The sequence below is a fragment of the Bombina bombina genome, chromosome 11 (genome assembly GCF_027579735.1).
Source record: "Bombina bombina isolate aBomBom1 chromosome 11, aBomBom1.pri, whole genome shotgun sequence".
Lineage (NCBI taxonomy): Eukaryota > Metazoa > Chordata > Amphibia > Anura > Bombinatoridae > Bombina > Bombina bombina.
The window spans coordinates 14,765,168-14,909,346 of record NC_069509.1 but is presented as its reverse complement, the minus strand read 5'-3'; the positions used below and the strand labels follow the sequence as shown (position 1 = coordinate 14,909,346).

General features: G+C 35.3%; 1 protein-coding gene across 1 annotated transcript; it reads left to right on the top strand.

Annotated features, from left to right (window-relative positions):
* The first annotated feature begins 64,275 nt into the window (after window positions 1–64,275).
* On the top strand, window positions 64,276–135,669 carry LOC128642379 (uncharacterized). The gene is made up of 5 exons (XM_053695130.1): window positions 64,276–64,707; window positions 96,267–96,307; window positions 127,304–127,622; window positions 129,450–129,674; window positions 130,044–135,669. Exons 1-5 carry the CDS (start codon window positions 64,698–64,700, stop codon window positions 130,079–130,081), a joined length of 633 nt encoding a protein of 210 aa, XP_053551105.1. The 5' UTR covers window positions 64,276–64,697; the 3' UTR covers window positions 130,082–135,669.
* The last annotated feature ends 8,510 nt before the right edge of the window (window positions 135,670–144,179 follow it).

The window sequence follows — 144,179 nt, the reverse complement described above, 5'->3', positions numbered from 1 at the left end:
TAATCCCCTAGCTACTGTGTACCACATAAAAATTCATTCCCTAGCTACTGTGTACCCCATAACAATTCATTCCCTAGCTATTCTGTACCACATAATTATTTCCCTAGCTACGGATCACCACATAACAATTAATTCCCTAACTACTGTGTACCCCATAACAATTAATTCCCTAGCTACTGTGTACCCCATAACAATGAATCCCCTAGCTAATGTGCACCCCATAACAATTAATCCCCTAGCTACTGTGCACCCCATAACAATTAATTCCCTAGCTACTGTGTACCCCATAACAATGAATTCCCTAGCTACTGTGCACCCCATAACAATTAATCCCCTAGCTACTGTGTACCCCATAACAATTAATTCCCTAGCTAATGTACACCCCATAACAATTAATCCCCTAGCTACTGAGCACCTCATAACAATTAATTCCCTAGCTACTGTGTACCCCATAACAATGAATTCCCTAGCTACTGTGCACCCCATAACAATTAATCCCCTAGTTACTGTGTACCCCATAACAATTAATTCCCTAGCTACTGTGCACCCCATAACAATTATTTCCCTAGCTACTTTGTACCACATAACAATTAATCCCCTAGCTACTGTGTAACACATAACAATTAATCCCTGACCCCTAGCTATTGTGTACCACATAACAATTAATCCCCTAGCTACTGTGTACCACATAAAAATTCATTCCCTAGCTACTGAGTACCCCATAACAAATAATTCCCTCTATACTGTACACCTCATAACAATTAATTCCCTCTATACTGTACACCCCATAACAATTCCCTCTATACTGTACACCCCATAACAATTAATTCCCTATATACTGTGTACCCATAACAATTAATTCCCTAGCTACTTTGTACCACAAAACAATTCCCTAGCTACTGTGTACCACATAACAATTAATGCCCTAGCTACTGTTTACCCTATAACAATTAATTCCCTATATACTGTGTACCTAATAACAATTCCCTAGCTACTGTACACCCCATAACAATTAATTCCCTATATACTGTGTACCCCATAACAATTAATTCCCTAGCTACTGTACACCCCATAACAATTAATTCCCTATATACTGTGTACCCCATAACAATTAATTCCCTAGCTAATTTGTACAACAAAACAATTCCCTAGCTACTGTGTACCCCATAACAATTAATCCCCTAGCTACTGTTTACCCTATAACAATTAATTCCCTATATACTGTGTGCCCCATAACAATCAATTCCCTAGCTACTGTATACCCCATAACAATTATTTCCCTATATAATGTGTACCCCATAACAATTAATTACCTAGCTACTGTACACCCCATAACAATTAATTCCCTATATACTGTGTACCCCATAACAATTAATTCCCTAGCTACTGTTTAACACATAACAATTAATTCCCTATATACTGTGTACCCCATAACAATTAATCCCCTAGCTACTGTGTACCACATAAAAATTCATTCCCTATCTACTGAGCACCCCATAACAAATAATTCCCTCTATACTGTACACCTCATAACAATTAATTCCCTCTATACTGTACACCCCATAACAATTCCCTCTATACTGTACACCCCATAACAATTAATTCCCTATATACTGTGTACCCCATAACAATTAATTCCCTCGCTACTTTGTACCACAAAACAATTCCCTAGCTAATGTTTACCCTATAACAATTAATTCCCTATATACTGTGTACCCAATAACAATTCCCTAGCTACTGTACACCCCATAACAATTAATTTCCTATATACTGTGTACCCCATAACAATTAATTCCCTAGCTACTATACACCCCATAACAATTAATTCCCTATATACTGTGTACCCCATAACAATCAATTCCCTAGCTACTGTACACCCCATAACAATTAATTCCCTATATACTGTGTACCCCATAACAATTAATTCCCTAGCTACTTTGTACCACAAAACAATTCCCTAGCTACTGTGTACCCCATAACAATTAATCCCCTAGCTACTGTTTACCCTATAACAATTAATTCACTATATACTGTGTGCCCCATAACAATCAATTCCCTAGCTACTGTACACCCCATAACAATTAATTCCCTATATAATGTGTACCCCATAACAATTAATTCCCTATATACTGTGTACCCCATAACAATTAATTCCCTAGCTACTGTTTACCCCATAACAATTATTTCCCTAGCTACTGTTTACCCCATAGCAATTAATTCCCTATATACTGTGTACCCCATAACAATTAATTCACTAGCTACTGTTTACCACATAACAATTAATCCCCTAGCTACTGTGTACCACATAAAAATTCATTCCCTAGCTACTGTGTACCCCATAACAATTCATTCCCTAGCTATTCTGTACCACATAATTATTTCCCTAGCTACGGATCACCACATAACAATTAATTCCCTAACTACTGTGTACCCCATAACAATTAATTCCCTAGCTACTGTGTACCCCATAACAATGAATCCCCTAGCTAATGTGCACCCCATAACAATTAATCCCCTAGCTACTGTGCACCCCATAACAATTAATTCCCTAGCTACTGTGTACCCCATAACAATGAATTCCCTAACTACTGTGCACCCCATAACAATTAATCCCCTAGCTACTGTGTACCCCATAGCAATTAATTCCCTAGCTAATGTACACCCCATAACAATTAATCCCCTAGCTACTGAGCACCTCATAACAATTAATTCCCTAGCTACTGTGTACCCCATAACAATGAATTCCCTAGCTACTGTGCACCCCATAACAATTAATCCCCTAGTTACTGTGTACCCCATAACAATTAATTCCCTAGCTACTGTGCACCCCATAACAATTATTTCCCTAGCTACTTTGTACCACATAACAATTAATTCCCTAGCTACTGTGTATCACATACTAATTATTTCCCTAGCTACTAAGCACCATGTAATAATGAATTCCCTATCTATTGTGTACCCCATAACAATTAATCCGCTAGCTACAGTGTACCACATAACAATCCCCTAGCTACTGAGTACCACATAGCAATTAATCCCCTAGCAACTGTGTACCAAATATCAATTAATCCCCTAGCAACTGTGTACCACATATCAATTAATCCCCTAGCTACTGTGTATCACATAACAATTAATTCCCTAGCTACTGAGTACCACATAACAATTAATTCCCTCTTTACTGTACACCCCATAAAAATTAATTCCCTCTATACTGTACACCCCATAACAATTAATTCCCTATATACTGTGTACCCCATAACAATTAATTCCCTAGCTACTTTGTACCACAAAACAATTCCCTAGCTACTGTGTACCACATAACAATTAATTCCCTCTATACTGTACACCCCATAACAATTCCCTCTATACTGTACACCCCATAACAATTAATTCCCTATATACTGTGTACCCCATAACAATTAATTCGCTATATACTGTGTACCCCATAATAATTAATTCCCTATATACTGTGTACCCCATAACAATTAATTCCCTAGCTACTTTGTACCACAAAACAATTCCCTAGCTACTGTGTACCACATAACAATTAATCCCCTAGCTAATGTTTACCCTATAACAATTAATTCCCTATATACTGTGTACCCCATAACAATTAATTCCCTAGCTACTGTGCACCCCATAACAATTATTTCCCTAGCTACTTTGTACCACATAACAATTAATTCCCTAGCTACTGTGTATCACATAATAATTATTTCCCTAGCTACTAAGCACCATGTAATAATGAATTCCCTATCTATTGTGTACCCCATAACAATTAATCCGCTAGCTACAGTGTACCACATAACAATCCCCTAGCTACTGAGTACCACATAGCAATTAATCCCCTAGCAACTGTGTACCAAATATCAATTAATCCCCTAGCTACTGTGTATCACATAACAATTAATTCCCTAGCTACTGAGTACCACATAACAATTAATTCCCTCTTTACTGTACACCCCATAAAAATTAATTCCCTCTATACTGTACACCCCATAACAATTAATTCCCTATATACTGTGTACCCCATAACAATTAATTCCCTAGCTAATGTACACCCCATAACAATTAATCCCCTAGCTACTGAGCACCTCATAACAATTAATTCCCTAGCTACTGTGTACCCCATAACAATGAATTCCCTAGCTACTGTGCACCCCATAACAATTAATCCCCTAGTTACTGTGTACCCCATAACAATTAATTCCCTAGCTACTGTGCACCCCATAACAATTATTTCCCTAGCTACTTTGTACCACATAACAATTAATTCCCTAGCTACTGTGTATCACATACTAATTATTTCCCTAGCTACTAAGCACCATGTAATAATGAATTCCCAATCTATTGTGTACCCCATAACAATTAATCCGCTAGCTACAGTGTACCACATAACAATCCCCTAGCTACTGAGTACCACATAGCAATTAATCCCCTAGCAACTGTGTACCAAATATCAATTAATCCCCTAGCAACTGTGTACCACATATCAATTAATCCCCTAGCTACTGTGTATCACATAACAATTAATTCCCTAGCTACTGAGTACCACATAACAATTAATTCCCTCTTTACTGTACACCCCATAAAAATTAATTCCCTCTATACTGTACACCCCATAACAATTAATTCCCTATATACTGTGTACCCCATAACAATTAATTCCCTAGCTACTTTGTACCACAAAACAATTCCCTAGCTACTGTGTACCACATAACAATTAATTCCCTCTATACTGTACACCCCATAACAATTCCCTCTATACTGTACACCCCATAACAATTAATTCCCTATATACTGTGTACCCCATAACAATTAATTCGCTATATACTGTGTACCCCATAATAATTAATTCCCTATATACTGTGTACCCCATAACAATTAATTCCCTAGCTACTTTGTACCACAAAACAATTCCCTAGCTACTGTGTACCACATAACAATTAATCCCCTAGCTAATGTTTACCCTATAACAATTAATTCCCTATATACTGTGTACCCCATAACAATTAATTCCCTAGCTACTGTGCACCCCATAACAATTATTTCCCTAGCTACTTTGTACCACATAACAATTAATTCCCTAGCTACTGTGTATCACATAATAATTATTTCCCTAGCTACTAAGCACCATGTAATAATGAATTCCCTATCTATTGTGTACCCCATAACAATTAATCCGCTAGCTACAGTGTACCACATAACAATCCCCTAGCTACTGAGTACCACATAGCAATTAATCCCCTAGCAACTGTGTACCAAATATCAATTAATCCCCTAGCAACTGTGTACCACATATCAATTAATCCCCTAGCTACTGTGTATCACATAACAATTAATTCCCTAGCTACTGAGTACCACATAACAATTAATTCCCTCTTTACTGTACACCCCATAAAAATTAATTCCCTCTATACTGTACACCCCATAACAATTAATTCCCTATATACTGTGTACCCCATAACAATTAATTCCCTAGCTACTTTGTACCACAAAACAATTCCCTAGCTACTGTGTACCACATAACAATTAATTCCCTCTATACTGTACACCCCATAACAATTCCCTCTATACTGTACACCCCATAACAATTAATTCCCTATATACTGTGTACCCCATAACAATTAATTCCCTATATACTGTGTACCCCATAATAATTAATTCCCTATATACTGTGTACCCCATAACAATTAATTCCCTAGCTACTTTGTACCACAAAACAATTCCCTAGCTACTGTGTACCACATAACAATTAATCCCCTAGCTAATGTTTACCCTATAACAATTAATTCCCTATATACTGTGTACCCCATAACAATTCCCTAGCTACTCTACACCCCATAACAATTAATTCCCTATATACTGTGTACCCCATAACAATTAATTCCCCAGCTACTGTACACCCCATAACAATTAATTCCCTATATACTGTGTACCCCATAACAATTAATTCCCTAGCTACTGTACACCCCATAACAATTAATTCCCTATATACTGTGTACAACATAACAATTAATACCCTAGCTACTGTGTACCACATAACAATTAATTCCCTAACTACTGTGTACCCCATAACAATTAATTCCCTAACTACTGTGTACCCCATAACAATTAATTCCCTGGCTACTGAGTACCACATAACAATTAATCCCCTAGCTACTGTGCACCCCATAACAATTATTTCCCTAGCTACTGTGTACCCCATAACAATTAATCCCCTATATACTGTGTACAACATAACAATTAATCCCCTAGCTACTGTGTACCACATAACAGTTTTCATATAACTGCATGTAATAGACACCACTATGGAGAATAATATTCTCAGATACTGATCTAAAAATAAAGTATAAAACCTTTTAAAAACGTACTTAGAATCTCCTAGCACAGTTGATGAGGTTAGGTTGGGACACCCAGTGAATGGGGCTGGGAAAACAAGAAGATCAGACCCCCCCCCCTCCCTGCATATGAAAAGACATAAACAGGAGCCAGCAGTAGTCTGTAAACGCATGTATAAATCGGACACTTTTATTACAAAATAAGCAAAACAATACATTGTTACAAAAACACTCTCAGATTGGCTAGATAAATGGATAATCTACAAAACATTTATGCAGAAAAATCTAGTGTACAATGTCCCTTTATGTATTAACCAGAAGATCTATGGAGTCTGCCAAAATTAAGCTTACACTACCATTATGTTTTCTATGGAATATAAGCCACTGATTACTCATTTTCTCCAATGCTTTTAAAAATTAATATATTTGACTTGAATATGCTTTAATAATTCTTAGTCATTATAATATACAGATTAGTATTGTAGCATTAGCTGATTAGTTTACCCCTCAAAGGGAACTGCTTGATGTGAATCCTGATGACCATACTGTGCCCAAACTCACATTGTATTCCTGCGGCACAACTGACCTCTGGCAAGTATGATAAGTTAGTGACAACAAACATTCAATCTATCTATCTATCTATCTATCTATCTATCTATCTATCATCTATCTATCTATCTATCTATCTATCTATCTATCTATCTATCTATCTATCATCATCTATCTATCATCTATCTATCTCTTTGCCTGTCTGTCTCATCTATCTATCTATCTTTCTATCTATCTATCTATCTATCTATCTATCTATCTATCTATCTATCTATCTATCTATCTATCATCTATCTATCTATTTATCTATCTATCTTTCATCAATCTATCTATTTATCTATATCTATCTATCTGTCTGTCCGTCCGTATAGCTATTATTTATCTATTATCTATCTATTATCTATCTATTGTCTTTCTATTGTCTATCTATCTATTCAATTCTCATTAGTTTTTCTGTCTTTAAAATACAACAGTCTCATGCGCCTAGATTTACGCCTAGATGTAGAGTTTTGCGGCCAAAGGGGTGCGTTAGCTACGCGTGCTTTTTTTCCCTCGCACCTTTTAAACAACGCTGGTATTTAGAGTTCTCTGAAGGGCTGCGTTAGGCTCCAAAAAGGGAGCGTATAGCATATTTACCGCCACTGCAACTCTAAATACCAGTGGTGCTTACGGACGGCTTGAGCTGAAAAAAACCCCTGCAAAAAAGCAGCGTTCAGCTCCTAACGCAGCCCCATTGTTTCCTATGGGGAAACACTTCCTAAGTCTGCACCTAACACCTTAACATGTATCCCGAGTCTAAACACCCCTAACCTTACACTTATTAACCCTTAATCTGCCGCCCCTGCTATCGCTGACCCCTGCATTATATTATTAACCCCTAATCTGCCGCTCTGTACACCGCCGCAACCTACGTTATCCCTATGTACCCCTAGTTAATAACTATTTAATAGTTACCTAGTTAAAATAATTACAAAATTACCTGTAAAATAAATCCTAACCTAAGTTACAATTAAACCTAACACTACACTATCAATAAATTAATTAAATAAACTATCTACAATTATCTACAATTAAATCAACTAAACTAAATTACAAAAACAAACAAACACTAAATTACAAAAAAAAAAAAACCCACTAAATTACAAAAAATAAAAAAAGATTACAAGAATTTTAAACTAATTACACTTACTCTAAGCCCCCTAAAAAAATAACAAAGCCCCCCAAAATAAAAAAAATGCCCTACCCTATTCTAAAATAAAAATTTGACAGCTCTTTTACCTTACCAGCCCTTAAAAGGGCCTTTTGCGGGGCATGCCCCAAAGAATTCTGCTCTTTTGCCTGTAAAAAAACATACAATACCCCCCCAACATTACAACCCACCACCCACATACCCCTAATCTAACCCAAACCCCCCTTAAATAAACCTAACACCCTTAAGATCTTCCTTCCTTATCTTCACCACGCCGGTTATCACCGATCCGTCCAGAAGAGGGTCCGAAGTCTTCATCCTATCCGGGAAGAAGAGGTCCAGAAGAGGGTCCGAAATTCATCCTATCCGGCAAGAAGAGGACATCCGGACTGGTAGACATCTTCATCCAGGCGGCATCTTCTATCTTCTTCCATCCGGCGCGGAGCGGGACCATCTTGAAGCAGCCAACGCGGATCCATCCTCTTCTAACGACGTCCTAAGTCCGAATGAAGGTTCCTTTAAATGACGTCATCCAAGATGGCGTCCCTCGAATTCCAATTGACTGATAGGATTCTATCAGACAATCAGAATTAAGGTAGGAAAAATCTGATTGGCTGATTGAATCAGCCAATCAGATTAAAGTTCAATCGCATTGGCTGATTGGAACAGCCAATAGAATGCGAGCTCAATCTGATTGGCTGATTGGATCAGCCAATCCGATTGAACTTGAATCTGATTGGCTGATTCAATCAGCCAATCAGATTTTTCCTACCTTAATTCCGATGGGATGACGTCATTTAAAGGAACCTTCATTCGGACTTAGGACGTCGTTAGAAGAGGATGGATCCGCGTCGGCTGCTCTACCGGTCCAGATGCCCTCTTCTTGCCGGATAGGATGAAGACTTCGGACCCTCTTCTGGACGGATCAGTGATAACCTGCGTGGTGAAGATAAGGTAGGAAGATCTTCAGGGGCTTAGTGTTAGGTTTTTTAAGGGGGGTTTGGGTTAGATTAGGGGTATGTGGGCGGTGGGTTGTAATGTTGGGGGGGGGGTATTGTATGTTTTTTTACAGGCAAAAGAGCAGAATTCTTTGGGGCATGCCCCGCAAAAGGCCCTTTTAAGGGCTGGTAAGGTAAAAGAGCTGTAAAATTTTTATTTTAGAATAGGGTAGGGCATTTTTTTTGGGGGGGGGGCTTTGTTATTTTTTAAGGGGGCTTAGAGTAGGTGTAATTAGTTTAAAATTCTTGTAATCTTTTTTTATTTTTTGTAATTTAGTGTTTGTTTTTTTTTGTAATTTAGTGGGGTTTTTTTTTGTAATTTAGTGTTTGGTTTTTTTTGCAATTTAGTTTAGTTGATTTAATTGTAGATAATTGTATATAGTTTATTTAACTAATTTATTGATAGTGTAGTGTTAGGTTTAATTGTAACTTAGGATTTATTTTACAGGTAATTTTGTAATTATTTTAACTAGGTAACTATTAAATAGTTATTAACTATTTAATAGCTATTGTACCTGGTTAAAATAAATACAAAGTTGCCTGTAAAATAAATATTAATCCTAAAATAGCTACAATATAATTATTATTTATATTGTAGCTATATTAGGGTTTATTTTACAGGTAAGTATTTAGCTTTAAATAGGAATAATTTATTTAATAAGATTTATTTTATTTCATTAGATTAAAATTATATTTAACTTAGGGGGGGTGTTAGGGTTAGGGTGAGACTTACCTTTAGGGGTTAATACATTTATTAGAGTAGCGGCGAGGTCCGGTCGGCAGATTAGGGGTTAATAATTGTAGGTAGGTGGCGGCGACGTTGGGGGCGGCAGATTAGGGGTTAATAAATATAATATAGGGGTCGGCGGTGTTAGGGGCAGCAGATTAGGGGTACATAGGGATAACGTAGGTTGCGGCGGTGTACGGAGCGGCAGATTAGGGGTTAATAACAAAATGCAGGGGTCAGCGATAGCGGGGTCGGCAGATTAGGGGTTAATAAGTTTAAGGCTAGGGGTGTTTAGACCCGGGGTACATGTTAGGGTGTTAGGTGCAGACTTAGGAAGTGTTTCCCCATAGGAAACAATGGGGCTGCGTTAGGAGCTGAACGCTGCTTTTTTGCAGGTGTTAGGTTTTTTTTCAGCTCAAACGGCCCCATTGTTTCCTATGGGAGAATCGTGCACGAGCACGTTTTTGAAGCTGTCCGCGTCCGTAAGCACCGCTGGTATTTAGAGTTGCAGTGGTGGTAAATTATGCTAAACGCTCCCTTTTTGGAGCCTAACGCAGCCCTTCTGTGAACTCTAAATACCAGCGGTATTTAAAAGGTGCAGGGGAAAAAAAGCATGCGTAGCTAACGCACCCCTTTTGCCGCAGAACTCTAAATCTAGACGTATGTGCACTATGTTTAAGCCATGTAATTCAAGTCCCACTCTCCACTTTGAGCCATATTTGACTCAACACTTTTTGCACCAATTATGACGCAAACTCCTAAACAACTCACACTAGTGAATTTTTCAACCACTTTTGATTGGAATATGCATAATCACATGATTTATGACATCAGCCAATCTGATTCAAATATACATTTTAAACTATCACTAACAAATCAAATTGCTTGATACTCATGTCATTGATCACTTATCAGAACTTGTAAGTGCCATTTGTTACTTTGTGTATTATACTTTGAAAATATGTATATGTGAAATTAGAATTAAAGATAACATTGATGCTGACATTAGGACACACAGTGTAATATTTTAGACAAGGATGTTTGATTCAATATAATCTTAAACTGATAGCTCAAAGGGATAGCCCACCTAACAATAAACTGTCACGATTCAAATACAGCAGAAATTAATATCACCTCTTTACTGGCATGCTATTTTCAGTGCATTTCTTCCATCTCTTGAATTTCTTTTTCAGTAAGAAATGTCATCTTATACGCCAGCCCATTTTATAACACCTGGGAAGGGGTAGTTTTTAAAACTAGATTGCAATCAGGAGGTGTTACATAGGTACAGAGAGAAAACTGGCCCAGCTCTTAAACTATCCATTGATTGCAAATAAATGTATTTATTTATAAAATATTTTACCAAGAAGGATACATTGAGATTTCACTCGTTTTCAAGTATGTCCTGGGTCCACAAAACATTGCATTGATACAATAGGGTACAATAAAATACAAAAGCAATATTAATACATATTATATGCAAAATGTAACATAAAATAGGTAGGAAATATATAATCAACCATGACAGGTGCATTCTGTTTTGAGATATGCAAAGAGGAATCTCTTAAAGGATTTTAGGCTTGGGGAAGGTTTTAAATTTTGCGGGAGTTCATTCCATAATACATATGATAATCTGATTACATGTTATATTTGCAATTATTCCTGCTTAATAATACATTTACACTATATACATATAGTGGTATAAATCAACACAGAGATATGAAAAACAACATTGTTTAGAACAAAAAAGGAATTTAGGGACATGTAAATATGTTTGCAAAAGATTTCTGACATAACACACACACACATATATATATATACACACACACATATATATATATATATACACACACACACATATATATATATACACACACACACACACATATATATATACACACACACACATATATATATATGTATGTATGTATGTATGTATGTGCAAAGATATATGTACACATTCTAGCATTAATAATAATTTATAAAAAAAAAATGAGATAAAAGCATATCATGACTTCTAGAGATACAAATACACATTAATTTATGTGAAAGTATCATATAACAGATTATTTTGTATAAAAAAAATAAAAAATAACTTTCTATGAGATATTGTTTGTTGAGGTATAAATGTAGCTATTTCTTGGACATTAACAGCAGAACAATAAAAGATTAGCTTTAGAGAAATGTGCTTGTTCATGGACAGTAATGAAATGGTATAAATAAAGTAAGGAAAAACCCAAATAACCGCAACATCAGTGACTGTTAGTTAACAACAGTCCGATGCTCATCGCACCGTACTTGACGCGCATGTTTTTGACGGCTTCTTTGATAAATAATGGTATTGTATTCAGATCTGCGTCAGCGATGTCTGGCAAGTGTGTTGAAGCTGGCGAATGCACTGAGATTGACGCTTTGATAAATAGAACCCTAGTGTAAAGTAGAAAGTTTTTAAAAATGTGCACTAAACACAACATAAGTACATTAAAATAAAGTTTTAGACTCATATACACTCTCTGCTAAAAAACTATTCATATAAATTTGAATTAAAAAAATTTATATGGGTTCAAAGGTATAAAGTATATGACAAGGTGTTTGAATGGAAAATGATATTTTTATTTATAAGCATACTTTAAAATATTGTAAATAATCCATAGAATATATCCATATATTTTATGTTTATTAATTTTTTATAATTTATATAATTTAAAAAAAATGTATATGTTATATTTCAATAAAGCGCTTTAACCCCTTAATGACCGGACCATTTTTCAATTTTCTTACCCTTAATGACAATGGCTATTTTTACATTTCTGCAATGTTTGTGTTTAGCTGTAATTTCCCTCTTACTCATTTACTGTACCCACACATATTATATACTGTTTTTCTCGCCATTAAATGGACTTTCTAAAGATACCATTATTTTCATCATATCTTATAATTTACTATAAAAATAAATATAAAATATGAGGAAAAAATGGAAAAAAAAACACTTTTTCTAACTTTGACCCCCAAAATCTGTTACACATCTACAACCACCAAAAAACATCCATTCTAAATAGTTTCTAAATTTTGTCCCGAGTTTAGAAATACCCAATGTCTGCATGTTCTTTGCTTTTTTTTGCAAGTTATAGGGCAATAAATACAAGTAGCACTTTGCTATTTCCAAACCACTTTTTTTCAAAATTAGCGCTAGTTACATTGGAACACTGATATCTTTCAGGAATCCCTGAATATCCCTTGACATGTATATATTTTTATTTAGAAGACATCCCAAAGTATTGATCTAGGCCAATTTTGGTATATTTCATGCCACCATTTCACCACCAAATGCGATCAAATAAAAGAAATTGTTGATTTTTTCACAATTTTTTTCACAAACTTTAGGTTTCTCTCTGAATTTATTTACAAACAACTTATGCAATTATGGCATAAATGGTTGTAAATACTTCTCTGGGATTCCCTTTGTTCAGAAATAGCAGACATATATGGCTTTGGCGTTGCTTTTTGGTAATTAGAAGGCCGCTAAATGCCGCTGCACACCACACGTGTATTATGTCTAGCAGTGAAGGGGTTAATTAGGGAGCTTGTAGGGAGCTTTTAGGTTTAATTTTAGCTTCAGTTTAGTGTAGTAGACAACCCAAAGTATTGATCTAGGCCCATTTTGGTATATTTCATGCCACCATTTCACCGCCAAATACGATCAAATAAAAAAAACTGTTACATTTTTCACAATTTTAGGTTTCTCACTGAAATTATTTACAAACAGCTTGTGCAATTATGGCACAAATGGTTGTAAATGCTTCTCTAGGATCCCCTTTCTTCAGAAATAGCAGACATATATGGCTTTGGCTTTGCTTTTTGGTAATAATAAGGCCGTTAAATGCTGCTGCGCACCACACTTGTAATATGCCCAGCAGTTAAGGGGTTAATTAGGTAGCTTGTAGGGTTAATTTTTAGCTTTAGTGTAGAGATCAGCCTCCCACCTGACACATCCCACCCCCTGATCCCCCCATGACCCCCCTCAAACAGCTCTCTTCCCTCCTCCACCTCACAATTGCCATCGCCATCTTAAGTACTGGCAGAAAGTCTGCCAGTACTGAAATAAAAAGCATTTAGAATTTTTTTAATTTTTTTTTATACAGTGTGCAGTGATGGATCTTCCTTACCCCACAACCTCCCTGATCCCCCCCCCATACATTTCCCTAACCATCCCCATCTACCTATTTGCCGCCATCTTGGGTACTGGCAGCTGTCTGCCAGTACCCAATTTGCCCCCAAAAATTGTTTTATTTTACTTTTTTATATTAAAAATGTGCTTTCTGTAGTGTAGCAGGCCCCCCCCTGAACAATCTACATACCTCCCCCTCCCAGATCCCTTACTAAACAACTGAGACACCACTTAATCGGCATCAGTTTTTTTTTTTACTTAACTGCATATTTTGTGAAAAGTGGCCCTTTCTGCATCGGTGGGTAAAATAGGGGACTGCAGTGATGCCTCAATATTGAGGCATCACTACAATCCCTTGGAAGCAGCTGGAAGCGATCATGATCGCTTCCAGCACTTCAAACAACAGAGGACGTGCCAGGTACGTCAATTGTCGTTAAGGGGAGATTTTTCTATGACGTACCTGGTAAGTCCTCTGTCATTAAGGGGTTAAGAATACTCATGTGCTGTAATCTGTTAAGATCTAATGAGAGAAACGCGATGCTCAAAATGCATATTTTGCATTCCTATGTTCTTCACATAGAAAATAATGTATTTTTTATTATTAAACATATATTTATATATATATATATGATTATGTTTATGTCAAATGCATAAATATATCTATGTGCATGGATTTGTAGGTATAGATGTGTGTGTGTGTGTGTATATATATATATTAGTGATGTTGAGAATAGTTCGCCGGCGAATAGTTCCCGGCGAACATAGCTTGTTCGCGTTCGCCGCGGCGGGTGAACATATGCGATGTTCGATCCGCCCCCTATTCGTCATCATTGAGTAAACTTTGACCCTGTACCTCACAGTCAGAAGACACATTACAGCCAATCAGCAGCAGACCCTCCCTCCCAGACCCTCCCACCTCCTGGACAGCATCCATTTTAGATTCATTTGGAAGCTGCATTTTTAGAGAGAGGAGGGACAGTGTAGCTGCTGCTGATTTAATAGGGAAATCGATAGCTAGGCTAGTGTATTCAGTGTCCACTACAGTCCTGAAGGACTCATCTGATCTCTGCTGTAAGTACTGCACCCCAAAAAGCCCTTTTTAGGGCTAGAACATCAGTCTGCTTTTTTTTTTTTCCTGTGTAATCTAATTGCAGTGCATGCCTGCCAGCATGTGTGTCAGGCTCACAGCGTATACTGTGCCCCCTTGCCCAGTGCCACCACTCATTATTAAATAATAGCAGTCAGTTTCCTTCACACATGTGCGTTTCAGTGCCTGCCTGCCAGGGCACAGTGTCACCCCAGTGCAACTCATATCTGGTGTAACAGTAGTGTAGATTTAAAAAAAACAACACTTTTTTGACTGTGTTAAATAATAGCAGTCAGTTTCCTTCACACGTGTGCGTTTCAGTGCCTGCCTGCCAGGGCACAGTGTCACCCCAGTGCAACTCATATCTGGTGTAACAGTAGTGTAGATTTTAAAAAAACATATTATAAATGTGTTAGTTATGCAAAACTGGGAAATAGGTAATAAAGGGATTATCTATCTTTTAAAACAATAAAAATTCTGGTGTAGACTGTCCCTTTAAACAGGGAGTTTGGTCTGTCACTGTGAAGCGGGCGTAACCCTTACACTACCTGATCAATACAACATCATACCTGATGTTTTAAAGCACGTTATTCCAAACAATTTAGGAATGTTAGGTGATTTATGCCCTTTATGGATTAAACCAGACTCTGCATCAACTATGTAATTTTCCATGGGAGTTTTGCCATGGATCCCCCTCCAGCATGCCACAGTCCAGGTGTTAGTCCCCTTGAAACAACTTTTCCATCACTATTGTGGCCAGAAAGAGTCCCTGTGGGTTTTAAAATTTGCCTGCCTATTGAAGTCAATGGCGGTTCGCCCGTTTGCGAACAGTTGTGGAAGTTTGCGTCCGCCGTTTGCGAACCGAAATTTTTTTGTTCACAACATCACTAATATATATATATATGATTATGTTTATGTCAAATGCATAAATATATCTATATGAATGGATTTGTAGGTATAGATGTGTGTGTATTTGAGAAGAAAAATGACATTGTCCTGTGCTGATAAGAATACACGTAGTGCGGCTGTGTTGGAGTCTACCGATAAAGTACTGTTTGAAACAGACATAGAGATACCAACTGATTTAGTAGCTTTCTATGAAGCCGCTATACAGGAAGAAAAAGCCAATTGTTCTCAGACTGCTCTGTAACACAGATGTCAGGTTGGTGCTTCCTGAATCGTTTCTTCCTTAGTTTGTTCACATGGCTCACAGAGTAAACAGAGGGGGGGTCATTAATTATATCCAAATTTAATGGTTTGCGCTGAATGTAGCTTCAGAAATAGCATTTTTATGAATCCTGTATTGTATGTCAGCAACACAATATGGGGAAGAAATGTCAGATAAGGCAAGCTCTGCACCCACTTCTGTGGGGACCTTTTGTGAACATACTGATGGATTTCATATGATTACCTAAGTGCTGTAATTGGGAATATAAACTTGTAATTTATTGTACATTTTCAGGGTGGGTAAAAGCTTACCCATGTGCAAAAAATTATGCAAAAACAGGTGCAAAAAAAAGATTGCAGGAACTAATCCCACAATTTGGTATCCCACTATCTATAAACAGTGATAGGTGTATACATGGCCATATAGTGCAAGATATCTCAAAGACCCTAGGAATTAACTATAAATACACTGTTCCCATCACCCACCATCAGCAGGGGCAGTAGAAAAGGCAAATGGTATTTTGAAAAATAAATTGGCAAATATTTAGGAAGAAATTAATCTTATGTGGCCAGATGCTTTACCTATAGCTCAAATGAGCATGAGAAGTATCCCTAATAGGAAACAGGGTTTATCACCTCATGAGATATACTGATGGGTAGTGATGTCCCGAACTGTTTGCCCGCGAACGGTTCACAGCGAACATAGCTTGTTCGCGTTCGCGTTTGTGGGCGAACACATGGCGATGTTCGATCCGAATTTATTTTTGTTTATACATTTATAAGAAATTATTTGAGAACATATAATTTAAAATAATCATATATTTTATTTCTTCCTAATATGCAGTAAATTAGTTCACAACAATAAGAAACAAACATTAGTATAAAAAATACACAGAGTTAACAATAAATAATGCTTGCTTAAAAAAAAAAAAAAAAAAAAAATATATATATATGACAGGTACATATTCCCAAATCCGAAAATCCAAAATTATATCTTATTCTCAAATCAAAACTTTTTCATTAATACTTTTTTAAAAATAAAAGTATAAAAAAAATACAGTTTCTGATGGTACTATGTATACTAAAGTATTAGAAATGATATAAAACTATATTTAGATTACATGTATAAACTGTATAATGACATGTAAATATTGCCTAAATAACACAAGATATTGTTTACACTTGGTCCCAAACAAATAAAGGTCAGAAAACCTCAATAATGGGGTTTGTTAGCACTCATTCCTACTATAAGTGAAGATTAAAAAATTGAATTTTTATTATGTTAAAGTTAAAAAATAAAATTTAACAACAAGACCTTATTTACAGATAGTACCTAATAAACTTAAACTAAAGTCATCTTGTCCCCCTGTTTCCTGGCCGATAACTGCTCCCTCGGCTTCAGGTGACAGGGACAAGAGACAAGTTAAGAATATTTAAAACCAATAAGTGCACCAAAGTGCTTACTAAGTACACACATTGTGGGGCTAGCACCGGATTGGTAATCCTTCTATTCCACTAACATACACTGTATCTAGTGCCAGTTCTCTACTCCCTTAATCTATACACTTGGTCCCATTCACTCTTCAAACTGTCACATTTTAGAGATACAAATATTTCAAAACCAAAACCTTTCTGGTTCCATGCAGTTTGGATAAAAGTTTTTTTTTACCTGTGTGTGTGTTTATATATAGTCTTGCTATGTATTCATATTTCAAGAAAGAATATAGCGGATCATGTCCGCTGCACATCAATAAATGCCGACAGTTTCCAATGCAGCAAAGGATTCTGGGTAAGATATGCAAATTAAGTACACAATGACACATAAATAGTAAATAGGTGTGTCATTGTGTACTTAATTTGCATATCTTACCCAGAATCCTTTGCTGCATTGAAAACAATGTAATTCAGAGGTTTTCTGTGGGAAAACAAGCCTCTGGGCCTGTCTAGATTTGTTAATGAACTACACAATGAGTTATTTTTCTATATTTTGTGCGTAGTGGAGGATTTTAAACTCACCTTTTATCTCCCCCTAATTTAAAATGTTGTTGTACAGTTATACTTCAGCTGCTGTCAGCTGCCAATAGTAAGTGCTCAGTGTACAGTTATACTTCAGCTGCTGTCAGCTGCCAATAGTAAGTGATCTGTGTACAGTTATACTTCAGCTGCCAATAGTAAGTGATCGGTGTACAGTTATACTTCAGCTGCTGTCAGCTGCCAATAGTAAGTGCTCAGTGTACAGTTATACTTCAGCTGCTGTCAGCTGCCAATAGTAAGTGATCTGTGTACAGTTATACTTCAGCTGCCAATAGTAAGTGATCGGTGTACAGTTATACTTCAGCTGCTGTCAGCTGCCAATAGTAAGTGCTCAGTGTACATTTATACTTCAGCTGCTGTCAGCTGCCAATAGTAAGTGCTCAGTGTACAGTAATACTTCAGCTGCTGTCAGCTGCCAATAGTAAGTACTCGGTGTACAGTAATACTTCAGCATAAAAGGCTATATCATCAGCCACTGAATTTATCAGTATTTACAATTGTTTTTATTATTATATTGTATTGTATTTTACCTAACACTGCAATTTGCTACCATTTGTAACATGGATCCATGAACAACTATCAGTGTATATTGTTCTTTTTTATTATTATAATTATTGTATGGAATAAATAAATTTGTAATTTTTAATTTTACATTCTATCAGCTAATTTTAGCCTATTTTAGCGTTCCCCACCCTACCCTCAGCCTTCTTTTGGCGCTCACCTCTACCTTGCAAATATCTAGTTTTGCTTCACATGCACATGCAGAGAAAAAAACACTAAAACAGTAATACATTTTACTAGAAGCATTTTTGCGAATACATGTATATTGTAAATATGTCTCTATTCAAAGTTGTAATTAATCTATGTGCATTTAAATTTTGACCGGAATATCCCTTTAAGGCTAAAGGGATTTTTTTTCTCCAGCAACATAAACATTTTTCAAGGTATCAATCAAATTGTAGAACATCTTGCCTCAGGAGGTAGTGAATGCCAGTACTTTAGATACATTTTTGGCTACAAATAGAATTCAGGGTTATGATTGCTTGTGCTAATTGTTTAATGTAAGTTTAATTGTCAACTTCTTTATTGTAAATCTGGTAGGGTCTGTATAGGTTGAATGTAATAGATTTCTGTCTTCTGTCAACCTCATCTACTATGTTATTATGTCACAATGTAATCACACTCATTTGCTAATATAGGGGTCAATCATAATCCTTTAGAAAAACGTACCGATTATCTACAAAAATCTCATTAGACTTTAATGGTGTTTTCCTGTTGAAAATCATTAGAAAGGTTTACTAAAGGGTTGTGATTTCCCCATTATGTTTATGCTAAACTGATTAACAATATATTCTGTGCCCAGCTAGGATTAGCACTAATGTGTTACACTGTCAGTTTATAGTGTACGGGAGGGAACCTTTCTTGTAGACAATAAAAGTAGCCACTTACCAGCAGTAAAGCAATTTAACCCTTCAAGCCATAATATACATTTATTAAGGCATATAAAAGAGTCAGTTGCACGTTTTCATTTTGGATTTTTAGTTGAGAAAAAGCATTAAGACATTTTAAGCCCTTATTATCAATATTAAATCATTTAGCAGATTTCCTTGTGCATTGACCAGTTATGGTCTACTTCTGTAGCGGTTACTAAATCCCCCCGCATGAAAAACCTGTAAAATGTTTGTTACCTGAGAATATGAGATTTTCTGTTTCTTTAGTAGAAATAATTTGGGGGTTTTGATGCTTTGAAATGGTTACACATGTTCTGACTGTCACTGTGCATTATGGGTCATCCAGAAATGGTTTGTTATACAGAAGAGTTTTCCATTTGCTCCTCCTTAAAAACCCTTTCCAGAGCCTTCTTAATAGTAGATTTCTTACCCCAACTCCCCACCAGGATGTAGATGTACGGGTTGGCACAGGCATTGATAGATGAACACAAATAAGACATAAAAAAAAACAACAAATACATAAACTCACTGAACCTTATAAAACCAAAGTCCAGCATAACAGCCACCAACTCAACTGAAGCTAAATACACAAAGAAGGACACCACTGTGGCTACAATAACAATGTAGAGCTTAATGGGCCTACAAGCTTCAGATCTCTTCTGGACTTCAATCACAAGAACAAAACTGGAAAAGATCATTATTAAAGATGCTAAAATGTACAAGACACAAATACATATAAGGGCTAAAATGTAGTACTCATCAAATAAGACATATTTTGCCATAACAGTTATAAGTAGAGATATTGCCCAAATCACAGCACAATTAATCGAGGACAGATTCTGAGGACGTTTACATCTGTACCAGATAGGAAAACAGACAGACACACATCGCTCGGCACTGAATGTGGTCAACAGGAACAGACTGCAATGAAACCCCAAATAAATGATTGTATCAGACTTAATAGCAATACCCAACAGATCCACATTTGATTTTGTTTCTGTTTGTAACAACCACAAATAATGAGCTGTAATTACAAAACAGCCCAATAGATAGACTGTATCTGACACCGCCAGGTTTAGACTGTAGACCGTTGCCTGGGTTTTCTTTAATCTGAAAAAGAGGAGCCAAAAAACGATTCCATTTCCAACAAGTCCAAAGGAACAGATGAGTATTGTGAAGAAAGACAACACACTACTTGCAGCTGTTATATGTAAGAACATAGGAAAAGTCATGTTGAGCATCACCGGATATACCGGGCTGAGTGACACGTTGGTGGACATTGTGTGAGGCTGGGAATTGTTACACTTTCTCTTATGTAACAGGGAAATCCTGCAATTAGAAGATCTGTAAAATAAATACATAAATAAATCAATAAATAAGAATACATATGTGCAGTTAATGTTTATCACATTTATTATTAATGAAAATTAAACATAGCAATTCAGTTAAGTAAGGGATGAATGAACGGACAAAAAATAAATGGAAATATTACATGTCAAGCTCACAGACAAGAGAGAAGTAAAAAAAAAATATTAGATCTATTTTTCTAAATGATTGGGATGAAACCTCATTAACTGAACAGACAAATGGTAAATTATTAAACCAACTGATAACCTGAATCAGTTAGCTATGTCATTATTTAAATGAACTAGTACAATCTGGAAACAACAGCAGTCACTTCTGAGAAGAAATAAACAGTATATAATATAGTATATCTTACTAGTCCTAAAGCCCGTTCACACGGGCCGTGTTGTGTTATAACTCTCTCTCTCTCTCTCTCTCTCTCTCTCTCTCTCTCTCTCTCTCCTTTGTTTCTCCCCTGCGCGTGCGATCAGCTGTGCTGCCCGGTCCTCGCGCTGCTGTCGGGTGGGTGCACGTGCGATCAGCTGCAAGAGTTTGTCTGAACTGCGCATGATGGCTTCAGACAAACTCTTGTCTTTTATAATATAGGATATCTGTACCAAACGCTTCTGTATTGTAAAATGTGTCTTATAAAGTGTGCTATGTATTTGTGTCTTTTTAAAGGGATATTACAGCAAAAAAAATATCATACATAATATTTTACAGCATTTTCTTCTTGCACAATTGTTTGATTGTAACTTTGGGATCAATTTATTATCATGAGGACGAACATGATATGCTGTAGCATACGCTGTCGACATTTATTATTGCACAAGCAGTTCTGGTGAACAGCTTGTGCAATGCTGCCCCCTGCAGATTCGTGGCCAATCGGCCGCAAGCAGGCAGTGTCAATCAACCCGATCGTATGCGATCGTGCGGATTGCTGTGCACCGCCTCAGAGGTGGCGGAAGAGTTAAGGAGCTGCGGTCTGAAGGCTCACTCGGAAATAGCAGTATTAGGCTAAATAAGGGGCTTGTTAAATCGGCCCCTTTGAGTTTAATCACAATATTTTAGAAAAACATATCTAATGATTTTTTGCAGGTAATCACCATTAAAGTCTATGGAGATTTTTTGGAGATAAATTATTATTTTTCTAAAGGAGTGTGATCCACCCTTGTGTGTTTAATCCTGCAAACTTATCAAATCATTTATCTTAAAAAAAATCCCAATAGACGTTAATGGTGATTATCTGCTGAAAATCATTAGATACGTCTTTCAAAAGGATTGTGATTAACTCCAAAGTTAAAGTCAACTTCAAAGCAGCAATGCGCTACTGTGATCTTACTGTGATCTTACCGTGATCTTACTGCGATCTTACTGTGATCTTACTGTGATCTTACTGTGATCTTACTGCGATCTTACTGTGATCTTACTGTGATCTTACTGTGATCTTACTGTGATCTTACCGTGATCTTACTGTGATCTTACTGTGATCTTACTGTGATCTTACTGTGATCTTACCGTGATCTTACTGTGATCTTACTGCGATCTTACTGCGATCTTACTGTGATCTTACTGTGATCTAGCTGAAAACATCTGATGAGACAATGCCAAGAGACATATTTTCCTCTCTAGAAAGATATTTACAGATTCTTTTGCAACAAATGATACCAAGACATCAAAGAACAAACATTTAAAAGTGTCTTAAAATGACGTGCTCTCTCTAAATCATAAAGGTTTCATTGGGACGTTCCTATGCCTTTAACTTATATTAATTAACTAGAAATTACTAATAAAATGTAACATAATACAATTTAAGCCTTTTCATATACAGAGTTCTCTGACTTATAAAGGAAATACATTGAAATATCATCAAATCACAATAATTATGGCTGCTACTCATATAGCACATTTCATGATACATATGAAGCATAACTTATTACATGGTATTGATTTGTATTTGAAACAGACAGTTGTTGACGTGGTGTTTGGCTCTAGTAGCTGAAATCTCAAGTCTATTATTATTGGATTTTATGTTATACCGATAAGATAATCAGCACAACAGCTGTGCACAGTGTAGATTTTAATATCTAATAAACAATCAAAAAACAAAAAATGCTCAATCATTATGACATATCACATTCAATGAGATAAAATCAAGCAAGAAAGATGCAATCATATGTTGGTACCTAATAAACAAATATATTTAATCTCCATCAAGGTAAATTTTAATGGAAAGAACAATCATATTCTGGAACCCATTACCTAAGGAGGTAGTACATGCCAATACCTTAGATACATTTTAAAATGTCTTAGATAAATTTCTGGCTAAAAACAGAATTCATGAATATGATTACTTGTGTTAAATAGTCCAACTTTTTAATTGTATTTGTGTAAGTTCCATTGGAACTTCTTTATAGCAGATTCTGTATTGGTTTACTTTTAACCTCATCTACTAAGTTACTATGGGCTCCATTTAACAAGCAGTGATAGCTGCTCTGGAATCCCAGTCTTTTGTGTCACCCTCAGAGCGAGCCTGAAATGCCAGTTAATTAATCGCGGTCGTAAGACTCTTTAGGTGGCAGATTGTAATCATCTCAATCCAACCAGATTGAGATGAATGACAGCAGGGGCCGCATTATTTAATCAGCGGATTGTGCAATGTTAACTGAGGTTCAAGACCGCGAACCTCGTCCGTCCGGCCTCTGATAAAAGGAGCCCTAAGTCTCATCATATTAACAGAAAGGTAATTACTATGCACCATATTGTACCGTGGATGCCATTTACCATGTAATATATCATTGTATAAAATATGATGGGACAAAAAGGACCCCATAAAAAGGTAAAAAAAATCAGTCACATCTTAAGATAATGTAGTAAAATGATACAAGTTTAGATGAGTTGAGTGAGTCAGATATAAATGATGTAATTCTCTGTGTTTTTACCTTTTATTTCTGGTTATTTGTCTTGTAATTGTCCCCTGGGAGCTGCTGGCATTACTGTTCCTATGTTCTGCACCTTCAATAGGGACCAGTCTAGAAATGATGTTTTATTAATGTTAACCCCTTGTTTGCTGGTAATGCCTGATGCTTGGTCTCTCAGTCTCGCTTCTTCATCTCTCAGTTATCTTTCCTTAATGTCATTATCTCTCTCTCTTTCTGTTTCTCTCTCTCTCTCTCTCTCTCTCTCTGTTTCTCTCTCTCTCTCTCTCTCTCTCTCTCTCTGTCTCTCTCTTTCTGTTTCTCTATCTGTCTCTCTTTCTGTTTCTCTCTCTCTTTCTGTTTGTCTCTCTGTTTGTCTCTGTCTCTCTTTCTGTTTGTCTCTCTGTCTTTCTTTCTCTTTGTCTTTCTTTCTGTTTGTCTCTCTTTCTGTCTCTTTCTGTTTGTCTCCCTGTCTCTCCTTCTGTTTGTCTCTCTTTCTGTCTTTCTGTTTGTCTCTCTCTCTCTCTCTCTCTCTCTCTCTCCCTCTCTCTCTCCTTCTGTTTGTCTCTCTGTCTCTCTCTCTGTTTGTCTCTCTGTCTCTGTTTCTGTTTCTCTCTCTCTTTTTGTTTTTCTCTCTTTCTCTTTATGTTTGTCTCTCTGTCTCTGTTTCTGTTTCTCTTTCTCTCTCTTTCTGTTTGTCTCTCTCTCTCTTTTTGATTGTCTTTCTGTCTCTGTTTCTGTCTCTCTCTCTCTTTTTCTGTTTGTCTCTCTGTCTCGCTCTCCCTTTGCAGAAAAATATTAGATACAAGAAAACCCCTCACACTGTTTACTAACAAGCTGAGATTGTACAAACCTCATTCAGTCAAGAACTACTAAACAAGTATAAGGAGCGTTGTTATAGAAGAGCACAAACGGAAGTTAGTTTAATAAACAGAACACATTTTAACCCTTTCATTTACATGGGACCAATTTAGCACTTCAGCAGTTATGCTTTTGCTACATTTTTCTATCTGATTTTCAGTAATAAAAGCATTTTACCATTAAATTGTGGCACTTACCGGGGGTCAGCAGCAGGAATAAAACATGAGTCTGGTTACTGAGGGATCCTCAGGATTCACACCCATCAGATCCCTCCCCGGCAGCAGACTCAGGAGCTAATGCTGCTGCGCTGGTAATTATAGACTCTGTGATGATACAGTTTAATCATTATTTTATTAAATCTTTATTTAAACCGATCCATTGTTAAACATATTTATAAATAAGCCGCTGATAATCTCATATCCGGTAGATAAATGGTGGCTGAAGCAGGTTTTTTATATTATATATTTTTTGCAGTAAAAACAAATTATAAGTCTAATTGTATATACAGTGCTAAATGTGCAGTAATGAGAGGGATAGAGTGACCTCCATCTAGCAGAGATAGATAGATGATAGATAGATAATAGAAATATAGATAGATAGATAGATAGATAGATAGATAGATAGATAGATAGATAGACAGACAGACAGATAGATAGATAGATAGATAGATAGATAGATAGATAGATAGAGATAACAGACAGATAGATAGATAGATAGATATATAGATAGATAGATAGATAGATAGATAGATAGATAGATAGATGATAGATAGATAGATAGATAGATAGATAGATGATAGATAGATAATAGAAATATAGACAGATAGATAGACAGACAGACAAACAGATAGACAGACAGATAGATAGATACATAGATAGATACATAGATAGCTAGACAGACAGACAGACAGATATATTGATACATAGATAGCTAGACAGGCAGATAGATGGATAGATAGATAGATAGATAGATAGATAGATAGATAGATAGATAGATAGATAGATAGATAGATAGATAGATAGATAGATAGATACATAGATACATAGATAGCCAGACAGACAGACAGACAGATATATTGATACATAGATAGCTAGACAGACAGACAGATAGATAGATAGATAGATAGATAGATAGATAGATAGATAGATAGATAGATAGATAGATAGATAGATACATAGATAGCTAGACAGACAGACAGATATATTGATACATAGATAGCTAGACAGATAGATAGTGTATAGCGAGGGTTACAGCTTTCTAAGACTATAGCATACTATTTATATAGAAATCAAATGTCAAATGCTCCTTGGGCATTAGAAATAAATCAGGAAATAGACTTGAGGGACGGCTATTACTCGTAGGATTATACACATTTCTCATTTATATATGTATGAAACTATAAATAATGCTTATGGTTATGCTTACAGAAATAAGTATTATTGCTGTGTCAGCAAATAAAATCTGCTTTATATATAACTTTGATGATATAAACTTATAACTTTGCAAATAAGGGGGGGGGGGAGACCTATGTATATAAACATAGGGACAAGTGACTTTGTGAAGCTATGTAGCTAAGAAGCTAAGAGCCATAAAGCTATGGAATGATGACATCTGGGCTGTGGTGAATTAGATCCTGGTCTGTCTCTGTTTCCCATCTATGATAAGCTAAATCTTTGTGCCCGAGCAATAAGGGGTTTATCGTGAGGGTTTGCACCAGGATTACCGCCCGTATTATGAGTTGAAAGTAAACTCAATTGCTTGAGCGCAATCGTGGTTTACGCTAGAATCGCTGGCGCAACTTTGGAGCTCTGGTTAACTGTTTTGTGAAACATAAAAGTGGCACAAAACACATTAAAAATACATTACATATCTATTTATGTGTACATATGTATTGTTATATTTATATGTGTATATATATATATATTATTATGTATTTATATGTGTGTATATTTATTTACAGACATATATACACATATAAACACATAAATACACACATATGTATATATTATTATGTATTTATATGTGTGTATATTTATTTACAGACATATATACACATATAAACACATAAATACACACACACACATACATATATATATTATTATGTATTTATATGTGTGTATATTTATTTACAGACATATATGCACATATAAACACATAAATACACACACATATATATATATATTATTATGTATTTATATGTGTGTATATTTATTTACAGACATATATACACATATAAACACATAAATACACACACACACATACATATATATATATTATTATGTATTTATATGTGTGTATATTTATTTACAGACATATATACACATATAAACACATAAATACACACACACATATATATACACATATAAACACATAAATACACACACATATATATATATATATATATATATATATATATATATATATATATATATATATATATATATATATTATGTATTTATATGTGTGTATATTTATTTACAGACATATATACACATATAAACACATAAATACATAATAATATATATTATATGTACATTCATGGCCAGAAATATTGGCACCCCTGCACTACTGTCAGATAATGCACAACTTCGCCCAGAAAATTGTTCTAATTATAAAAGTTTAGGCATTATCATGTTATTTCTTTTGTTTGTATTGGTATGACAGAAAAGAGTGGAGAAAAAAAAATGCCAAAACTGACACATTCCCCACAAAACTCCAAAAATGTACTGGACAAAATTATTGGCACCCTCGAGATAATATTTAGTAGCACACCCCTTGGAAAAAATAACTGAAATCAATCGCTTCCTGTAACCATAAATGAGTTTCTTACACCTCTCTACTGGAATTTTGGACCACTCTTCTTTCACCAACTGCTCCAGGTCTCTCAGATTGGAAGGGTTCCTTTTCCCAAATGCTGTTTTGAGATCTGAAGGAATAGGACCCTTAATTCCCCCTGTATTTGTCTGTAAAATTTTGTCTTTTATTGTATTGTTTCTCCGTTGTACTTTTATCCTTTTACCCATGGGCAGCGCTCTGGAATCTGTTGGCGCTTTATAAATAAATAATAATAATCTCTCCACAGGTGCTCTATGGGATTGAGATCTGGATTCATTGCTGGCCAGTTCAGTTCTCCAGATCTTTGTCTTAAACCATTTCTGGTTGCTTTTTGATTTGTGCTTTGGGTCATTGTCCTGCTGTAAGACCCATGAAGAATTTGCTGAAGAGATGAGCGGCAGATCAAAAGCGGCTAAGAAGAAAAATCGCCATGTGGTAGAGATATGCAAATAGCTCTCCTGTGGCTGATCAGTCAGTATCACAACCAATGCCCCGCTCTGGGGATCACTCTGCCCTGATGAAGGACTTGAAATGATTTTTTTATCAAAAATTTACTTACTCCAAGCAGGAATGGACAATCTAACAAGTGAAGTGCGGCAATTCTCCACACGCCTAACTGCTGCAGAAACACGCATCTCTGATACTGAGGACAGGCAATCTAGTATGGATATCTCACTTAAAAAAATACTGAAGCAAAATCAATATCTCCTGGATAGAGTAGAAGACCTCGAAAACAGGAGCCGCCGCAACAACCTTCGCATTGTGGGGGTACCTGAGTCAATTAAAGGTAAATTACTGATGGAATTTGTCACCTCTACCTTTCCTAAACTATTGGGCTTGCAAGCTGATCAGCTTCCGATCGACATAGAAAGAGCCCACAGAGTGGGTCCGGCTGGCCCCCCTGACCAACGCAACAGACCACGGCAAGTGATCTTTAAATGTCTCCATTTTCAAGAGAAATTGGCCCTCCTTAGGGCATACAGATAGCAGAAAGAGATCCTTTTTGAAGACCATCAACTTCTACTGTTCCAGGACTACTCTGCTGAGATCACCAAACAGAGAAAGGACTTTGCTCCACACTGCTCTAAGCTTCATGATCAGGGTAGACAAGTGGCTCTATTATACCCTGCAAAACTGCGGCTAATGACCCCTTCTGGCCCTAAGATCTTCCATTCCCATCAGGCCTTGGATTCATACTTGGCTACAGAAAAGTCCCTGAGGGACTAAGTTTGCAGATTTAGTTGATTATATTCTGGCACGCTATTCGTGTCCCACCCCAGATGAAGATATGTAATGTATACGTGTCATATATGTTTATTTTTATTGTATTTTTATGCTTAACCCTATTGTTTTCTTTGTGTTTGATCCATTACTTTCTACTTGGAACGTCTCATCCACCTGACCACCTGGTGCGAAAAACACATAGTCTACTACCACTAGCTCTCACTCCCCCACTTTTTGTAGTTGGTGGCCGCCCACTAACTTTAAATACGTCCACTAAGTCCCACAACCATACGGGGATAGAGACCGACCACCATATTAAGCTCCATTATGTAATACGATGGGTCCAGTTCCACATAGACATTGATCACACTGTCGTTACACCAGTTCTACTTGTTTTAAGATTTTGTTTTAAATTGTTAATGTTATTGTTATTTTTGTTAATTGAACATCTCTTACTTAGCTATAACACTGACATGCAGAAACTCAATAATATCATAGCCTACTACACAGTGCCTCTGAGGGCTGCTCGCTGGGTGGTGGAGACGGGATCTGATGGGTCTCGCTCTCTTAGGCCAAGCCTAGTGATCACCTACACATTGTTGGGATGTTCGTATACACTCACACTGTCTGATTATAAACCACTGTATGCATGGAAAGATTGGATGTCGTTATCCCAACAGATGTTCTTATTGTTGATGAGTTTTAGGTTATATGGATCTTACTTGCTACACATGTATGTCAATTTAATATCAGTGTTAAAATGCTGCTGTTACTATCCATGTATTCTGAGTATCTTATGTCCGGCTATACCACAAGTCGATATGACATAATCTTTAGCTGGCATCCTTCTCCACCAGGCCTTGCACCTCTACCCTCCCGGACTATCCCCCACCCAATAGATGACTGGACTTTGGGCCTTACACATATACTCTACCTCACATATATAAGGGAAAGAGACAGACCCTCCACTTTCTGTCCCCTCACCCACAATCCTAGAAGGCTTACACGGTCACTGACGTGCCTAAATCTCTATATTGCCACGTAATGGCCCTTAGGTTAATTTCATGGAATGGAGGGGGTATTAATACCCCGGTTAAAAGGAAATCTATTTTAACACACCTCTGCAGACTTAATGCGGATATCACATTTCTACAAGAGACCCACCTTACTGATGGGGAACATGAGAAACTACGTAGTGACTGGGTAGGTAGCATAGCTTATCTGTCATATCAAAGTAGCAGTAGGGAAATAGCTATTTTATTTGGTAGAAGACTGCAGGTAGAAGTATTAAATACAATATCAGACCCTGATGGTAGGTTTCTTATCTTACAAGCATCGATAGATAAAGTCCACTACACCTTCTGCAACATGTATGCCCCTAACAATAACTCCCTGCTCTTCTGGAAAACATTGGTTCAGGCCTTGTCTCCCTTTATAGGCACTACATTTTTCCTGGGGGGAGATTTTAATCTAACCCCACACCCCACCTTGGACAGAACATGGCCTACTGAGGATCTGATTAACAAATGTATCCTCCGCTATAAGGGAAGATTTGAACTTAAGGTATTTAATTTGCTCTCTGACACTTTGGCTGTGTGTGATATCTGGCACAAAAGGCACCCGGATGATAGGGATTTTACATGCCTCTCAAAGTCTAATTCATCCCTTTCTAGATTAGACCTTTTCCTTATTTCAGATTCCCTAGTTTCCCAGGTTAAATCCGAAAAAATTCACAACATTATAATATCCGATCATGCACCCGTGGAACTCACAATAGGGATTTTCCCTAATAAACCTAATAGGAACACACTTTGTTTCCCCTCTTATCTTCTTACCTCTGAACCCTTCCAAAAATACTTGATCCATGCTTGGAGTGATTTTTATACTGATAACTTCATACACTCCTCTGACCCACAATTGCTCTGGGAAACTGCTAAAATGGTCCTTACAGGACATATTATTTCATACATCGCTAATTTGAAACGCAGAATACAACACAGACATGACTCTCTACAAACTAGCTTAGGACAGACATACATGACTTACTGTACTCTAAAATCCCGTCTAGCATACGACAGCTATATTGCCGCTAAAGCAGAAATGGACACGTTTATCCAACAGCAGGCCGCTACTGGCCTTCTCAAATCAGCAGGCCGATTTTACCGCTTTGGCAGAAAGTCGGGGCGACTTTTAGCAACACTTGTGAAAGTTAAATCAGTCAAGAAAGACATTGCTGCTTTGAAATATGAGGGTAAGGTTTTTAGGACCCCTTTAGAGATAGCCGGCTGTCTGGCAGATTATTTCTCTAATCTTTATAGAAAACAACAACCAAACTCCCCAAGCTCCTCCCATGCTTTCTGGCAATCACTTACACTCCCACACCTCACTCAGGATCAGATAAACACTCTAAACACCCCAATAGCGCTAGACGAAACCCAACATACCATTTAATCTCTATCCTTGGGAAAAGTGGCAGGCCCAGATAGACTCCCTACTGAGTTCTATCGTTTGATGTTGCCCCAGGTCTCACCAATCCTACACTAACTATTTAATGACATGTTTACTTGAAAGCGACAACCATCTAGATCTTTCACAACAGCCCACATTACTCTGATCCCCAAACCAGGGAAGGATCACACACTCCCTGAGGCATACCGCCCCATATCTTTATTAAACACGGACTACAAAATATTGATGAAGATCTTGGCCAATCGATTAAAGGGGATTCTCCCCTCACTGATTCACACCGATCAATCGGGCTTTGTCCAAGGCAGATCTTCTGTAGTCAATTTGAGAAGAGTGCTTCATGTCCTCAATCACTTTTGGGCTAAACCCTCAGCAAAAGTCACAAATGGGCTCAGGAGGCCTTCCTGCTGTCCCTAGACACAGAGAAGGCCTTCGATAGAGTTGAATGGCCCAATCATTTTAATACCCTTCAGCATTTTCACTTCACGGGCCCTTTTCTGGATTTTATTCACAAACTTTACTCCTCCACCATTGCAAGTATCTTGGTTAATGGCCGTAATTCACTGAACTTTACTCTTGAGAGGGGTACGCGTCAGGGATGCCCATTATCTCCCCTATTATTTGACCTAGCCTTAGAGCCACTTGCTTTGAAATTAAAAGAAATATTCCCGGGAATAGCCATAGGGAACACTATTCTACACATGGCCTTATATGCGGATGACATGCTCCTTTTTGTGAGTAACCCCTAACGATACATCCCCAGACTTATTGACACCTTACAATCCTTTGGAGACTTCTCAGGGTATAAAATAAATATTGCCAAATCCGAGATACTGTGGCTTACGGACCACAACTCGGATACCGATGATTACCTCTTCACTATACAGCCTAACACCCTCACATACCTGGGTATCATCATACACAGAAACCCACAAAAACTATATGATCTCAATATTACTAGGCAGTGTCTGCAGGTGCAACTTCAGTTAAAAGCTTGGGCCAAACTCCCTCTAGGTCTCACAGGAAGGATAAACCTACTTAAAATGACAATTCTACCTAAACTCCTTTACCCATTTCTAATGCTACCCTTTCTGCTTACCAAAGCGGATTTGACACATTTAAACAAAGCTATCCAAAATTTCATTTGGAAGGGTAGGAGGACACGCATGGCAGCTGCGACTTTGCAGCAACCTTACCTCAATGGGGGCCTGGCGCTCTCCAATCTCAAACTTCACAACTGGGCGGCACTAATCAGGCTGGTGATAGACTGGCAACTCGACACCACACACTTCCACGAACCGTCTCTAGAAGCAACGGTTGTCTCCGCACATTCTTCAGCCTACTTACCATATATACCGTTTATGAACTTGCCTGTTGACATTAAAAATATTTTTTTTGTACAGAGATGCCTTGAGAGCATGAAGACTAGCATTTAAATATCTGGGAGACAGATCCCCCACTCCTAAATACATTCCATTGATGGGAAATATGGATTTTCCTGCAGGTAACAAAAGAGCCCCCTTCCGAGTATGGAAGTCCCAGGGGATCATATCGGTGGGCGATCTTTTGGACCCCTTGTTGCACACTGTCAAAACTTATCAGGACCTTAAAAATCAATATCATCTAGCAAATTCGCACTTCTATGCATACCTTCAGGTCCAACATTATACCAACACACTGATATCACGATACACCGATTTCTGGCAGCCCTCTCCTTGGGCTCATATACACGTTGCATATAAATTGGGCATTTTCTCTATATCACCCATCTACCATCTTTTAGTTACACACACTTCCAAAAATTTCATGGGAAATATACTAACCAAACTACAGAGGGAAGACTTGGGGGACATATCTCTTAGAGATATACTTACCAGCTTAGAAAGAACAAGGACTGCTAGTTTGGCGGTACAGATTAGGGAAATGCAGGTCAGGATGCTAAGCAAAGACTACATTACCCCAACAAGCAGATTTCATTGGAATCAGGACCTTCCAAATCAGTGTTTTAAATGTTCATTATTAGAACCCTCACTCAATCACTATTTCTTTGCGTGTCCGTATGTTAATCAATTTTGGAGACGGTTACAACACTAGATCAAGCTAACCTTCAAGATTGACGTCCTTTTTTACTCTAAATCAATTTTCCTTCTATCATGGCAACCACAACATAAATCATTATACCCCATGCTTATTCTTAGTACCTTATTGGCCCGACAATGTATTTTGTCACAGTGGACTTCCAAAGACCCTGCCACACTGACTCACTTTAAACATAGGATGCTTCGGCAACTGTACATAGAACAATTTGATACCACCCTAGATACCAAACGTAGGCTGAGACCTTTTCTATGTAAATGGCAGAATTATATACAGAGCCTTCCTATTGACCAGCAAAAACAGATACTGAGACCTTTCTTGCACCATGATGTGTTTATTGAAGCTACGCTTAGAGGTAAATGGAGTAATATACTTTAACATGCCCCATATACCCCTGAGTGGAGATACAGACCAATGACTTGGTATGGACCTAGCTGGAAATATATTCAATCGTTTATATTGTGTTACTGTTAATATAAATGTTTTCTTAGTTGTAAATAGTAGGATAAAAATGGAAAATGATAGAGGGAAACACATGACCTAAGGAATAATCTTGCATTTACTACTGTTACTGATTGTGATTATGTATATTTCATGTTGGCAAAAAAATAAAAAATATAAGAGACTGTAATACTGACTTATGTACTAGAACTTGTCTGACATGTATTTACGCCATATCTCCTTTTGTTGTTCGGGAGAACAAATATCTCTGTGTATATGTGTACTCACATGTGTTCCTTCTATTTAATAAAGAGAATTAAAAAAAAAAAGATATCTGGAGATGGACTTGTAACCTTGAGATTGTCCATACTTTTCCACAATATTTGTTCTCAAATCCTTAGACAATTCTTTGCTGCTCTTTCTCTTCTCCATGCTCAGTGTGACACACAGAGACACATAACAAAGAGGTTGAGACAATTTTTCACCATTTTAACTGGTTGCTGGTGTGATTTCTATATTGTCAACACCAATTGATACAAGTGAGTTTAATTACAAATTACAGGAGCATCACAAACTTTGAATGCAATTATTTCTTGAAATTTTGAGAAGGTGCCAATAATTTTGTCCAGTCTATTTTTGGAGTTTTGCTTGGAATATGTCAAATTTGACTTTTTTCCTATACTTTTTTGTTTTCATATCAATACAAATAAAATAAATAAACATGGGAATGGTGCATTATCTGACAGAAATTCAGGGGTGCCAATATTTTTGACCATGACTATGTATATATATATATATATATATATATATATATATATATATATATATATATATATATATATATATATATATATATATATATATACATACATTGGAGCCGTTTGTTGTTAAGTAGTTGAAAAGATGTAAAAACGTATTTATGCAATATTCATATTTAATAAAAGTTTTAACTATTTATTTAGTGTAAATAGTTTACATTCATATGTTCTTCATATAGCGGAATATGTCCTTTGTATTTCAAAATAGATATTCCTATAAATATCTGTATATATCTATACCTATATATAATCATTTATATATATCGGTATATTTATTTATTGTACGAAAATACCATCAAATATATGAATAAATAGAACATTTTGTTATGTACAGAACATTGCAATGTGAAATATTCATATTTTTATGTCGGTACAAAATTAAATTACTTAAAACCTTAGTTCTAAAATTATTTTTATGACAGAAACCCAAAACAATATAGAGATAGATATAAATTATTTATTCCAGTCATTAATTACCACTCAGGATAGCCTTATGCTTATCTCAGGCATTAATTGGTATGTAGGATAGTCATATGCTTATCCCAGGCAGTAATTAGTACATAGGATAGCCTTCTATTTACCCCAGGCATTTATTAAAATGTAGGATAGCCTTATGCTTATCTCAGGCATTAATTAGTATGTAGGATAGTCTTATGCTTATCTCAGCAATTAATTGGTATGTAGGATAGCCTTGTGCTTATCCCAGGCATTAATTAGTAGGTAGGATATCCTTATGCTTATTCCAGGCATCAATTAGTAGGTAGTATAGCCGTATGCTTACCCCAGGCATTAATTAGTATGTAGGATAGCCTTATGCTTATCCCAGGCATTAATTAGTATGTAGGATAGTCTTATGCTTATACCAGTCATTAATAAGTATGTAGGACAGCCTTATGCTTATCCCAGGCATGAATTAGTACATAGGATAGCCTTATGCTTATCCCAGGAATTAATTAGTATGTAGGATCACCTTATGCTTATCCCAGGCATTAATAAGTATGTAGGATAGCCTTATGCTTATCCCAGGCATTGATTAGTATATAGTATAGCCTTATGCTTATCCCAGGCATTGCTTAGTATGTAGGATAGCCTTATGCTTATCCCAGGCATTAATTAGTATGTAGGATAGCCTTATGCTTATCCCAGGCATTAATTAGTATATAGGATAGTCTTATGCTTATACCAGTCATAAATTAGTATGTAGGATAGCCTTATGCTTATCACAGGCATGAATTAGTACATAGGATAGCCTTATGCTTATCCCAGGCATTGATTAGTATGTAGGATAGCCTTATGCTTATCCCAGGCATTGCTTAGTATGTAGGATAGCCTTATGCTTATCCCAGGCATTAATTAGTATGTAGGATAACCTTATGCTTATCCCAGGAATTAATTAGTATGTAGGATAACCTTATGCTTATCCCAGGTATTAATTCGTATGTAGGGTAGTCTTATGCTTATACCAGTCATTAATTAGTATGTAGGATAGCCTTATGCTTATCCCAGGCATTAATTAGTATGTAGGATAGCCTTATGCTTATCCCAGGCATTAATTAGTATATAGGATAGTCTTATGCTTATACCAGTCATTAATTAGTATGTAGGATAGCCTTATGCTTATCACAGGCATGAATTAGTACATAGGATAGCCTTATGCTTATCCCAGGAATTAATTAGTATGTAGGATCACCTTATGCTTATCCCAGGCATTAATAAGTATGTAGGATAGCCTTATGCTTATCCCAGGCATTGATTAGTATGTAGGATAGCCTTATGCTTATCCCAGGCATTGCTTAGTATGTAGGATAGCCTTATGCTTATCCCAGGCATTAATTAGTATGTAGGATAACCTTATGCTTATCCCAGGAATTAATTAGTATGTAGGATAACCTTATACTTATCCCAGACATTTATTAGTATGTAGGATAGCCTTATGCTTATCCCAGGCATTGATTAGTATGTAGGATAGCCTTATGCTTATCCCAGGAATTGCTTAGTATGTAGGATAGCCTTATGCTTATCCCAGGCATTAATTAGTATGTAGGATAGTCTTATGCTTATACCAGTCATTAATTAGTATGTAGGATAGCCTTATGCTTATCCCAGGCATGAATTAGTACATAGGATAGCCTTATGCTTATCCTAGGAATTAATTAGTATGTAGGATAACCTTATGCGTATCCCAGACATTAATTAGTATGTAGGATAGCCTTATGCTTATCCTAGGCATTCATTTGTATATAGGATAGCCTTATGCTTATCCCAGGCATTAATTAGTATGTAGGATAGTCTTATGCTTATACCAGTCATTAATTAGTATGTAGGATAGCCTTATGCTTATCCCAGGCATGAATTAGTACATAGGATAGCCTTATGCTTATCCTAGGAATTAATTAGTATGTAGGATAACCTTATGCTTATCCCAGACATTATTTAGTATGTAGGATAGCCTTATGCTTATCCTAGGCATTAATTTGTATGTAGGATAGCCTTATGCTTATCCCAGGCATTAATTAGTATGTAGGGTAGCCTTATGCTTATCCCAGGCATTAATTAGTATGTAGGATAGTCTTATTCTTATACCAGTCATTAATTAGTATGTAGGATAGCATGTTGCTTATCCCAGGCATGAATTAGTACATAGGATAGCATTATGCTTATCCCAGGAATTAATTAGTATGTAGGATAACCTTATGCTTATCCCATGTATTAATTAGTATGTAGTATAGCCTTATGCTTATCCTAGGCATTAATTAGTATGTAGGATATCCTTATGCTTATCCCAGGCATTAATTAGTATGTAGGATACCCTTATGCTTATCCCAGGCATTAATATCCCAGGGGCTCTCTAGACCTTTTATAAGTGCCTTTAAACACCTTTATTAATTTAAATATTTATTACATTTTTAATAACTAGGGTTGCAGACAATGGTGTGTTTTTTTATAAACTCTATAGCTAAACAAGAAGGGGTTATACTTGTACAATTCAGCGCCTTTGGGTATATTTATTTATATAACTTTGATTTGCACACAGGGTCTCTCATGAGCCTTTAATTACATTAATGCACATTTAATCACCCCAAATGGTCACTGTTACCCCTAGATATGTAATATGTGTGTATTATGTGCATACTCATAAACAGCTAAAGCCCCACAAGGTTTTACTTATTTTAAAGATCTTTAGCTGCAGAACACGTACTACGTGTATACTGCAATGATTACCTACTTGTCATCCTTTACTTAAAAAGTACACTTCTGCTTTTGACTGCAATGTCCCTTTAAGGCAAATGCTATAATTACAGTCAGTTCCCACATATGACATACGCTTTTGACATTTAAATCTGTACCAGATAGGAAACCAAATGTATACTCATTACCGTGATGAGACTGTGATTAAATCCTATATTAAATAGTGGTTTATAAATAAAACCAAAATAATATTCTACATCTGGTTGTTCTTGTGATTTATTTATTAAACAGAGGAAAATAAAGGTCACTAGGAAACATTCCAACAAATAGAAAATAAATCTGCCACTGCCAACCTGAGACTTTAAACAGTAGATTGTTTTTTATAAAACACAAAAGTCAGTTTGTTTCTCCTATTAGTACAGAGGCACAGATGATAAACACAAAGACATAAATCAGGGCTTTTGCAGTTATTAGCTGCAGATTATTTTCTGCACCTATTTCACATATTTCCTGTCTGTGTGTAATGCCACGGAATATTGCACAATAAGTACTTTCTTCTAAGGAATAATAAAAAAACACAGATCAGGGGATCTACAAACTAAACAAGAAATGAAGAATACATCTTTATGTGTAATGGTTATTACGCTTCTTGGGTGCAATCCGATATACGGCGTAGGTTTCGGCACAAGTGAGGGAACCCGCGCTGCCCTTAATTTCACCTCGCACATCGGGGTATTACATATACCCCGCCGGCAGTTCCTAAAGTGCCGTAAGTCGGATAAACTAGCGATGTCCAGAAATAAGCGTAACTACAAATTTCTGGAGTCGCTAGTGACTTACGGCACTTTAAAAACTGCCGGCGCCTAAGAAAAGTAACAAAATTTTTAAATCTCCCGTAACTGTCTAACACGCCTCCCAAAAATAAGCCCGACACGTATACCCCTATATCTGCAATCCCCCCTCTCACTCCTAATAATAAATGTATTAACCCTAGACCGACAAACCCCCACAACGTAATAAGCCTAATTATTAACCCCTAAACCGCCATAGCCCACACCACAAGTAATAACTGAATTATTAACCCCTAAACCGCCATAGTCCACACCGCAATAAACCTATTCTAGTATTAACCCCTAAACCGCCATAGCCCACATAGCCTATTAAATCTATTAACCCCTAATCTGCCACCACCGCCAACGTCGCCGCCACTATAATAAAGTTATTAACCCCTAAACCTAAGTCTAACCCTAACACCCCCCCTAACTTAATTATTATTTAAATAAATCTAAATAATATTACTATTATTAACTAAAGTATTCCTATTTAAAACTAAATACTTACCTATAAAATAAACCCTAAGATAGCTACAATATAACTAATAGTTACATTGTAGCTGTTTTAGGGTTTATTTTTATTTTACAGGCAACTTTGTATTTATTTTAACTAGGTACAATAGCTATTAAATAGTTAATAACTATTTAATAGCTAACTAGTTAAAATAATTACAAATTTACCTGTAAAATAAAACCTAACCTAAGTTACAATTACACCTAATGCTACACTATCATTAAATTAATTAATTAAATAAATTAACTACAATTACCTAAAATTAAATACAATTAAATTAAATAAACTATAGTACAAAAAAAACACTAAATTACAGAAATTAAAAAAATTACAAGAAGTTTAAACTAATTAAACCTAATCTAAACACCCTAATAAAATAAAAAAAGCCCCCCAAAATAATAAAATGCCCTACCCTATACTAAATTACAAATAGCTCTTAAAAGGGCTTTTTGCGGGGCATTGCCCCAAAGTAATCAGCACTTTTACCTGTAAAAAAAGAAATACACCCCCCCCAACATTACAACCCACCACCCACACACCCCTACTCTAGAACCCACCCAATCCCCCCTTAATAAAACCTAACACTACCCCCTTGAAGATCACCCTACCTTGAGCTGTCTTCACCCAGCCGGGCACAAGTGGTCATCCTATCCGGGCAGAAGTCTTCATCCGATCGGGGCAGAAGAGGACATCCAGACCGGCAGAAGTCTTCATCCTATCCGGGCAGAAGAGGACCTCCGGACCGGCAGAAGTCTTCATCCAAGCGGCATCTTCTATCTTCTTCCATCCGACAAGGAGCGGCTCCATCTTGAAGACATCTGGCGCGGAGGATCCTTCCAGCACGACGACTACTCGACGAATGACGGTTCCTTTAATTGACTTCATCCAAGATGGCGTCCCTCAAATTCTGATCAGCCAATCGGAATTAAGGTAGGAAAAATCCGATTGGCTGATTTAATCAGCCAATCGGATTGAAGTTCAATCCAATTGGCTAATTGGATCAGCCAATAAAATGCGAGGTCAATCCTATTGGCTGATTAGGGTTAGACTTAGGTTTAGGGGTTAATAACTTTATTATAATGGCGGCGACGTTGGCGGCGGCTTTAATACATTTAATAGGCTATGCGGGCTACGGCGGTTTAGGGGTTAATACTAGGATATGTTTATTGTGGTGTGGGCTAAGGCGGTTTAGGGATTAATACAGTTTATTAGTTATTGCGATGGGGGATTGCGGTTGACAGGTAGATAGACATTGCGCATGCGTTAGGTGTTAGTTTATTTTTGCAGGCATTTTAGGGAGGTTCGATGCTCCCATACTCAGCACAAGGCCTGCTACGGCTGCTTTTTATGGCGAGGTGAAAATGGAGTAAGATTTCTCCATTTTCGCCACGTAAGGCCTTGCGCTGGATATTGGATACCGATTTATGACTCGGTCCCATGTTAGCTTATGGGAGTAAACATTGCGAGCGACGGGTGAAATATACGTGCCGCATTTATATGCGGCGCTGTATATAGGATACCAAAAATGCGCAAAAAACGGCTTCGCCGGCTTTTGCGGGCGACGCTGCATATGTAATGGTGCCCCTTATTTGTGGACACAAAACATACAGATTCAGTTATATAAGGAAAAAATAAACAGACAAAAAGTAAATGAAAATAATGTTGAGTTTAACTGGCAAACAAGAGGTTTAGGGATTACAAGTAGTGCGCTATTGTTAGAGTAGCATAGGATAAGCAATATCACCAACGCATATATTTAAAGTTAAAAGTCAAGGAGTGCACTCAAGCCAGTGTCATTTTTAGGGTTTGTGCTGCCCTAGGCACTCAACATTCTGCTGTCAAACCCTGAGGTTTTAGGCCTTTTAAAATATGCACCAAACACAATCGGCTAGATTTACGGCTAGATTTAAAGTTGGGCGGTAGCCGTCAAAACCAGAGTTAGAGGCTCCTAACGCTGGTTTTTACCGCCCTCTGGTATTTGGAGTCAGTCAGGAAAGGGTCTAACGCTCACTTTACAGCCGCGACTTTTCGATACCGCAGATCCCCCTACGCCATTTGCGTATCCTATCTTTTCAATGGGATCTTTCTAACGCCAGTATTTAGAGTCGTGGCTGAAGTGAGCGTTAGAAATCTAACGACAAAACTCCAGCCGCAGAAAAAAACCAGGAGTTAAGAGCTTTCTGGGCTAACGCCGGTTTATAAAGTTCTTAACTACTGTGCTCTAAAGTACACTAACACCAATAAACTACCTATGTACCCCTAAACCGAGGTCCCCCCACATCGCCGCAACTCTATTAAATTTTTTAACCCTAATCTGCCGCTCCGTACACCGCCGCCAGCTAAGTTATCCCTATGTACCCCTAATCTGCTGCCCCTAATACCGCCGACCCCTATATTATATTTATTAACCCCTAATCTGCCCCTCCCAACGTCGCCGCCACCTACCTACACTTATTAACCCCTAATCTGCCGAGCGGACCGCATCGCTACTATAGTAAAGTTATTAACCCCTAATCCGCCTCACTCCCGCCTCAATAACCCTATAATAAATAGTATTAACCCCTAATCTGCCCTCCCTAACATCGCCGACACCTAACTTCAAACATTAACCCCTAATCTGCCGACCGGAGCTCACCGCTATTCTAATAAATTTTTTAACCCCTAAAGCTAAGTCTAACCCTAACACTAACACCCCCTAAGTTAAATATAATTTTTATCTAACAAAATAAATTAACTCTTATTAAATAAATTATTCCTATTTAAAGCTAAATACTTACCTGTAAAATAAACCCTAATATAGCTACAATATAAATAATAATTATATTGTAGCTATTTTAGGATTAATATTTATTTTACAGGCAACTTTGTATTTATTTTACTCAGGTACAATAGCTATTAAATAGTTAATAACTATTTAATAGCTAACATAGTTAAAATAATTACAAAATTACCTGTAAAATGGACTGACCGCATCGCGGCGATAAAAATGTCCTTTCTCCCCAAAATCTCTTACCTCTTCAGATCCATACCGTACAACGTTCCTAGATCCATTCTAAACAAATTACAGAGCCTAATGACATCTTATATCTGGAGAGGTAACAGACCCAGAACTTCTAGGCGGACTTTAGAGAAACCAATTGAACACGGAGGCCTCGCCCTCCCCAAACTTATAAACTACTATTATGCGGCCAGGCTCTTACACCTTTTAGCCTGGAGCAACACGGTACACCAATCGAAATGGCAGATCCTTGAATCAGAACTAATCCCAACCTCACTTAGCCTAACGGATCTCCTCTGGATTCCGTCACATCATAGACAACAACTGAACAGTACCCTTCCAGTATTAAAACACGCGTATCAGATATGGGATCAAGTCCGACATAATCCAGCCATATCACCTTACCCTTCACCCATGCTCACGGTTCGAGGCGCGCTGTTTTGCCTACCAGATTCACACCCCGAAGCTTGGCGACACAGACAGATTCAGACTGTGATAGATTTCTATATCAGAGACAGGTGGCTCTCGCACCCTAACTTTTGATCTATATACCAAATTCCTCCTAATCTTAGCTTTGAGGCATACCGACTGAGCACACGCCTACGCACATGGGGATATCCAAAAACTAATCTTAGACAACCCACGATCTGGGAATCTATGTGGCAACAAGCCTCCAATATCACTCACCCTTTAGCTGCGCACTACAACCTCCTCAACAATGCAAACTCTCCACTTAAAATCCCACAACACTTAGCATGGGAAAGAGAACTGGGCTTCTCCGCAGATCTTAAGACATGGCAAGCCAGAATACTGGTAACCAAAAAACTGATACACTCTGCTACTCTATGGGAGTTACATTATAAAATTTTAGTCCGCTGGCACTTAGTCCCAACCGCATTACACAGAATCCATAATACTTGCCCCCCTACATGTTGGCATCGGTGCCAACACCTGGGCACTACACAACATATCTGGTGGTCATGCCCAGCCATCCAGCCGCTATGGGAAAAAGTCTATAGCCTCCTTTCCACCTTGGGAATCACAATACAATACACGCCTGTAACAGCCTTACTCCATCTTGCAATTTATGTTCTCATGGCCACGAAATTAACAATAGCCAGAGCATGGAGAAACGAAACCCCCCCCGTCCTTCGCTCAGACACTCAATGTAATCTACTATATTGGACAGATGGAGCAATACTCCTATAGGACCTTAGATAAAACTGACTCTTTCATCGAGATCTGGTCTCCGTGGCTTACAAAATTCCCTAATTGGGGTACATATCACACAACCACTCCGCAAACTTAAATATGTCTCGATTTCTTTCCCATCCCACCCCCTTCTGCCCCTCTCATATACCCTCCCGGGCAGGGAACCTCTTCTCTCTTTGCATCCATTTCCTACCATCCACACCGCATACTCTTCAGTACTGCTACATATACTTCTTTGAAATAACTACCCTTGTTACTTTTACATATGCCAACTCCACTCCCCCCTTAAAATAAAAACGAATTGAGTCCACTCTTAATATAACAGGGGTTATAATATATATTTACAACTGGGTATTATACTGTTATATAGAAATGACATATCTTGCTCTCCATTTGGTTTCTTCTTAAACACTCAATAATTACCACAATATTGTTAATACTCTGAATGTTCATTCAATGTATATCTCACCCAACTGTTATTCTGTTACTTTGCATTGATCTCAATAAAAAATTATTTGTTAAAAAAAAAAAAAAAATTACCTGTAAAATAAATCCTAACCTAAGTTACAATTAAACCTAATACTACACTATCAATAAATAAATTAAATAAACTACCTACAATTACCTACAATTAAACCTAACACTACACTATCAATAAATTAATTAAATAAAATACTTACAAATAACTACAATTAAATAAACTAACTAAAGTACAAAAAATAAAAAAAGCTATGTTACAAAAAATAAAAAAATATTTACAGACATTAGAAAAATATTACAACAATTTTTTTTTTATTTGTTTTTTGAACAAAAATTTTTATTGAGGTTTCAGGAACATACATAACATAATAAGACTCTAGTATTCAAACAGCTTATTACATTCAGACCAGCAAAGGTAGCCGTACATCTATTTACACATGGGTTACAATGTTAAGAATTATAGTTGAATAACATATAAATGATCCCAAGATAAGCACTGGAAAACAACGTGAGCAATTGGGGGATACAGTCCCATAAGTCAATGTGAGAGATAGCACAGAAGAATGTGGTCTAGTATATATTTGAGTCTATATAATAGGTACCTCTTTTTTTTTTATGATTTAGAGAGAAATATAGTGGTCCCAGCTCAAATATCATAAATATCAAGTGATAAAAAATCCTTAGATGAATCATTAGCAACCTGAAGGGTTACCATGAGGAGCAAAAGCTAAATACAGGGTTCCAAAAGGTTTTTAAAGTGTGACCGATATGAGCTGGATTAGTGGAAGTGGGGTAGGGTGATGGGATACAGCGGGCCAGAGCCGCTTAGAAAGAATTAAGGGAGAGAGGAGATGGAGGGGCGGAGCACTGTATATTAAGGAGGCCAAATAATATGGTTAAAAAAAAAAAAAAAAGGGGGAAGTATATGGCGAGGAGCAAGATGCTAATGCCTATTTTAATTAACGATAACACACTAGTTGCTAGTAGATATGGCGTTTAAAATTAAATGGTTATCTTGCATGAGGGAGTTATACTAATATATTTCTAGAGCTGGGGCAGGTAGTATAGGAAACGGATATATATAGATCATGCCCTACAGTCCTACAGTCCTAAGGAAATGTACACAGAGCAGGGTTAATAAGTACCAAGACATAATAATATATCTAGGGGCAAGATGCTAATGTCTATTTTGACTGACTGCAGTATACTAACTGTGTGTGGGTATGACGTTTAAAGCTACATGAGAGAGTTATATCTATATATCTTTGGAGCTGGGGCAGACATTGTGAGGAGTGGACATATATATATATAAACCATGTCCCCTAATCTTAGAGAGCTGTGCACAGAGCAGGGTTAATAAACTCTAATGTGTAACAGAATAATGACCTCAAATATATCTTCTAGCATGTTAGAGCAGAGGAGATCAATCTTCAGGACATACCTCAATATAGAAAAGGGATTTCACACTGAGCCATATACCCGCATGAGACAAGATATATTATACCAAAACAGGTTGCATATCAGCTTATATATAGCGCTGAATAAAAATATGAGTAATATTATATAGGCTTACCGTCTATTTTGACCTAGACATTATCCCCGATGTTTATGTAAGTACTGTGCTTCTTAAATTAAAAAGAAATGGCTAGTTATCTCTCTCTACTTCCCAATATATTGAGGGTGAATTGGGTCAACATTAAAGACATCTTAAGAATAAGCGACCCAGGGCTACTAGGGTAGATTCAGGAAGTGTAGCTATGACCATTAAGATAGTAAAGCACGAATACACATATAAAACCAAGAATATATAGTTACTCTTGTGCACAAAGAAGAAAATAGTAAAACATTAATAAATGGTTATAATGTTCAACTCTCATTATAGTTTATGGAGTAAACTGCAATCTGTAACCTCAGACCTCTAGGACCTAATGCAGAGAGCAGTGCTATTCAGAACAGGGCGTTGTAACAACATAACTGTCTAAGGACTAAAGAATATGTAGGTGTTCCAAAGCTATCAAAAAATTAAATAATGTATCCCTTAGGTGCCTAAATCTCTATTGGCTAATATACATAAGGACATACTCAAGAACACTGACAGGTGCTCAGATTTGCATGTGAGTGTGCGTGAAATTTGTAATGAAATGTGCAGTACAATGTGAAAGGGCTCAGCCTTCTGCGTCCCAGAGCTGCAATAGATATTATCATCCGACTAATGTATTTGAATGTAAAATTTAAAACATTTAATGGCATATAACATGAGAAATATAATAAAGAACTCTCAGTCAAGGCTTAACTTCAGGCAATAATGAGAGAAACTAATAGTCTGAGTAACCCCATAAAGGAAATATGGCAACACACCGGGGCATCCCTACATGGGCAAACATATCCATCAACCGATACCGTATCTGATTTTAAGCAGTACCTTGTGTGTTACAGTCCAGGGGTTGATATTTATAGGATTGATCTTATGGGCGAAAGTAGAGAGAGCCCTCCTGATGGTTGAGCATATGAAGAAAGTCATCAGGTCTTTGTCTCTGATAACCAGCGCCACCGATGCTGTAAGAGGAGGAATGTGTGAAGGCTCTAGAGGGTCAATCTGCGGGTCTGCTGCCTGTATTTGGTGAAGAACCGGAGTCTGTCTTGTGATCCCCGCCTCACCAAGGACCAAAGTGTCCAGTAACGACTGGAGAGAGGTGGGTGCAACTGCGCTGTTAGATGCAATGTCGGCTAGACCTGCAGTCATGCACAGTTCCTGCGGACCCCGGGGAAGCGAGGCCTCTGCAGCAAGGGATCGCCCCGGCGTCAATGTGAAATCCTGAAGGGTCGGGTGGAATGGTAAGGAGTTCCTCGTCGCGTCGCTGGGTGTGGGCAAACTTCTGCATTGCAGCGATACTTCAGCCTCCAGCTCTGTAGGTATGGTTATCGGAGGGCAGTGAGCCGAAGTTAGCCCCTGCCCACTGCCCTCTTGTCTCTGCATTAAGCTGTGAGAGGAGGCCTCTGGAGCTTCCTGTATCTCCACAGCAGATGTAGCAGGGATCTCGGCACTCTGCATTAGGCCAGGTCTCTCAGTTGCGTGTTTCAGCGACGGAGCAAGGGCCAAAAGAAGTGATGTTAAATCTTCCTTCATGCTCCTGTAATGCTTCTCAAGGAGTAGTTGGGTGCGCTTTTCCCAAGCTTCTAAAGTCTCCATCTTTGTGTAGCTTTCTGAGTGCAAGTATTATATCTGGCGCTGCACGTGGCAAGACTTAAAAGGGGATATTAATGGTAGCGATCTAAAATAAAGTTTCTTCGGTTTCTCTATGCTTGAGGCTAATAGCCCTTATTGTCCATTGAATCTTGGAATATATTTGAGCTCTTTTTATGTAAAATATTTTATAAAATTAGAATTAGGAGCTCAGAGCTTCAGAGAACACGTCTAGCTGGCTTGGAAGTTAGCTCCGCCCCCCATTACAACAATTTTAAACTAATTACACCTACTCTAAGCCCCCTAATAAAATAACAAAGACCCCCAAAATAAAAAAATGCCCTATCCTATTCTAAATTAAAAAAGTTCAAAGCTCTTTTACCTTACCAGCCCTGAAAAGGGCCTTTGCGGGGCATGCCCCAAAGAATTCAGCTCTTTTGCCTGTAAAAAAAAACATACAATACCCCCCCAACATTACAACCCACCACCCACATACCCCTAATCTAACCCAAACCCCCCTTAAATAAACCTAACACTAGGCCCCTGAAGATCTTCCTACCATATCTTCACCATGCCAGGTTCACCGATCCGTCCTCGGAAGTCTTGATCCAAGCCTCGGAAGTGTTGATCCAAGCCCAAGCGGGGGCTGAAGAGTGACATCCATCCTCAGGCTGAAGTCTTGATCCAAGCGGGCAGAAGAGGACATCCGGACCGGCAAACATCTTCTTCTAAGCCGCATCTTCTATGTTCTTCAATCCGATGACGACCGGCTGATCTTCAAGACCTCCAACGCGGATCCATCCATCTTCACCGACGACTTCCCGACGAATGACGGTTCCTTTAAGGGACGTCATCCAAGATGGCATCCCTCGAATTCAGATTGGCTGATAGGATTCTATGGGATCTTTCTAACGCCGGTATTTAGAGTCGTGGCTGAAGTGAGTGTTAGAAATCTAACGACAAAACTCCAACCGCAGAAAAAAGTCAGTAGTTAAGAGCTTTCTGGGCTAACGCCGGTTTATAAAGCTCTTAACTACTGTGCTCTAAAGTACACTAACACCCATAAACTACCTATGTACCCCTAAACCGAGGTCCCACCACATCGCCGCCACTCTATTAAAATTTTTTAACCCCTAATCTGCCGTCTGCACGCCGCCGCAAGATACGTTATACTTATGTACCCCTAATCTGCTGCCCCTAACACCGCCTACCCCTATATTATATTTATTAACCCCTAATCTGCCCCCCTCAACGTCGCCTCCAACTGCCTACACTTATTAACCCCTAATCTGCCGACCGGACCGCGCCGCTATTATAATAAAGTTATTAACCCCTAATCCGCCTCACTCCTGCCTCAATAACCCTATAATAAATAGTATTAACCCCTAATCTGCCCTCCCTAACATCGCTGACACCTAACTTCAAGCATTAACCCCTAATCTGCCGACCGGAGCTCACCGCTATTCTAATACATTTTTTAACCCCTAAAGCTAATTCTAACCCTAACCCTAACACCCCCCTAACTTAAATATAATTTAAATCTAACGAAATAAATTAACTATTATTAAATAAATTATTCCTATTTAAAGCTAAATAATTACCTGTAAAATAAACCCTAATATAGCTACAATATAAATTATAATTATATTGTAGCTATTTTAGGATTTATATTTATTTTACAGGTAACTTTGTAATTATTTTAACCAGGTACAATAGCTATTAAATAGTTAATAACTATTTAATAGTTACCTAGTTAAAATAATTACAAAATTACCTGTAAAATAAATCCTAACCTAAGTTACAATTAAACCTAACACTACACTATCAATAAATTAATTAAATAAAATACCTCCAATTACCTACAATTAAACCTAACACTACACTATCAATACATTAATTAAATACAATACCTACAAATAAATACATTTAAATAAACTAACTAAAGTACAAAAAATAAAAAAGAACTAAGTTACAAAAAATAAAAAAAATATTTACAAACATAAGAAAAATATTACAACAATTTTAAACTAATTACACCTACTCTAAGCCCCCTAATAAAATAACAAAGCCCCCCAAAATAAAAAAATGCCCTACCCTATTCTAAATTAAAAAAGTTCAAAGCTCTTTTACCTTACCAGCCCTTAAAAGGACCTTTTGTGGGGCATGCCCCAAAGAATTCAGCTCTTTTGCCTGTAAAAAAAACACATACAATACCCCCCACCAACATTAAAACTCACCACCCACATACCCCTAATCTAACCCAAACCCCCCTTAAATAAACCTAACACTAAGCCCCTGAAGATCTTCCTACCTTATCTTCACCTCGCCGGGTATCACACCGATCCGTCCTGGCTCCGAAATCTTCATCCAAGCCCAAGCGGGGGCTGGCGATCCATAATCCTGCGGCTGAAGAGGTCCAGAAGAGGCTCCAAAGTCTTCATCCTATCCAGGAAGAAGAGGCGATACCGACCAGCAACCATCTTGATCCAAGCGGCATCTTCTATCTTCATCCGATGAGGAACGGCTCCATTGTGAAGATCAATCTTCTTCTTCCAACGTCCAACTGAAGACTGAAGGTTCCTTTAAGGGACGTCATCCAAGATGGCGTCCCTCAAATTCCGATTGGCTGATAGGATTCTATCAGCCAATCGGAATTAAGGTAGGAAAATTCTGATTGGCTGATGGAATCAGCCAATCAGAATCAAGTTCAATCCGATTGGCTGATCCGATCAGCCAATCAGATTGAGCTCGCATTCTATTGGCTGATCGGATCAAGATGGTTGCCGGTCCGGATCGCCTCTTCTTCCCGGATAGGATGAAGACTTTGGAGCCTCTTCTGGACCTCTTCAGCCGCCGGATTATGAATCGCCAGCCCCCGCTTGGGCTTGGATGAAGATTTCGGAGCCAGGACGGATTGGTGTGATACCCGGCGAGGTGAAGATAAGGTAGGAAGATCTTCAGGGGCTTAGTGTTAGGTTTATTTAAGGGGGGTTTGGGTTAGATTAGGGGTATGTGGGTGGTCGGTTTTAATGTTGGGGGGGGTATTGTATGTGTTTTTTTTACAGGCAAAAGAGCTGAATTCTTTGGGGCATGCCCCACAAAAGGTCCTTTTAAGGGCTGGTAAGGTAAAAGAGCTTTGAACTTTTTTAATTTAGAATAGGGTAGGGCATTTTTTTATTTGGGGGGCTTTGTTATTTTATTAGGGGCTTAGAGTAGGTGTAATTAGTTTAAAATTGTTGTAATATTTTTCTGTTTGTAAATATTTTTTTATTTTTTGTAACTTAGTTCTTTTTTATTTTTTGTACTTTAGTTAGTTTATTTCATTGTAGTTATTTGTAGGTATTGTATTTAATTAATTTATTGATAGTGTAGTGTTAGGTTTAATTGTAACTTAGGTTAGGATTTATTTTACAGGTAATTTTGTAATTATTTTAACTAGGTAACTATTAAATAGTTATTAACTATTTAATAGCTATTGTACCTGGTTAATATAATTACAAAGTTGCCTGTAAAATAAATATTAATCCTAAAATAGCTACAATATAATTATAATTTATATTGTAGCTATATTAGGGTTTATTGTACAGGTAAGTATTTAGCTTTAAATAGGAATAAGTTATTTAATAATAGTTAATTTATTTCGTTAGATTTAAATTATATTTAACTTAGGGGGGGTGTTAGGGTTAGGGTTAGACTTAGCTTTAGGGGTTAGGCGGATTAGGGGTTAATACATTTATTATAGTAGCGGTGCGGTTCGGTCGGCAGATTAGGGGTTAATTATTGTAGGTAGGTGGAGGCGACGTTGTGGGGGGCAGATTAGGGGTTAATAAATATAATATAGGGGTCGGCGGTGTTAGGGGCAGCAGATTAGGGGTACATAGGGATAATGTAGGTAGCAGCGGTTTACAGAGCGGAATATTAGGGGTTAAAAAAAATATGCAGGTGTCCGCGATAGCGGGGGCGGCAGAATAGGGGTTAATAAGTGTAAGGTTAGGGGTGTTTAGACTCGGGGTACATGTTAGAGTGTTAGGTGCAGACGTAGGAAGTGTTTCCCCATAGAAAACAATGGGGCTGCGTTAGGAGCTGAACGCTGCTTTTTTGCAGGTGTTAGGTTTTTTTTTCAGCTCAAATGGCCCCATTGTTTTCTATGGGGGAATCGTGCATGAGCACGTTTTTGAAGCTGGCCGCGTCCGTAAGCACCGCTGGAATTTAGAGTTGCAGTGAAGTTAAATTATGCTCTACGCTCCCTTTTTGGAGCCTAACGCACTGAAAACGCAGCCATTCTGTGAACTCTAAATACCAGCGGTATTTAAAATGTGCGGGGGAAAAAAAGCACGCGTAGCTAACGCACCCCTTTGGCCACAGAACTCTAAATCTAGCCGAATATAAGTACATTAAAATTACACTCATATATACACTTTTTGATATACATTTTTCATATAAATATTGTATATGGTAAATGACACGGTATTTGACTGGAAAGGGCTATGATGTATATGCACTTTTGAGTTATTTTCCAGTTAAATACCTCAAAACATAAATAATAATTTTTAACCAATGCAATATTTTATATTATGCTTTACTGTGCTTTTAATGTACATATTTTTACATTCCAATGTTCTTCACTTAGAAGAAAATGTTCTTTGTATTTATAAATATTTATTTCTATACTTATTATATGTAAAAAAAAATTTCTTTGATGTGAAAAACATTGGAATGTAAATTATTGATTATTACCTTTGGGTTTAGTGCAGTTGGTCTAATGTGGTGTCGGATTAGTGCACAAGCGATTAGTGTTAGTATTTTTTTGTTCAGTGCGCTCCATTAAAGTCTATGGGGGGAAGAAGTTAAAGCAATAGCGATATCCGAAGTCCTGAAGTTAGCGCATATCAAATTGTGCTCTCAAAGTGTAATAGATGACATATGTTTTAGACATTTCAATCTGTACAAGGTGGGGAAGCCAACTGATACACATTACTTAGGGCTCGATGATATAAACTTCGCCTGCTAAAAAGCTTTTTCTCGCCAACTCTTGCAGGGCTGCCCCGGTGGAATGATCATAAAAAAGGGGTAGACCTTGCGAGTGGCGAGATGGCTCCTATTAAAAGTATTGGAGCTCGCTGGATAGGGACACCGCTCCATAGAGCGAAGTTAGCAGGGAGCACATTAAAACAAAAATCCTGCAGCCAATATTACCCACATTATGCTGCTTTCTGCATAGCGCATCTTACATTCGCCTATATTTTCGTATATATGTGTTTTTCTATTAGGGTTATAATTATTTTGAGTGTTCTGAGAAAAGCTTGCCACCTTTTAGTTGGCAAAATAAAACTGTGATATCTGCAGTGCGAAAATCTTTATAGAATTACGCTGGAATTAGAGAGACATTTTCATATACGCCCATGTTCAGCACATTTTATAAAAAAAAACAATTACACTTTTCATTTTGTATTTATAAGTTACAGTTTCTGTGTGACTTTTGCACATACAGTGTACTACAATTACGATTTATGCTGTGCATATTTATTTGATTTATTCCTGTGTAAATTACATAAAACAATTTTACTTTTTTGTTAATATACGATTTTTGGTGAAGAATTTTGATACGATTTTTGATGCACCTTAACAATACAATTTTTTCTTGCTTATTTTTGTGTGAATGATTCAAATATTTGTTTTGTGTGATGTTTAAAATATGAATTTTGTTGTGCAGATTTCACATAAGAATGCAGTATACGCCCCTTAGCGAGACACCGTGTTTTCATGGTAAAAAGTGACTTTAGATCATCCCATCAGGGAAATAGGACTGGTGAGCGTTCTTTAATAATCTCACTAGCCCAGAGAGCTTTTAGTTATCAAGCCCATAGTGCAGACACAGCCATCAGGAAGAGGCTTTGATTAAATCCTAAATTAAAGAGACATTAAACACTAACGGCTAGATTTGGAGTTTGGCGGTAAAAGGGCTGTTAACGCTCCGCGGGTTTTTTTCTGGCCGCACCATAAATTTAACTCTGGTATCGAGAGTTCAAACAAATGCTGCGTTAGGCTCCAAAAAAGGAGCGTAGAGCATTTTTACCGCAAATACAACTCTCGATACCAGAGTTGCTTACGGACGCGGCCGGCCTCAAAAACGTGCTCGTGCACGATTCTCCCATAGGAAACAATGGGGCTGTTTGAGCTGAAAAAAAACCTAACACCTGCAAAAAAGCAGCGTTCAGCTCCTAACGCAGCCCCATTGTTTCCTATGGGGAAACACTTCCTACGTCTGCACCTAACACTCTAACATGTACCCCGAGTCTAAACACCCCTAGCCTTACACTTATTAACCCCTAATCTGCCGCCCCCGCTATCGCTGACCCCTGCATTACACTTTTAACCCCTAATCTGCCGCTCCGTAAACCGCCGCCACCTACGTTATCCCTATGTACCCCTAATCTGCTGCCCTAACATCGCCGACCCCTATGTTATATTTATTAACCCCTAATCTGCCCCCCACAACGTCGCCGACACCTACCTACACTTATTAACCCCTAATCTGCCGACCGGACCTGAGCGCTACTATAATAAAGTTATTAACCCCTAATCCGCCTCACTAACCCTATCATAAATAGTATTAACCCCTAATCTGCCCTCCCTAACATCGCCGACACCTACCTTCAATTATTAACCCCTAATCTGCCGACCGGAGCTCACCGCTATTCTAATAAATGGATTAACCCCTAAAGCTAAGTCTAACCCTAACACTAACACCCCCCTAAGTTAAATATAATTTTTATCTAACAAAATAAATTAACTCTTATTAAATAAATGATTCCTATTTAAAGCTAAATACTTACCTGTAAAATAAATCCTAATATAGCTACAATATAAATTACATTTATATTATAGCTATTTTAGGATTAATATTTATTTTACAGGTAACTTTGTATTTATTTTAACCAGGTACAATAGCTATTAAATAGTTAAGAACTATTTAATAGTTACCTAGTTAAAATAATTACAAATTTACCTGTAAAATAAATCCTAACCTAAGTTATAATTAAACCTAACACTACCCTATCAATAAAATAATTAAATAAACTACCTACAATTACCTACAATTAACCTAACACTACACTATCAATAAATTAATTAAACACAATTGCTACAAATAAATACAATTAAATAAACTATCTAAAGTACAAAAAATAAAAAATATTTACAAACATAAGAAAAATATTACAACAATTTTAAACTAATTACACCTACTCTAAGCCCCCTAATAAAATAACAAAGACCCCCAAAATAAAAAATTCCCTACCCTATTCTAAAATACAAAAATTACAAGCTCTTTTACCTTACCAGCCCTGAACAGGGCCCTTTGCGGGGCATGCCCCAAGAATTTCAGCTCTTTTGCCTGTAAAAAAAAACATACAATACCCCCCCCCCCAACATTACAACCCACCACCCACATACCCCTAATCTAACCCAAACCCCCTGATCGGAACAGCCAATAGAATGCGAGCTCAATCTGATTGGCTGATTGGATCAGCCAATCGGATTGAACTTGATTCTGATTGGCTGATTCCATCAGCCAATCAGAAAATTCCTACCTTAATTCCGATTGGCTGATAGAATCCTATCAGCCAATCGGAATTCGAGGGACGCCATCTTGGATGACGTCCCTTAAAGGAACCGTCATTCGTCGTCTAGTCGTCGGAAGAAGAGGATGGATCCGCGCTGGAGGTCTTCAAGATGGAGCCGGTCGTCATCGGATGGAAGAACATAGAAGATGCCGCTTGGAGAAGATGTTTGCCGGTCCGGATGTCCTCTTCTTGCCGGATAGGAGGAAGACTTTGGACCCTCTTCTGGACTTCTTCAGTGGATGTCTAGCCCCCGCTTGGGTTGGATGAAGATCTTGGAGCCAGGACGGATCGGTGAACCTGGCATGGTGAAGACAAGGTAGGAAGATCATCAGGGGCTTAGTGTTAGGTTTATTTAAGGGGGGTTTGGGTTAGATTAGGGGTATGTGGGTGGTGGGTTGTAATGTTGGGGGGGGGGGTATTGTATGTTTTCTTTTACAGGAAAAAGAGCTGAACTTCTTGGGGCATGCCCCGCAAAGGGCCCTGTTCAGGGCTGGTAAGGTAAAAGAGCTTGTAACTTTTTAAATTTAGAATAGGGTAGGGAATTTTTTATTTTGGGGGTCTTTGTTATTTTATTAGGGGGCTTAGAGTAGGTGTAATTAGTTTAAAATTGTTGTAATATTTTTCTTATGTTTGTAAATATTTTTTTATTTTCTGTAACTTAGTTCTTTTTTATTTTTTGTACTTTAGATAGTTTATTTAATTGTATTTATTTGTAGCAATTGTGTTTAATTAATTTATTGATAGTGTAGTGTTAGGTTAATTGTAGGTAATTGTAGGTAGTTTATTTAATTATTTTATTGATAGGGTAGTGTTAGGTTTAATTATATCTTAGGTTAGGATTTATTTTACAGGTAAATTTGTAATTATTTTAACTAGGTAACTATTAAATAGTTCTTAACTATTTAATAGCTATTGTACCTGGTTAAAATAAATACAAAGTTACCTGTAAAATAAATATTAATACTAAAATAGCTATAATATAAATGTAATTTATATTGTAGCTATATTAGGATTTATTTTACAGGTAAGTATTTAGCTTTAAATAGGAATCATTTATTTAATAAGAGTTAATTTATTTCGTTAGATAAAAATTATATTTAACTTAGGGGGGTGTTAGTGTTAGGGTTAGACTTAGCTTTAGGGGTTAATACATTTATTAGAATAGCGGTGAGCTCCGGTCGGCAGATTAGGGGTTAATAATTGAAGGTAGGTGTCGGCGATGTTAGGGAGGGCAGATTAGGGGTTAATACTATTTATGATAGGGTTAGTGAGGCGGATTAGGGGTTAATAACTTTATTATAGTAGCGCTCAGGTCCGCTCGGCAGATTAGGGGTTAATAAGTGTAGGTAGGTGTCGGCGACGTTGTGGGGGGCAGATTAGGGGTTAATAAATATAACATAGGGGTCGGCGATGTTAGGGGCAGAAGATTAGGGGTACATAGGGATAACGTAGGTGGCGGCGATTTGCGGTCGGAAGATTAGGGGTTAATTATTTTAAGTAGCTTGCGGCGATGTTGTGTGGGGCAAGTTAGGGGTTAATAAATATAATATAGGGGTCGGCGGGGTTAGGGGCAGCAGATTAGGGGTACATAAGTATAACGTAGGTGGCGGTCGGCAGATTAGGGGTTAAAAATTTTAATCGAGTGGCGGCGATGTGGGGGGACCTCGGTTTAGGGGTACATAGGTAGTTTATGGGTGTTAGTGTAGTTTAGGGTACAGTAGTTAAGAGCTTTATGAACCGGCGTTAGCCAGAAAGCTCTTAACTCCTGCTTTTTTCAGGCGGCTGGAATCTTGTCGTTAGAGCTCTAACGCTCACTGCAGAAACGACTCTAAATACCAGCGTTAGAAAGATCCCATTGAAAAGATAGGCTACGCAAATGGCGTAGGGGGATCTGCGGTATGGAAAAGTCGCGGCTGTAAAGTGAGCGTTAGACCCTTTAATCACTGACTCCAAATACCAGCGGGCGCCCAAAACCAGCGTTAGGAGCCTCTAACACTGGTTTTGACGGCTACCGCCGAACTCTAAATCTAGGCCTAATTAAATGCTAGATAGAATGATGCATTCAAATAACTATTAGTCTGAAAATAACCTGTAGATGTATTTTTTTCATTAGTTTAAATACTGACAAAATAAGTGTAATGTTTTAGTGTCTATAAAACAATGGGAGCTGCCATGTTGTAACTTAGGTTACCTTCTCGACTGCGGCCAATTAGAGACAGTTATAAATAGGTCACTAGAGTGTGCAGCCAATGACTGTGTGGAATAGAACAGTGTTCTGCACTTCCATTTCTAACAGGAACTGAAAAGCTCACAATTTCACAATAGAATTACAGAGAAAGGGGGAAAAATAAATAATGAATGTATATTGCATAGCTTTATATATATATATATATATATATATATATATATGTGTGTGTGATTTATCATTTTATATTACCATCTCAATGTGTTTAATGTCCATTTTAAATAGTAGTTTATAAATAAAACCAAAATGATATTCAACATTTGGTTGTTCTTGTGGTTTGTTTATTAAATACAGGAAAATAAAGGTCACTAGAAAACATTCCAACAGTTAAAAATAAATCTGCCACTGCCAACCTGAGACTTTAAACAGTAGGGGCGAGATTACATATAGGGCGCCTGCTGCCCGTAATTTAACCTTGCACATCGGAGTATTACATATTCAATGCCGGCAGTTCATAAAGTACCATAAGTCAGATAAACTTGCGATGTCCAGAAGTGAGTATAAATACAAATTTCTGGAGTTGCCAGTGACTTGTGGCACTTTAGAAACTGCCAGAGCCTAAGAAAATAAAAAAAAAAACATAAAATCTCCCTTAAAAGTCTAACATGCCTCCCAAAAATAAACCTGACACGTAAAACCCCTATATCCGCCATCAAACCCACATCAGAACTAATAATAAAAATATTAAACCCTAAACCAACAACCCCCCACAACGCAATATGCCTAATTAAACTATTAACCCCTAATCCGCAATTCACCCACATCGCAATATACCTAATAAAAATATTAACCCCTAAATCCGCCAACCACAACATCGCAAACTACCTATTAAAACTATTAACCCCTAATCCGCCATTAACCCACAATGCAATAAACCTATCAAACTATTAACCCCTAATCCGCCAAACCCACACAACGCAATAATGCTAATAAATCTATTAACCCCTAAATCGCCAAAGCCCACAATGCAAATAACTAATCACTAAGCCCCCTAATCTAACACCCCCTAAATTAACCCATTACTTAAAACTAAATTAAAATTAAAATAAAAAAACATAACTACTATAAAAATAAAAAATACTAAGTTTAAATTAAGCTAAAATTACAGAAAATAAAGTCTAACATTACAGAAAATAATAAACAAAATTATTAAAAATAAAAAAGTTATACCTTATCCCTATGAAAATAAAAGCCCCCCCAAAAAAACACCCCCTAATCTAATACTAAACTACCAATAGACTTTAAAAGGGCCTTTTGTAGGGCAGTGCCCTAAAGAAATCAGCTCTTTTCCTAAAAAAAATACTAAGTCCCCCCTCTAACAGTAAAATCCCCCACCCACCAAACCCCCCAAAATAAAAGAACCTAACACTAAAAAAAACTAAACTACCCATTGCCCCTAAAGGGGCATTCAGCTCTTTTACTGCCCTTAAAAGGGCAGTCAGCTCTTTTAAGAAGGCCCATAACTGTAAAATAAAAAAATAAAAAACTCCCAACATTTAAAAAAAAAAAAAGCGCCTAAATCTAACCCCCAGGTTGGTACTCATGGTTCCTGGAGTCCGGTGGAGAAGGTCCTGTTCCAGGCAGTGAAGTCTTCTTCCAAGCGGCGAATGGTTCCTGATGTCCGGTGGGGAAGTCCTCTTCCAAGCGGCGACCGGTTCCTGAAGTCCGTTGGTGAAATCTTCTTCCAAGCAAAGGACCTCTTCTTTCTTTATCCAAGACCAAGCCGGAGTGGAGCAGAGATGAGCACGGAGCAGGACCGGTGACCGCGGAGCCATGGAGCGTGGAGGATCCTCTTCATACGATCTCTGCCTTACACTGAATAATAAATTCAAGGTACACAATTATATATGGCGTCCTTTGAATTCCTATTGGCTGATTTGATTCTTCCAATTCAAATCGGCCAATAGGATGAGAGCTACTGAAATCCTATTGGCTGATTCGAACAGCCAATAGGTTTTCAGTAGCTCTCATCCTATTGGCTGATTTGAATTCGAAGTATCAAATCAGCCAATAGGAATTCCAGGGACGCCATATTTAATCGCATACTTTGAATTTACTATTCAGTGTATGGGGGAGATTGTACGAAGAGGATCCTCCACGTTCCACAGTCGCCGGTCCTGCTCTGCACTCATCTCCGCTCCGGCTTGGTCTTGGATGAATAAAGAAGAGGTTCCCGCTTGGAAGAAGACTTCCCTGACAGACTTCAGGAACTGGTCGCTGCTTGGAAGAGGACTTCACCGCCGTACTTCAGGAACCAGTCACGCTTGGAAGAAGACTTCACCGCCTGGAACAGGACCTTCTTTGCCAGACTTCAGGAACCGTGAGTACCAACCTGGGGGTTAGATTTAGGCTTTTTTAAAATTTTGGGGGATTTGTTTTTTTAGATTAGGGTTATGGGCCTTCTTAAAAGAGCTGACTGCCCTTTAAAGGTCAGTAAAAGAGCTGAATGCCCTTTTAAGGGCAATGCCCAAACAAATGTCGCTTTAGGGGCAATGGGTAGTTTATTTTTTTTAGTGTTATGTTCTTTTATTTTGGGGGGTTTGGTGGGTGAAGGGTTTTACTGTTAGATGTGGGACTTAGTATATTTTTGAAGGAAAAGAGCTGATTTCTTTAGGGCACTGCCCTACAAAATGCCCTCTTAAGGGGTATTGGTAGTTTAGTATTAGATTATGGGTTGTTTTTATTTTGGGGGGTCTTTTTTATTTTCATAGGAATTAGGTATCATTTTTTTATTTTTGATAATTTTGTTTTTTATTTTCTGTAATTTTGGACTTTTTTATTTTCTGTTAATTTAGTTTTTTTATTTTATGTAATTTTAGCTTAATTTAAACTTAATATTTTTTATTTTTAAAGTAATGTTAGGTTTTTTAATTTAATTGCAATTTAGTTTAATTTTAATTTATGTAATGAGGTTAATTTAGGGGGTGTTAGGTTAGGGGGCTTAGTGATTAGTTAATTGAGTTGTGGGCTTTGGCGGTTTAGGGGTTAATAGTTAAATATGTTTATTGATATGTGGATTAATGGCAGATTAGGGGTTAATACATTTAATAGGGACTTTGCGAAGTTGGGGTTGGCAGATATAGGGGTTAATAATTATTGGTTGCAATGTGCGTTTGATGGCGGATATAGGGTGTTAATAGTTTAATTAGGTATATTGCATTGTGAGGGTGTTGTCGGTTTAGGGGTTAATTCTTTTATTACTTGCGATGTGGGTTTGATGGCGGATATAGGAGTTAATATACTTTATTAGTTATTACGGTGGGGGATTGTGGTTGACAGGTAGATAGACATTGCGCATGCGTTAAGTGTTAGAATTTTCAGGCAGTTACGGGATTTACGGTGCTCACATACTCAGCACAAGGCTTGCTGCGGCTGCCTTTGTGTGGCGAGGTGAAAATGGTGTAAAATTTCTCCATTTATGCTACGTAAGTAAGTATGTGATACCGATTTGCGACTCGGTTCTATGTTAGCTTATGGGAGTAAACATTGCGGGTGACGGGTGAAATATATGTGCTGCATTTATATGCGGCGCCGTATATGTAATACCAAAATCGCATAAAAAACAGCGGCGCCAGATTTTGCAGGCGATGCCACATATGTAATGGAGCCCTAGATTGTTTCTTCTTTAATCAAGAGTCAGTTTATTTCTCCTTTTAGCCCAGCGACTCAGATGATAAACACAAGGAAATAAATCAGGGCTTTTGCATAAATCAGATGTAGATTATTTTCTGCATCTATTTTACTTAAGGACATATTAAAGACAGTGGCACTTTAATTCATTAAACTTTACACAGACACTTATTTGTTTAAATATATACCATTGCGCTATGGTAAACATAACGCCGATCCTAAGGTTGCATCTCCTACTGTATTTAGCATATGGATGATGATTCTGGCTTCCTCCAATCAGTGCATGCCTCACGAGCTGGATGCCAAAGGGGGCACAGAACGATTGGAGGAAGACGGATTTGTCATCAATCTGCTTAATACAACAGGAGGAGATATGGGCGGAGGATCAGTGTTGTGTTTACCATAACGCAATGGTAGGTATTTTTAAAAGAAGCGTCATTGTAAAATTGAATTGATTAAAGTCTTCCTATTTTAAGATTATTTTTAAAGCAAAGGGTAAAACAAGAATGAGATTTAAAAGCAGTGTGAGCACTATTTAAAATGACCAAACCATATAGAAGGCATTTCAGCTCCTCTGATCGATCTGTGTTATCACAAGTGACCTTCCTGTCATAGCTTAAAACCAGAACTAAAGGTTGTGAGTGTTGGGGCAACTAGGATTGGAGGACATTAAGTTTCTAGATGTCAATGGAAATAGCGTAAACAACTTTCCAGTTCATATCCCCTATCTAAATATGTTTATGCTGAGCATGTGCAATATTCACATAATATGTGTATGCTTTTTGTGATTGGCTGATGGCTGTCACATGATCCAGTGGGAAATAAAATAAAACTAACTGACATATGTTATAAAAAAAACTACTACTCACATGGAATTTAAACTAAGTGATATGGCATTGTTTTTTTTATCAATGATTATTATTATTGATTATGTTCCATTCTGTTTAGTGGTCTATTAAAGAAAACCATAACTTATCCCTTATTCTATACCAGTAAGTTATTACAAATCCACCTAATTGAAGTGTCTACAGAAGTAAACCTTAATTATTTTGTAAAGATTTTACAGCCTATTTTACAGGTATGTTTTACCCTAAAAGCATAAATTGCCATAGTTATCCAAAATTCATGCCCTTTAACCTCACAATTACCAGAATATAGTAGTGCTTTCAATAATAATTCATTGTAATTGTTTCAGTCATTGTCAATTGTAAATATTTTTGCAATATATGAATTTCTATAGAAGCCTACAGAATCCGTTATTATAGTCACAACATTTATGTATCATTTTCCATCCATTTTTTTTTTAAGCAAAATACGTTCAACTAGTTTTTATAATTTCAGCAACTAAATCAGTTTGTGCATTCATTTTATTCTACTATGAACTGCACTGGATGTGTATTAAAATGTTGGTTGATTTTTATTTATTTTTTAAATATACTTTTTCACCTCATATGGTACAATTTGTTTGTTTTTTTTTTAAAAAGTTATTTGTCAATTGTGTCTATGGGCCTGAAGAAGATCTAGGTGGGAGCATCTAATAAGTCTTGTCAGTACAATGAGGTCCCTCAAAGAATTTGAGAAACACAAATTTTACCTTGAGAGATGTTTTCTCACGATGGGCTAGATTACAAGTTGAGCGGTAATTTAACATTCCCGTAAACATTAGGAGTGACTGGTTAACGCTGCCGCAAGCTCACAGTAGCACTTTAAGCTAGCATTCATTAACCAGCGATCAGATCCGGTATTACTTAGAGGAGCGCAAATATTGCGCTTGTTAAAGTGCAATTTTGCGCTCCACTAGTAACCAAGGCCTGTGTAGGTTCTGTATGTGAAGGACAGACTCCTATTTTACAATATACAGGTTTTTTTTTTTAATCATCGAACCCTATGTTTTTTAGTTAGATTATAACAGGTCTCTTAGTAACTGCAATTGATATTGATCTGGAAATTATCCTCAAACCTTGTTTAGCAATAAATCAAATTTGAATGTTTAAGTTTGCTCTAATAATAATAAATATTTTAAGTGCAACAGTTATAACTTACTAAAAAAAGTTTATTATTAGTACCATTATTATTATTATTATTATTATTATTATTATTATTATTATTATTATTATTATTATTATCATTATTGTTATTATTATTATTATTATTATTATTATTATTATTATTATCATTATCGTTATTATTATTATTATCATTATCATTATCGTTATTATTATTATTATTATTATTATTATTATCATTATCGTTATTATTATTATTATTATCATTATCATTATCGTTATTATTATTATTATTATTATTATTATTATTATTATTATTATTATTATTATCATCATTATCGTTATTATTATTATTATTATCATTATTGTTATTATTATTATTATTATTATTATTATCATTATCGTTATTATTGTTATTATTATTATTATTATTATTATTATCATTATTGTTATTATTTTATTATTATTATTATTATTATTATTATTATTATTATTATTATCATTATTGTTATTATTATTATTATTATTATTATTATTTTATTATTATTATCATTATCGTTATTATTATTATTATTATTATTATTATCATTATTGTTATTAGTATTATTAATTCTATTAATATTATTGTTATTATTGTTATTGTTATTATGATTTTTATTGTTATTATTATTGTAGGGGGGGTTAGGGGGGGGTAACAGCAGATGGTTTATGTGTGTAATAATGAAACTGAAAGTTGTGAGATATCCAGATATCTGTACACTAAAATAAGATCACATTGCTTTATTACAAACTTAGACATGCATACACATAAACACACATACGCACAAACACACACATAGAAATACACAAACATACATATAAGTACACACATAGACATACACACACACCCAAAGGCATACACACATACATACACACACACACATATGCACATACATACACACACATATAAACACACAAACGCACACATATGCACATACAAACACACATATGCGCATACAAATACACAAACACACACATATGCACATACATACAGACACACACACATATGCACATACATACACACACATATAAACACACAAATGCACACATATGCACATACAAACACACAAACACACACATATGCACACAAACACACAGATACACACACGTTTACACATTCATACATATACATAAGCTTACCAGACGTCCCAGGTTGATTGGGATTGTCCGTTTGGAGGCGCTGTCCCAGTGTCCCACCCAATTGTTCATTCTGTCCCTGCTGGTGCAAGCATTATAAATACCAGCAATGTAAAAGACAATTTATTTTTACATTTTGATTGCAGTTGGCTAGCATAGCTGACATGGGCGGTATTATTATGAAATGCTATTATCTATAAAAATACCCATACATTTTAATGGTGAATGTAGGAAATAATTTGGAAAAAAAAATGTTTCTAAAAGATTGTTTAATGAGCGTTCATGCTTTAGTGTGTGCACATATGGGACTGATGTTACTAAAAGCTTAATGAAAAAGAGCAGTCAGGGATCTCCCAGTAAAAAGAATCTCAGCAATGTCGCCTTAACTGGTGTCCGTGCAGGGGAGGGGTGGGGGGTGCAGTTTCTCTGTGTAATAATGAAACTGAAAGTTGTGAAAGAGAAGGGCACTTCCATATCAGACAGCTATACATTAGTACTTCTATTTATCCAGTTACATCTATAGCAACAGGAGAGCAGCTCCCAGGCACTTCAGTACCAGACACATTAGTACAGTAGTTACATTTATCCAGTTACATCTATAGCAACAGGAGAGCAGCTCCCAGGCACTTCAGTACCAGACACATTAGTACAGTAGTTACATTTATCCAGTTACATCTATAGCAACAGGAGAGCAGCTCCCAGGCACTTCAGTACCAGACACATTAGTACAGTAGTTACATTTATCCAGTTACATCTATAGCAATAGGAGAGCAGCTCCCAGGCACTTCAGTACCAGACACATTAGTACATTAGTTACATTTATCCAGTTACATCTATACAGCACTACAGCGGCTCCTGGACACAAGACAAGCTGGGGTTCTGCACTAATCATGGGACAAGGTAACGTGTGATTTATTTATCAGATTAATATTCAGTTATGTGTTTATTTAGGTAAAACTCAGATTTGCACCTTATCTGTCACTTTATGCCACTGCTGCTTGTGACAAGAGACGTCTGTGGTTAATAATTAGCAGATTATTTATCAGACAGTAAAGCTGTGAACTCCTTGTTAGTTCCAAAATCAGAATCAATCATTTTCACTTAAAGGGACATATTACTGCAATATTTTCTCTCATGTATGCAAAAGAATAATAGCTACATATGTTAAATAAAAATATATAGGTTAAGTGAAAGCTTCTGAAATATAATGTACAGCTGAAAAGAGAATTAGGTCTGTGCTTTTGTATCCTTTAGAGGTAAGTAAGCAGCCGCTCATTCCCTTCGGATATTTTTGTAGCTGGACTGATTTCTGTAAAATATCCCCTCTCTAAGATTTGGGGGCCAATTTATTAAACACCGGGCGGACATGATTCACTGTAGCGAATCATGTCTGTCCGACATCGCATACGCTTTATCCTTACACAAGCATTTCTTGTGAAACGCTTGTGCAATACCGCTCCCGCACATTTGCAGCCAATCGGCCGCTAGCAGGGGGTGTCAATCACCCGATAAAAGTTGGCGGACAAGTTAAGGAGCAGCGGTGTTAAGACCACTGCTCCTTAAGTTTCCGGTGAGCGTCCGCTGCTTGTTAAATCTACCCGCAGGATTTGCACAGGGTGAGGATCTTTTACAGGAATTAGTCCGGCTACAAAAATATGTGAAGGGAACGAGTGGCTGCTTACTTACCTCACAAAGGATCCGAATGCACGGACCTACTGAGCACAAGGACTCTCTCTCACAGATAAAACTTGTTTTTTTACAGGAAAAGCACCATAACACATTCTGAAATATTCTGCTTTAAAGGGATAGGAAACCCAATTTTTCTTTCATGATTCAGATAGAGCAGCAATTTTAAACAACCTTCTAATTTACTACTATTATCAATTGTCTTCATTCTCTTGGTATCTTTTGTTGAAAAGTAGGGCTGTATGCTTAAGACTGTATTTACATTTTCTAGTATCAGAGACTAAAATAGGATACCCCTTTAAGCACTCAGGGTCCTTATAATTATAGTAACACTGATGAACTTTCTAAAAACTTATTTTGGAAATGGACCATTAAATTGACTTTTAAATATATGAGAATTCTATGGTTAATTGGGACAAATAATAAATTCTTCATTCAGACGTTTAGGGCTAAGATCAGTCTTTACTGTGTCCACTGATAGTCAAGTTGTGTAGGTGAAATAAAGACCCACCTCTGGGTAATAGCCTTTTGTTGTATTCTGAGTAAATATGTTAAATCCAAATTAAATATTTATTCTGAATGTTATTAAACTGCAGATTATACAAAAGTGTCCTTTACTGCCATTCGATGGTTACAAATAAAATAGTCACATGAAGCAATGTTTGAGCTTCCACTCAATGTTAGTTTTGTTACAATAAATAGTAACATAGTTACTTTATTTAACTGGGTCTTGCAAATTCAAAATGGGAGCAGATATCAAATTGTTACCATAGGGGCAGGAACAAGAATTGGTTAAATTAGTGAAACACTAAATATGCCAGAAATAAACAACTTTGTATCATATTAGAAAAGAATTTTTGCTATAGATGTTTTAGAAACAATCAAATGGGGTATTCAGTTATATCTACAGTAAATGTAAAGTTTCATGAATGAGGGCCCAGTTTTTAAAAATATTATTAAAAACAAGGGCACTTTCATTCATGAAACTTTACATTGCAGTAATACTTACCTTTTTCTTTAGCAAACCCTGACTGGCGATACCCTGCCTGCAGCTCTTATTTACTTACCTCAGCAATGACGAAGCTGCCTTCCTCCAATCATGGCGTGCACCCCGGAGCGCCCATCTTGTGATGCCACGCCGTGATTAGAGGAAGCCGGTTTCATCATTGCTGTGCTAAGTACAGCATGAGAAGCCGCGGGGGATTGCCGGTCTGGGTTTACTAAAGAAAAAAGTAAGTAAAAAAAAATGCTGCAATGTAAAGTTTCATGAATGGAAGTCCCCTGTTTTTAATAACTGTGCACTCATTCATGAAACTTTAATTGACTTTAATAATCCATCATAATTTAGTAAGAATATCCCCCATAGACATAGCACTACTGATCCTAATAAATAGTCAGCAGTTATTGTGTGATATAAATGTGCTATAGAGTTACCGTGCATTGCGCAGGTGATACTTCCTTATGCGCTTATGTAGTGAAAATACTGCATAACGGTTCTATTTGTCCCTTTGCTCATTCTGTACTAAATTAAATCATTCTAAATAGTGCTGCGTAAATGCCGTGTGATTGGGCCAAATACTGGATGGTAACGGTATAATATGACCAGTTAGAGTTCCCCAGACGGTTTACCCTACTTCCATATCAGCCAACTTTATGTACATCAAAGGTAAGGTCAAAGGGATCCGTTTGTTAAGCAGTGGTTGCTGCTTCAGAGACCCTTTTTTTCAGGCTCATCTGAAACAGAAGGTAAAAAGCAGCGATCGTAGGTCATAGCAGCGATCATCCGATACGACCGAGATGATTGACAGCCCCTGCTAGTGGCCGATTGGCCGCCAGTAAGCAGGAGGCGGCATTGCACACGCATTTCACCAGAAATTATTGTGCAACGTTTGATGCTGACAGTGTATGCTGTCGGCATTTAGCGAGGTCGAGCGGACGTGATTCGCTACAGCAAATCATGTCCCCTCGATTCTTAATAAATCTACACCAAAGTCTAACAAAATGTTTAAAAAAGGGTTCCCATTAGCCCTCTTCCCCCCTAACATGTTTCACCGTGTTTCTGCTTTATCAAAAGGCGACGTTGGTGGCTTTTTATTGGAGAAATTGTTACGCCTATTAGTGACGTCATGGTGATTGATATCGCTGTAAAAACTTGAAAATCCTTCCTTATTATGAGGGCCTCTCATGACATAACCCTATAACACGTGTTATAATCTCTACTTGTTCACTTTAACCATAATGAAAGGAATTTCAACACTATATTATCATTATTACTACTAAGCTACATTGTATTATATGGTATCCTGGCTACTGGAGCAATCTGATGTTATCAATTATAAACACTCTGGGCCAGATTACGAGTGGAGCGCAAAATAAATAAAATAAAAAGTGATATTTGCGCTCAACTGAGTAATAATAACAATTTAGATGCAATGCAAACATGACCTCGCATTTATATTGCATGGAATCATATACACATACTAACACACAAATATATATGTATATACACATAACACATAAATATATATGTATATACACATAACACACAAATATATATGTATATACACATAACACATAAATATATATGTATATACACATAATTAAACATAAATATATATGTATATACTTATAATAACACATAAATATATATGTATATATACATAGTAACACATAAATATATATGTATATACACATAGTAACACATAAATATATATGTATATACACATAATTAAACATAAATATATATGTATATACACATAGTAACACATAAATATATATGTATATACACATAATAACACATAAATATATATGTATATACACATAATAACACACAAATATATATGTATATACACATAATAACACATAAATATATATGTATATACACATAATAACAAATAAATATATATGTATATACACATAATAATACATAAATATATATGTATATACACATAGTAACACATAAATATATATGTATATACACATAATAACACATAAATATATATGTATATACACATAATAACACATAAATATATATGTATATACACATAATAACACATAAATATATATGTATATACACATACTAACACACAAAAATATATGTATATACACATAGTAACACATAAATACATATGTATATACACATAACACATAAATACATATGTATATACACATACTAACACATAAATATATATGTATATACACATAATAACAAATAAATATATATGTATATACACATACTAACACATAAATATATATGTATATACACATAGTAACACATAAATATATATGTATATACACATAACACATAAATATATATGTATATACACATAATAACACATAAATATATATGTATATACACATAATAACACATAAATATATATGTACATACACATAATAACACATAAATATATCTGTATATACACATAATAACACATAAATATATATCTATATACACATAATAACATATAAATATATATGTATATACACATAGTAACACATAAATATATATGTATATACACATACTAACACATAAATATATATGTATATACACATAATAACATATAAATATATATGTATATACACATAATAACACATAAATATATACAGGGAGTGCAGAATTATTAGGCAAGTTCTATTTTTGAGGATTAATTTTATTATTGAACAACAACCATGTTCTCAATGAACCCAAAAAACTCATTAATATCAAAGCTGAATATTTTTGGAAGTAGTTTTTAGTTTGTTTTTAGTTTAAGCTATTTTAGGGGGATATCTGTGTGTGCAGGTGACTATTACTGTGCATAATTATTAGGCAAATTAACAAAAAACAAATATATACCCATTTCAATTATTTATTTTTACCAGTGAAACCAATATAACATCTCAACATTCACAAATATACATTTCTGACATTCAAAAACAAAACAAAAACAAATCAGTGACCAATATAGCCACCTTTCTTTGCAAGGACACTCAAAAGCCTGCCATCCATGGATTCTGTCAGTGTTTTGATCTGTTCACCATCAACATTGCGTGCAGCAGCAACCACAGCCTCCCAGACACTGTTCAGAAAGGTGTACTGTTTTCCCTCCTTGTAAATCTCACATTTGATGATGGACCACAGGTTTTCAATGGGGTTCAGATCAGGTGAACAAGGAGGCCATGTCATTAGATTTTCTTCTTTTATACCCTTTCTTGCCAGCCACGCTGTGGAGTACTTGGACGCGTGTGATGGAGCATTGTCCTACATGAAAATCATGTTTTTCTTGAAGGATGCAGACTTCTTCCTGTACCACTGCTTGAAGAAGGTGTCTTCCAGAAACTGGCAGTAGGACTGGGAGTTGAGCTTGACTCCATCCTCAACCCGAAAAGGCCCCACAAGCTCATCTTTGATGATACCAGCCCAAACCAGTATTCCACCTCCACCTTGCTGGCGTCTGAGTCGGACTGGAGCTCTCTGCCCTTTACCAATCCAGCCACGGGCCCATCCATCTGGCCCATCAAGACTCACTCTCATTTCATCAGTCCATAAAACCTTAGAAAAATCAGTCTTGAGATATTTCTTGGCCCAGTCTTGATGTTTCAGCTTGTGTGTCTTGTTCAGTGGTGGTCGTCTTTTAGCCTTTCTTACCTTGGCCATGTCTCTGAGTATTGCACACCTTGTGCTTTTGGGCACTCCAGTGATGTTGCAGCTCTGAAATATTGCCAAACTGGTGGCAAGTGGCATCTTGGCAGCTGCACGCTTGACTTTTCTCAGTTCATGGGCAGTTATTTTGCACCTTGGTTTTTCCACACGCTTCTTGCGACCCTGTTGACTATTTTGAATGAAACGCTTGATTGTTCGATGATCACGCTTCAGAAGCTTTGCAATTTTAAGAGTGCTGCATCCCTCTGCAAGATATCTCACTATTTTTGACTTTTCTGAGCCTGTCAAGTCCTTCTTTTGACCCATTTTGCCAAAGGAAAGGAAGTTGCCTAATAATTATGCACACCTGATATAGGGTGTTGATGTCATTAGACCACACCCCTTCTCATTACAGAGATGCACATCACCTAATATGCTTAATTGGTAGTAGGCTTTCGAGCCTATACAGCTTGGAGTAAGACAACATGCATATAGAGGATGATGTGGTCAAAATACTCATTTGCCTAATAATTCTGCACTCCCTGTATACACATAATAACACATACATATATATGTATATACACATACTAACACACAAATATATATGTATATACATATAGTAACACATAAATATATATGTATATACACATAGTAACACATAAATATATATGTATATACACATAGTAACACACAAATATATATGTATATACATATAGTAACACATAAATATATATGTATATACACATAGTAACACATAAATATATATGTATATACACATACTAACACACAAATATATATGTATATACATATAGTAACACATAAATATATATGTATATACACATAGTAACACATAAATATATATGTATATACACATACTAACACACAAATATATATGTATATACATATAGTAACACATAAATATATATGTATATACACATAGTAACACATAAATATATATGTATATACACATACTAACACACAAATATATATGTATATACATATAGTAACACATAAATATATATGTATATACACATAGAAACACAAAAATATATATGTATATACACATAGTAACACATAAATATATATGTATATACACATAACACATAAATATATATGTATATACACATAGTAACACATAAATATATATGTATATACACATAACACATAAATATATATGTATATACACATAATAACACATAAATATATATGTATATACACATAGTAAACACATAAATATATATGTATATACACATAATAACACATAAATATATATGTATATACACATAATAACACATAAATATATATGTATATACACATACTAGCACATAAATATATATGTATATACACATAATAACACATAAATATATATGCATATACACATACTAGCACATAAATATATATGTATATACACATATTAACACATAAATATATATGTATAAATACATTTTAACACATAAATATATATGTATATATACATATTAACACATAAAAATATATGTATATACACATATTAACACATAAATATATATATATATATATATATATATATATATATATATATATATATATATATATATACACACATAGTAAATAACAGATAAATATATATGTATATACACATAATAACACATAAATATATATGTATATACACATAATAACATATAAATATATATGTATATACACATAGTAACACATAAATATATATGTATATAAGCATATAAACACATAAATATATATGTATATACACATAGTAACACATAAGTAAATATGTATATACACATACTAACACATAAATATATATGTATATACACATACTAACACATAAATATATATGTATATACACATACTAACACATAAATATATATGTATATACACATAGTAACACATAACTATATATGTATATACACATAATAACACATAAATATATATGTATATACACATAATAACATATAAATATATATGTATATACACATACTAACATATAAATATATATGTATATACATATAATAACACATAAATATATATGTATATACACATACTAACACATAAATATATATGTATATAGACATAATAACACATAAATATATATGTATATACACATAATAACATATAAATATATATGTATATACACATACTAACACATAAATATATATGTATATACATATAATAACACATAAATATATATGTATATACACATACTAACACATAAATATATATGTATATACACATAATAACACATAAATATATATGTATATACACATACTAACACATAAATATATATGTATATACACATACTAACACATAAATATATATGTATATACACATAATAACATATAAATATATATGTATATACACATACTAACACATAAATATATATGTATATACACATAATAACACATAAATATATATGTATATACACATAATAACATATAAATATATATGTATATACACATACTAACACATAAATATATATGTATATACATATAATAACACATAAATATATATGTATATACACATAGTAACACATAAATATATATGTATATACACATAGTAACACATAAATATATATGTATATACACATACTAACACATAAATATATATGTATATACACATAATAACATATAAATATATATATGTATATACACATACTAACACATAAATATATATGTATATACACATAATAACACATAAATATATATGTATATACTCATACTAACACATAAATATATATGTATATACACATAATAACACATAAATATATATGTATATACACATAATAACATATAAATATATATGTATATACACATACTAACACATAAATATATATGTATATACACATAATAACACATAAATATATATGTATATACACATAATAACATATAAATATATATGTATATACACATACTAACACATAAATATATATGTATATACATATAATAACACATAAATATATATGTATATACACATAGTAACACATAAATATATATGTATATACACATACTAACACATAAATATATATGTATATACACATAGTAACACATAAATATATATGTATATACACATAATAACACATAAATATATATGTATATACACATAATAACACATAAATATATATGTATATACATATAATAACACATAAATATATATGTATATACACATACTAAAACATAAATATATATGTATATACACATACTAACACATAAATATATATGTATATACACATACTAACACATAAATATATATGTATATACACATAGTAACACATAAATATATATGTATATACACATAATAACACATAAATATATATGTATATATACATAGTAACACATAAATATATATGTATATACACATATTAACACATAAATATATATGTATATACACATACTAACACATAAATATATATGTATATACACATAATAACACATAAATATATATGTATATACACATAGTAACACATAAATATATATGTATATACACATAGTAACTCATAAATATATATGTATATACACATACTAACACATAAATATATATGTATATACACATAGTAACACATAAATATATATGTATATACACAGTGGAACACATAAATATATATGTATATACACATAATAACACATAAATATATATGTATATACACATAGTAACACATAAATATATATGTATATACACATAGTAACACATAAATATATATGTATATACACATAATAACACATAAATATATATGTATATACACATAGTAACACATAAATATATATGTATATACACATACTAACACATAAATATATATGTATATACACATACTAACACATAAATATATATGTATATACACATAGTAACACATAAATATATATGTATATACACATAATAACACATAAATATATATGTATATACACATAATAACACATAAATATATATGTATATACACATAATAACACATAAATATATATGTATATACACATACTAAAACATAAATATATATGTATATACACATACTAACACATAAATATATATGTATATACACATACTAACACATAAATATATATGTATATACACATAGTAACACATAAATATATATGTATATACACATAATAACACATAAATATATATGTATATATACATAGTAACACATAAATATATATGTATATACACATATTAACACATAAATATATATGTATATACACATACTAACACATAAATATATATGTATATACACATAATAACACATAAATATATATGTATATACACATAGTAACACATAAATATATATGTATATACACATAGTAACACATAAATATATATGTATATACACATACTAACACATAAATATATATGTATATACACATAATAACACATAAATATATATGTATATACACATAGTAACACATAAATATATATGTATATACACATACTAACACATAAATATATATGTATATACACATAGTAACACATAAATATATATGTATATACACAGTGGAACACATAAATATATATGTATATACACATAATAACACATAAATATATATGTATATACACATAGTAGCACATAAATATATATGTATATACACATAATAATACATAAATATATATGTATATACACATAATAACACATAAATATATATGTATATACACATAGTAACACATAAATATATATGTATATACACATAGTAACACATAAATATATATGTATATACACATAGTAACACATAAATATATATGTATATACACATAGTAACACATAAATATATATGCATATACACATAATAACACATAAATATATATGTATATACACATAGTAACACATAAATATATATGTATATACACAGTGGAACACATAAATATATATGTATATACACATACTAACACATAAATATATATGTATATACACAGTGGAACACATAAATATATATGTATATACACATACTAACACATAAATATATATGTATATACACATAGTAACACATAAATATATATGTATATACACATAGTAACACATAAATATACAGTATATGTATATACACATAGTAACACATAAATATATATGTATATACACATAGTAACACATAAATATACAGTATATGTATATACACATAGTAACACATAAATATATATGTATATACACATAATAACACATAAATATATATGTATATACACATAGTAACACATAAATATATATGTATATACACATAATAACACATAAATATATATGTATATACACATAATAACACATAAATATATATGTATATACACATAGTAACACATAAATATATATGTATATACACATAATAACACATAAATATATATGTATATACACATAATAACACATAAATATATATGTATATACACATAATAACACATAAATATATATGTATATACACATACTAACACATAAATATATATGTATATACACAGTGGAACACATAAATATATATGTATATACACATAGTAACACATAAATATATATGTATATACACATAGTAACACATAAATATATATGTATATACACATACTAACACATAAATATATATGTATATACACAGTGGAACACATAAATATATATGTATATACACATAACACATAAATATATATGTATATACACATAAAACATAAATATATATGTATATACACATAACACATAAATATATATGTATATACTCATAGTAACACATAAATATATATGTATATACACATATTAACACATAAATATATATGTATATACACATAATAACACATAAATATATATGTATATACACATAATAACACATAAATATATATGTATATACACATACTAACACATAAATATATATGTATATACACAGTGGAACACATAAATATATATGTATATACACATAGTAACACATAAATATATATGTATATACACATAGTAACACATAAATATATATGTATATACACATACTAACACATAAATATATATGTATATACACAGTGGAACACATAAATATATATGTATATACACATAACACATAAATATATATGTATATACACATAACACATAAATATATATGTATATACTCATAGTAACACATAAATATATATGTATATACACATATTAACACATAAATATATATGTATATACACATAATAACACATAAATATATATGTATATACACATAATAACACATAAATATATATGTATATACACATACTAACACATAAATATATATGTATATGCACATATTAACACATAAATATATATGTATATGCACATATTAACACATAAATATATAAATATATACACATAGTAACACATAAATATATATGTATATACACAGTGGAACACATAAATATATATGTATATACACATAGTAACACATAAATATATATGTATATACACATAATAACACATAAATATATATGTATATACACATACTAACACATAAATATATATGTATATACACAGTGGAACACATAAATATATATGTATATACACATAGTAACACATAAATATATATGTATATACACATAATAACACATAAATATATATGTATATACACATACTAACACATAAATATATATGTATATACACAGTGGAACACATAAATATATATGTATATACACATACTAACACATAAATATATATGTATATACACATAGTAACACATAAATATATATGTATATACACATAGTAACACATAAATATATATGTATATACACATAGTAACACATAAATATACAGTATATGTATATACACATAGTAACACATAAATATATATGTATATACACATAGTGACACATAAATATACAGTATATGTATATACACATAGTAACACATAAATATATATGTATATACACATAGTAACACATAAATATATATGTATATACACATAATAACACATAAATATATATATATACACATAATAACACATAAATATATATGTATATACACATAGTAACACATAAATATATATGTATATACACATAATAACACATAAATATATATGTATATACACATAATAACACATAAATATATATGTATATACACATAATAACACATAAATATATATGTATATACACATACTAACACATAAATATATATGTATATACACAGTGGAACACATAAATATATATGTATATACACATAGTAACACATAAATATATATGTATATACACATATTAACACATAAATATATAAATATATACACATAGTAACACATAAATATATATGTATATACACATAGTAACACATAAATATATATGTATATACACATAATAACACATAAATATATATGTATATACACATAATAACACATAAATATATATGTATATACACATAGTAACACATAAATATATATGTATATACACATAGTAACACATAAATATATATGTATATACACATACTAACACATAAATATATATGTATATACACATACTATCACATAAATATATATGTATATACACAGATAGTAACACATAAATATATATGTATATACACATAGTAACACATAAATATATATGTATATACACATACTAACACATAAATATATATGTATATACACATACTATCACATAAATATATATGTATATACACATAGTAACACATAAATATATATGTATATACACATAATAACACATAAATATATATGTATATACACATAGTAACACATAAATATATATGTATATACACATAAAAACACATAAATATATATGTATATACACATAGTAACACATAAATATATATGTATATACACATACTAACACATAAATATATATGTATATACACATAGTAACACATAAATATATATGTATATACACATAATAACACATAAATATATATGTATATACACATAGTAACACATAAATATATATGTATATACACATACTAACACATAAATATATCTGTATATACACATAGTAACACATAAATATATATGTATATACACATACTAACACATAAATATATATGTATATACACATAATAACACATAAATATATATGTATATACACATACTAACACATAAATATATATGTATATACACATAGTAACACATAAATATATATGTATATACACATAATAACACATAAATATATATGTATATACACATATTAACACATAAATATATATGTATATACACATAATAACACATAAATATATATGTATATACAAATATTAACACATAAATATATATGTATATACACATAATAACACATAAATATATATGTATATACACATAGTAACACATAAATATATATGTATATACACATAATAACACATAAATATATATGTATATACAGATAGTAACACATAAATATATATGTATATACACATAGTAACACATAAATATATATGTATATACACATACTAACACATAAATATATCTGTATATACACATAGTAACACATAAATATATATGTATATACACATACTAACACATAAATATATATGTATATACACATAATAACACATAAATATATATGTATATACACATAGTAACACATAAATATATATGTATATACACATAGTAACTCATAAATATATATGTATATACACATACTAACACATAAATATATATGTATATACACATAGTAACACATAAATATATATGTATATACACAGTGGAACACATAAATATATATGTATATACACATAATAACACATAAATATATATGTATATACACATAGTAACACATAAATATATATGTATATACACATAGTAACACATAAATATATATGTATATACACATAATAACACATAAATATATATGTATATACACATAGTAACACATAAATATATATGTATATACACATACTAACACATAAATATATATGTATATACACATACTAACACATAAATATATATGTATATACACATAGTAACACATAAATATATATGTATATACACATAATAACACATAAATATATATGTATATACACATAATAACACATAAATATATATGTATATACACATAATAACACATAAATATATATGTATATACACATACTAAAACATAAATATATATGTATATACACATACTAACACATAAATATATATGTATATACACATACTAACACATAAATATATATGTATATACACATAGTAACACATAAATATATATGTATATACACATAATAACACATAAATATATATGTATATATACATAGTAACACATAAATATATATGTATATACACATATTAACACATAAATATATATGTATATACACATACTAACACATAAATATATATGTATATACACATAATAACACATAAATATATATGTATATACACATAGTAACACATAAATATATATGTATATACACATAGTAACACATAAATATATATGTATATACACATACTAACACATAAATATATATGTATATACACATAATAACACATAAATATATATGTATATACACATAGTAACACATAAATATATATGTATATACACATACTAACACATAAATATATATGTATATACACATAGTAACACATAAATATATATGTATATACACAGTGGAACACATAAATATATATGTATATACACATAATAACACATAAATATATATGTATATACACATAGTAGCACATAAATATATATGTATATACACATAATAATACATAAATATATATGTATATACACATAATAACACATAAATATATATGTATATACACATAGTAACACATAAATATATATGTATATACACATAGTAACACATAAATATATATGTATATACACATAGTAACACATAAATATATATGTATATACACATAGTAACACATAAATATATATGCATATACACATAATAACACATAAATATATATGTATATACACATAGTAACACATAAATATATATGTATATACACAGTGGAACACATAAATATATATGTATATACACATACTAACACATAAATATATATGTATATACACAGTGGAACACATAAATATATATGTATATACACATACTAACACATAAATATATATGTATATACACATAGTAACACATAAATATATATGTATATACACATAGTAACACATAAATATACAGTATATGTATATACACATAGTAACACATAAATATATATGTATATACACATAGTAACACATAAATATACAGTATATGTATATACACATAGTAACACATAAATATATATGTATATACACATAATAACACATAAATATATATGTATATACACATAGTAACACATAAATATATATGTATATACACATAATAACACATAAATATATATGTATATACACATAATAACACATAAATATATATGTATATACACATAGTAACACATAAATATATATGTATATACACATAATAACACATAAATATATATGTATATACACATAATAACACATAAATATATATGTATATACACATAATAACACATAAATATATATGTATATACACATACTAACACATAAATATATATGTATATACACAGTGGAACACATAAATATATATGTATATACACATAGTAACACATAAATATATATGTATATACACATAGTAACACATAAATATATATGTATATACACATACTAACACATAAATATATATGTATATACACAGTGGAACACATAAATATATATGTATATACACATAACACATAAATATATATGTATATACACATAAAACATAAATATATATGTATATACACATAACACATAAATATATATGTATATACTCATAGTAACACATAAATATATATGTATATACACATATTAACACATAAATATATATGTATATATACATAATAACACATAAATATATATGTATATACACATAATAACACATAAATATATATGTATATACACATAGTAACACATAAATATATATGTATATACACATACTAACACATAAATATATATGTATATACACATACTAACACATAAATATATATGTATATGCACATATTAACACATAAATATATCTGTATATACACATACTAACACATAAATATATATGTATATACACATAATAACACATAAATATATATGTATATACACATAATAACACATAAATATATATGTATATACACATACTAACACATAAATATATATGTATATACACAGTGGAACACATAAATATATATGTATATACACATAGTAACACATAAATATATATGTATATACACATAGTAACACATAAATATATATGTATATACACATACTAACACATAAATATATATGTATATACACAGTGGAACACATAAATATATATGTATATACACATAACACATAAATATATATGTATATACACATAACACATAAATATATATGTATATACTCATAGTAACACATAAATATATATGTATATACACATATTAACACATAAATATATATGTATATACACATAATAACACATAAATATATATGTATATACACATAATAACACATAAATATATATGTATATACACATACTAACACATAAATATATATGTATATGCACATATTAACACATAAATATATATGTATATGCACATATTAACACATAAATATATAAATATATACACATAGTAACACATAAATATATATGTATATACACAGTGGAACACATAAATATATATGTATATACACATAGTAACACATAAATATATATGTATATACACATAATAACACATAAATATATATGTATATACACATACTAACACATAAATATATATGTATATACACAGTGGAACACATAAATATATATGTATATACACATAGTAACACATAAATATATATGTATATACACATAATAACACATAAATATATATGTATATACACATACTAACACATAAATATATATGTATATACACAGTGGAACACATAAATATATATGTATATACACATACTAACACATAAATATATATGTATATACACATAGTAACACATAAATATATATGTATATACACATAGTAACACATAAATATATATGTATATACACATAGTAACACATAAATATACAGTATATGTATATACACATAGTAACACATAAATATATATGTATATACACATAGTGACACATAAATATACAGTATATGTATATACACATAGTAACACATAAATATATATGTATATACACATAGTAACACATAAATATATATGTATATACACATAATAACACATAAATATATATATATATACACATAATAACACATAAATATATATGTATATACACATAGTAACACATAAATATATATGTATATACACATAATAACACATAAATATATATGTATATACACATAATAACACATAAATATATATGTATATACACATAATAACACATAAATATATATGTATATACACATACTAACACATAAATATATATGTATATACACAGTGGAACACATAAATATATATGTATATACACATAGTAACACATAAATATATATGTATATACACATATTAACACATAAATATATAAATATATACACATAGTAACACATAAATATATATGTATATACACATAGTAACACATAAATATATATGTATATACACATAATAACACATAAATATATATGTATATACACATAATAACACATAAATATATATGTATATACACATAGTAACACATAAATATATATGTATATACACATAGTAACACATAAATATATATGTATATACACATACTAACACATAAATATATATGTATATACACATACTATCACATAAATATATATGTATATACACAGATAGTAACACATAAATATATATGTATATACACATAGTAACACATAAATATATATGTATATACACATACTAACACATAAATATATATGTATATACACATACTATCACATAAATATATATGTATATACACATAGTAACACATAAATATATATGTATATACACATAATAACACATAAATATATATGTATATACACATAGTAACACATAAATATATATGTATATACACATAAAAACACATAAATATATATGTATATACACATAGTAACACATAAATATATATGTATATACACATACTAACACATAAATATATATGTATATACACATAGTAACACATAAATATATATGTATATACACATAATAACACATAAATATATATGTATATACACATAGTAACACATAAATATATATGTATATACACATACTAACACATAAATATATCTGTATATACACATAGTAACACATAAATATATATGTATATACACATACTAACACATAAATATATATGTATATACACATAATAACACATAAATATATATGTATATACACATACTAACACATAAATATATATGTATATACACATAGTAACACATAAATATATATGTATATACACATAATAACACATAAATATATATGTATATACACATATTAACACATAAATATATATGTATATACACATAATAACACATAAATATATATGTATATACAAATATTAACACATAAATATATATGTATATACACATAATAACACATAAATATATATGTATATACACATAGTAACACATAAATATATATGTATATACACATAATAACACATAAATATATATGTATATACAGATAGTAACACATAAATATATATGTATATACACATAGTAACACATAAATATATATGTATATACACATACTAACACATAAATATATCTGTATATACACATAGTAACACATAAATATATATGTATATACACATACTAACACATAAATATATATGTATATAAGCATATACATATATATTTACTGGGAACAAGACTGCAAAAAAATGGAAAGGCACTTTTCAGTCACACCTGCGACTTTTAACCCCTAGAAACTTTCCGTGCATTATTTTTTCATAAAAAAATAAAAGACTCTTTATTTTTAGAAAATTATCCCGAGTTCTGATCTCTGGTTAATGTTCTAAATGCTAATTGCTAATGCAAGCTTACTTGTAATGGCAGGTTATTTATTGTGCGCCTGAAAATGGGCAAATTTGCCCATTTACAGACGCACAATAAATTAGGGCTCCACTTGTAATATAGCCCTCTGTTATTAGATCTTGTAAAATATTATTATTAATTATTATTAGTTATAAAATAGTTAACTATATACAGCTAGATTACGAGTTTGGCGTTATGAGTGAAAATGCATCGTTATGCTTCATAACGATGATTTTTCCTAACGCCGCTCTTACAAGTCATGCAGGTATAGGTGTACCACACACCTTTTTGTCCGTCACGCAATGTCAGTACCGCACTTTTAAAAAAGTCCTTTTTCAATGGGACTTCCATAGCGCCGGTATTAAGAGTTTGCCTGGGAGGTCAAAAAGTGAGCAGTATACCCTATACTGACAAAATCCGTACCGCTATCTACAGTCAGTAGCTATGAGTTTTGAGTTACAAAGCTGTACCATAAAACTCATAACTAAAGTGTTAAAAAGTACACTAACACCCATAAACTTCCTATTAACCCCTAAACCGAGGCCCTCCCGCATCGCAAACACTATAATAAATTAATTAACCCCTAATCTGCTGCTCCAGACATCGCCACCACTTAAAAAATGTTAACCCCTATTCCGCCGCTCCCCGACATCGTTGCCACTGAAATAAACTTATTAACCCCTAAACTGCCGCCCTCCCGTATCACTACATAAATATATTAACCCCTAAACCTAACCCTATATTGTAGCTAGCTTAGGTTTTATTTTTATTTCACAGGTAAGTTTGTATTTATTTTAACTAAGTAGATTAGTTAGTAAATAGTTAGCAACTATTTACTAACTACCTAGCTAAAATAAATACAAAGTTACCTGTAAAATGAAACCTAACCTGCCTTACACTAAAACCTAACATTACAATAAAATAAATAAAATTAATAAAATACAATTATCTAAATTACAAAAAAATAAATAAACACTAAATTACACAAAATAAAAAAATAAATAATCTAATAGCCTTATCAAAATAAAAAAGCCCCCCCAAAATAAAAAAAGCTTGCCTACACTAAACTGCCAATAGCCCTTAAAAGGGCCTTTTGTGGGGCATTGCCCCAAAGAAATCAGCTCTTTTACCTGTAAAAAAAAAATACAAAAACCCCTCAACAGTAAAACCCACCACCCACACAACCAAACCCCCCAAATAAAAACCTATCTAAATAAACCTAATTTAACCATTGCCCTGAAAATGGCATTTAGCTCTTTTGCCATGCCCTGAAAAGGGCAATCAGCTCTTTTACGAAGTGCCCAAACCCTAAGCTAAAAATAAAACCCACCCAAAAAACTCTTAAAAAAACCTAACACTAACCCCTGACGATCCACTTATAGTTTTCAAAGTCCGGACATCTATCTTCATCCAGCCGTCGAAGTCCTCATCAAAGCGGGCAGAAGTCTTCATCCAGACCGCATCTTCTATCTTCATCCTTCTGACACGGAGCAGCTCCAACTTCAAGACATCCAGCTCGGAGCATCCTCTTCATACAGTCCCAGCCGTACACTGAAGGTACCCGTTAAGGGACGTCATCCGAGATGGCATCCCTTGAATTCCGATTGGCTGATAGAATTCTATCAGCCAATAGGAATTAAAGGTGAAAAAATTATATTGACTGTTGCAATCAGCCAATAGGATTGAGCTTCCATTCTATTGGCTATTCCAATCAGCCAATAGAATGAAAGCTCAAATTAAAAATGTTTTTTTTGTGTGATTTCTCTCTATACTGGTGAGGTTTTGAAAGCCCTTGAAAGGGATATGAATACCAATATTTTTCTTTTGTGATTCAGACAGAACATACAATTTTTTAAAACATCTTTAATCAAATTTGCTTTGTTCGCATGCTATTCTGTGTTGTATAGATACCTAGGTAGCATCTGTAGCACTACAGGACAGGAAATATAGTGCTCTTGCATATGGATAACATTCTTGCAAAACTGCTGCCGTATAGTCCTCCAGAAATGATCCGACTCTTAAAGGAGCACTAAACCCAAATTTTTTTCTTTTGTGATTCAGATAGAGCATGCAATTTTAAGCAACTCGTTCTCTTGCTATCTTTATTTGTAAAAGAAGGCATCTAAGCCAATTTTTAGTTCAGTACGCTGGACAGCACTTGTGTATTGGTGGGTGAATTTATCCACCAATCAGCAAGAACAACCCAGGTTGTTCACCAAAAATGGGCCGGCATCTAAACTTACATTCTTTCTTTTCAAATAAAGATACCAAGAGAATGAAGAAAATTTGATAATAGGAGTAAATTAGAAAGTTGATTAAAATTGCAGGCTCTATCTGAATCGGTTCAGTGCTCCTTTAAGCTTACGTCTTAGGACACCTTCAGGTAGTACACAATTTATTCATAGACAAGGACCAGCGCCTTATGTTAGATTTGTAATAGTTCCTTATTAGGGTTTCACCTAATCCCTTATATATCTTATTTATCTGTGGAGCTAATTGGTGCTGTAGTAAGGTAAAGACTGTATTTCTATTGTCTAGTATCAGTAACGTTCTGTTATTTGATCTTGCAAATGTTATTAGATATAAAACTGTATATACAAATAAACTCTATGGCAGTGAGAATATAGAATAGATTTCATTAGTTACAGAAAGATTCTTCTAAAGTGAGCCGGGATTAAAATGTGAACCAATTCATTTGTGAATAAATAAAAAAATACAAAATGCAAATAAAATGTGAATGACGTTTAGTGACTAATAAATAATACATTTATATTAAAGCTTTATCACCTAGATTAAATTTTTGCACTATAGATGGTGCGAAACGAACGCAACAAAAGTTGCCTCATTTCACTCTCCATAGCGCTGCCATTACAAGTTTCTGAAAAGTCGCCTTGTGCATGTGATAGGGTGGCGATAAGCTCCATACCGCACAAAAAACAAGGGCTGCTTTGTCGTGCTCGTGCATGCTTTCCCCAAACTAACACCTGAAGCATTAATGTCTATGGGGGAAAAAAGTTAAGTTTAAACCTAACACTGACATAAACCCCAAGTCTAAACACCCCTAATCTGCTGCCCCTGACATCGCCGACACCAAAATAAAGTTATTAACTCCTAATCTGCTGCTTCCGACATTACCGCCACTAATAAGTTATTAACCCCTATTCCTCCACTCCCCAACATCGCTGCCACTATAATAAAGTTATTAACCCCTATTTCCCCACACCCCAACATCACTAGCACTATAATAAAGCTATTAACCTCTATTCTGCAGTCCCCCAACATCGCCACCACTAAATAAATTTATTAACCTCTAAACCTCTGGCCTCCCACATCACCACCACTAAATAAACCTATTAGCCCCTAAACCACCAGCCCCCCACATCGCAAAAAACTAAATTAACTAAATTAAACTACAACCCCCTAAAATTTAATTCAAATTACAATATCCCTATCTTAAAATAAATAAAAACTTACCTGTGATTTTTTTTTTTTAACCTAACATAACCATTATACTAAAATTAAACAAACTAAATTACATATTAAAAAAAACTAACACTACTAATGTCTTAAATTACAAAAAATAAAAAATACAAAATTACAAAAAATAACAAACACTAAATTATGAAAAATAACAAATGAAATTATCCAAAATAAAAACAATTACACCTAATGTAATAGCCCTATTAAAATTAAAAAGCCCCCCACCAAAAAAAAACCCATAGCCTACAATAAACTACCAATAGCCCTTAAAAGGGCCTTTTGTAGGGAATTGCCCTCAAGAAAATCAGCTCTTTTAACTGTAAAAAAATACAAAGACCCCTCCAACAGTAAAACCCACCACCCAACCAACCTCCCAAAATAAAAAAACCTAACTCTAAACAAACCTAAGCTACCCATTGCCCTAAAAAGGGCATTTGTATGGGCATTGTCCTTAAAAGGGTATTCATTCAGCTCTTTAACATTGCCCTTAAAAGGGCATTCAGCTTTTTTAAAAAAAAGCCCAAATCCTAATCTGATTTGAATAGCCAATTTAATTTCAGTAGCTCTCATCCTATTGGCTGATTTGAACAACTAATAGGATTTCAGTAGCTCTTATCCTATTGGCTGATTTGAATTTAAAAAATCAAATCAGCCAATAGGAATGCAAGGGATGCCATTTTGAAAAGGCACCCTTGCATTGAAGATTCAGTCTACGGCGGTGACCGTATGAAGAGGATGCTCCGCACCGGATGTCTTCAAGGATGGACCTGCTCCGTGCTGCCGGAATGAAGATAGAAGACACCACCAGGATGAAGATAGAAGATGCCGCCTGGATGAAGATAGAAGACACTGCCTGGATGGATGAAGTCGTCGCCACCTGGATGAAGACTTCTCGTTGCCTGGATGTCCGGACTTCAGAAACTGTAAGTGGATCGTCGGGGGTTAGTGTTAGGTTTTTTTTAAAAAAATGTGGGTGTTATTTTTTTTTTAGATTAGGGTTTGGGCTTTTTTTTTAAAAAGAGCTGAATGCCCTTTTAAGGGAAATGTAAAAGAGCTGAGTGTCCTTTTCAGGGCAATGGGTAGCTTAGGTTTTTGTTAGAGTTAGGTTTTTTATTTTGGGGGGTTGGTTGAGTGCTAGGTTTTACTGTTGGGGGGTCTTTGTATTTTTTTACAGGTAAAAGAGCTGATATCTTTAGGGAAATGCCCTACAAAAGGCCCTTTTAAGGGCTATTGTTAGTTTATTGTAAGCTAGGTTTTTTTTTTTGGGAGGCTTTTTTATTTTCATAGGGCTATTAGATTAGGTGTAATTGTTTTTATTTTGGATAATTTTGTTTGTTATTTTTTGTAATTTAGTACAAAATCGGGTTGATTGACACCCCCTGCTAGCGGCTGATTGGCTGCAAATCTGCAGGAGGCGGTATTGCACCAGCAGTTCACCAGAACTGCTGGTGCAATGATTAATGTTGAGAGCGTATACTGTCGGCATTTATCGATGTGCAGCGGACATGATCCACAATATCGGATCATGTCCGCTCACATCATGATAAATAGGCCACTTAGAATCATAATTTGTATATTTCTGTGTATAATGTACAACTTACATTTTCTCCAAATTGTATTTTCTCCATTGTGAAGTAAAACACAGCTTCAGAAAGTGGTCTGAATAGGGGAGTTTCCAGGGTATGTCTGAACTCTTCACAAGTCTTGTTAAATGCTGTAAGCAACAAGTTGGTCTGGTTTATTTTATTTGCTACCAGCTATAAGTAGGGGAAGTTTGTGCAAAATTCACTTATTGACATAACAGAAAGGTAATATATACTAAACTATATGCAAAAGCAAGATAAATTGTAGTCATTTTTTCAGCTTTATTTTAAATACAGTATAGGAAATATATGCAATGTAATTTGTAAAAGATACACATAAATATACAAAGTATGATCCTAGTTTTTTTAAAGTTACACAGAAACTGTAAAAACATATTCAGAATTTGTAATCCTAAATACACTGCTGAATACAAAATAAAATGCTAAATAGAAACTGCAAAGTTTAAATGTAATAAAACTGAATCTGAAGTGCATAGTAATATTACATATAAAGCAGAAAGTGTAAATGCAGCAGAACTGCCATATCATGCAATGCTATATTGCTCTGGATTTGTCTCACCTTCACATACAGAAATGCAGGGAATGCCCCTTGGAGAAAATGTGCCTTTTAAGAATTCAACTAGGGATCTTGCAGTGCTGGAGTATCATTTTAGGTAATTTCACTTCAGCAGAGAGCTTTAGATCAATATTTTCTATGAGGCCGGTTATCTAAAGCTCTCTGGGCTGATGAGATTCTATAAGAATGATCATAGCCCTTCTATTTCCCTGGGGGAATTCTATAAAGCCACTATGGGGGCATATATTGCATTTTTGTATGGGGAGTAGATGCATACATTACAAAAGTGCCCAATAACATTTCATAATTTTGTAATTTTAAAATCATACGGCTAGATTTAGAGTTTTGTCGGTAACGACCCGCGTAGCTAACGCCGGCTTTTTTCTGGCCGCACCTCTAAAATAACTCTGGTATTGAGAGTCCACAGAATCGCTGCGTTAGGCTCCAAAAAAGGAGCGTAGAGCATTTTTAACGCAACTGCAACTCTCGATACCAGAGTTGCTTACGGACGCGGCCAGCCTCAAAAACGTGCTCGTGCACGATTCCCCCATAGGAAACAATGGGGCTGTTTGAGCTGAAAAAAAACCTAACACCTGCAAAAAAGCCACGTTCAGCTCCTAACGCAGCCCCATTGTTTGCTATGGGGAAACACTTCCTACGTCTGCACCTAACACCCTAACATGTACCCCGAGTCTAAACACCCCTAACCTTACACTTATTAACCCCTAATCTGCCACCCCCGCTATCGCTGACCCCTGCATATTATTTTTAACCCCTAATCTGCCGCTCCGTAAACCGCCGCTACTTACATTATCCTTATGTACCCCTAATCTGCTGCCCCTAACACCGCCGACCCCTATATTATATTTATTAACCCCTAATCTGCCGCCCACAACGTCGCCCCCACCTGCCTACACTTATTAACCCCTAATCTGCCGAGCGGACCGCACCGCTACTATAATAAAGTTATTAACCCCTAATCCGCCTCACTAACCCTATAATAAATAGTATTAACCCCTAATCTGCCCTCCCTAACATCGCCGACACCTAACTTCAATTATTAACCCCTAATCTGCCGACCGGAGCTCACCGCTATTCTAATAAATGTATTAACCCCTAAAGCTAAGTCTAACCCTAACACTAACACCCCCCTAAATTAAATATAATTTTAATCTAACGAAATTAATTAACTCTTATTAAATAAATTATTCCTATTTAAAGCTAAATACTTACCTGTAAAATAAATCCTAATATAGCTACAATATAAATTATAATTACATTGTAGCTATTTTAGGATTAATATTTATTTTACAGGCAACTTTGTAATTATTTTAACCAGGTACAATAGCTATTAAATAGTTAAGAACTATTTAATAGTTACCTAGTTAAAATAATTACAAAATTACCTGTAAAATAAATCCTAACCTAAGTTACAATTAAACCTAACACTATACTATCTTTAAATTAATTAAATAAAATACCTACAATTACCTACAATTAAACCTAACACTACACTATCAATACATTAATTAAATACAATATCTACAAATAACTACAATGAAATAAACTAACTAAAGTACAAAAAATAAAAAAGAACTAAGTTACAAAAAATAAAAAAATATTTACAAACATAAGAAAAATATTACAACAATTTTAAACTAATTACACCTACTCTAAGCCCCCTAATAAAATAACAAAGACCCCCAAAATAACAAAATGCCCTACCCTATTCTAAATTACTAAAGTTAAAAGCTCTTTTACCTTACCAGCCCTGAACAGGACCCTTTGCGGGGCATGCCCCAAGAAGTTCAGCTCTTTTGCCTGTAAAAAAAACATACAATACCCCCCCCAACATTACAACCCACCACCCACATACCCCTAATCTAACCCAAACCCCCCTTAAATAAACCTAACACTAAGCCCCTGAAGATCATCCTACCTTGTCTTCACCTCACCAGGTATCACCGATCCGTCCTGGCTCCAAAATCTTCATCCAACCCAAGCGGGGGCTGGCGATCCATCATCCAGTGGCTGAAGAGGTCCAGAAGAGGCTCCAAAGTCTTCATCCTATCCGGGAAGAAGAGGCGATCCGGACCGGCAACCATCTTGATCCAAGCGGCATCTTCTATCTTCATCCGATGACGACCGGCTCCATCCTGAAGACCTCCACCGCGGACCCATCTTCATCCGGCGACGTCCAACTGAAGAATGACGGTTCCTTTAAGGGACGTCATCCAAGATGGCGTCCCTCGAATTCCGATTGGCTGATAGGATTCTATCAGCCAATCGGAATTAAGGTAGGAATATTCTGATTGGCTGATGGAATCAGCCAATCAGAATCAAGATCAATCCGATTGGCTGATCCAATCAGCCAATCAGATTGAGCTCGCATTCTATTGGCTGATCGGAACAGCCAATAGAATGCGAGCTCAATCTGATTGGCTGATTGGATCAGCCAATCGGATTGAACTTGATTCTGATTGGCTGATTCCATCAGCCAATCAGAATATTACTACCTTAATTCCGATTGGCTGATAGAATCCTATCAGCCAATCGGAATTCGAGGGACGCCATCTTGGATGACGTCCCTTAAAGGAACCGTCATTCTTCAGTTGGACGTCGCCCGATGAAGATGGGTCCGCGGTGGAGGTCTTCAGGATGGAGACGGTCGTCATCGGATGAAGATAGAAGATGCCGCTTGGATCAAGATGGTTGCCGGTCTGGATCGCCTCTTCTTCCCGGATAGGATGAAGACTTTGGAGCCTCTTCTGGACCTCTTCAGCCACCGGATGATGGATCGCCAGCCCCCGCTTGGGTTGGATGAAGATTTTGGAGCCAGGATGGATCAGTGATACCTGGTGAGGTGAAGACAAGGTAGGATGATCTTCAGGGGCTTAGTGTTAGGTTTATTTAAGGGGGGTTTGGGTTAGATTAGGGGTATGTGGGTGGTGGGTTGTAATGTTGGGGGGGGTATTGTATGTTTTTTTTTACAGGCAAAAGAGCTGAACTTCTTGGGGCATGCCCCGCAAAGGGCCCTGTTCAGGGCTGGTAAGGTAAAAGAGCTTTTAACTTTAGTAATTTAGAATAGGGTAGGGCATTTTTTATTTTGGGGGTCTTTGTTATTTTATTAGGGGGCTTAGAGTAGGTGTAATTAGTTTAAAATTGTTGTAATATTTTTCTTATGTTTGTAAATATTTTTTTATTTTTTGTAACTTAGTTCTTTGTTATTTTTTGTACTTTAGTTAGTTTATTTCATTGTAGTTATTTGTAGATATTGTATTTAATTAATGTATTGATAGTGTGGTGTTAGGTTTAATTGTAGGTAATTGTAGGTATTTTATTTAATTAATTTAAAGATAGTATAGTGTTAGGTTTAATTGTAACTTAGGTTAGGATTTATTTTACAGGTAATTTTGTAATTATTTTAACTAGGTAACTATTAAATAGTTCTTAACTATTTAATAGCTATTGTACCTGGTTAAAATAATTACAAAATTGCCTGTAAAATAAATATTAATCCTAAAATAGCTACAATGTAATTATAATTTATAATCTAGCTATAGTAGGATTTATTTTACAGGTAAGTATTTAGCTTTAAATAGGAATAATTTATTTAATAAGAGTTAATTAATTTCGTTAGATTAAAATTATATTTAATTTAGGGGGGTGTTAGTGTTAGGGTTAGACTTAGCTTTAGGGGTTCATACATTTATTAGAATAGCGGTGAGCTCCGGTCGGCAGATTAGGGGTTAATAATTGAAGTTAGGTGTCGGCGATGTTAGGGAGGGCAGATTAGGGGTTAATACTATTTATTATAGGGTTAGTGAGGCGGATTAGGGGTTAATAACTTTATTATAGTAGCGGTGCGGTCCGCTCAGCAGATTAGGGATTAATAAGTGTAGGCAGGTGGAGGCGACGTTGAGGGGGGCAGATTAGGGGTTAATAAATATAATATAGGGGTTGGCGGTGTTAGGGGCAGCAGATTAGGGGTACATAGCTATAATGTAGGTGGCGGCGCTTTGCGGTCGTCAGATTAGGGGTTAATTATTGTAGGTAGCTGGCGGCGACGTTGTGGGGGGCAGGTTAGGGGTTAAAAAATATAATACAGGGGTCGGTGTTGTTAGGGGCAGCAGATTAGGGGTACATAAGTATAACGTAGGTGGCGGTCGGCAGATTAGGGGTTAAAAAAAATGAATCGAGTGGCGGCGATGTGGGGGGACCTCGGTTTAGGGGTACATATGTAGTTTATGGGTGTTAGTGTACTTTAGAGTACAGTAGTTAAGAGCTTTATGAACCGGCGTTAGCCCAAAAAGCTCTTAACTCCTGACTTTTTTCTGCGGCTGAATTCTAACGCTCACTTCAGAAACGACTCTAAATACCGGAGTTAGAAAGATCCCATTGAAAAGATAGGATACGCAATTTACGTAAGGGGATCTGCGGTATGGAAAAGTCGCGGCTGAAAAGTGAGCGTTAGACCCTTTTTTGACTGACTCCAAATACCGGAGGTAGCCTAAAACCAGCGTTAGGAGCCTCTAACGCTGGTTTTCACGGCTACCGCCAAACTCCAAATCTAGGCCATAGAAAATAAATAAATTAACCACTCACATAAAAATATTTATCAAAAATCGTAACAAATTTATAGCCACCAATAAGCAAGCATTATTCATGGTGCTGAACCTAAAATGGACAGCTCCTATGCTTTACATTCCTGCTTTTTAAATAAAGATAACAAGAGAATGAAGAAAAATTGATAATAGGAGTAAATTGGAAAGTTGCTAAAAATTGCTGCTCTATCTGAATCATGAAAGAAAAAAATTGTGTTTAGTGTCCCTTTAAGTATGCACAGTGCACATCGTAATTTAAGTACACTGGATGTGCAAAAATCTTTGAAATTCGTTTTTAGAAGTACAAAATACAAAGCATATTTTTTTTGTTGCAAAAAATGGGCTAAACATGGGAGTTCCAGGCGCGTATATGAAATTGTCTTTCAAATCCCAACGTAATTCTGTAAAGATTTTTGCACTGTAGATCTCACAGTTTTCTCTCGCCAGTTAGAGGGTGGTGAGCTTTTCTGAAAACACTCAAATGGGGCCGATTTATCAAAGACCGCTGCTCCATAACCTGTCCGCCTGCTCTGAGGCCGGGGACAGAAATCAACCCGATCAAATACGATCGGGCTGATTGACACCCCCTGTTAGCGACTGATTGGTCGAATCTGCAGGGGGCGGCATTGCACCAGCAGTTCACAAGAACTGCTGGTGCAATGATAAATTCCGACAGCGTATGCTGTCGGCATTTATCGATTTGCAGCGGACATGATACACTACATCGTATCATGTCCGCTCACACTATAATAAATATACCCCAAAATACTTTATTCCCTAATAGACAAACACACACATACGAAAATAGCAGCCATTGTAAGATGCTATACACAGAAAGCAGCGTAATGGAATTTATATTGGCTGCAGGATTTCCTTTTTAAAGTGCCCCCACATGCTCACTGCTTACTTTGCTCTATGAAGCTACAGTAAGTGTCCTTTAAAAGCAAGCTCCATTATTTTATATAAAAGTAATCTCAACTCGCAGGGACTGCCCTATTTTAAAAAAAAAAAAATCAACAACATCAGCCCCTGCAAAGGTCAACATGAAAAACCACATCTGATCTGGTGAGGTATGGATAATCAGCCTCTAAGAGAGAACAGAATCATGTTTTTATATCTATTAAAAGGGATATTAAACCCAATTTTTTTCTTTCATGATTCAGATACAGAATACCATTTAAAACAACTTTCTAATTTACTTCTATTATCTAATTTGCTTTATTCTCTAGATATTCTTTTCTGAAAAGCATATCTATATAGGCCCAGTAGCTGCTGATTGGTGGCTCCACATAGATGCCTCATGTGATTGGCTCACCCATGTGCATTGCTATTTTTTAACAAAAGATATCTAAAGAATGAAGCAAATTAGATAATAGAAGTAAAATGGAATGTGGTTTAAAATTGTATTTTCTGTCTGAATCATGAAAGAAAATGTTTGGTTTAAAGTCCCTTTAATCTTTGTAAGGCATTAATACAACCAGTTACCACTCACCCAACTAGTAACCACTCGCCCAAACAGTATCCTCTCGCCCAGCCAGTATCCACTCGCCCAGCCAGTATCCACTCGCCCAGCCAGCAACCACTTGCCCAGCCAGTTACCACTCGCCCAGCCAGTTACCACTCACCCAACCAGCAACCACTCGTCCAACCAGCAACCACTCGCCCAACCAGCAACCACTCGCCCAGCCAGTTACCACTCGTCCAGCCAGTTACCACTTGCCCAGCCAGTAACCACTCACCCAACCAGCAACCACTCGCCCAACCATCAACCACTCGCCCAGCCAGTTACCACTCGCCTAGCCAGTAACCACTCACCCAACCAGTAACCACTCGACCAGATGATAGCTCATTATCTGTTATTTTTATGGAAAATGAATTACAACTCAATGCCTTCATCAGAATTAGAGTCAGTAGAGGGACATGGAGCTTTGATTAAGAACTGTGCAAAGTGTCAAGAAATAACAGCTTGTTGCAGAAATCTAAATTATAGATAAAGGCTGGGTGATTTATATTTATAGTGTATTGTTGTCATTTGACATCTGGTTAGTTTAATAACTATGTTCTACTTTACTTCTGAAATAGGATTGTCTTCATTGTTCGGTTGCTGCCTTCCAGTATCTCAGGTAACACAAACTACTTATTTATTTTATTTTGTGGATTAGATCGCTGTCATAAAAAATTAATAAACTGCATAGTAAAAATGAGAAAGAAGGATATGGCTAAAAATATCAGTACTGTCTGACCTTGACTCATGAGGTATCACTAAAATATTGTGCACTCAAAAACATTTTAAAAGAATCCATCTAAAAAATGATAAATTCAAAAATAAAATGCTGATCATTTGAATGGAAATAATCTACCTCACCATTGAATAAAATAATTGTATTTTTACAATGTCTATACAATTATTGTTATTTCCGTAATGCTAGTTTAGTGTTGCAATATAATAATTTATGTAGCCAAAGCAGAAATATCTTTACTACACATAGAAAATGATTTAATTACAAGGCTAATAAGATAGTAGCATGTATTAAAAGAGGCATTGATGCAGGGGAGGACAGCATAATTATATCACTATATAAATCCCTGGTAAGACCTCACCTGAGTATGAAGTGGAGTTCTTGGGGTCAATCTCAAAAAAAGTCATTGCAGACTTAGAAAAAGTCCAGAGAAGGTCCACAAAACTAATAAGGGGAATGGAACATTTAAGCTATGAGGAGAGGTTAGCCAAACTGAATCTGTTTTTGATAGAAAAAAAAGGTGCTTGAGAGGTGACATAATTACTTTATATAAATATATTCAAGCCCCAATTACAGATATCCTGGAAGCTCTGTTTATTACAAGAAAATTATATGTGACAAGAGGTCACAAATTAAAGCTAAAGGAAAGGAAATTTAATCTCCAGCAACGTAAACATTTTCTTGTGTAAGAGCAAACAAATTAAGGAACTCATTACCTAAGAAGGTAGTGAATGCCAATACCTTAGATACATTTTAATAATGATTTAGACACATTTCACACAGAATTCAAAGATATGATTCCTGGTGTTAAATGGGTCACCTTTCTTAATGTGATTAATTTAAGCTCAATTGGAACTATTTTTTTTTTTTTATAAAGTTTTTATTGAAGTAACAATAGTCAAATACAAACATTAAGATGAAGTTGCACATAATTGCAGTACATCAATTAAAAAAAATAAAGGAAAAAAAAAACATTGAGTACATTAGGTCTGCGTCTATTTACATAGTTTGAGAGAACCAGAACCTCAGATATTATCAATTGCTGGCCATTCAAGAATGTTCTAGGCTGCCCAGAATGCTGCCGGTCGCCAACCCATCTTCAAACTCCTGACTTTAAAAACCTTCAGTCAACTCTGGGTGGTGTTCAGGGTCTGTTTCTATTGTCATGGGAAGCATGGCATTGGAACCATAGACTAAGAATAAAATGATGTGTAGCTCAAGCCTAAGCATCTCGTATACGCGTCAAGGGCGTCTATTGCACAAAAAAGGGTCAATTTCTATGTGGTAATGCTTACTAGATACACCTTAGAATTCAGAAGACCTATCTAGGTCGCTACAGCTGTCCAGCATATATACGGGGAGGGAGTAGGGGGAGGGGGTACTTGCATACATGGTGTGAGGGAAAATGGGGGGAGAAATAAAAAAAAATAAAAAAAATGGAAAAGAAAAAAGGGGAGGAGGGTTAGAAGAAAGCAAGAAGTTAGTCCCACTCTGTCTACTGGCACTCATACCAATTCTGCCAAGTCAGCCAGTAAGACTCTATTGTATTGGTCTCTCCCGCCACATATCTTTCCATTGATGCAAAGTGGCTTACCACATTGCATACATCAGCTAGTGATGGAGGTTCTACTTGCTTCCAAGATCTGGCAATACACAATTTTGTAGCTGCCACTATGTAAATTACCATTTTCTTAGCTGGGGTAGCAATAGAGTTCGAGAAGATGTGTAAAAAGTGCAATTTGTGGAGTGAGGCATAAATCAATGTTTAGTGTTTGGATGAGGAGTTCGACGTCCTTCCAAAGCGGTTTTATCTTATCACAGGACCACCAAATGTGGGGATCGGATCCTAACTGTTGGCAGTTTCTCCAGCAATACGGGTTGCTTGTTTTGTAGATCAGGGAGAGTCGCACTGGCATCCTATGCCACTTCAGGAGAACTTTAATATAAGTTTCCATCACCGTCACACAGTGAAGGGTCTTTTTCGTGAGAACAATTGCCTTGGAGAAATCCTCCAACGAAATCATTACCTCCAAGTCTCTGCACCACGCTTTCATTTGCCATGGGGGTCCAGAAATTTGGTCCTTAACAAGGGACGCATAGTGAAAGGATAGAGGTCTGGTCGTGGTTGTTCCTTTTATCCACCTCTCCTCCCATTTGGTGATTTCCCTTAACTCTGACTTAGGAAAGCCTCTAGATCCAATAAGGGACATGATTCTCATACTCTCGAATCCGAACCACCTGGGATCTCTCACCATAGGTGCACAGTCTTTTGGGGTTAGAGATAGCTCCCCTGAGGAGTAAAGATCTGAAATTAATTGCTTCTCCTCATTTATCCAGAAATCTAAGTGGATGTTTGGGAACTTCCAAAGTAGACCAGTAATACTATGAATGGGAGATGGGCGTGGAGATATAGTGGTGCAGTGACGTAGGTCATGCCACATTGAGTAGGTCTGACGTACTACAGGATTGGGGATGTCTTTGCATAAATTCATGTGTTTGGGGACCCAAATCACATCTCTAAGGGTGAGTCCTGGAGGCAGAGCCTGTTCTTCAAGCCTATGCCAACCTGGCTTCTCCTCAAGTATACCCCAGGCTGAAATGTGAGAGAGTCTAGCCGCTTCATAGTAAAGGTATATGTTAGGGAACGCGACACCTCCACTGGAGAACGGTCTTTGTAGAATTTTGTACGCCACTCTAGGTACTTTATTCTTCCATACATAGTGTAAAAACAGTCTATGGATTTGTTGTAAATATCCATGTGGGATATTAATTGGGAGGCACCTGAACACATATAGAGCCTTCGGTAGGAGCGACATTTTAACTGTTGCCACCCTGCCAAGCCACAAGATCTCCTGAAAGTCCCATTTCAGTGACAGAGTTTTCAGCTCTCCGAGGAGTTTGTCATAATTCTTGTTAATCACAGTATCAAGATCTGCGCTGAGGATAATCCCTAAATGTATCATGTGGGAGTCAGACCATTGGAAGTCAAAGGTACTCTGCAGAGTCTGCAGTCTCTCAGGGGGAACATTAAGGGCATATGCCTCTGTTTTCGACTTATTAGATTTATAGTAGCTAAGCTTCATAAATGAATCAATCAAGTCGAACACTGCTGGAATAGAAGTTTCCGGGTTGGTCAACAATAGTGTAACATCATCCGCAAATAGCAGGATCTTCTCCTCATGAAGGGGGTACTCTATCCCCGTTATCTGTGTGGAATGTCTGATAAAAGGTTCAATGACCAGAGAGAAAAGAAGGGGAGACAAGGGGCACCCCTGTCTTGTACCATTTGAAATGTTCACCTCATTAGAGCAGAACCCAGGGCCTCTCACTCTAGCATGTGGTGCCGAGTACAGCGCTTGAATGGCTCTGATAGTCTGCTGGGGAAAACCGAAGATCTTTAGTACTTCCCACAGGAACTCCCATCTGACCCTGTCGAAGGCCTTCTCCGCGTCCAGCGACAGGGCCACCATCGGAACACCACTTCTGTTAGCGTCGGTCAAGATCAAGAGTAATCTTCTCGTATTATCAGGTCCCTGACGTACCTTGGTGAATCCCACCTGGTCAATTTGTATTAGAGAAGGTAGTAAGGATAACATCCTCTCTGCAAGGAGTTTAGAATAGAGCTTCGTGTCCATGTTTATCAGCGAGATGGGACAATAACTACTACACAATGTGGGATCCTTGTTTGGGGATAGTAATTATAGATGCCTCCAAAAATTAGCGTAGCAGTTTACCCTCAGCTTTAATTTCATTAAAGAAAGAGTGAAGAGCCGGCATAAGTTGATTTGAAATTTTTTTGTAGAAGCAACCAGGGAATCCGTCTGGTCCTGGCGCTTTATTATTTTTAAGGTTTTTAAGAGACAACATAATCTCTCTGGCCTGGAAGGGCTGTGTCAGGGCAACTTTGTTCTCTTCTGAAAGCTTAGGCAGGTGTAATTTTTGGAGGTATTGAGATATCCCTTCAATAGAGGACTCCTCTATTGCACCCTCAGGTTTAATGTTATAGAGATTCTTATAGAACTCCTTAAACGCAGAGCCAATATCCGCCGGAGCATATGCTTTCTGACCTTTATGTAGGATAAATGGAATTCTAGCAGCAGCCGTGCGGCATTTGAGCTTATTCGCTAATAAAGAGTCAGCTTTGTTGCTCTTGTGGTAATATACTTGTTTGAAGGTCGCTAGTGCTTTCTGGATCCTACCAAGTTCCAGGCTCTTTATCAAACTTCGTAGGCGTGCAACTTCAGCAGTATTCTGCTGGGAAGGGTTTGCTCTGTTCTGACTCTCCGCTGCTCTCAATTCGACCACAAGTTTGCCTAGAGGAGCCTTAGAGAGCTTCTGTATCTTAGCGAGCTTGGAGATGCAAATACCTCTTATGTAGGCTTTCAGATTCGCCCATCTCACCTGGTGGGAGGTCTGGCCTTCCTTATTTGTTGCAAGGAAATGCTGTATCTCTTCCTGGAGGTGTTTAATGAATATAGCGTCTTTCAGAAGGAATTTGGGAAATTTCCATGAAGGTAAAGCCGTGCGAGTGTCTCCGTTCTTAATCTTAAAGGACACTGCATCGTGGTCCAACCAGATGCAATAATGGATTCTTGAGTCCTGGACTAGATACATTGTCCATGAGTCAACAAAAAAGTAGTCCAGACGTGAATAAGATCTATGGGAAGCTGAGAAATAGGTATAGTCTCTTGAGTCTGGGTGGAGGGCCCTCCAGACATCGTACAAGGAATATTGAAATATCGCGTTTCGAAATTTAGGGGCCACCGAAAGAGAATAAGAGTCCAAGGTTTTAGACGCTGGTATTTTCTTATCCATGTATGGATCCCAGATAAGGTTGAAATCACCCCCAACTATTAGCGTTCCCTGTTTCAGTCAATCAACTGAATTAAGAAGTTTTTTTAGGAATGGTATCTGTCCCTGATTTGGGGCATAAATATTGACTAGCGTGAACAATTGATTATTAAGTTTGCAAATCAGAATCAGGAAATGTCCCTCCTCATCACCTATCTGGTGTATGAGTTGGAAAGAGGTATGTTTTCCAATAAGGATAGAGACCCCTCTAGACTTGTCTTTGTACGTTGAGTGGAAGATATCTGGGTACTGGGGGAATTTAATAAATGGAATCTGTGAGGAGGCCCAATGGGTCTCCTGAAGAAAGACCACATCACTACCTTGAGTCTTGACAAAGTTTTTCAATAGGCTTCGCTTGTTAGGGGTGTTTAGACCCTTTACGTTAAGAGTCAAAAAGACGTCATTGTAGGTTGAGTCTCAGCGGGAGGCCAGACACGGGGAAAAGGGAAAAAGAGAGAGAAAGAGGGAGAAAGAAGAGAAGAAGAAAAAAAAAAAAAAAGGGATGTGGGTGAGGGACTGGGTGTAGGACTAATAGACGATCTCAGAAGGAAGTCCGAAGGCTTCCAAGGTAAGAGAAAAACCTATATAGATATCCTAGGCCCTAATATCTGGGTGGGATTACTCGAATGCTGAAAATGGAGAAGGAAAAAAAAAAGAGACAAAAGAAGCAAAAAAAGAATGATTCGCTCTTATAGGCGAGAAAGATTTATAGAATCTGTGTTCTGGTGTTTACTGAGTAAACTTGTGTTTCGGGGGGGTGAAACTCGTGAGTATCTAATGAAAAGTTGCCAGTAAGGCCGGCAGCTGGGAGAGAAAAGTACAGTAGTGTGAATAAACATAAGTTATCAAGTCCTAAGTGAGGGAGAGGGGAGGAGAGAGGGAGATAATGGGTGGTCGTCTGTTATGTAATGTTGTTGCAGAATTGCTCTGTAACTGTCGCGTCACTGGACCACAAGCAAGGGGATGTTAGGAGGTCTGGGGATCGCATGTCGTGATTGTCTTTGTCATGATCCTAAAATGCTTCTTATATATATGGAACCACTACATTGTATTTTACTTTAGAAAGTTCCCTCCATAGAATCAGGGACTGGGTGGGAGGTTGGCGTGAGACTGTCTAGTTTTAAAAGAGGAACCCTATGGTAGTGGTCGTAATCTCTAACACCAACAGTCGTCCCATTTGGTACGTTAGGATACTCAATAAGGTGGAACTTTAAAACTTATAAGATAACAGAGCATAACAGTATACAATATCATTGTCCTATAAGTAAGAAAAACATAATTATACTAACTGGTAAACATAACAGGAATAAATGCTTACAGATCAGTATGGCTCGAATGGTCTGTCTCACCCGCAAGCGCAGCCCACGGCCCACCAAGGTTAACATCATGGTCGCAGATTCTTGCCCTAGTAGTGGACCATGGCCTCGCCCGCCCGCCAGACAGAGAATGGCGTCAAATCTAATCAACAAATAAGTGCAAGCATTCAAATCAATCCTGGTCTAAGGGAGCATAGGAGGGACCTCGCCTGTGTGTGCAGGCAAGAAGATGGGACCCATCTAACATATTGGAATATTCATAAAAGTGCAATGATACTGCTTGTAAAAAAACATATCATAACAGTTAGTACTATCATTGTCGTAGATTTAGACATAAGCAATTCTGCCTATTGCCAATGTTGCCTGAGTTCTTTGAACAATATTTATGCAGAAACCCGCTTTGCTAAAAGAAAACAGATAGCATGGCACTCGGCTTAAACATAAGCATATATATGAATCTCACCTCCCTTCACACAATATAGTTTGGGGCGTTATCATCGCCCACACTCCAGTTATTATGGAACATGACTATCAGCAACAATTCCTACACATAAAATAAATCCAACGTCTACTCCACATAATCAGGACTCCCCGTCCCCGCTTTAATTTAGGGGACTGTCATTTTCCATTTGGCAGCTTGGAGAGCTGATCAGTTATATGGATTAGCGTAGGACCACTTCATATTCAGAGTAAATACAGTTTAAATATGTGGATTTTATGAACACTGCTGGGTTAAATTAGAAGAAGTGCAACTTTTCCAATATCCCTCTTAGCATACTAGACAAGCAAAAATAAACAGTTATAGAGAGAACAAACATAATAAGCCTATGCACACTGTTAATTTAACATTCAATGGGATGGAACAAGGGTAAGGGAAAAAGTCAAATCACTCCCATCGCCTCTCCCCTCAAATAGTAATACTTTTCGCCTTGGGCACTTAGATCAGTCAGATTCCGATGCATCTACATCATCTGTGGACTGTCCTTTTGAGTTTGTGTGCTCTGGTTGTATCAGGGTCCCTCTACTAGGGGACAAGAGCCTGGAAGAAGATTGCCTCTGCAGTAGGCGATGCCATTCTGCAGCCGAGGGACTTAGAAGGTTATCAGCATTTGGAGGCTTGACTGGTTCCCCCGAAGATGGGGGAGCCCGACTGGTGTGTGGGGTCTCACTAGAAACTGAAGACTGTCTCGGGTCCTAGACCTTTGGGTATTGAAACACTCTGTCAGGTGTCGTTGCCGTAAATAGGTTACCTTCCTTTTGGATGAGCAGTTTCGTGGGGTATCCCCACCGGTATTTGATGCCCTGCTGTCTCAACTTCTTAGTGGCCTCTCTGAAGGTGGCTCGTTTCTGGATTGTGTATTGTGAGAGATCCGGAAATACCTGTATGCCCTGAAAACGTTCAGGTAGGGTCGGGTTAGCAAACATTGCTCTGGCAATTTGCTCCTTGTAAGTGAAGAAGTGGAAGCGAGCAATGACATCCCGAGGTTTTTCAGCTGATACATTTCTACCTCTCGGAAGTCTGTGCTTGCGGTCTAAATGACTCTCACTAGGTAGAAGTGGGGTTTTCAGGAAGGAACAGAATTCGCTAAGGAATGATTCTAAGTCCGCCATTGAGACAGTCTCAGGTATTCCTCTAAATCTCAAGTTGTTGCGGCGGGAGCGGTCCTCCATGTCCCCCATCTTGGCTTCCATAGTGTATAGCATGTCCACCATTATTTGTGAATGGTTAGACAAGTTAGTTTGTTCGACTATAAGGTCTTCTTGCTTCTGCTCAAGAGTGTCTACTCTCTCATCTATAGCCCCTATGTCTTTTCTGAGATCAGCAATCGAACTTTTGAAAGTCTTGGTAAGTGAATCTTGCAAGTTATTAATTCTCTGGGTGAGAGTGTCCACAATCTCAGAGGCCATGGTGGGTGGGAGGTCAGGAGTGTTTTGTGAATCGAGGACTAGCGAGTCACTATCTGAACAGGTGTCGCCTTTATTATTTTCAGCAGCAGGCAATCTCTCTGATAGAGACTTGGGCTTAAAGTGGTCTGCTAGCGATTTCTTGTAAGCAGCTGGATTTGTAGTTTTCCTCCTAGACCCCTGCGGCATATTAGAGAAGGAAGGAGAGACAGCAGTTTACTGAAGCGCAGGTTTCACTAGAATAAATAGTAAGCTGGCTACCTGAAAAGAGCACTGTGTTGGTCAAGGCGACATATGTTTTGAGGTTAAATAGGACTTTATACTATCTTACTCTTGTTGGGGCCATGAGGCTTCCTGGCCATTCCCTAGCTGCCGGCCCGTCAGGGTCTTACCCTCTCATATTAGTGTAGTAGTCCTCTGCCAGGAAGTATGTTACATGGAGCAGTCGTTGTGAGACTCTCTACTACAGGCCTTAAACTATGCACTTAGTTAGTAATGTTCTCCCAGGAAACAGTTAGATAGTACCATCAACAGAAGAGAATAGTATGTATCTTATACAATGTGATTTACAAATGGGTGACAGGAAATCAGGCTGCATGCAGTAAACGGTAAATACCAATCCAAAGCTTGTCATAGAGCCCTCTATATATAAGAGAAAGAATGTCGTGAGGATCTCTGCAGAGATAAGTACACTATGCTCTGTAGTATCTCTGTTTCCCAAGGGCCTTGTTGGGGGGCTCCCCCTAGTGCAATAAGACTGTCAGTTTAATACAAGCCTGGCATAAATTATAATCCCAGCCAACGTGGCTAAAAATACGGTAAATACCAATCCTATAAATGGATGCGGCTTGTTGCAGTGGAGGATGGTAAATGGAAGTAGGTGATTATTATCTGGCAGCTGTGTATCCTTTTATGTTATGTCCCCTCAAGTACTAGACCTTTAGCAGTAATTGTAATAAATTGGTGAGATTAGGTAATTGGGGTCCAACAGTGGTGCCCTATATAATGCTGTGTCCTCACATGCAACAAACACCTTAAATATGCTATAATAGAGAGGGATGAGATCTAGCTCTGTTACCATGGGTAGTGTCACAGTGGTCTGAGGAGTGAAGATCTCTTTCACAGGCCTTATATTGAGTCTTATGTGTAGTCAGGCGTAGGCCTTAATTGTGTGCACGGCCCACTTACCGGGATCTAAGGGAGTAGTTCAGGGCAATCTCTTACCCGTACTCAGGAAGAGGTCTCTGTGCAGAGGGGATCACGGTTATCCTTGGTTGAATCAGCCCTGTAGCGAAGGCTCTTTCCAATGGAGGAGCGCTGAAGGCCAAGATGGTGAACGTTCGCGCCTTTTCTGTTTACTGCGCCACACGGAGACCCAGCCGGTTCCCAACAAGATTTGCAGTCATTAATGTCCCAGGCTGTCTTTTTAGGGGTGTCCACAGCGTGAGAGTATGTGTGGGGCTAGTGGGTCTCCTCCAATCTCACCCACAGCAGGATCGCCAACATTAAAGTTTTCCAAATATATCCGGGTAGGATGCCCGGTCAGATGTCCTGCCCCCGGGTGCAGTATGTGCCTCTATGTGTACGCTCTGGAGCAGAGCGGATCCCCGGCCCTCCAGAGCGGTGCTGGCAAATGGGATCTGGGGATGTGGAGGGATCGCAAACAGCTACAGCCGGCACTCCGGAGCGGAGCCCCGACCCTCCGGAGGTGAGGCTCAGATGCGATCTCAGGCGGTAGGAGTAGTAGATGTCCACTGAAGCCGGTCTGTCTTTTAGGGTTGTGGTAGTAGGGCTTTGCAGCTACGTCCAGATGTGCTCGGATAGGAGCTGGGTGAACCGGAATGTGTCCTCGGGTTATAGCCGCTGACAGCTTTGTCACTCTCAGCCGTAGGCCTCACTCACGTCAGAGCAAGTAGCTTGCTCCAGATTCTCAGGATAGATGAAGCAAATATACTAATAAGCAGATCAAACTGTAGAGTGGTGATGATCACCTATAGTAATAAGTAGCTTAGGCAGACTTAAGGTATGCATCTTTATGTTTTAAGATACTCTTTTAGTTTTTAATCTCAGGAGCTCAAAGCAAACACGTCTGGTCCGTGCTGTGGATAGCTCCGCCCCCCAATTGGAACTATTTTTGTAAGTATATTAGATTTGTCTAGTTTGAACTCAATGAACTTTTGTCTTTTTTCAACCTCATCTACTATGTTACTATGTTACAAAAATCCCCATGACCTTTAATGGTGGTTTTCTAGATATGTTTTTCTAAAGGATTGTGATCCACCCTATAATTGGTTCTTTAATATAAATGTGTTAACCAACTATTTTCTATGGCCATACAACATTGTGTTAATGGTATCAGGACTAACCAAGAACAAAAATAGAAGCTACATACTTATTGGTTAACACAAAAATCGCTCAAGGATACGGTCTAATGTAAATAGTATAAAACTGTAAAGCCTTTCCCATTTCCATATAAACCTTTCCTGCCTTTAGGGTAACGCTTTTAACTGCATGAAAAAAACAAGCTAAGCTTATTTTCACATGGATTTGTAAGTTTATTTGGTAAATGGGGATGCTCATTTTATGTTTTAAAACAAATGCAAAGGATTCAGGAAAATCAGAAATGTTTGGCCTCTAAATCCAAATGCACCTGTCTTTATTATAGTCATTTATAAATTCAGCAACACATTAAACATTTCCAAACTGCGCTTACTCCAAAATATTACAAAAACCAAGACAAATAAATGTAATAAATAGGAAATACATATATAAATTGCAATCTAAGTGACGTGTCACATGTGAGATAGTAGCTATATACAGGGAGTGCAGAATTATTAGGCAAGTTGTATTTTTGAGGATTAATTTTATTATTGAACAACAACCATGTTCTCAATGAACCCAAAAAACTCATTAATATCAAAGCTGAATATTTTTGGAAGTAGTTTTTAGTTTGTTTTTAGTTTTAGCTATTTTAGGGGGATATCTGTGTGTGCAGGTGACTATTACTGTGCATAATTATTAGGCAACTTAACAAAAAACAAATATATACCCATTTCAATTATTTATTTTTACCAGTGAAACCAATATAACATCTCAACATTCACAAATATACATTTCTGACATTCAAAAACAAAACAAAAACAAATCAGTGACCAATATAGCCACCTTTCTTTTCAAGGACACTCAAAAGCCTGCCATCCATGGATTCTGTCAGTGTTTTGATCTGTTCACCATCAACATTGCGTGCAGCCGCAACCACAGCCTCCCAGACACTGTTCAGAGAGGTGTACTGTTTTCCCTCCTTGTAAATCTCACATTTGATGATGGACCACAGGTTCTCAATGGGGTTCAGATCAGGTGAACAAGGAGGACATGTCATTAGATTTTCTTCTTTTATACCCTTTCTTGCCAGCCACGCTGTGGAGTACTTGGACGCGTGTTATGGAGCATTGTCCTGCATGAAAATCATGTTTTTCTTGAAGGATGCAGACTTCTTCCTGTACCACTGCTTGAAGAAGGTGTCTTCCAGAAACTGGCAGTAGGACTGGGAGTTGAGCTTGACTCCATCCTCAACCCGAAAAGGCCCCACAAGCTCATCTTTGATGATACCAGCCCAAACCAGTACTCCACCTCCACCTTGCTGGCGTCTGAGTCGGACTGGAGCTCTCTGCCCTTTACCAATCCAGCCACGGGCCCATCCATCTGGCCCATCAAGACTCACTCTCATTTCATCAGTCCATAAAACCTTAGAAAAATCAGTCTTGAGATATTTCTTGGCCCAGTCTTGACGTTTCAGCTTGTGTGTCTTGTTCAGTGGTGGTCGTCTTTCAGCCTTTCTTACCTTGGCCATGTCTCTGAGTATTGCACACCTTGTGCTTTTGGGCACTCCAGTGATGTTGCAGCTCTGAAATATGGCCAAACTGGTGGCAAGTGGCATCTTGGTAGCTGCACGCTTGACTTTTCTCAGTTCATGGGCAGTTATTTTGAGCCTTGGTTTTTCCACACGCTTCTTGCGACCCTGTTGACTATTTTGAATGAAACGCTTGATTGTTCGATGATCACGCTTCAGAAGCTTTGCAATTTTAAGAGTGCTGCATCCCTCTGCAAGATATCTCACTATTTTTGACTTTTCTGAGCCTGTCAAGTCCTTCTTTTGACCCATTTTGCCAAAGGAAAGGAAGTTGCCTAATAATTATGCACACCTGATATAGGGTGTTGATGTCATTAACAGTGAGTAGGAGAGTGACGTCGCTACAGCCTGAAGAGGGTGTGTGCGCTGTTATCCAATTACAGCCCCAGAATATCGGCACAAAGAAAAGCACTGTTGGCGTGGTGCCAGCTAAAATGAGAATCAAGCCAAATCCAATAGTAGAAAGTAGAAGGAAGCAGCACTCTTACTCCATAGTCCATAAAATCCAAAGGTTTATTACAAATCGTTTAAAACAAGTAGACAAGCACAGCACAGTACAAGTACAAGCTACACAAGTGGAGGGGGAGCAAATCCTTACATGTTTCGTGCTATGCAGCACTTAATCATAGGATAGCTCACCACCTGTGCAGCACACCTTTAAAGGAACAATGGCCAATCACAGATTCAAAGCCATAGTATACCTAAAATGGATATCTTAAAGGTATACCGCACAGGTGTGAGAAGAAATGGTGTAACATGGCAATACAAAAAGAGTACTTATTACATAAAAAGTACAATCAAAAAACAAGAATGCATATAGAGAGAAAAAAATATATATAAAATACAAAAGCAAACAATACAAAAAAAATTAATAATAAAAATGAAAATGAAAAATTTAGAAAAGTTTGTTTCTCTATATAAAAATAAGAATGAAAATAAAAAAACACATCAATAGATCATGTTACACAAAATCGGAATTAGTCTCAAAAGAAAAATAATTATAAATTTGATTATAATTTTTGATTATAATTTTAAGAAAATGGAATTGCAGTGAAGAAAAATATATATCCATATACACATACACAAGGCAAGGAAAAAGAAGAAAAAACCAAAAACAATAGAACATATATCAAATAGAATACACAACTTTTGGTGAAAATTTAACAAACATGGTATTGATTCTTTAGTGTAGTGCACATATTGTATTCATATTGCTATATTGACAGTGGGATTGAAAATTCCGGACATAACTTATATGTTCAGAATTCAGAATTTCAGAGTCTAATATCCCTGTACTATAACAATGTTAATGAACACAGGAAATCATTAGGAATGTAGTTCAGCTCAAATTGTTGTCAACTCACATGGTTAACCGTAAATAGTCATTCATAATCATTCACAATAGTAGATAAATACAAAAACAAAAAAAGTTAATGTGAAAACATATACAGATATGTATAATTGTATATATCAATATGTGAGTATATGAAAATATGAGGATGTGATGCTAGATATCTTTAGAATGAGAAAAAAGGAAGAAGGGAATATTCTTAATATGACTATAAGCGTCTACATTGATGGGACTGCTTAAGATAGCAAAAGTTACTCTACAAAGTAACTGATGTCCCATTCCTTATTTAGACCAAGCGGTGCCCTCGTGTTAAGTTTCCAAATCCAAAAAAGTTCTTTTTTGGACAATATATTATAAGTGTTTCCTCCCCTAATGGGCTTTTTGGCTATGTCTATTACTTTGACAGTAAATTTAGGCTGATTGGTAAAATGTAGGCAATTGAAGTGTCTTGCTACACTCGAATCCTTGTTATAGTTTTTAATATCCCTTCTGTGCTCTCCTATTCTTGATCTAAGGGCACGGGAGGTCTGACCAACATACTGTTCAGAACAAAGGGTGCAATCTATAAGATAGACAACAAATGTTGTACTACAATTAGCATAATGATTAATCTTGAAATTCTGTTTGGTTACATGACTGGTGAATTCAGCCTCCATAGATATCTGTGGTATACCTTTAACTATAACCCCTCCTATTTGCTCTCCACCCTATTTAAGGACTACCTGTAACACTCATTTACTGCCTGATTATTGAAGTCATAGCTACTCTGTTGTAGCTTTCCTTATTTCAGGTCTCCTATTGCTTGTATCCTGTGCAAAGTGGTTTACTATGTTTACTTTTGCTTCATCTTGAATCTCTTACGATCTTATCGTTACTTTGTCATTACCGAGTCTGGATCATTCAACGGCCGGATCTACTTTTTCACCGCTACCCGGAAGTAAGCCGCATTCACACACGCTGCCTGTCCCAGACACGGATCTTCCAATGCGGTAACAGAATAACCACGGTCCTCAAGGTGGTAACGTACACGAACAAAGCTAAAGCCTTTAAACTTCATACCTGTTTGTTTTTTGTCACCATTCTGAATTATTGGGCATATCCTATTACCTGCAACATCCAATATAAACAAACATTGTGTGTCTGTGGAATGTTTGAACTTGTAAATATTTTAGGCTGTGTGTGATTGCGTGAAGTAAAAAGGATCAATTGTTTCTACCATTTCTGATTCTGAGCGTGTCAGTATTTCTTTATCATCTGTGGCCTCCGTTTACATATATATATATCGAACATAAGATATATATTATATTAATAAATCCTTATGTTTATTAACACCTAAGTCAGTAGTTAATATATAAATTCATCATATATTAAATGTCTCATATTGTTTAATCAGACTACATAGAAGTTGTTTTCTGATTACTACAAAAAAGAGCAACAAGCTCTAATTTTAGGGCTAACCTTTATAACAAATGTACAAATGCTTGTTTACTGAAATACAAAGCTCAGAATACCACATAATAATCAGGCCTAAAAACCGTATTTTGAAATAATTATCATTATGGATCCTAATGAAATAAAAAAGGAGTTTAATAATGTCTATCTTAAACTTGATTATTTAGCAAGAGCTGTGACTGAAGTACAGACTGAAAATGCTGCACTTAAAACTATAGTTAAAGATTTTGTTACACAAAAGCCTCATGACCCACCTGAACCTCATATTAATTATCCACAACCTTTTTCAGGGAAACGTTCTGAGTTCAGGGAATTTAAGAATGCCTGTAATTTATTATTTTCTCTTAGACCTAAGACTTATCATACTGAGCGGATTAAAGTATGTACCACAATATCTTTCCTACAAGGTGAACCCAGGACTTGGGCTAATAGGTTTTTTGAAAACAATAACCCTATCCTGGATTCATTACAAGATTTTTTTTCTGCTTTAACAAGTCTATATCAAGACTCAAATTCTCAAATAAATGCTGAAACGAGATTGAGGTCTTTAAAACAGGGTAAGAGAAATGTGGAGGATTATACCACTGAGTTTCAGATGTGGGCAGAGGACTCTCAGTGGAATGAAATCAGTTTGAAGAATCAATATCGTTTAGGTTTATCTGAAACACTCAAAGATGAACTTTCCCGTCTTGAGATCCCAGATACCCTTGAGGGTCTTATTAAATTAAGTACATCTTTAGATCGTCGTTTGAGAGAAAGGAGGGCAGAGAGGGCCTCTTATGATACCCCATCCAGAAAACCTTACCAAGTCACAACAAGTCATGACAGAGCTCATGGCAGTGCTACCCCTATGGAGATTGGTGTTCTTAGAGGACCTCTGCCACCAGAGGAAAAAATTAGAAGGAGGTTGGAAAATCTCTGTTTATACTGTGCTCAAAAAGAACATGTAGTATCTACTTGTCCTTTGTTGAAAAAACAAAAGAATGGTAAGACAATAACCAGTAACTTTATTTACAGCATAGCTAATGATACACACATGACTTTGTCCATTTCTTTACAGTGGGACCAGAAAAATATCCAAACCAAGGCATTAATTGATTCAGGAGCATCCGGAAATTACATTGATTCCACTTATGTAAATAAAAATCGAATACCTATTATTTGTAAACAAAATCCTGTGTCTATTAAGTTGATAGATGGTTCATTAATAGAACAAGGACCTATTACACATCATACTGTTCCCCTGCTTGTAACATCATTGCAGGGACACACTGAATATTTATCTTTTGATCTCATATCCATACATCAGCATACTCTCATCCTAGGCTATCCTTGGTTGAAGAAACACAACCCACACATAAATTGGGTTTCAAATAAGGTAACATTAGATTCTGCTTTTTGTTTAAACACTTGTTACCCACATCAAACCATAGCGTCACTTGATATTGGTTTACCCTCGTGTTATCAGGATTTGGCAGAAGTATTTAATTTAAAAGAGGCAGAAAACCTTCCACCCCATAGGGAATTTGACTGTCCTATCGATATAATACCTGGTTCCAAAATCCCTCATGGTAAGATCTATCCTCTCTCTCAAGAGGAACTCCAGTATATAAGAAATTACCTAGACGAAAATTTACGTAAGGGATTTATTTCACACTCCACATCCCCTGCAGCTGCAGGAATGTTTCTAGTAAGAAACAAGGATGGTACCATAAGACCTATTATTGATTATAGAGCATTAAATAACATCACAATAAAAAACAGATACCCTTTACCTTTAATACCTGAACTTTTGGAACGTCTAACTGGTGCAACTATTTACACCAAATTAGATTTAAAGGGAGCTTATAATTTGATTAGAATCAAAGAAGGTCACGAATGGAAAACGGCATTCAGGACCAGATATGGCCTATTCCAATATAATGTAATGCCTTTCGGTCTGAGTAATGCTCCGGCAACTTTTCAGTTTTTTATAAATGAGATCTTTCGTGACCTGATAGACGTTTGTGTCATAATATACCTTGACGACATCTTAATTTATTCTAGAACACCACAAGAACATGAAAAACATGTACGCTGGGTATTAACTCGTTTAAAAGAACACAAACTATATGCTAAACTAGAAAAATGTTCCTTTCATGTCACAGAAATAAAATTCTTGGGTTATATCATTAGTCCCAACAAAATACAAATGGATCCGGAGAAGGTATCAGCAATTCTAAATTGGCCTACTCCTACTTCCACAAAATCTGTACAACGATTCATTGGTTTTGCGAATTTTTATAGGAAGTTTATAAAAAAATTCTCTTCAATCGTTAAACCATTAACAACACTTACTAGTGAAAAACAAAGATTTAAGTGGACAGAATCCGCTAGTATTGCCTTTAATAAATTGAAAGAATATTTTACTACAGCACCCATTCTAGCTATGCCAGATTTTGATTTAGAATTTATCCTTGAAGTAGATGCATCCGACTCAGGTATCGGTGCAGTTTTATCACAACAAGATAAGAACAAGACTGAGATTCATCCTATTGCTTTCTATTCAAAAATGTTAACTAGCGCTGAGAAAAACTATAGCATAGGAGATAAAGAACTTCTAGCTATAAAACGTGCCCTAGATCACTGGAGACATTTATTAGAAGGTTCTAAATTACCTTTTAAGATTTATACCGACCATAAAAATCTTGAATTTCTAAAAACAAGTAAGACCTTGTCTGCAAGACAAGCAAGATGGTCTATATTCTTTGATCGTTTCAATTTTCTTTTAACCTACAGACCGGGACACTTGAATACCAAAGCCGATGCTCTCTCTAGACTACATGAACAAGACACTCATAATCAAATTAACCAAATCATTCCAAGAGAAAAAATTATAGGTTTACTAACACCTTTAGAAGAGGAGATATTAAAAGAATTAAAACATGACCCACCACATGGAATAGACTGTCAAAAAGATTCCAATACTGGTCTTTTTTATCATAATTCTAAACTATATATCCCCAAACAAATTAGATCTTCTATTCTTAAACAAACCCATGATGGGACACTAGCGGGTCATCCAGGTATTTCTAAAACTATAGACCTAACCAGGAGAAATTATTGGTGGCCACTCATGGATACCTATATTACAAATTACGTAAAACATTGTGATACCTGTGCCAGAAACAAGTTAGCTCACAAAAGACCATCAGGTCTTTTATCTCCTCTGCCTATTCCTGACAAACCCTGGAGTACCATATCAATGGACTTTATTGTCGAGTTACCTGAATCCCACCATTACAATACTATTTTAGTTGTCATTGACCATTTAACAAGACTGGCTCATTACATTCCCCTAAAAGGTCTCCCTACAGCTTTCACTACAGCTCACGTTTTCCTAGACAACATAGTTCGCTTACATGGACTGCCTAAAGTTATTATAACTGATCGTGGTACACAGTTTACCTCTAATTTTTGGAGATCCTTATGTAAGCTAATCAAGATTGATTCAAGATACTCAACCGCTTTTCACCCTCAGACAAATGGCCTTACAGAACGACTCAACCAAACCCTTGAACAATATCTTCGTTGTTATATATCTCATCTGCAGGATGACTGGTCATCTTATTTACCTTTGGCAGAATTCTGTTATAACAATACTACTTCTTCATCAACTAAACTATCCCCATTCTTCGTTACTTATGGATATCATCCTACTACCATTTCCTTGTCCACTCAACAAGTGAACTCTCCCTCAGCATTGGATTTCGCAACTACTCTACAAGAAAGACTTAACATCCTGAAAAAACATCTGTCGGAAGCTAAAGATTATCAAAAAAGGTTGTATGATACCCATCACACTGCTAGCCCGGCTTATCAGATTGGAGATTTAGTACTACTCTCGACAAAGAATCTCAAACTTTCAGTTCCTAGCAAAAAGTTAGCAAATCAATACTTGGGTCCTTTTAAGATTTCTAAAATAATCAACCTCAATGCTGTGAGATTAGAGCTTCCCCAGGATTTTAAGATTCACCCCTCTTTTCATGTCTCTTTGTTAAAGCCATATCTTCCTTCACCTCAGTCCCTCTCCTTGACTCGACCACCTCCAATACTCATTGATGATCGAGAGGAGTATGAAGTTGAAGCTGTGTTGGATTCTAGGATCCATAGGCGGAGGTTGGAGTACCTTGTGAAATGGAAAGGTTATGGTTCGGAGGATAACTCTTGGCAGCTTCATTCTGATCTTCGCACTCCCCGTCTTCTATGAAATTTTCATCGCCGCTATCCTGAGAAACCTAGTTTGGAAACCCCTGGGGTGCTTCCTTGAAGGGGGGGAGATGTGGTATACCTTTAACTATAACCCCTCCTATTTGCTCTCCACCCTATTTAAGGACTACCTGTAACACTCATTTACTGCCTGATTATTGAAGTCATAGCTACTCTGTTGTAGCTTTCCTTATTTCAGGTCTCCTATTGCTTGTATCCTGTGCAAAGTGGTTTACTATGTTTACTTTTGCTTCATCTTGAATCTCTTACGATCTTATCGTTACTTTGTCATTACCGAGTCTGGATCATTCAACGGCCGGATCTACTTTTTCACCGCTACCCGGAAGTAAGCCGCATTCACACACGCTGCCTGTCCCAGACACGGATCTTCCAATGCGGTAACAGAATAACCACGGTCCTCAAGGTGGTAACGTACACGAACAAAGCTAAAGCCTTTAAACTTCATACCTGTTTGTTTTTTGTCACCATTCTGAATTATTGGGCATATCCTATTACCTGCAACATCCAATATAAACAAACATTGTGTGTCTGTGGAATGTTTGAACTTGTAAATATTTTAGGCTGTGTGTGATTGCGTGAAGTAAAAAGGATCAATTGTTTCTACCATTTCTGATTCTGAGCGTGTCAGTATTTCTTTATCATCTGTGGCCTCCGTTTACATATATATATATATCGAACATAAGATATATATTATATTAATAAATCCTTATGTTTATTAACACCTAAGTCAGTAGTTAATATATAAATTCATCATATATTAAATGTCTCATATTGTTTAATCAGACTACATAGAAGTTGTTTTCTGATTACTACAAAAAAGAGCAACAAGCTCTAATTTTAGGGCTAACCTTTATAACAAATGTACAAATGCTTGTTTACTGAAATACAAAGCTCAGAATACCACAATATCTGTAAGCAAGTGAGACAATTTCTAGATAGACACCTAAAAGTGCCCATCTTATTAAGCCACTGACTCCCCCTTGGACCAACTTGGCTATTCACCATGCTAGGGGAAAGTTTTTTAGCAAGTGTAGGGGCCTTTTTAGGCACAAATTTAACCTTATCTACAATATTTGCTAGATGATATTCTAGCAAATATTGTAGATAAGGTTAAATTTGTGCCTAAAAAGGCCCCTACACTTGCTAAAAAACTTTCCCCTAGCATGGTGAATAGCCAAGTTGGTCCAAGGGGGAGTCAGTGGCTTAATAAGAAGGGCACTTTTAGTTGTCTATCTAGAAATTGTCTCACTTGCTTACAGATATCTATGGAGGCTGAATTCACCAGTCATGTAACCAAACAGAATTTCAAGATTAATCATTATGCTAATTGTAGTACAACATTTGTTGTCTATCTTATAGATTGCACCCTTTGTTCTGAACAGTATGTTGGTCAGACCTCCCGTGCCCTTAGCTCAAGAATAGGAGAGCACAGAAGGGATATTAAAAACTATAACAAGGATTCGAGTGTAGCAAGACACTTCAATTGCCTACATTTTACCGATCAGCCTAAATTTACTGTCAAAGTAATAGACATAGCCAAAAAGCCCATTAGGGGAGGAAACACTTATAATATATTGTCCAAAAAAGAACTTTTTTGGATTTGGAAACTTAACACGAGGGCACCGCTTGGTCTAAATAAGGAATGGGACATCAGTTACTTTGTAGAGTAACTTTTGCTATCTTAAGCAGTCCCATCAATGTAGACGCTTATAGTCATATTAAGAATATTCCCTTCTTCCTTTTTTCTCATTCTAAAGATATCTAGCATCACATCCTCATATTTTCATATACTCACATATTGATATATACAATTATACATATCTGTATATGTTTTCACATTAACTTTTTAGGTGGCCAGCAACAAAGTTGCAGGACAACCTATTGTTATTGTTCGGATTATTAGGTGGCCAGCAACAAAGTTGCAGGACAACCTATTGTTATTGTTCGGATTATTATTATTATTATTATTATTATTATTATTATTATTATTATTATTCTTTTTATTCCGCCAAGCTTTGTATTCAATTGACCATAACTGCTTAACTGCTTGTGCAAAGCTCTTGAAATCAGGTATGCTGGTACATCCTATTGCTCTGCTACATCTCATGCAAAATTGAACTCATAGGTCACATGCTCTGGCAGCCATATTGCTTTTTGCGACAAATTTCAACAAACGCTTAAAAATCTTTAGCTCTGGAACTGCTTATGTTACAACTTTGAAACTCGCTGTGCTTAGTGCTACTATGCCCTGAAATTGCTATTACTCAAGAGAAGTGCCTTGGTCACATGATGTGGCAGCCATCTTGCATTTTAGGAAAATATTCAAACATCTTCTTCTCCTAAACCGCTTAGTGCAATAAAGCGCAATTTTGCACATATGCTCCTTGCAAGGTCCTCTACCAAGTTTGTTCAAACTGCGATTTTTCCATAATCAACATGGCTGCTGTGAGACATTAACCTTTTTATCGCCATTTAATTGCGTAATTTTGCAGTTTATACATTAGTTTTACAATATTTAACAATATTACAGTGTAATAGACACATGATTACACATAGTCATAACCCTTAAAGACAATATTGCAGTTAAAATTCGCATTGCGCAATCGGCTTCGTGAAATAAAACATTTGCAAATTTTCATGAAACTTCTGCAAATTGTAGAGGTCTATAGTGAGCATTAGTATGTGCAATTTGAAAGCCATACATTGCATAGCTTGGCGGCCATTTTGTTTCATATGCGCCATTTTTAAAAACTATAAAAATCTTCTTCTCCGAAACCGCTTATGGGACAGACTTGAAATTTTGTTTCTAGAGTTATCTTATGACTAACATTCAGATTTGTTCAAGATAAGTTGATACGTCATGTGGTTTGGCAGCCATTTTGAATTGTTCAAAATTGCTTAACGATATATTTAAATTAATAATAAAACAAAAACCGTTTTACAAAAATGCTTTATTTTTGCCATGTTTATTGACATCTATAGTGAGCACTATTGTGCGTAATATGGAGGCTGTATATCTTACGATTGGGCAGCCATCTTGGTTTACGCGAAAATGTCGAAAGTCTATTTTCTCTGCAACCGCGTATGTAAGAACTGTGAAATTTGCTATACAGTCTTATATTGTTACCTAGATTCATAATTGCTCATTAGGAGAGAATCAGTCACATGATGCAGCAGCAATATCGGTTTTATGTTTATCGTAATTATTTGTAATTCAATACTTCCTCTTTTGAGTCAATTGCTCACAAAACACAAATTACTTATGCTAAACTCTTGAAATCAGGTATGCTGGTACAGCCTATTGCTATGCTTTATCTCATGCAATATTGAACTCATAGGTCATAAGGTGACGCAGCCATATTGTTTTTTGCAACAAATTTCGAGAACTGCTTAATAATCTTTAGCTCTGGAACTGCTTATGTTGCAACTTTGAAACTTGCTGAGCTTAGTGATGCTATGACCTAGATTTTCCACTGCTCAACAGAAGTGACTTGGTCACATGATGTAGCAACCATCTTGCATTTTACAAAAACATCTACTTCTCTTAAACCGCTTAGTGCAATAAAGCGCAATTTTGCACGTATGCTCCTTGCAAGGTCCTCTACCAAGATTGTTAAAATTACAATTTTTCCATAATCAACATGGCTGCTGTGAGACATTAACCTTTTTATCGCCATTTAAAAGCATAATTTTGCACTTTATACATTAGTTTTACAATATTTAACAATATTACAGTGTAATAGACACATGATTACACATAGTCATAACCCTTAAAGATAATATTGCAGTTAAAATTCGCATTGCGCAGTCGCCTTCGTGAAATAAAACATTTGCAAATTTTCATGAAACTTCTGCAAATTGTAGAGATCTATAGTGAGCATTAGTATGTGCAATTTTAAAGCCATACACTGCATAGCTTGGCAGCCATTTTGTTTCGTATGCGCCATTTTTAATAACTATAAAAATCTTCTTCTCCGAAACCGCTTATGAGACAGACTTGAAATTTTGTTTATAGAGTTATCTTATGACTAATATTCAGATTTGTTCAAGAGAAGTTGCTACGTCATGTGGTTTGGCAGCCATTTTGAATTGTTTAAAATTGCTTAACGATATATTTAAATTAATAATAAAACAAAAACCGCTTACAAAAATGCTTTATGTTTGTCATGTTTATTGACATCTATAGTGAGCACTATTGTGCATAATATGGAGGCTGTATATCTTACGATCGGGCAGCCATCTTGGTTTACACAAAAATTTTGAAAGTCTATTTTCTCTGCAACTGCTTATGTAAGAACTGTGAAATTTGCTGTACAGTCTTATATTGTGACCTAGAATCACAGTGGTTCATGTTGAAGGAATTAGTCACAAGCTGTGGCAGCCATATTGGTTTACACGAAAATTTTGAAACTGCGTTTTCTTTCCAACCGCTTATGTTAAAGCTGTGAAATTTGCTGTAGAACCATATATTGTAACCTAGAGTTACATTTGTTCATGTTGAAAGTATAGGTCATATGGTGTGGCAGCCATTTTAAAAAACGCAAACATTTCGAAAATGTGTTTTTTTTTTACAAATGCTTATGTTAGAACTGTAAAAACGTGTTGTAAAGATTTATATTTTGACATAACTGCTTATTTAGCATTGCAAAAATTATGCGCTGGCCACCTCTATTGCTGCTTGCAGCTATATTTATTATTATTATTATTCCGCCACTTATTCAAATGCTTATAATAACAACAGCATAACTCAAAAACTCATGAAACTTGGCACAATGCTAAAGATCTATGCTGTGCATAATGCTATGCAAAATAAATCTCATAGGTCATGTGATCTAGCAGCCATATTGCTTTTTGCGACAAATTTTGACAAACGCTTGAAAATCTTCTTCTCCAGAACCGCTTATGTTACAGCTGTGAAACTTGCTGTGTATACTGCTGTACTGACCTAGAATAAAGTTTGTTCAAGAGAAGTGATTTAGTCACATGATCTAGCTGCCATTTTGAATTATACGAAAATCTTTAAACATCTTCTTCTCTGCAACCGCTAAGTGCAATGAAGCGCAATTTTGCACATGTGCTCCTTGCAAGGTCCTCTACCAAGTTTGTTCAAACTGTGAATTTTCCATAAACAACATGGCTGCTATGAGCCATTCGCCTTTTTATCGCTATTGCACTTTATGCATTATGTTTACACTATTTAACAATATTACAGTGTAGCACACACATGAGTACACATAGTCATGATCCTTAAAGGCAATATTGCAGTAAAAATTTGCACTGCGCAGTCGCCTTCGTGAAATAAAACATATGCAAATTTTCATAAAACTTTTGCAAATTGCAGAGGTCTATAGTGAGCATAAGTATGTACAATTTGAAAGCCATACAATGCATAGCTTGGCGGCCATTTTGTTTCGTATGAACTGTTTTTAAAAACTATAAAAATCTTCTCCTCTGAAACCGCTTAAGGCACACACTTGAAATTTTGTTTACAGAGTTATCTTATGACTAACATTCATATTTGTTCAAGAGAAGTTGATAGGTCATGTGGTTTGGCAGCCATTTTGAATTGTTCAAAAACGCTTTACGATATTTTTAAATTAATAATAAAACAAAAACCATTTTATAAAAATGCTTTATTTTTGCCATGTTTTTTGACATCTATGGTGACAATTATTGTGCATAATATGGAGGCTGTATATCATATGATCTGGCAGCCATTTTGTTTTATGCGAATATTTTGAAAATCTATTTTCTCTGCAACTGCTTATGTTAGAACTGTGAAACTTGCTGTATAACCTCATATTGTGATCTAGAGTCATAGTTGTTCATGTTGAAGGAATTGGTCACAAGCTGTGGCAGCCATATTGGTTTACGCAAAAATTTCGAAAACGTGTTTTCTTTCCAACCGCTTATGTTAAAGCTCTGAAATTTGCTGTAAAACAAAATCTTGTGACCTAGAGTTACATCTGATCGTGATTAAAGTATTGGTCATATTGTGGGGCAGCCATCTTGAAAAAAGCAAAAATTTCGAAAATGTGTTTTCTTTCCAACTGCTAATGTTAGAATTGTAAAAACTTCTATAAAGCTTTATATTGTGACTTAGCTGCTTGTATGTCATTCCAATGTTGATGCGCATGGCCACCTCTATCGCTGCTTGCAGCTATATTTATTATTATTATTATTATTATTCTTTTTATTCCGCCAAGCTTTGTATTCAATTGCCCATAACTGCTTAACTGTTTTTGCAAAGCTCTTAAAATCAGGTATGCTAGTACAGCCTATTGCTGTGCTACATCTCATGCAAAATTGAACTCATAGGTCACATGCTCTGGCAGCCATATTGCTTTTTGCGACAAATTTCGACAAATGCTTAAAAATCTTTAGCTCTGGAACTGCTTATGTTACAACTTTGAAACTCGCTGTGCTTAGTGCTACTATGACCTGAAATTGCTATTGCTCAAGAGAAGGGCCTTGGTCACATGATGTGGCAGCCATCTTGCATTTTGCGAAAATATTCAAGCATCTTCTTCTCCTAAACCGCTTAGTGCAATGACGCGCAATTTTGCACATATGCTCCTTGCAAGGTCCTCTACCAAGTTTGTTCAAACTGCGATTTTTCCATAATCAACATGGCTGCTGCGAGACATTAACCTTTTAATCGCCATTTAATTGCGCCATTTTGCACTTTATACATTAGCTTTACAATATTTAACAATATTACATTGTAATAGACACATGATTACACATAGTCATAACCCTTAAAGACAATATTGCAGTTAAAATTTGCGTTGCGCAATCGCCTCGTGAAATAAAACATTTGCAAATTTTCATGAAACTTCTGTAAATTGTAGAGGTCTATAGTGAGCTTTAGTATGTGCAATTTGAAAGCCATACATTGCATAGCTTGGCGGCCATTTTATTTCGTATGCGCCATTTTTAAAAACTATAAAAATCTTCTTCTCCGAAACCGCTTATGGGACAGACTTGAAATTTTGTTTATAGAGTTATCTTATGACTAACATTCAGATTTGTTCAAGAGAAGTTGATACGTCATGTGGTTTGGCAGCCATTTTGAATTGTTCAAAATTGCTTAACGATATATTTAAATTAATAATAAAACAAAAACCGTTTTACAAAAATGCTTTATTTTTGCCATGTTTATTGATATCTATAGTGAGCACTATTGTGCGTAATATGGAGGCTGTATATCTTACGATCGGGCAGCCATCTTGGTTTACGCGAAAATTTTGAAAGTCTATTTTCTCTGCAACCGCTTATGTAAGAACTGTGAAATTAGCTGTACAGTCTTTTATTGTTACCTAGATTCATAATTGCTCATTAGGAGAGAATCGGTCACATGATGCGGCAGCAATATCGGTTTTATTTTTATCGTAATTATTTGTACTTCAATACTTCCTCTTTTGAGTCAATTGCTCACAAAACACAAATTACTCATGCTAAACTCTTGAAATCAGGTATGCTGGTACAGCCTATTGCAATGCTACATCTCATGCAATATTGAACTCATAGGTCATAAGGTTACGCAGCCATGTTGTTTTTTGCAACAAATTTCGAGAACTGCTTAATAATCTTTAGCTCTGGAACTGCTTATGTTGCAACTTTGAAACTTGCTGTGCTTAGTGATACTATGACCTAGATTTTCCATTGCTCAACAGAAGTGACTTGGTCACATGATGTAGCAACCATCTTGCATTTTGCGAAAATCTTTAAACATCTTCTTCTCTTAAACCGCTTAGTGCAATAAAGCGCAATTTTGCACATATGCTCCTTGTAAGGTCCTCTACCAAGTTTGTTAAAATTGCAATTTTTCCATAATCAACATGGCTGATGTGAGACATTAACCTTTTTATCGCCATTTAATTGCGTAATTTTGCACTTTATACATTCGTTTTACAATATTTAACAATATTACAGTGTAATAGACACATGATTACACATAGTCATAACCCTTAAAGACAATATTGCAGTTAAAATTCGCATTGCGCAGTCGCCTTCGTGAAATAAAACATTTGCAAATTTTCATGAAACTTCTGCAAATTGTAGAGGTCTATAGTGAGCATTAGTATGTGCAATTTGAAAGCCATACATTGCATAGCTTGGCGGTTATTTTGTTTCATATGCGCCATTTTTAAAAACTATAAAAATCTTCTTCTCCGAAACTGCTTATGGGACAGACTTGAAATTTTGTTTATAGAGTTATCTTATGACTAACATTCAGATTTGTTCAAGAGAAGTTGATACGTCATGTGGTTTGTTAGCCATTTTGAATTGTTCAAAATTGCTTAACGATATATTTAAATTCATAATAAAACAAAAACAGTTTCATAAAAATGCTTTATTTTTGCCAAGTTTATTGACATCTATAGTGAGCACTATTGTGCATAATATAGAGGCTGTATATCTTACGATCGGGCAGCCATCTTGGTTTACGCAAAAATTTCTAAAGTCTATTTTCTCTGCAACCGCTTATGTAAGAACTGTGAAATTTGCTATACATTCTTATATTGTGACCTAGAGTCGCAGTTGTTCATGTTGAAGGAATTAGTCACAAGCTGTGGCCGCCATATTGGTTTATGCAAAAAATTCGAAACTCTGTTTTCTTTCCAACCGCTTATGTTAAAACTGTGAAATTTGCTGTATAACCATATATTGTCCCCTAGAATTACATTTGTTCATGTTGAAAGTATAGGTCATATGGTGTGGCAGCCATTTTAAAAAACGCAAACATTTCGAAAATGTGTTTTTTTCCCAAATGCTTATGTTAGAACTGTAAACGGTTGTTATACAGCTTTATTTTGTGACATAACTACTTATATGGCATTGCAAAAATAATGCGCTGGCCACCTCTATTGCTGCTTGCAGCTATATTTTTGTTTTTGTATTTATCTACTATTGTGAATGATTATGAATGACTATTTACGGTTAACCATGTGAGTTGACAACAATTTGAGCTGAACTACATTCCTAATGATTTCCTGTGTTCATTAACATTGTTATAGTACAGGGATATTAGACTCTGAAATTCTGAATTCTGAACATATAAGTTATGTCCGGAATTTTCAATCCCACTGTCAATATAGCAATATGAATACAATATGTGCACTACACTAAAGAATCAATACCATGTTTGTTAAATTTTCACCAAAAGTTGTGTATTCTATTTGATATATGTTCTATTGTTTTTGGTTTTTTCTTCTTTTTACTTGCCTTGTGTATGTGTATATGGATATATATTTTTCTTCACTGCAATTCCATTTTCTTAAAATTATAATCAAAAATTATAATCAAATTTATAATTATTTTTCTTTTGAGACTAATTCCGATTTTGTGTAACATGATCTATTGATGTGTTTTTTTATTTTCATTCTTATTTTTATATAGAGAAACAAACTTTTCTAAATTTTTCATTTTTATTATTAATTTTTTTTGTATTATTTTTTTGTATTGTTTGCTTTTGTATTTTATATATATTTTTTTCTCTCTATATGCATTCTTGTTTTTTGATTGTACTTTTTATGTAATAAGTACTCTTTTTGTATTGCCATGTTACACCATTTCTTCTCACACCTGTGCGGTATACCTTTAAGATATCCATTTTAGGTATACTATGGCTTTGAATCTGTGATTGGCCATTGTTCCTTTAAAGGTGTGCTGCACAGGTGGTGAGCTATCCTATGATTAAGTGCTGCATAGCACGAAACATGTAAGGATTTGCTCCCCCTCCACTTGTGTAGCTTGTACTTGTACTGTGCTGTGCTTGTCTACTTGTTTTAAACGATTTGTAATAAACCTTTGGATTTTATGGACTATGGAGTAAGAGTGCTGCTTCCTTCTACTTTCTACTGTTGATGTCATTAGACCACACCCCTTCTCATTACAGAGATGCACATCACCTAATATGCTTAATTGGTAGTAGGTTTTCGAACCTATACAGCTTGGAGTAAGACAACATGCATAAAGAGGATGATGTGGTCAAAATACTCATTTGCCTAATAATTCTGCACTCCCTGTAGACTTAATGAATATTAAGCTCTCTGTATTAGGTGTAATTGTATAAAGGGATATTGTAGCTGTTTTTAATCATGTTCCTATCCAGAATAAACCATAATTGTATTGTCTCACTTGAAGAGGTGTGTCCCCAGTAAAGCAAAGGCAGTTGTCCTCATCAGCCAATGACGATTAGTACACAACCAATACTACAGAATTAGCTCAATTCAATTTAAAAAGCTTTTACTTTATCCTTTTTTTTTTCAACTTCTTTTTATTGAGGAAGCATATCATACAAAATTCAATATCAGGGCATGAACATGCAAAATAAATACAGACAATATTATCCATGGTGAAAAATTGTATGACAGAAAATAAATATGCAAGTATAATTATCTTTCATTCAGTACTATGGCCCATATTTAAGAAAGGTCTTGCGTACCTGATCCGACAGTGAGGATCAGGTCCGCAAGACCTCGCTAAATGCGGAGAGCAATACGCTCTCCGCATTTAACATTGCACCAGCAGCTCACAAGAGCTGCTGGTGCAACACCGCCCCCTGCTGACTCGCGGCCAATCAGCCACCAGCAGAGAGGTGTCAATCAACCTGACCGTACTCAATCGGGTTGAATTACGGCGATCTATGTCCGCCTGTTGAGAGCAGGCGAACAGGTTATGGAGCAGCGGTCTTTAGACTGCTGCTTCATAACTGCTGTTTCTGGTGAGTCTGAAGACTTGCCAGAAACACGGGCCCTCAAGCTCCTTTCGGAGCTTGATAGAAAGGCCCCTATGTCTGCTGTAGTGAATCATGTCCGCCCAACATCGCTAAATGCCGACAGCTTATGCTGGTGAACTGCTTTTGCAATGCCACCTCCATGCACATTCACAGCCAATCAACCGCTATCAGGGGTTGTCAATCATCCCGACCATATACGATTGGAATGATTGCTGTCCGCCACCTCAGAGCTGGCAAATGAGTTAAAGAGCAGCGGCCTTACGATCGCTGCTTCTTAACTTTTGTTTCCTGAAACTTCGAGGGTAGATTGCAGCATCCGATAATAAATCTACCCCTTAATGTCAATAAAAGCAGTTGTCAACCTGTGGCACAAAGTCTCCAACCTTCATCAAGTGCTGTAACATAAAAGCATTCAGCGTACAATCATATAATAACTGGGAAAACCACATAGCTTCTACTTAATACTTATTAAGGTACAAAAGTATTTATTTTTAGCACATGCAAATTAAGTTATTTCCTATGCATCATAGGGTACAATGTCCCTTTAACTCTGTAATCCCAGCTGCCTATAGCACTAATCCTTGAAGGATATAACATTTAATATTTTGGTGAATCTAAGGGATTACATCACCTGCCCATGAGTATCAGAGAAAAGGGTTAAATAGGGCAAATCCTTTTTTCTCCTTATATTCAAAGAGATTTATATTATTATACTGAAATAATTATAATAATAATTTGTATTTTTTTTTACCCATTGTACTGCATGGGCAAGATATTTACATCTTAATTTTAACTCTTCCTTTTTGTAGAGTCCTTGGTTACATGTTCTAGTCATTATATCCAATGCCAAGTGTAAAAGAAACTACTTCCAAACATTACAATGTATTGAATTAAACAACGACTCACATGTATTTAGTGTTCCTCACTTGAGTACTTTATTAAACAATACATACAATCTCCTGTGACACTCATTACAGGAAAGACATTTAAGTCCATCACTCTCCTTGATTCTGAACTTTGACACCTCTTTTGCAGAAAATGACTGGGTATATATATGTATGTGTGTGTGTTATTTCTACAGACCCCTCGAGTACAGGAGAGGCAAAGGAGAGATGAAGATAATGCCAGGAAGGTATTACATACCGTGTGCATCTTCTCCCGAGACGACCAATCTAATTATAACTGGCTAGCAGAAATATTGAATTCCCGCTTTGGAAATAATGTGAAGGAAGTGAGACATTTTTTTATTTCCAATAATGGCTTCCCCAGGTTTAAAGAAGAGGTCTCTAAATGCACATTTGCAATTCTTTATCATACCAAGAACCGAGGCAGAATCAACATAACAGATGTAACTGATTCCCTGTATGAGGATGAGCTGGAACATCTGTTTACTGCGATTGGTGAGAGTCATTTATGGATACTTAAATAGGTTTAAATAAATGTCTATGCAGATATGAAACATCATTGATAATGTAACATTTTAACCAATGAATAGAAGGAAATATAAGGCTCAAAAAGTATTTTTATCATATAATGAGGTGATTAAAAATAGAACAAACCGAACAAACCAGTAATCTTGGACTTATTAATCGAAACCTTATCCAATTTTTAGCAAAGAGCCATTTGTGGTTTTCTTTCTTTCTTTCTTTAGCTATTCCAGTCCAACTGAAGACATTGCAATACACCTAGACAAACGTATTCCATACGAGTAGTGATGACAGCCCATAAACCTTGCATGGGGCTGATTAGCAGAGGTATTACAATCAATCAGAAATACATCAGTTTGTTTTAATCAGTTTTAACCAATTGAAGATACCTTATTAGCCATTTTAGAAAAACATCATAGTATTGTTTTTTTTTATGATAACTTTCTCATATATGCAGTTCACATGTTTTTAATTTATTTTTATATATTTTTTTCTTTTAAATCAGACAACTTATGTATACCTTTGTAATTGACATCAGAATGTGATTTTATGATTGAAATCTTTGGATGTTAATTAAAACATTATTTGAAATTATACATAGTTTTTTAGTTGCACACGCCATATATTGGTATTAAAGGGATAGTCAACACCAGAATGCTTGCTGTTTAAAAAGATAAATAATCCCTTTCTTACCCATTCCCTAGTTTAACATAACAAACACTGTTATATTCATACACTTTTTACCTCTGTGATTATCTTGTATCTAAGCCTCTGTAAGCTGCACCCGTATTTAAGTTCTTTTGACAGACTTGCATTTTAGCCAATCAGTGCTGACTCCTAGGTAACTTCACATGTGTGAGCTCAATGTTATATATATGACTCACATTAACTAACGCCCTCTAGTGGTGAAAAACTGTCAAAATCCATTCAGATAAGAAAAGGCTTCAAGGTCTAAGATATTAGCATATGAGCCTACCTAGGTTTAGCTTTAAACTAAGAATACCAAGAGAACAAAGGAAAATTTGTGATAAAAGTAAATTGCAAAGTTGTTTAAAATTACATGCCCTATCTGAATCATGAAAGTTTATTTTGGACTTGACTGTCCCTTTAAAAGTTTGATGAAAAATAAACAAAACAGCATTTGAACATCCAATGGAGTTAGCTACCTCCCAGCATTTCTCTGATGCTTTCTTGGACAGGCAGGTGAGTAGTCTTGTAGGAAGGTGACGCCAGGTGTTTGGTGGCAGAGCCCACAAGCGGAGGGGAAAGGAAAGGACAACAGCTCCTCTCTTAACCCATGGGAGTCCATTAAATACTGAGACAGTAGGAAGGCCTGCAGTTACCACCAGTATTAAATTAATTTCCACAATATTTTACTTTTCCTTTGTACATTTTTTGTGACCATGAAAGATTGTAACAATCCCAGAGATCCCTCTTGAATCCAGTGATAAGTCTGTTTAGTAAAAGTCTGTTTATCTGAGTTTTCCTTCTATGTATTTTACCAAGATGAGTGTTTTATTAAGTTACATGACAACTATTTAATGGATTGGAATAGCTACAAAAGAAAACACAAATGACCCAAGCTCCCATACACTGTTTATTTGAGAATTATAATGGATTGGAATGGGTTTCATAGACTGAGAAAGTAAGGACAACATAAGACTACACAATATAAGGGAGTGACGTGTCCTTATATGAAATAAAACAGATGAATTTGTTTGTTAATATTTATTTATTATCAGCCTTTTCTTGCTCACATCAGCAGAGAGAGTTGATGTAGATCATTTTGTTAATCTATAGGGGCAGAAAATACCATTATTGTGATTGATGACCTTGAGCAGAGTGACCAACAGGAAAAAGACAGAATTCTTCAAGAACAATCCAAAATTAAATCTATGGCTCGGGATTTGTTCCTTTTTAATCGCGAAGAGAAGCAATCGCTACTACGTGCACAAAACAACCAGTTACCATACGAGAAGGGTTTGCAGGATAAGATTCAGCTGATACAAGAAATCATGAGTAAAGGTATTGTAGCCCTTCCTGGTGTCTAGTAGTTATTACTCTGACATGACAGAGATTTTATCTTATGGGGTAAATTAGCTAATAATGATACTGTAGGACCCACTTTTTATTGCTTGTTGTATTATGCTATGCGCATAAAAATCTCATTTACTTCATTAATGGAACTCGTCAAACAACAATGCCACATAGACAACAGTATAGCTAACTGGTTCAACTTTGGCCACTATGATCTAATAGACCTTTCAGTGACACTTTCTATCAATAAATAATATACAGCGACTGATAAATTTGTTCTATAGAACACTGACTATTCCTGTTACTGATAAAGGACATTTTGTTAGGTTTCATTTAACCATTTGGTTTATCTCATAGGTGTTGGATTTTCTATACGTCATAGCAAGAACTACTAAACCGTTGACGCCATAGCCATTTGTATGAATGATGGTTTATTTTACACTAGAAGTTACACTGGACTATGAAAACTGAAGTTTCCAAGGCAGGATATGGATTCTCAATGTTTTATAATAAAAATCATTAAATTGCTGGTGTTATTAGTATATGTACATAAGTAGATCATTGCCAAGTGTTTCAATCGGAAGTTGGAAAACACCTTGTTCATGTAACATTTACATTACTCTTAATTATCTATTTACAGCCATTAAGTATTCATTTTATACATCACATAAATTCCTCATTAATTGGTATACATGGGTATCACACTGATAAACAGAGCTCCCCTATCTCAAAAAAATATGTACAGTTTCCTCATTATAGTGAAAATATTACAATGATAGCCAAATATAATTACAAAAGAAGAAATAAATATTTCAATAATAAACATAAATCACAGTAAATGTTTTAAATTGTTAGATATTAAAAAGATTTACATTCACAGCTATCACATGCAGAAACGATTCACATAGAGAAGCTCATATTCTGCAGCAGAGACATTCATATCTGTAATAAACAAAATAAATCCATTTATGTACATATTTTTAGAAGAGATACAAAAATCATTTAGTGATATATCAACTCAAATTGGCACCCGGATGGTTAAAGTTTACTACTCTCAAGAGATGATGTAAAACAGTAAAAATGTGACAATAATATCATATAAAAGATAAAAGAAAAAAACACTGAATATATCTGACACACTATGGGTGAGATTACATATACGGTGCAGGCTTCAGCGCAACTGCTGAAACCTGCGCCGCCGGTAATTTCACCTCGCACATTGGGGAATTATATAAACCCCGCCAGAAGTTCATAAAGTGCCGTAAGTCGGATAAAATAGTGATGTCCAGAAATGAGCATAAATACAAATTTCTGTAGTCGCCAGTGACTTATGGCACTTTAGAAACTGCTGGCACCTAAGAAAAAAAAAAAAAAAAGTAAAATCTCCCGTAAAAGTCTAACCCGCCTCCCAAAAATAAACCGGACATGTAAAACTCCTATATACGCCATCAAACCCAGATAGGAACTAATAATTAATGTATTAACTCCAAAACCGACAACCCCCCACAACGCAATAAGTCTAATTAAACTATTAACCCCTAATCCGCAATTCACCCACATTGCGATCTACCTAATAAAAGTATTAAACCCTAAATCCGCCAACCCCAACATCGCAAACTACTGATTAAAATTATAACCCCTAAACCGCCATTAAACCACATTGCAGCAAACCTTATAAATCTATTAACCCCTAATCCGCCAAACCCACACAATGCAATAATCCTAATAAATCTATTAACCCCACATCAGCCAAACCCCCACAATGCAAATAACTAATTAAATTACTAAATCCCCTAACCTAACACCCCCTAAATTAACCCCAATCACCTAAATTAAAAAATACTAAGTTACAATTAAAATATAAAAACCTAAGATTACAAAAAATAAAAATATAACATTACATAAAATAATAAACCAAATGATCAAAAATAAAAAAATTAAACCTAATCCCAATGAAAATAAAAACACCCCCTAATCTAATACTAAAATACCAATAGTCCCCCTCGAACAGTAAAACCCCCCACCCACCAAATCCCCCAAAATAAAAAACCTAACACTAAAAAAACCTAAACTACCCATTGCCCCTAAAGGGGCATTTGTATGGGCATTGTCGTTAAAAGGGCATTCAGCTGGGGGGCGTGTCCGACCATCGACCAAGATGGCTGCTGTTCATGCTGTGTCCTATTAAGGGAGATGCTAACACTGCTGGTTATCTCTTCCACACCTCTTAAATCCTATATTCTCCAGAAGATTTGGGACAAGTATTATATACGGATCAGATCTATATGACTTTTGCTATATTAATAGGAACAAGCAGACCTGAATCTAGAAGGTGCGCGGCAGAGGCCTTGAAGCGGCCTGCACCTCTCTTTACCCCCCCAGTACTCTGATTTTTCAGATTATCCAGCCGTTTGTGCTGAAGTACTATTTCCATTTAAAGCTTTAATATGGCTGAACAGGCATACCGTTTGGTAGCAGAACTTTTGGTTACACATCTTACACGTATTGAGGAGGAGATGTTAGAAATCCTACGCTGTCATGAGAGTCCGACTACAGAAGTGAGTGACCGGATAATACTGGGCCAGCCGGGACCTAGACAGTCTTTTTTATGTCAGGATCTGTCAGTAGCTGCCGTGATCTCCCCAGATGAGCTGGAGACTGTACCTATTTATTTTGAGTCCCACTACAGAGACGCAAGCTTGTCACAACAGGGGACAGTCGAGTTGAAAATGCCTCAGAGAATACCACTACACATAGATCATATTATGCAAGGCCATGCAACCATTGCTGACGAGAGCTGCCGTGGAATACCCGTATTTTATACTGCTTACCCAGCGGAAACCCATTGTAACATGGAGAACTCATTAGCTTTGATCTCCCTAGATGATAAGGTTGTGCTGGAGCCCGCTGCGAGGCGGCCGACCGCGGCGGAGAATGCAGCCCGATTACTACATGAATTTGTGGGGAGCGAAAGCCAAGCTATGACACAGTGCTCGCAGACCCAGGAGGCGCCATGGCAACAATTTAAGAAGCTAAGCACAAATATGGAGCTAGTAGCAGTTAATTTCTGTTTGAATAGAGTCCCACAGACCCAGGAGACCTTACGGAAGCGATCTGGGAAGCTGTGGAAGTTTGAGATCGATAGATGGGTGTGGTGGCATAGCCGTCTGGAACTTTGTGCCTTGCTTGGGGGCCCTTGGGCCTCGAGACAGGGAGTAGGCTAAAGACACATAAGAGACTCGGGATTGGAGCTATCCCTCATATGCTGAGACGCAGAGTGAACAATTGGCAAGACAGTATGTTTAAATAGAGGCACTTATATATGGCCTAACTTTAACTTAAAATGTACGTCTTTATATTTCCCTTTCTTGTCCCACCCGCTAGATACTATATGGTTTCCTTGTATCAGGCTCACTGGATGCACTGGGTCAGAGTCCTAGTTCTTTTTGTTACGACTTTTTATAGTTTTAAAATACACCATCCCTATATGTTAAGTAGCTTGGTAAAAGGTATATCCACACATGTGTATTGGTAGCCTATGTCTAGACCCTATGGTTTTTTTTTTTTTTTTTTTTTTTTTTTTTTTTCATGTTGGAGGTGCTAGAAGAATGAGCTGTCTGTCTTGGCTATATCAGATGTCAATTTTGCTTGCTCCTAGGCTACACTATTATGACATAATAGGGGACTATACCTTAAGCACTGTAACTATATGGACAATTAATTCTGTTAGGCATGTTTAACAATGATTGTTTGTGAGTGTACTATGCACCCTATATATCGGTATCCTTTAATGTTATTACATCATAACCATTGAAATAGTTAATATAGTTAGAATAGTATGAGATACTCAGAGATATCCTAGGCAGCTGCCTTTTCAGACTATCAGGTTACAGTGCAGAGAACTCACATTTAGTCAATACACTAGTCACAAGGCTCCTGTTTAACCTGTATGATAAGTTTTATAAGCGAGTTCTATGTTTATGTCCAATGACCCATTGATAGCCCCTAACCCTACTTTAAATACTCCACCGGTTGGGGTTATCCCCAGTATATATAAGTATAAGAATAACCAATTTAGCTTCTTAGCGGTCCTAACATCCTAGCCTCCTAAGTAACTCATCATTAAATAATGACAGTATTGGACTATGTATAATGCTCATATTAATGTATTGTTGTAGTTGCAGCCTTAACCTTAGCAAGCTTTTACCATATCTTTTTACAATGGTCCATGAGTGACCTTGGTATCACTATATTTCCTCCCCTGGGTCATCAAAACTTTACTGAGTCCATGAGCGGCTCTGTGTATATTTGGAGGAATTTTTTAAATTGTAAAATGAGGTATCATTATCATATAATAATGCGTGCAACTCTGAGCTTTTATGGATAATCATTTATTTTTATGTTTTGTTTTACAAAGGCCCAAAAGTGGTCTTATATTTCCCACCTTCTGTAACATACCCTTATTAGCGACCAGGGGTCCAAGAGTGGCCCAGCTAGTCCTGAACAGAAGGTTTATATCAAAAAGAAGAAAAATGAGGTTCAAGTTGATATTGTGTGTCACTTTTTTGCATACCATTAAGCTAGTTTATCTATACTGGTCTATACCCATATTGCATGAATATTGTTTTTATTTTCTAGTTCTTACTTGTACTAGATTAGAAGTAAGACATTGGTATGTAACCTTACCATTTCTTTATGTTTGCTTTTTGCCTTTTACTTTGTATGATTATAAACCTCAATAAAAAAAAAAAAAAAAAAAAAAAAAAAAAAAGGGCATTCAGCTCTTTTAAGAGTGCCCAGAAATCCCTAATCTAAAAAAAAACAAACCCCCAAAAAATAAAAAAAAGCCTAAGTCTAACCACCCAAATAGGTACTCACCATTCCTGAAGAACGGCGGAGAAGGTCCTGCTCCAGACGGTGAAGTCTTTTTCCAAGCAGTCGACATCTTTTTCCAAGCGGAGACCTCTTCATTCTTCATCCAGGACCAATCCGGCGTGGAACGGAGATGAGCGCGGAGCAGGACCGGCGGCCATGGAGCGTGTAGGAGCACCTTCGTACGATTGTTGCCTCATAACTGGTGTTTCTGGCCAGAAACACGGGCCCTCAAGCTCCATACGGAGCTTGATAGACAAGCCCCCAAAACTGCGATGTTGCATATGTAATCTTGCCCTATGGGCCCGATATCCAAAGGTTTGCTGCTAAAGGAACATTCTTCTGTGGAAGACACAGAAGATTAGGGGATTGTATTTAGAAAGAAACAAAAACATTAGACTCACTCCAGCTATAAGAGCAAATTAAACAATCTAATATCAAGTAAAGAGAAGCCTGCGTGTAAATTGTAACAAGTAATTAGCTTGACCTATTTGTTGTAAATCATGGTCTTAATAGGGATTATTAGTAAAGGGAAATCCTTGTGATTAATTAATAAAGGTGTATATGAAATAGGGATTATTAGCAAAGGGAAATCCTTGTGATTAATTAATAAAGGTGTATATGAAGATACATGTTTAAAAAAATAGTATGCTCTTAAACAAAGGATACAAAGAAAACAAAGCAAATTTGACAACAGAAATAAATTGAAAAGTTGTTTAAAATGCTTTATTGGAATCTGAAAATGTTACTTTTGTATTTACTGTTTCTTTAATAATTAACTGGATAATACATAAGTAATTTCTGATCATTTTCTACACTATACTCACTGAATAAAGCCAGAACTGTGCATTTTATGTCTATTTCACTAATAATTTTATATAATCCGTATAATGAAATAATAAAAAACAATATCAAATATTAGATTGAGGTTTTGTTTAAAGTGCTTACAATAATTTATTGCATGTAATAACTATATATATATAGTTTATCCTTCCCTATATTGTGTATGTGTAATGTTTTTTGTTTTATTGATGTGATGAGGGTGAATGCCCCAAAAACACTGTGTATTTGGGCAAATAAAGAATAAAATAAATTTTACAATAATGCAGAACCGGTTTTGTGGTGGATTTTTCTTGTTTGCTATAATCTGACTAAGGAATGTAAAAGATGATGTGGGAAAAATATGATGAAAATAATAAGAATCCAATCACTTGAGGGTTGATCACGATCATTTAGAAATCTTTATGTAATGATTAGTAAAGTGTATGGGGGGGTTTGTAGATAAATTATTTGATACATTTTCTAAAGGATTGTGATTGGTCGTCCCTCTGCAAATGCTGACATCATATATTTCTCACCTCTTGACCCCAACCCTAACAAATATCTCCACCTATATAACACGCATAGATGGAATGTTCTCTTAAGTTACAAACTGAGAATCGATCACAATCATTTAGAAAACCATATTTAACTATTAAAATCACAGTTAAAGGAACATAAAATCCAAAATGTTTCCGTCATGATTCAGATAGAGAACACAATTGTAAACAGTTTCCAATTTACTTCTTCATTGTAACATTTGCTTAGTTCTCTTGTTATTCTTTGTTGTAGAGATATCTAGAAAGGTAGCATGAACATGCCTGAAACACTACATGCCAGGAAATAATGCTGCCATCTAGTGCTATTGCTAATGTATAACATTGTTGTAAAACTGCTGCCATCTAGTGCTCCTGCTAATGTATAGCATTGTTATATAACTGCTGCCATCTAGTGCTCCTGCTAATGTATAGCATTGTTATATAACTGCTGCCATCTAGTGCTCCTGCTAATGTATAACACTGTTATATAACTGCTGCCATCTAGTGCTCCTGCTAATGTATAGCATTGTTATAAAACTGCTGCCATCTAGTGCTCTTGCTAATGTATAACATTGTTATAAAACTTCTGCCATCTAGTGCTCTTGCTAATGTATAACATTATTATAAAACTGCTGCCATCTAGTACTCTTGCTAATGTATAACATTGTTATAAAACTGCTGCCGTCTAGTGCTCTTGCTAATGTATAACATTGTTATAAAACTGCTGCCATCTAGTGCTCCTGCTAATGTATAACATTATTATAAAACTGCTGCCATCTAGTGCTCCTGCTAATGTATAGCATTGTTATATAACTGCTGCCATCTAGTGCTCTTGCTAATGTATAACATTGTTATAAAACTGCTGCCATCTAGTGCTCTTGCTAATGTATAACATTGTTATAAAACTGCTGCCATCTAGTGCTCTTGCTAATGTATAACATTATTATAAAACTGCTGCCATCTAGTGCCCTTGCTAATGTATAACATTATTATAAAACTGCTACCATCTAGTGCTCTTGCTAATGTATAGCATTGTTATAAAACTGCTGCCATCTAGTGCTCCTGCTAATGTATAACATTATTATAAAACTGCTGACATCTAGTGCTCCTGCTAATGTATAGCATTGTTATATAACTGCTGCCATCTAGTGCTCTTGCTAATGTATAGCATTGTTATATAACTGCTGCCATCTAGTGCTCCTGCTAATGTATAGCATTGTTATATAACTGCTGCCATCTAGTGCTTTTTCTAATGTATAACTGTTATAAAACTGCTGCAATCTAGTGCTCTTGCTAATGTATAACATTATTATAAAACTGCTGCCATCTAGTGCTCTTGCTAATTTATAACATTATTATATAACTGCTTCCATCTAGTGCTCTTGCTAATGTATAACCTTATTATAAAACTGCTGCCATCTAGTGCTCTTGCTAATGTATAACATTGTTATAAAACTTCTGCCATCTAGTGCTCTTGCTAATGTATAACATTATTATAAAACTGCTGCCATCTAGTGCTCTTGCTAATGTATAACATTATTATAAAACTGCTGCCATCTAGTGCTCTTGCTAATGTATAACATTGTTATAAAACTGCTGCCATTGAGTGCTCTTGCTAATGTATAACATTGTTATAAAACTGCTGCCATCTAGTGCTCTTGCTGATGTATAACATTGTTATAAAACTGCTGCCATCTAGTGCTCTTGCCAATGTATAACATTGTTGTAAAACTGCTGACCTCTAGTGCTCTTTCTAATGTATAACAGTATTATAAAACTGCTGCCATCTAGTACTCTTGCTAATGTATAACATTGTTATAAAACTGCTGCTATCTAGTGCTCTTGCTAATGTATAACATTATTATAAAACTGCTGCCATCTAGTGCTCTTGCTAATGTATAACATTATTATAAAACTGCTGCCATCTAGTGCTCTTGCTAATGTATTACATTGTTATAAAACTGCTGCCATCTAGTGCTCTTGCTAATGTATAACATTATTATAAAACTGCTGCCATCTAGTGCTCTTGCTAATGTATAACATTGTTATAAAACTGCTGCCATTGAGTGCGCTTGCTAATGTATAACATTGTTATAAAACTGCTGCCATCTAGTGCTCTTGCTTATGTATAACATTGTTATAAAACTGCTGCCATCTAGTGCTCTTGCCAATGTATAACATTGTTGTAAAACTGCTGCCCTCTAGTGCTCTTTCTAATGTATAACATTATTATAAAACTGCTGCCATCTAGTACTCTTGCTAATGTATAACATTGTTATAAAACTGCTGCCATCTAGTGCTCTTGCTAATGTATAACATTGTTATAAAACTGCTGCTATCTAGTGCTCTTGCTAATGTATAACATTATTATAAAACTGCTGCCATCTAGAGCTCTTGCTAATGTATAACATTATTATAAAACTGCTGCCATCTAGTGCTCTTGCTAATGTATTACATTGTTATAAAACTGCTGCCATCTAGTGCTCTTGCTAATGTATAACATTATTATAAAACTGCTGCCATCTAGTGCTCTTGCTAATGTTTAACATTGTTATAAAACTGCTGCCATCTAGTGCTCTTGCTAATGTATAACATTATTATAAAACTGCTGCCATCTAGTGCTCTTGCTAATGTATAACATTGTTATACAACTTCTGCCATCTAGTGCTCCTGCTAATGTATAGCATTGTTATATAACACCTGCCATCTAGTGCTCTTGCTAATGTATAGCATTGTTATATAACTGCTGCCATCTAGTGCTCTTGCTAATGTATAACATTATTATAAAACTGCTGCCATCTAGTGCTCTTGCTAATGTATAACATTGTTATAAAACTGCAGCCATCTAGTGCTCTTTCTAATGTATAACATTGTTATAAAACTGCTGCCATCTAGTGCTCCTGCTAATGTATAGCATTGTTATATAACTGCTGCCATCTAGTGCTCTTGCTAATGTATAGCATTGTTATATAACTGCTGCCATCTAGTGCTCTTGCTAATGTATAACATTATTATAAAACTGCTGCCATCTAGTGCTCTTGCTAATGTATAACATTGTTATAAAACTGCTGCCATCTAGTGCTCTTGCTAATGTATAACATTATTATAAAACTGCTGCCATCTAGTCCTCCTGCTAATATATAACATTGTTATAAAACTGCTGCCATCTAGTGCTCTTGCTAATGTATAACATTATTATAAAACTGCTGCCATCTATTGCTCTTGCTAATGTATAACATTGTTATAAAACTGCTGCCATCTAGTGCTCTTTCTAATGTATAACATTGTTATAAAACTGCTGCCATCTAGTGCTCCTGCTAATGTATAGCATTGTTATATAACTGCTGCCATCTAGGGCTCTTGCTAATGTATAACATTGTTATAAAACTGCTGCCATCTAGTGCTCTTGCTAATGTATAACATTATTATAAAACTGCTGCCATCTAGTCCTCCTGCTAATATATAACATTGTTATAAAACTGTTGCCATCTAGTGCTCTTGCTAATGTATAACATTATTATAAAACTGCTGCCATCTAGTGCTCTTGCTAATGTATAACATTGTTATAAAACTGCTACCATCTAGTGCTCTTTCTAATGCATAACATTGTTATAAAACTGCTGCCATCTAGTGCTCCTGCTAATGTATAGCATTGTTATATAACTGCTGCCATCTAGTGCTCTTGCTAATGTATAGCATTGTTATATAACTGCTGCCATCTAGTGCTCTTGCTAATGTATAACATTGTTATAAAACTGCTGCCATCTAGTGCTCTTTCTAATGTATAACATTGTTATAAAACTGCTGCCATCTAGTGCTCCTGCTAATGTATAGCATTGTTATATAACTGCTGCCATCTAGTGCTCTTGCTAATGTATAACATTGTTATAAAACTGCTGCCATCTAGTGCTCTTGCTAATGTATAACATTATTATAAAACTGCTGCCATCTAGTGCTCTTGCTAATGTATAACATTGTAATAAAACTGCTGCCATCTAGTGTTCTTGCTAATGTATAACATTGTTATAAAACTGCTGCCATCTAGTGCTCTTGCTAATGTATAACATTGTAATAAAACTGCTGCCATCTAGTGCTCTTGCTAATGTATAACATTGTAATAAAACTGCTGCCATCTAGTGCTCTTGCTAATGTATACCATTATTATAAAACTGCTGCCCTCTAGTGCTCTTGCTAATGTATAACATTGTTATAAAACTGCTGCCATCTAGTGCTCTTGCTAATGTATAACATTATTATAAAACTGCTGCCATCTAGTGCTCTTGCTAATGTATAACATTGTTGTAAAACTGTTGCCATCTAGTTTTAGAAACGTGCACACTCCTGAACTAACACCCCTGATTTTCAACAAAGGATGACAAGAAAACAAAAAATAACAAATCTAAAGTGGAAAGTTGTTTGAAATTGTATGTTCTATCTGAATCACAACATGCATTTTTTGAGTTTTATGTGCCTTTAAAGTTTGTGTGGATTTTTGTAGATAATTTATTTGCTATGTTTTTTTTCTAAAGTATTGTGATCAACCCCAATGTGTCCAAACCGTCAAAATCCTAATTTATTATTTAGCTATTGAACCTGTTCAGCTGCTACCCACAATTATTATTGTCCCACCCCCTGCTCTTATGTGACAAAACAGAGTTAGGGGTATAACAAATATCTTTACATTCCTTGAACTCATTTTTCCCCAGCAAAATTAAAGAATTAATAACCTACTAATTCTATTTTAACCATTATACAATTCTACACCCCCCCCACCCCATCTCTTTATTGTTACCTCAGCCAAGACCAACAATCACAAATCTCACAACCAAATCCTATGTGCTCACTTCCACTGCTCCTATTTTTATAAACCCCAAACATTTACACTGGTGTAAGCCACACACCCTAACCTGTGGTGATCACAATCCATAAGAACTACTTATCACATGATTTATCTACAAACTTCCCCATAGACTTTAATGGTGTTTTTCTGTTGATAATCTTAGATACATTGTTCTAAAGCAGTGCTTTCCAAACTGTGTGTCGGGACACACTAGTGTGTCGGCAGCAGTGTGTAGGTGTGTCTCTGCTTCAGCACAAATTTTTATAAATTTTGATTTTTTTGGTTTCCGACTTTCTGCCTGCCTGCTATGCCATATCACATGGTTGACAAGTGATTGATACCTAGTGGGTCACAGATCATCTTAACCAATTGGCGCAGCTCAGTGGGAACTGAAACTATTCCCTTTGGCGGCACATTGGCTCCTGACTGCACATGAAATCTCCTTTCCTTAATTGGCTCGTGACTGCATGTGTAGTCAGTGAGTGGGACAGCAGTGTGTTTGCAGCGCAGACAGTAGTCAATCAGACTCACGGAGCTCTGAGGGCGGCAGCTTAAACGCTGAGCTTAAGTGAGAAGTCAGTGTTTTTTTTTTTGCAGCTAGCTCCCAGTAGTGCATTGCTGCTCCTGCTCTTGATATATGGATAGGAAGTGGAAGCTTAAAAATGCTTGATAATGAAATGCAAGTGTCTTTATCTAATATTTCACCAAATATTCAGAAACTGTGTTCATCCTATCAACCTCATACATCCCATTAAATAGTAAGTAGCTATTGGTGATAAACTTTTATTTAATTCTTGCACATACATACTGTTACTTGTAAATACATTTTGTTATTATATAATTTATGTGTCTGTATCTCTTAAAACAAGTTAGTTTATCCTCCTGTTTGCTAGTACAACTGAATTACTGTGTCGCGAAATGATGTAGGTCTAAAAAGTGTCACCAACATGAAAAGTTTGGAAAGCTCTGTTCTAAAGGTTTGTGATCTACGCCATTATTATATAACTTCTGTCTCCTGCTATATTTGCAGAAACCCTGATACAACCATCTCACATTATCATAGTAATTCCTAAACTGTCCTATAAATTCCACCGATTATTGAATTGATCACAATCCTTTAAAAAAATATCTAATAATTAACAAAAGAAACACATTTTTAAAGTCTATGAAGATTTTTGTAGATAAATAATTTGATACGTTTTTCTAAAGAATTGTGATCGACCCCTATATTATTCTAAGCTAAAGGAAGAATCTCTAATTATTCTTGTTATCTTATAAGAATTCATTTTTTTTAACTTTGTTTTTTCAATGAGAGACAATATACATACTTACAGGTACAAACAGGTAGGGCAGGTTACACAAATGCATGAAAAAGAACAGTTTACGGATTAATGAGCTGCTTACAGACTGTAAAACATGGCAGAGACACTCTCTTACATACAATCCAAGCATTCATTATCTATCAAGCATGAAACAGATGGATAGATGTAGATAAACCTGGTGTAAATGTATAGGATACAGTCATCAATCTTAGTAGTTGAAATCATAAAAAAAAAATATATATATATAACCTATAGATTAAGTATCTACTAAACATCCGGTCTGTACCTGAAGAATTGGGCATCTATTTTGTATTACTTATATCCAACATATAGGGCCACTATTGGACCCTTGGCAACTCAAGGTATAATTTTATATAAAATATGATATCATAAATGCTTTTATAATAGGGTAATATGGATACATAGTGAAACCAAAACTAGCTTCATGTAGTGTATAGTGTAGAAAATAAGGGAAGGGTTATCAATGGCCGCAATGATAAAGCAAATATATAATACCCTTCAGGGAAAAGTTCTATGGAATTTGTGTTCCTTTGTTCTTAGTCAACCATCCCCTATACCATTGACCTTGTGTCCTCAGCTGTTAACCAAAGACCCCAGAAGTTAAACTATGTGTGAGTTTATGGGCATAATAATAAATATGTATCTGAGTTCTTGGTCTATATTATTAGAAAGGACCAATCAAAAACTGAAGTTTGTTTGTGCATCATAATAGAAACATGTACTGTTGCCTCGGCCGCTGGCAACCTTTTGTTTAAATTAAATATATTTGCACAAAATAACTGTATATAATACAACTAGGGCACAAATATCAAAATCCCTATATATATGGCAGTATCGTGCACCAAGGGGAGACGCTTCATAAAGTAACGGATATTCTTCATCCGAAAATCTTAGAAATAATGTGCCTTTGCTAATCTAATTGCTAGGTAGTGATCTGAGTCAAAGGGACTGCTACACACATATATTATAGGGGATTGTGGGACAGTAGTCCCTAAAAAAAGTAATCACAAACTAATATCCAGTGTAATAAACACATATACTGGAGAACATATTCTGCTAAATGAAATATCTCTTACTGAAAGTTAATCTAAGTACATCAATGCTCTCTAGTATTCAAACAGTGTAGGATAAAACTATAAATTGGATCATATAGAGGGCAACTGGAAAATTATATATTATAAGTCATATTAAACCTGTGGTCAGCAGTACCATACTAGATTATCATAGACTTATTAACATAAACCCTCATTTAAAATACTATCTACAACTAGTAACAAGGATACTTTTAGCTCTTTGAACATTTTAAAAGAACTCTGAGATTAAGTGATCTGCAAACTACCACTATAAGAATATATATCTGTATAACAAACATCTATCACCCCTAGGTAGAGAAACCTCCATTTCTTGTAAATTGTATATACATATCTTACAATAGGGAACTACGTGTTACACATATCTAATGTTATAAGAAGTCATTATGCAAGGACAACATATGCAAACAATTTAAAGGTAAAAAGTGACAACATAAGGTTCATTGATCAAACTAGAAGCGCCAGCACAGTATCTAGAGAGGAGCTAAAGTATAGGTTCATATAATACTTTACATCTTCCTCAATACAATCATAAACAATTCTTCTTAGTGGTCTAGTGTCTATGACCCATGGGCATAGTAGCATGTCAGCTTATAGAGGGTTAAAGAGAAAATCCACAATTGGATCAGGAAATACCTGAAGAACCCGGATTTTAACCAAAAAAAAGAAAACAAGGGAGAACATACGGAACTACTTCACCAAAGGACCGGCCGGTCACAACTTTAACGGAGGAGATCCAGAATATGGACAATATAAAAAGGTTTTTATAACAAGAGACAATCTGCTTATACACGTATATATGACAGATAAATCCACTTACTACCATTTACCGCTGTGACAAACCACCGTAGACCTGGAATATCAATGTCTAAGTAAAAATATACGTGGTATTCACACTCATCTAGCTAATATATTGTAAAACTAGATCTGCACTGAAAAATTGTAATTGTAACAAACAAAATATACGATACATGTATGTCAAGGAATAG

Coding starts and splice junctions, on each gene's coding strand:
- LOC128642379 (XM_053695130.1), top strand. Junction 96,308..127,303: donor GCTGCCTTCCAGTATCTCAG/GTAACACAAACT, acceptor TTATTTCTACAG/ACCCCTCGAGTACAGGAGAG. Junction 127,623..129,449: donor ACATCTGTTTACTGCGATTG/GTGAGAGTCATT, acceptor GTTAATCTATAG/GGGCAGAAAATACCATTATT.